At 43.5% G+C, this 142,485-nt stretch overlaps 3 protein-coding genes and 1 long non-coding RNA gene across 13 annotated transcripts; 3 read left to right on the forward strand and 1 right to left on the reverse strand.

The window, feature by feature from the left end:
- The first annotated feature begins 4,930 nt into the window (after positions 1–4,930).
- Positions 4,931–39,807, forward strand: PAPSS2 (3'-phosphoadenosine 5'-phosphosulfate synthase 2). 2 transcript variants are annotated; one of them, XM_083844504.1, is made up of 12 exons: positions 4,931–4,957; positions 23,265–23,370; positions 27,703–27,938; positions 28,630–28,768; positions 29,034–29,152; positions 29,271–29,384; positions 30,310–30,421; positions 33,357–33,562; positions 34,524–34,659; positions 36,278–36,546; positions 37,497–37,726; positions 37,997–39,807. In XM_083844504.1, exons 1-12 carry the CDS (start codon positions 4,946–4,948, stop codon positions 38,136–38,138), a joined length of 1,821 nt encoding a protein of 606 aa, XP_083700630.1. In that variant the 5' UTR covers positions 4,931–4,945; the 3' UTR covers positions 38,139–39,807. The 2 variants fall into 2 exon arrangements, with proteins under 2 accessions (XP_083700630.1, XP_083700629.1); XM_083844503.1 differs by lacking the exon at positions 4,931–4,957 and adding an exon at positions 8,495–8,629.
- Positions 39,808–41,909: 2,102 nt separating this feature from the next.
- On the reverse strand, positions 41,910–60,051 carry ATAD1 (ATPase family AAA domain containing 1). Of its 5 annotated transcripts, none has more exons than XM_083844530.1 (10): positions 59,892–60,051; positions 57,732–57,907; positions 55,984–56,082; positions 55,627–55,747; positions 53,733–53,933; positions 52,481–52,587; positions 49,450–49,539; positions 46,932–46,982; positions 43,927–44,063; positions 41,910–43,384 (listed from the first exon to the last, which is right to left on the reverse strand). In XM_083844530.1, the coding sequence occupies exons 2-10, from the start codon at positions 57,891–57,893 to the stop codon at positions 43,264–43,266; spliced, it is 1,089 nt and encodes a 362-aa protein (XP_083700656.1). In that variant the 5' UTR covers positions 57,894–57,907; positions 59,892–60,051; the 3' UTR covers positions 41,910–43,263. The 5 variants fall into 5 exon arrangements, with proteins under 5 accessions (XP_083700656.1, XP_083700654.1, XP_083700653.1 ...); XM_083844528.1 differs by lacking the exon at positions 59,892–60,051 and adding an exon at positions 59,467–59,620; XM_083844527.1 differs by lacking the exon at positions 59,892–60,051 and adding an exon at positions 59,419–59,610.
- LOC310902658 lies at positions 60,034–66,791 on the forward strand. Of its 5 annotated transcripts, XR_014586878.1 has the most exons (5): positions 60,047–60,160; positions 60,250–60,373; positions 60,782–60,928; positions 61,942–62,075; positions 64,999–66,791. It is a non-coding gene; the product is annotated as an uncharacterized lncRNA (long non-coding RNA). The 5 variants fall into 5 exon arrangements; XR_014586876.1 differs by lacking the exon at positions 60,250–60,373 and having other exon boundaries at positions 60,034–60,160; XR_014586877.1 differs by having other exon boundaries at positions 60,250–60,928.
- Positions 66,792–68,910: 2,119 nt separating this feature from the next.
- On the forward strand, positions 68,911–118,127 carry PTEN (phosphatase and tensin homolog). The gene is made up of 9 exons (XM_083844525.1): positions 68,911–69,096; positions 84,538–84,622; positions 87,986–88,030; positions 91,980–92,023; positions 95,210–95,448; positions 100,610–100,751; positions 103,066–103,232; positions 113,402–113,626; positions 114,620–118,127. Exons 1-9 carry the CDS (start codon positions 69,018–69,020, stop codon positions 114,803–114,805), a joined length of 1,212 nt encoding a protein of 403 aa, XP_083700651.1. The 5' UTR covers positions 68,911–69,017; the 3' UTR covers positions 114,806–118,127.
- Positions 118,128–142,485: the final 24,358 nt, after the last annotated feature.

A 142,485-nucleotide genomic window follows, 5' to 3' on the forward strand; every position in this document is an offset into this window, starting at 1 on the left:
GTGTGGACTTAGGTGTTTTCTTAGTGACTTGAAATGGAAAGAAATAGCTAAGAAATAAAGAGACATTCTTTTCTAGTATTTCCTTGTATGCAATATGCATTTTCAAAGACACTGCTTATATAGAAAATAAATAAATAATGAAATATTTGGATAAAGCTCCCAAAACATTTCACAGCTAGTAAATAATGACAACCTAATAATCTTTAACAAAGCTTATTTCCTCTTATTAACAATGGCTTTTCTAGGAGAGTGGTAAAAAAGGCTTCTCTAAATAACTCTAAAAATTACGAACTTGAGATCAAGTTCACCAAACCTGAAGTCTCACAAAAGAATAAATTAAAAGTTTTCCTTAAGATATTTTTCTGTAGGCATGGTCATTTATCTTAGTTGCTGGTAATGTATGTCTGTCTTGGCTAGAGAACCTGCCTGGTAACCCATGTGGCAAACTGCACTAGAAAATGTAATGGAGAAAAGGCACGACTAAAAGTTAAAATCCAGTGGTGCATTGCAAATCCTAAACCATCTGTCCCCACACAAGCGTGAAGATAGATGAACGAAAATGGGTGAACAATGAAGCCAGCGAAGACCGTGGGGTTGTTCACTGTGTATTTATCTTGGGCTGATTGAAAAAGTGTTTGGAGCTGTAGAGCTTGTCTTCGTAAGTGGAGTTTGGAGAAGGAGAGGAGTGACGGGTCGGAGCTGCTATCTTGCAATGCTGCTTCCTCTGCAAGAGGATGAGGATGAACTTAGACCTCAAAATGTTGTGATAGGAGTTGACTTTGCTACTTGCCCGTGCTTGCCCATCTGTAACACTATCTGGCCCTACAAAGGTTGCATTTCCTTGGCTTGTCCTTAATCTCTGTCTGACTCTCCTTCTATCGTAACTGCATTATTGACAGTTTTATCCATGAAGATATCAGGCTGGCTATCTTACGCCTTTTTCTGTGCTAACCTGCTTTTGGAAGAAGACATCTGTGGATTTAAATCTCCTCACCTGGGCGCCCAGATTACAGCAGTCTGTATGGAAAATGAGTCTGTGAAAATGAGCCTTTGGTGTCATTTCAGGAATTGAGATCTTTATTCCAGTATTGTAAAGGCAACAACATAGGGATACGGGCAAAGTCTGTGATAGGACAAGAAATCAAACAGGGCAAAGGCGATGGATCTATAGCAGAGAATTACACACAATAAATAAATATCTTTACTGCAATATGACATATCACAAAAATGATAAAGACCCTTACCTTTTGCTTCGATAAATCAATTTGCTTTGTAAAGTCAATTGTTACTAAGTCATTATTCAAGGTGAGTGCAAGGAAAACAGTGCACTTCTATAAGCAGAACAAACTGCAATGTCAAAGATTTGCCTTAGCTGAATTCTTCCATGATTGGATCTACAAACCGCCCCAACCAACTGTGGAAAATTGGTTGGACAGAAATTGCTGGCTATTCCTGAGGTCATTTTGCTGACAAATACCCCTTCTTTTTTAGAGTGTCAGGCTCCCAGGCTGTGATGAACACTGACTCCCCTGCTGTGCAAGTCACCTTTGCTTGGACATCTCCGTGCTATCTCATGAGGTGATACTGCACACGTGGCCTGACATCCACCCTGGGATATGGAGCTGTTCAGATCGTGGTTTGGGCCCGCACACCCACCCTGCCGGATGATGCTTTGGGTTTTCAATGTGCTTTGAGTTGCCAGCTCCTTGGAGTGAAATCTTCCATCTGAACTGCTTTCTTGATTGCTTCACACGTTGCTGTTGTAGCTGTGCCATACAAAGGCAAAGAGAGCATGCAGTCAGCCTGAAAAATGCAGCTGAGAGCTGCTCTGGCCTCTGCAGGGCTGGTAGAGAAATCTCTAAAGCGTTGTTGGATTTTGAAGACAGGCAAAGGAAAAAAAGAGAAGTAGGAATAAAGACGCCAGTGAGAAAAATCAAGGAGCCCGGTCAGGACTTAGTTTAGAGATCTGGGCATGGAGTGGTGCTGGAAGGATGTGACTAATGTTTGTACCTGCTCAAAAAAGGAGGGTGGAAGAAGCTGACGTGTAATTGCAGAATGTTCACCCTTTCCCTAATGATTATGGGATTTGTTGCACGTTGGCTTGCTGTGTGGGGACATCATCCCAATGGCTGGACCAACTGCGAACCTTCAGAGCTGTCAGTTGTAGACCGGAGAGCATGTAAGAAAATGAGACCGTGATGATGAGCATTAGCAGTTGTGTCACCAAGGAGCAGCAACTAAAAAAATGTCCTGGAAATCACAGATCCGGGTTGTTTAGCATGAGTTCTGAAGCGCCATGAGAGGTGTGTGGATGGAGATGGGGCAGCGTGCATGCCAGTCAATGGGAGCCGCAGAGCACCAAGGTGGCTGTGAAATTCTCATTAGAGGAGGAGAGAGGTGTAAAGATGGTCCCATGTTAAAAGCTCTCTTCACCCTTGTTCTGTGATGTGGTGGTGTGGTACAGAAGGATACAAAGATGTCTGACAGCTTAAGCTAAAGTTTAATACATCTCCTGCCTGGGTAATAGGAGGCCATCGATTGCTATGATAAACTTTTTTTCCCCTCCAACTCTCTCCTTTCTTCCAAAATGAGAGCCATGATTTTTTGCTTTCCTTTTTTGCCTTTTTTTTTTTTGACTGTTTTATGGTGTTCTAAAGATGCAAAGTCCTGTGCTGGTGCAAAACTTGTTTCTGGTATGGGCTCCTTACTCCCATTGTGAAATCTTTGGCAAACTGCTTCTGAACATAGGATTTCTGGCTATCGGTAGCCGTCCCCAACAGTAGTGGCTGTTGCTAAGGCTGGAAGTTTCTGTGGCTGGTTTGTTATAACTTCTGGATCTTTTCTCTTGAGCAGCTCTCCCAAAGCTGGGGATGATCCTGTTTTTGAATTATAGAACGATTTCCTGCTCTCATTAAAAGGTCTAATTGCTTATGCCAGCAGCCAGTTCCCTGCCAGCCTGCATGGATGGTCAAGCTACCAACACACTGTGCTGTGCTTTGCGTTGATAGTTTCTGATCTGATGTCTCATGAGCGACATTTTAGGGCTGCAAATCCAGACTTGAGTTATACACAGGATTAAAAAAAAAATTGCTTATGAAAAATCATGCGTGAAAGGTGAGGTAGGTAAGCAGGAACTGCTTGTTGGGGCAGTTCTGTATCAGAGCTGGTATCTTTGTGGGTATGACAGATCACGGGGCTGATGCCAAAGGTATTACGAGCATTAATTTGTGGAAAGTTGAATTTTGAAAATTTTGATGAGCATAATTTGTTAGAATCCCAGTGGCTGAGTGACGCTCCACCAGCTGGGGTGACAGCCTCCCTTGGGGCTCTGTTGTCTGTATTTGTTCTTGGATCAAAAGCTGGTGAACCCGGGTCTGCCGTTCATAGGTGTTTCTGCACTGATTTCCCCTGTGGGCTCCCTCCTGAGAGTTGTCCTTATAATGTTTGTCTTCAGTGCAACCTCTCCCTCACTGTTTGCAGACGAGCAGTGAACCCCAAACCACGTTGCCGAGGCTGTTCTTACATCGCTCTGCCTCGGGCTGGTTGTCATCTGACCAAACCTGGAGAAGCCATGAAATGGGGCATACAACTTTGTCTTCATCACCTGTGAAACTGAGCAAGCTGCTCAAGTTGAAGCAAGCCACTGAAGTTGAAGTCTTCGTCTGCAGGTTCCCTAGTGTTGTGAAAGCTAATGAAACAGGAAACATAGTGTGGTAGTGGAGTAGTTTGAGGATTGCTTGTAGGGCTCATATAGCCTGGTACGCAGGAGAGCTCGACTTCCACGGCACACAAGTTTGAGCCTGGCCATCCTTCCTGCTTCCTCCACCCTTGGCTTCTGCTTTCCCAAACATACAGCACAGAGCAGGTGGGAGCCGCTGAGGGAATGGCATCACTAGTAACGCTGTGACTGATCTTTGCACTCCTCCTGAGGCTGCGGTGTTAATTCGGGCAAAGCTTCTGCTGCTAGATATCAGCAAGGTGAGGGAGGTTGTGCAAGGATGTCAGGCTATGTAGTCATCCGAAATCAGGGGTGGTGACCCCCCTTTATATCTTCCATGTGGGAGTGTACTTACAAGGAACACCCTTCTTCCACAACGCTTGACTGAAGGCTGCAGTACTTTTAAGGTTGGTACCATCCTACGAGCAAGGATGTGACCTGTTTTAATTTCCACCTCTGTGACCCTGCAGGTGGGCAAGGGCTGGGTGACAAAATACTTTGTTGCTGTTAAATCTCTTATGCTAGGGATGATGAGGTGGGTGTCGAGGAAACCAGCGGTCGTGCTGGGCACACAGGCATTCAAGTGAGTATTGACACTTTTGGGTAATTTCTTGGGTTATGCTAGGATGGTATTTTTGATTAGGAGTGGGAAGCTATCTGTAGCAAACACTTCGCAGGCAGTTGCTCACAGGGCTTGTTTGGTGGAGTTATATATAGATTTTCCTCTCTGTGGGTCCTGTTAGTGGAACAGTAGGTTGCACAATGGGCTCTTCAGAGAGCTGTTTGTCTAGAGATTTATTGCTTCTCTGAGATCAGAGTGTCAGGGTATTATAAACTTTCCAAGGGAGTGCTGAATAATCCCCATTCTGTGTGCACTAGGGCAGATACCCAGTGAATAACTTGCTTCTGTCCCTCCCAGTAAGGAGGGAAACAAAAGTCTCGGATCCTGTAAGCAGAACGAGAACACCCACAAATAAAAATATTCTCTTTAATGCTGTAGCATATATAATAGGGCTCGAAAGTTGCCCAATCATTCACAAAGCAGTTTTTTACTGAGCAGGGAGGCTGCTTCAAGAGCCCTTTTTTTCTATCTGGAGAGATTTTTAACCCCATCTGCCTTGCTGTGATGCTGCTTCTTTCACCAGCTGTGGTAGGCTGGGGCTCCTACAGCTCGTTAAATAGCCTGAGAGGTTCTTTAATGAAATTAATTGAGTGTCACTAATTCAAATGTCTCTTGAGGTAAGCAACTAGATTTTTTTTTACTGCTTAATTTCTGATTCTGATGATATATAATCTATTATTTCTTTGAAAAGCACACACAAGTTAAATCTTGAGGCAATAGCCATATACTTTTAATTATTTGAAGTTTAATATTAAAGGAGTTCACACCATTTTCTGCATCATGCTGGAAAAATGGAGGAAGAAAAAAAAAACAATCTTTTTAATGCAAAACATTTCTTACTTGCTAAATTCTCAGGCAAGTTATAAGCAGTCAGTTTAATTCCTAGAAAGGAGATATCTTTGATAAAGTATGAAATGAAGAGTGATGCAACAAATGCAGATAACATTGACTTGTTTCCTATCTCACTGATAGATATCTGGGGGAGACATGGAGGTGTTAAACGCACTTAGTGTTATTTTTTCTGTTACGTAGAAGCATGGCTTTTCTGTCTTTTCCACTTATCTTTCTATTGTTCATGTTTAATGAGATAGAACTTATTTTTCCTTCAAAATATGCCTGTACTAAATCTAGCTGTACTTCAGGCTGGGCCTGGAGGGTAGTAATCAGGGGCACAAAGCCCAGCAGGTGGCCAATGGCTAGTAGTGTACCCCAGGGGTCAGTACTGGTTTCAGTCCTCTGGAGACATCTTCATTAATGGTCTGGATCATGGGGTATTCTCAGGGGAATCTCACCAATGTCTATAAACACCTGAAGGGAGGGCACAGAGAGGATGGAGCCAGGCACTTTTCAGTTGTGCCCAGTCAAGAGACAATGAGCACAAATTGGAACACAGGAAGTTTTATCTGAACGTCAGAAAGCAGGCCTGAACAGACCAGAATGTTTTTATAGTGGTCTGTCAGTACAGAAGTCTCTCTTTCTGTCTTTTCTTTTACAGGCCTCTTCTTATTGTTCCTCTTTCTTCATCAGATGTATTTCCCTACTCGTGGTGGTCTGTCAGGCACTTCTAACTGTTTTTCTTTACTGACACTGCACAAAAGAAAGTTAACATGGGGTGTGTGTGTGTGTAAAGATGTGAATTTAAAATTTATCCTGTTTAGAAGGAGAATATTGTATGTTTTTATCCAATTAAACAAAAAAAATCACTGAAAAATAATAGGAAATTAAGATGTGTAATTAACTCATCAGAGATGATAACATGTTCTGCTGTGTTCTTGTAGAGCAGAGCCACAAATGCAGTGACAACTGTGGTTAATCTGTAATCACCTGTGTTTTCCCCAAGATTTTACATGGCTTGCCTGCCAGGTCAACATTGATTTGATCACTTTTGAAGCTCTCATGTTAACAAATTTACTTGAATCCACATGTAAATAAAAGATGAGATGCTGGCTGTGGGTTCTCTGGTTTGGGCATGGCATAAAGTTGCTTCTGAGCACCAGCTAAACAGACCAAGCAGCTTTAGTCAATGTTTGGATGCCACTGTGCTTGAGAGAAAGCTTACCAACACCTTCCATTCACTGTGCACCCCCAGGCTTTGTCATTTAGCACATCCTTCTCCAGATGTCCTACACAGGACGGGGCAGAGCCTGTTTCCTGCCTGGGCAATGGTTGCGGGAGGGTTCCTTTAACAGTGCCCTTGTACCAGGACATGCTTTTCCAATGGATAACACGTTCGTGCTTGTTTGTTCTTCCAACCATGCTTTATTGTTTTTATGGCAGGAGCTTAATCTGCAGCTGGACAATCAAAAAAAAAAAAAAAGCAGTCTGGTAAAAGGCATGAAATGAGAGAACCTAAATTGTGAGCTGGGTATTATTTAGTCAAGTTGGTCCAACATGTAATGTGGGTTTAACTTGAGTTACACTGTGGATTAGTTCATTTGATCACACTGTATTAGCTGCTTGGCTTCAGGAGTTGGTTGAACAGGTGCTACTTGCCTCCTTCCATCGTTCCAGTCCCATTCCTTCACCTGCAGGTCATCCTTGCTCCTCTGTCCCCACACTGGGCCCCATTCCTTCTCCATTTGAGGAATTCCTTTTATTCCATTGTCTTTCCTTTTATTCTTCCCTTGGGGTTTCCCATTTTCTGTTTTATGTGTCCTTCTCCCACTTATTTCAGGAGCTTTGCAAAAGCCCACTATCCTTTTCCCTCTAGGGGCTTCTTTTATGGCACCAGCATCTTAAACTCTTCTGAAAAGAAGGGCAGAGATGAACCAGGAGTATTTTTATGGTGAAGGATGTGAATGGCTGCTGGTGGTTGCGTGAGGAACAGGTACCAGGAGATGCCCACAACTCCCGTGCCCAAAGTAGTGTTTACATGTTGGACCTAGAGAGAGTGCTTGTTCTTCTGGACAGGATTAGAAGTTCGTTATCTCCTCCTGGGGGAGAAACAGGACTGTTTGCATAGCTGTCCTCACAGCCCTGGTGGATTGGTAGGGATTGGGGAATGGGAGTGGTCGGAGGACAAGTGCAATGCTGGATGGGGCTGTGCATTCTCAGGCTACGTGAAAGAAGCCCAGCCATGATGGGCAAAATTACACACTCTCTGGGAGTGTTTCTTCCCTCATGGGTCATCCCAAGGATGCTGCGTGATTTACTCCACTGGGATGTTGTCTGTCCTCCAGTTCAGCAAAGTCCTGAGATCTCGGCTTTTATAACAGTGGAAAGTTCCACAGGTCTGTTGTGTATTTCCTGAAAAGCTGTCAGGAGTGGTTTCTGATTGATTTTATGTGCTGGTGGACTCCTGCGCGTTTCTTTCCAACCTTCTCGGCATTTGCAGCGCAACCTGGCCCAACGGTCAGGGGCCTGAACACAGAGATGCTCGTTTTTTGGAAGTGCTGTTACTCCTCAGAGGCGACATTTTGGCTGCGGACTCGTGTCGCGTGGCGCCCTGTTCCTTCGCTTTGGGCCTGCCTCTCCCTGAATGCACACATTGTCACTGGGTGTGAGCCGGAGCCATCATCACCCTCATAGGGGTGGTGGTGAGCGAAGATGAATTTTACCCAAGAGGCGCAGCCAAGCCAAACACCTGTTTCGGCAGCAGCGACCTCAGTGAAATGGGCCTTTTTTCCCCCGTGTCCTGACTGTGCCTCTGTGACAAGCCAGAGAGAAGCCCGACTGTGTGCGGGACCCTCGTCTGAAGGCAGGGTTGGGTAGCCAAGCCAAAACTAATAGGGCAAGTCCCAAACGGTCGACCTGAGTTTATAAATAACCAGGCCTTGGGGAATTGTAGCCTTGTGCCTCAGCTCTGCGTGAAGGGCCGGCTGCGAGCCCTTGGACGCTGCGTGAGGAGCTGCTGCAAGCTCCCACCTCTGTCGTGAGCGACTGGAGGTGCCGCAGCGCCGTGACTCGCCCACCCACGGGACAGAGCACCAAGGTGTCGCTTGTTCTGAACACAGCTGTTTTCCCAGCAGCGCGTCCTTTATCTCGCCACGCCGGTGCCCGTCGCAGGGCTGTGGGGCCGCTCCCCAGCCCACCACGGCCGCGCCGGGAGGCGGGCGGGCGGGCCGGGCGGCCGTGAGGTAACGCCGCGGTGCCCTGCCGAGGCCGCTCCTCCTCCGCTCCCCGCCACGTCGGTGGCTGCGGCGGGAGGAGGAGGAGACGGAGGAGGGCTCAGGGTGAGAGGGGCCGGCCCGGGGCCGTGCTACGTGTCGCGGGAGCCCTTATAGCGCGCTGCCGCCGGGCCGGCCCTGCCTGCCCGCTTGCCCGCCACCATGTCGAGCAGCCAGCAGACGGTAGGGCCGCGCTCCGCCGGGGCGGAGGACGGGCCGGGGAGGTGGCGGCGGCGGCGGGGCCGCGGCGAGGCGAGGAGGAGGAGGAGGAGGAGGAGGAGGAGGAGGAGGAGGAGGAGGCAGGGCCGCCGCCGTCCCGCTCCGGTGCTTCGGGTCCCGCCTGCCTCCCGAAGCCGCTGAGGCAGCCGCCGGCTTTCGGCACTGCCAGTTCTCCGGGGACGGGGCGGGGGGGGGGGGGGGAGGGGGGTTGGAGAAGAAGAAGAAGAAAAAAAGTTTAAGAATTCTGATAGGCAGGGCAGTTCTCAGTCAGAAACGGGAACCGCAGCGCTCTGTCGCGGGCAGCGTCGCTCTCCCTCTGCCGTTTCGGGACGCGAGGTGCCAGTCCCGCTGGCTGCCCTGGCCGCTGGCAGGGGTGCGGGCATCCCGGCCGCAAGCCTTGGGCTTTTTTGGTAGCTGCTCTCCTTCTGTTTCGCTGCAAGGTTTTCAGGTGGTTTGATGCATTCAGAGCGTGTCCGGGTGGGAGCGCAACCCAAGCGGCGCTTCACGAAGCGCGCCTCTGTGGCATCCCGAAAACCTGTGCTGTAGGGGTTGTTTCGGGGAGGTGCAACGTGCGGGCTGTGCACTGGAGGATTTTCTTCGTTCTTGTGACGGGAGAGAGGTATTGCTGAACTTCCAGAATAATCCCTCTGCTCTGCCTCCACCCTGGGTGGAAAAATGACCTTTATAAGCAAGATTGTGGCTGATCTTTGTACCCTGGCTGTCAAAACAGATGCTAGCTGTTGACAGCTGTAAGCGTATTTTCATGTGCTTGTCTGCCAAGCTCTGCAACAGAGTAAGATCTCGCTAATTGTAAGAGTTTTCAGTCGTTACAATGAAACCACGCTATTATCCCGTTAGTGATCGCGGTCTGTGGCCAGGGAAGCATGGTGCTGTGCAAAGCAGGGCTGCAGGTCTTGCTTGCTATGCGGACTTGTCAGCCCCTTGCTTTCAGCCATCTCAAGTCACTTGGAGGCACAGGACAAGGCACTGCCTTTGATAAGGCTCCTGTTGTTGCATGAGAGCGAGGGAACGAGCTGTGCTAGCATGCGGTTATTTGCACGTGTGCACGAGGCGTCTTGGATTTGGTCTTGGTGAAATTTACACGGTACGGGGCAGGAAGGTTGAGGCATCTGTGGTTTATCAGAGATTTTGCCTAAAAAAAGAGCAGGCATCTGTGGTTTATCAGAGATTTTGCCTAAAAAAAGAGCAGGCAAGAGCATTATGCGCACCTGCAGCTAGTCGCCTAACTATTGTAGCTCAGAGGAGTTTGAGTGTGGTGGTGAATTTTTCATGACATCTTTTGTAAGCAGGACAGCCAAGACAGGTCCGATTGGAAAAGGAAGATGAGAAGCAAACACTAATTCACTCTTCTGAGATCCCTTTCAGTACAGCAGCTGGTCCTTCTTCTGTACCTTCCTTAATCCCCTTTTTTTCCTTCCTCCGGCAACCTGAATCCTTTTTCCTGATAAAATCCTAGTTTCTACCACTTCTTTATGGTGTGGGTGATGCAGTAATCTTCCTTCTGCAGGCAACGTTTTGTGAGGCTTTTCAGATGCGCTTCTGGAGGAGAATGGATGTTACCAGCATTATTCACTGCCTGAGAATATGTCAAAAATGGATTTTGTAGGCAACGCTGATTAGCTGCCCGCTTTCAAAAGGTGCAGTAGTGCTAGCTGTTACAAGGTGAGCTAACTGTTATTTGGCCGTGCTTCTGATTTTGCATGCTGAGTATTCATAAACCCAGGATTTAAAACCCAGCTTCACCCTGTGTGCTGCCTGGAGTTTGAGGATAGTTTGAGGATATTTTCACCTAACACCCATTTATTAATGCAAGCTTACGGTAAGGCGCAAAGAAGGAAACTTAAAATTTTTGACCTCTGTGTGTGTGGCCCTTAAAAATCAGCAAGTCCCCCTAATTCAGATTAAGACCTGGGAGTTTATATGTGGGAATCTTTTTTTCTGATTAGCGTGGTCCCCCAAATGCTCCCTTGGTTTCTGCCTGTGACATTACAAGAGGCGTGAAGTCCTCTCTGTGCCTGGCATTCTCCTTCAGTTCAAAGACGTTATTGACAGCAGGAAGTATTTATTTCTGACCACTTTCAGAACTGACTTTTTGGGAGAAGAATGGTCTTTAATGATGACCTTAATGCTCCTTACATAAGCCTCCTGTGTGCCCGTATGGTGAAATCTTACTCTCAGGAGTAAGTACACCTTAAAGTAATTGCAGTGAGTAACATGGAGCTGTGGGACTGCCCTTGTTTATTATGAGGGCTGTTGCACAGTGAAGCATTCATGGCTGAGTAGTTCTTTCAGTCCCATCGAAAGAGCAGCTTGTTCTCTGTACACCTGTGGTGCTGCTGGTATTTCTTCCATTTGCTGCCTCTCTGCACCGAGCAGTGTTTTTACAACAAGCAGAAGGATACAGACGGTGCAGTGTGCTCTGGAGAGGCAGCCCAAGCCCGTCGACTTGGCAGTGTACCTAAGGGACTGTCCCCTTGCCAGGGTGACTGGCTGCACGGCTTGCATCTAAGCCCTTGCTCCTGTAACAAAATGTGGGTGCGCAGAAGATACCACTCAGAATACCTTGCAAAACTGAGGTGTTTGGTTAGCTTGAGAGAGACCCAGCTGAACTCATTCCTGCTTGCCCGGGAGGTGGGAGAGCTGGGAGGAAGACGGACATCCTTCTTGCTGGCTGTTTGTGCTGAGTTTTTCCTTGGATGTTCTCACAGAAGCTTAGGGGAGAATGGACCCTGGTAGTGAAACTGCCTTCCTAGGGTAAGTGTTGCAGCTTTGTCATCTGTTGGCTCCAAGACGATGTCTCCAGGAAGCGGAGTGATGCGGCATGTGGCATCCCTCGGTTTCGCAGAGGATGCTCTTTCAGTAGCTTTGGGTAGGTCCCAAAGCTGTTACTTCCTGAGGTTCAGTTTTCCTCATGCAGGGCTTGCATGTGTGTGATCACAAGTTACAGATCCTTATTTAAAGGTAAATTAACATGTAAAAAGATCTTTTTTTTTATTTAGAAAAAAAAAGGGAAAAACACAACATTAGATGACACCACTGAGGAAATACGAAGAGGGTTAGTTTCTTTTCCTAAAAACTATTCTCATGTTGAAAAAACTGCGGCCACAGGGCAGAGTTCAGATGAAGTGTGATATCGGAAGCCATGCTGAAATGTTTGTACAGCCTTATTGTTTTCGTTGAGAACGAATGTAAAACAAAAAGTAGAAGGAGTTTATAAAAAAAAATCCTAGATTCATCTGCTTGCATGCTTATTTTTTTTACTATTGCCTTGAATATAAAGAAAAAGACTGAAACATCTTGAAACATCTTTAAGGATGTTGATGTTCAAAACAGTTCTGGATTGCTCATCACAGTGACACTTGAACAGGCAGTAGGCAGCAAAACGCTGATTTTAGTGAATCGACATGGCTTGGTCTTGGTTGTGTTTGTCAAGACTGTGTTTCTAGTGTTTTACCAGATGATTTGGTTTACAGGTGTGATGTGTTTTCTGAAACGCAGTCCCTTACTCATTGCACTGTGATAGCAAACAGTGATTGTTTTCTAATTGCTCATCACGTGCTTAGGTTTTCTGATACTCCTTGTATTATTTTCTGTCACTTTTTGCTTTATCTCTTTCTCTCTTTTCTTTGAAGATCCAGGAGAGGTCATCAGATTAACTGTCTCAATATGCTCTTTATCAACTTCTGTTGTTTCCAATAGCTCTTACCATTTTTCTGCCTCTTTCTTTTGAAGTCCTTTGCTATTAAAAAGTTACCTTTCTAGTCTGTTTCCCTTGCCTTGCTGTTTCATTAACTTGTGCTGTTTTGCAGGGCTGCCAGCATACCAGCTGCTTGTTTATGAACCGCACTCTGTCTTCTGAAAGCAGGGTTGTTCATTTTGGGGAATTTCATGGAGGAAAGGACAGAAAAAGTTGCAGTCTCCTAAGTATGAACGGCTCTTTCTTTCCGTGGTTTGGGGAGGTTGAGTCACCCAGGGGATGGGGAACAAAATAGTCTGTGTGGTCCAGCTCCAGGAGCTGTGTGCCGGGATCTTTGGTTTTGGGAAGGCTTGTCTTGTGTCCCTGATGGTGCCATGGCCACAGGAGCAGCGGGCTGTGTTTTTCAGGAGCTCATGGGGACAAGTGGCCGGGCTTTTCTGCCAGGGCGTTATATGTTCACCCATTACATCCCTGGGACCAGATCTGATCCCTGCTGGCATGCTCTGAAGTCAGTCTTTTGCCTTCCCAGTGGGGCCTCAGGCTCTTCGGGACTTCTGTCCATCCCACAGGGGCTGGGGGTGTTTGGATGAGTGCAGCTGGTGGGGTTAGCAGAGCTGCAGGTGTGACCGGGGACAGTGGCTGAGCCCCAGGATCAGCACCTAAATCCATCTCCTGGCTGGAAAAGAGATGGTCAAAGCACTGTGAATCAGCAGTGTTTCCTCTCCTGCTGCGGGACTCCTGGATCTGGCCTCGTCTGTTCTTCGGGTGGCACCGGTTAAGTCTCGGAGAGGTTGCCTGCTAAAACCTTTAACTCGCACATAGGTTTCCATCTGTATGCTCCTTGGGCAGCTCCTACAAGGGATTTTAGGCAATACAGCGAACGATTCTGAAGACCCCAAGCTATCCAGACATGTGCACTGCAGATGCAAGTTAGATTTAGGCCACAATGATTTTGTTTTTCCTGAGGGTTTTCAGGAGAAGTACTGGCATACTTGCATTTATTACTGGGCTGATGTTGATCTTGGAGGGTGTCTTTAAAATAGCCTTTAAAAATTGAAAGACCTTTTCTATCTGAAATCAGGTATCTTAGATACACTTGCAGCTGTACATGCCCACGAAAGATAAGGGGTGTTTAGGGGCCATGTTAATACTTCTTTAATGATATGCTCTGCCTTGAACTTGTACTTTGATCACAGTGCTCATGTGCTTTGGTATTTTAAAAGTCATTTAAGAGAAATGGCATGTAATTCAGGTCATTATGTTACTTTACTGCTACCGTGAGTGTGGTGACTAATGATTATCTCAGATTTAGCTCTGAATCACAGCTGTGGGAAGTGAGAAATAGTTCCTTAATGGCCTCGCAGCTTAGTCATTTCTAAATGAAAATTTACTCGGAGTGTATCATTAACAAATGGAGGGATGCAAGAAAAAAAAAAAGGGTTGGTGAAAGCATTCAGTGTGGATGTGTCACAAAATTAGGATGCTGGAAAATTAGGATTTGCCTGTAGGGCTGGTAGCACTGCCTCCCATCTCCTCATGGAGCGGTCCTTTTTTATTTGCTTACAGCTTGGCTGAGTTACAGCTGTTTGTGTTAAGAGTTTTATCTGCTGAGAGGGTGCCAAAATGTGTTGGCCTGTTTGGAGAACAGAGCTTGAGAAAGAAGACAGCTTGAGTAATTTATTTTTTTTTTAATGTGGCTTTTCTTTAGATGCAGTGCTTTGGAGTTTGAGATTTTTTTGCCACACGCTTGCTAGATTGTTCATCTTTGGAAAACGACCATTTGTACTTACATTTCTAAGACTTTCTGACCTCGAGGTTTTCACAGAGTCTCTGGCAGAACAAAATGTTTTCCTCGACAGCAAAACGATTTTCATCTTTGCATTGTGGCACAAAAAAAAGCGTTTTGGGTGGGAGGCCATTTTTCAGGTCTGCCCAGCCCTTTTGATGGGAAGATCATCTTGTGAGCCCAAGGGGGTCGGAAGAGACGCAAACCTCATTTGGGGGGGGTGAGTGCGGTGGTGGGGATGGGGTTGCACACCAGGAACCTGGGGCGTGATGTTGGACACGTCACGTCAGCCGTGGCCAGGGCAGCTGACTGCATCTGCCTCCGCCTGAAGCTGGTCTGAGACCTTTGGGATGGGTGGAAGACACATCGAGCTCTTGGAGGTGCAGCCTGGAGTCCAGGGGTGCTGTTCCTCAAATGTGTGCCATTTTTATATTGTGAGAGCTTGAGGCTCCATCTACTGTGTTTGTCTCTTCTGTCGCTGTAAAACTGGGGATCAGAGAGATGCTGGGAGTTTCCGAGAAGTTTTCTGAGGTGCCAGGTGATGGTGGTCCCCAAGGAGGATGTGTGACTGTCCTTCAGCCAGCTGAGTGGTGTGCAGTGACCAAGACCTGCGCTACACTTGGTTTAGGGACAAGTGAGAGAAATGCTCTCTCTCTCTCGGAGTACAACATTTTTGGTGCTTATTTAAGCAAAGGTCTAGGTAACACACATGCGCCACATAATTAAGAGGCTGTGCAGCAGCTTGTATGGGTTGCACAAGCAGCTGGGACAGGAAGCCTTCATCCCAGCATCTCCTAACTCAAGAGACCTTGACGTGGAGCCTGGCCCATGCAGCTTGCTGCATGGGTGGCACGGTGACTGGCGTCGCGGTAAAACAAGCTGCCACTGGGCCGGCAGCAGTACGGCGGTGTTGTGGCGGCACTGACTGAGGGAAGGTCCGTTCAGGCCAGCCTGCAGCGTCCGACAGAGCCAAGAGTGGGACCTGGGGAAGGGTCTGCAGCTGGGATATCCTGGTGTGTTGTCCCAGCTCCTATTAATTTATGACTTGAGATGCCAGAGGCCATCTTTCCACCTGCCAGTCCTTGATGGGCCTGGTAGTCCTTTATTCCTGCCATGACTTTTTTTCCAGCCAAGTGGGCTCTTGGCCTGCCCATCATGCTGTGGCGAGAAGTTCCCCTGTTTAACCCCGTGCTGCGGGACTGGCCCCGTGTCCCTCAGTCCTTCCTATCAGTGTGCGAATGTTCGTTTTTGAGATGGAAAATGCTGTGGCAAAGTCAAGGGCGTGCAGGTTGGAAGATGGTTCAGCTTTGCGGGTGGAAGGAGGTGCTGCTCTCCCGACAGAAGATGGAGTTGGTGTCTCAGCTGCGTGCCACAGCTAGAAGTTGGCCTCCAAGTTCAAAAACCTGTTGCATTCTCATTTAATAGGGACACGGAGCTGCTGAATGCAGCTCCCTGTACTTTGTGCTGGAGTAGTGCCACCACGTCAGTTCAGCTCTTAAACGTACGTACTGATGGTCTGGATTTGTCAAACTAATTTCTTGAGCTCTCAAGAGAAGTGAGCTTGCTGAAGGGACATGTTGCTCTGCCGCGTTGGCTCACAGTGTTCGCTCGGTGAGCCAGTGGTAAGTGTCAGCTCTGAACAGCAGAGCTCGTATTTTTGATTGTGTGTCTTGTAGCAGAATGAAGCTTAGCTCAGCTGCTGATCTCCTGAGGCTGTATTGCAGGTTATGCTTTGCGTGATATTTGGTGCAGGAATCCTAGCTGCCCATCTCGCTTGCTTTTAGGGATAGGGGTGGCTGCCTTGCCGTGGGAGGAGGTAGGATGTGTGCAGTGGCTTTGCTGTAAATAACCACAACCTGTTAAATAAATTCCTGAATCTCGTATTTGGGGGGGGGGGGGGGAAATATATATAATAATTCTCTGGAAATTTGTATATACCAAATTTAATGTGTAATCTAAATACGTACCATTGTCTTACTTTCCTTGAGGGACTGCTATCCCGTCTCCCATTTCCATGATCTGCCACTTTCCTCTGAAAGCTGACGCGGAAGCTTGTCCATGCGTGCTCTCGGTCGCTTTTCCTGGCCAGGCACCGCTGCCCCGTGCTGCCGGGGCATCATTTCCCCGCCGACGCCATCGGGGCACGTGGAGCAGCCCAGCTGGCCGCCCGCCACCTCTCCGTGCGCCGCGGGGAGCTGCCTTTGTGGGCGCAGGGCACCGCGCCACCTCCGCTCTTTCACAGCTCGTCACCTACCTGCTGGCTGCATAATTCCCTTCCTCACAGTTTTCTTGGCCATTAGATGGACACCCTTGATGGATCTTTGTGGGCATCCAGTCCAAAACCTACAGTGAGAATGTGATTCGTGTTCCCTTGATCTGCTGGAGAACCACGTTTTGCATTGTCCGTGATCCCACAGGGCTGTCCCTGTCTTGGCATCACACAAAGCAGCCTTGTAACACACCTGGGCATGAAGGCAAAGCACTTCTCATTCTGCAGTGTAAAACCCAGTATTTGCAAAGTGGGTGTGAGCCAAACTGTTGAAATGAGTTCATTTAGGGGAGGTAATTTAGCAGAACTGCTCTGAATACTAAAAAAAAAAATGGGGGGGGGAGGTGGAAAGGAACCATAGGAGGATTTCTTCTTGTTATTTTTGTCAGCAGCAGACAAGATGCTTCTGTTGTCAAATATTTGCTTCCTGTCCAGATGTCCCTTGTAATTTTTGGAAAGGAGACAGGAATTTTTTATAACATCTGTCCTGGCCTTCCAAATTTGTCCTGGAAATACATGACCACAGGATGATTCAGTAATTTTTCTGGGTTGAGGAAATTAGAGTAGTGACATCATCTGTCGAGAAATAATAAAAAAAAAAAAAAGGAAAATAAAACCCTGATCTGGATGATTTGTGTGACTTCAGAGAGAAGACTTTTAATGCCCAACCTGCTGCTTTCAAGTCAGACAGTCTCGAAATCAGTATCTGATTTGCAAGGTGACAAGAACGTGAGCTTGTATGTTGAGCCTTATTTTTTTTTTTCCCCCAGGGCTGTATAAAACTTGATTGTGGCAACCCCAAACACTCACATTTATACCAAATGAAAACTATTTTAGCAGCACTCAAAATCAGGGTCTTGCTAAGAGCTCAAAAATTCCTGCGGGTTAAGGAGAAAGCACTTTGGCTAACGCCACCTTGACAAACGTGTGTGTTAGCAATACTTGGCGTTCCAAACTGTCTGTCTGCAAGCTGAAAGCCTGCTTGTTTCAGGTAGCTAGGATGTCTGCTGGTCTCCTTAAGGCCTTCTGTATTATGCTCCTGGCAGGGAAAATGGGCTGATGTAGCGGTGCCAAAAGGAACAAGCGGCAGTAGCTGGCTGTGCCGAGGACCGCGTGTGGTCTGCTGTGGTTTATGAGAGAGCTGAATGCAGAAGGGAGCCCAGCTCAGCAGCCTGCCTGGTGTGAGCAAATGCTGGCAGCCCCAGCGGGATATTTAGCACCCCATCACTGCATTATTCAACTAAAGCTAAAAAAAAAAATAATGCTGCTGTTTTTAACATTTTTATTTTATCAGTGCCTGAAGCGAGTGCGCCATCCTACGTGTCCCCGAGCTCTTCAGGTAGTGCTGTGTTGGGTGGCCCAAATGTGCAGGGAAGAGGGGGACGGTGGGGGGACAGGAAGGCAGGTGGCATGGAGATGCGTTGGGTGCTTGGGAAGCTCCATCCCTCCTTCCCCATCTGCACCTGCTGGCCCTGCTCCACTCTGTGGTGATGGGATCCTGTGGCCCGAAACAGGCGGAAATTTCCAGAGTCACTCCAGCTGTCTGGGGTTTTTCCCTGGGAAAGGAGAGAGCTGATTTTGAAACCCTTACCACCTTAGCCCTTTTCAGTGAACTACGGGGATGTTTGGGAAAAGCCTGTAGGTAGGGTGTTACAAGAGCTACATCATGACTGCTGAGGCTCCAAGGTTTCTCCGTTGTGCTTGATTATGACTGTATGAGCTAGCCCTCCATGAGCAAAACCCCCTGTTCTCACTGTTACAGAAGGTTTTTTCCCCCGTGGTGGTGATGGATGCTTTCTCTTCTCAATGATGCCCTTCTGCAAGAGCAGCTGCAGGAATTGCCCTCGTAAAAGAATTTTTTTTTTTTTTAAAGGAAAAGTTCCATAACTTAATTTTTATCAGCTAATGAGAAAAAAAGATTTTTTTTTTTAATGCAGTGGCAGGATTTGGGAAGTAATTTTAAACAACAGGATCAGTCTCTGTGGGTTTAAACAAGCATTTGACTTCAAACATGAAAGCTTGCTTGATCATTTTATCATTTCAAAAGTCAGTTTTGTCATTTTTCAATATGATTGGCTCAAAATGTTTTTGGAAGCCTATCCTTGTTGTTGCTGTTGGGTTTTTTTTCCCTTTTGGAGAGTTTTCCAGGCTGAAGTACCAAAATAGGGCATGTATTAAACACTTAACTGGAGGAGTGAATCATCATCCTAATGACGTGAGTCCTGTAAGTAGAGATGATGCTGGGGGAGCCCCTGGAGGGCCTGAGGTGCTGCCAGATGTCCCCCGCCTCCATGCGAGGCCGGTCCCGCTGCTGGGAGCGGGATGCGGGACTGCGTGCCGCCGTGATGCTGTGCTCCAGTGCTGTTCCTCTGTCGGCGCCATCCTTGGGCTGATGTGCGGTGTGTCGGAGGGAGCTGCTCCCCGGAGTCCCCCCAGCAGCTGTGGGGATGCTGGCTAAAGAAATGGGCAGCTGGGGCTAGAGGTGCGTCCTAAGGTCCAGAGTTTGTACCTATTTGAATTCCTAATGAAAGACGGATGGCAAATGGTCTGCGTAATTCCCATTTATTGTTCATCCAGTACATTTTCTATTAATCGTGCAGTTTTTCTGCTTCTAACAGATGTCAGACAAGGTTGGGAGAGGCCCCCAGATATGGTGCATTCAGCACAGCACTGTTGGGTAAGAGAAGATGCTGCCTGATAACAACTCATGTGGGCAGTCACACGCAGCCTTTGGTTTATCTGGGCATGTGCCACTGCTCCCTTTCACAGCCAACACTTAAGGAGAGCTGAGGTGACTTTTTTAGATGCCACAAGTTGAGTAGTGGCACCTCTCAGAACAGGGGAAACTGATGGCTCCTGACTTCCATCAGGTCTGTGCTGTGGTGGGCTCTCTGGTCTCGACCCACGTCTCTTTATTTCAAAGGAGAACCAAGGAAAAGCCTCTCACTTCCCGCCTACAACCTGCTTTCACCAGCCAGGGGAGCATCATGTCCTGCTAGGGCCAAGAAACCTCATTTCTTTTGGAAGCCAGGTCAGGAGAGACATGATCTGAAAGATACTTGTGATCAGATACCTGTGATCAGAGAGATCTGATCTGAAGGATACCTATGATCTTACACTGGCCCAGGCTGCCCAGAGAAGCTGTGGATGCCCCATCCCTGGAAGTGCTCGAGCCCTGGCCGGATGGGGTTTGGGACAGCCTAGGCTGGTAGGAGGTGTCCCTGGAAGTGGAAGGTTGGAATGGGATGGTCTTTAAGGTCACTCCCAACCCAAACCATACTGTGATGCTGTGATTCTGCAGTCTTGGTGCCTCCCAGTTTGTCAACCTCATGGAAAGGTTCAGTAGGACAGAAGGTGAAAAGCAGAGCCCACTGCAGCCTTGGCAGAAGGTCTGGAATCACATATTAAATTTTCCCCTGTCCTGGATGAGGTGAGCCAGGGCGGGTGGTCTGGGCACTGAGCTTGTGTAGACGTGGCTAAACTCAGAATTCCTGCAAGAAATGCTTGCCAGTGTCTCTAAATTGTTCCGGCCCCCATGGGGCCCAGTGTTCAGGCGTGCCGTGGGGCTGATCAGAAGCCCTGATCTCTTTTAGATGTATTTTGAGGTCTTTGTACACAGGCTTGGTCTGTTTGGTTTACGACGATGAGATTAAAACCACGAGAAGAAAATCAGCAGACCAACCCTGTGTCTTACGAAACCTTATCTCTGCCTGCCAACAGCCTTACCGTGTACGCTCTTTCTAGATGAAATCTCTGAGGCTTGCTCTCAGGCCGTCGATGCTTATTTCTGGTGCTGCTGTGGCTTCTCTCTGCTTTCTTTCAGATCTGACTTCCCGAGCTGGTGGATGATGAGGTGGGGGTTTTGCCGAGCAGCCCCTTCCCAGCCACCAGTGAAGCCTCCCGTTGCCCTCTGCCTCTTATTTTCTGTGCAGCTGGTAACCAGGGTCGGAGTCGGTGTGAGTCCCACTGTTCAGACACATGACACTGAGGAAATCTGCCTCTGTAGCAGTGAGACTTCTAAGGGTGTAGGAGCAAAACTGGAGGGATTTGGAACCAGCAGGTATGAGAGGTCTGGAGGTGCTGCTGGGTTGCAAAAATGCACTCGGTGATGCTTTCCCAAGCTCCAAAAGATGCTGGTGTGAACAAAAAAACCTGCTCCAAGATGCATGCACTGTGCAAATTTACAGCAGCATGTACTTTTAACATAATAATCTCATTATGTCAGCCACGTAGGAATGTGTTAGCACCTGCATCTTCCTGAGGCACAGACGTTATCATATTCCTGGTCATGCAGAGTAGATCCAGCAGATCAATGCTCTGCAAAGCCACTCTGTGAGGAAATAAGCGTGCTGCTGGAGTTCCTGCTGACGCAGGGGGCAGAAGGGTGTAGAAAGGAGCTTCGGAACTTGCAGGTTTCATTTCTCCACACAGAAATACCTGCCTCTTCTGTTGTGGTTTGCAAAGAAATTGCAAAATACCTGCTCCATGTGCTGGAGCGCTGGAGGGCTGTGTGATTGCCACGCAGGCTTCGTGTTGCATCTGGGATGGCTTCGCTGCAGCGCTAAGTCGTGGTGCGCTGTTGAGAGGAGTGAGTTTGGGCACCCATGCCCAGCGCCAGAGCGGTGCCAGGCCTCAGCCAAAGGTAAAGCAGCAGGAATGCACTGTGGTGTCTTGGGCCCAGGGGTTGTTCTGGTGGCTGTTACCTTCCACGTGTGCTCGTTTAATCCTGCTTCAGAAGTCCGAACCCCTGGGAACAAGAAAAAAATGAAACCACGGTGGTGCCATCTCATATATGCAAGCTCCAAATGCTCAAAAAGACTTTTGACATCCCCCCTGCAAATCAAACAAACAAAAAACACACCAAAAACAAACAAAAAAACAAAACACCAACACCCTGAAACCAAATGTTGAACTGTTTATCTTTGCCTTTTGTTTTAGGAGTCATGAGGATGTGTTCAGCTCAGTCGTGCTTTCCCAGTCGGACCCAGAGAGGTTTTGTTTGGGGTTTCTGGCGCAGCAGTTTTTGGGGAAGGGGTGGCACATTGTGATGCTCACGGAAGGGCTGCAAGACTTGAAGGGTGCTGCTGGTGTGCACTGGGGTCTGTCTCAGAGAGCATCTCATCTGCCTGGGTCCATAGCAGGCTGTTCCTTTGCACTGTACTCACATGGCAAAGGGTGATGCTGGTGAGATTGCCTTGCTGGCGGAGGAGGGAGGCTTGTTGCAGCGGGACGTGATTTGGCATGGGTATGTCACAGTGCAGGAGCACACGGGTGTTGGGGCTTGTCAAGGGAGACGCCAGCAGTGTCCTTTGTCCAGTGAGCTCGGATGAGCTGCTTGCAAAGAAGGAAAAAGGAGTAGGACTTCAACCTGCAGAGGAGCAACTCTGGAAACACCCAAATAATTTATTTCTATCCACTGAAATGGCCATGGGAGGGGGAAGCAGCATCAGGGACCTACTCTGCTGAGAGCAGCAATGAAAAGGGGACCTGAGAGTCCTGGAGTGAGTAGATGTGTCACCCAGGGGCGCTGAGATGAGAGCACTGACAGCTTCTTCAGTCTGGGCACAAGGAGGGGGGGGGTGCAAGAGCATCGGCCGTGTTGTGCCCGTCCTGGAGGAACTGCTGCTCTGTCCTGGAGCTCTTCCAGTGCAGGTCCCACAGTCAGCCTCGGAGTCAAGATCTGTCACTGCTGTTACGATTACTTGGGCCACGTTTGCCTGTATGTTAAGCTGTTTTGGAGCTGGGTATCTGTTCAGCATGCCCACAGGCAATTGCAACTGGAAAATTTCACCTCTTGTTTGCAGGCGTAAAAAGAGGCTAATTTTGGAGTTTTTAGCTAAACTGGAATTGGAATTGAGCATGACATTCTGAGTATATTTGATACATCTCTGTGGTGGGAGTTTGACCTCTGCTAGGATGCTGGCCTCTCTGAAAGGGATAATACTGAAGAGAGAAGAGGCAAGGAGGGTGCTCTTTCTCTTTTGTTACGGAGTAATTGTCACCCAGATTTCTGTGCAGGCACAGCCCTCTGGTGCATACAAAATACCAAGACTCCAGTGAAGGCTCATGCCTTTACTTCATCATATTAATTAATGGCCCAGAAAGCACAGGGAAAAAAAGGCTATTTTGCAGACACTTATAGAAGTTTTTCTCTCCCATTCCTCCTTTCCTTTTTGCTTGTTGAAAAAAAATCTCAGGCATATGAAATATGATGGCTTCCCTGCTGTGACTTCAGATGTAGAAATATTTACATAGGATGATGTGCATTATGAGAGAGCCTGGGTCCCCTGCTGCACCGACAGTACAGAAGGGATGAACCTGCAGTTCAGATGCAGATTGCAGCTGAGGAGAAAATGTTTCCATGCCAGCTCCTGCTGGGACTTTCCCTTTTGCTGGCGCGGCTGGAAACGTAACTCTTACAATTAATGCGGCCGCCTGAGGCTCTGCAGGCGGTGCGCTTGGTTTCGTGGGACCTGACCGCGCCGTGGCAGCGGTGAGGAGGAGCGAAGCCCTGCTGGAGGGGACAGGCTCGCCCGGTTCAGCCCTGCCAGGTCACTCATTCTGGCCACAGCCCACACCTGCACTTGGACAGACATAACTTACGCCAGTGGCTTAAAAGGTTTCCTCATTGTTTTCCCTTGTTTTCTTCCCGTTTTCCTATTTTGGTTGTAGTGTTTTCCTGTACAATGAAATTGCCAGTGTTCGCCGCAATGGCTTGTGTAGATTTTTGAATGAATTTGCATCTCTCTTGGTTCCTGGCTGAAATTTTCTCACATACGGAGTGCAGCAAGGTAACGAAAGCTCTGTTTTGCTCTGTTTCCATTAGGGATCAACCAATGTGGTTTACCAAGCCCACCATGTCAGCAGGAGTAAGAGAGGACAAGTTGTCGGTAGCAGGGGTGGATTTCGAGGCTGCACGGTTTGGCTAACAGGTATTTTCATCTGGGCGCGAATGTCTTGCTTCATGTGGGACAGCTGCTTGCATGAATGAGGGGGATAAGGAGGACAGCTTGGAGGTGGGGTTTTGGGATCTGCGGGAAACACCAGCGTTCCTTGTGAGTTGGGAGTTGCAAAACAATTTTGAGTAGGAAACACTGCCACGTGGTGTTTGTAAAGCAAGATGTTCTCCCTGGCAGCTGCTGTCCCTAACTAACATTGTTATAAATTTCACAACTGTTATTGGGGCCTCCATTTCCTGGCTCCCTTGATTGAACACATAAAAAGCCCTGCGGGTCACGCTTGTTGTCCTAAAGCGTGTGGCTGAGGAAGCTTTGGCTCAAACCCAGGCAGCCCCTGGCAGTGAAACACACCCAGGATCGTCCGGAACAGCACACACAGATTTTCATTCTGGGTCAATGGGAAATTTATGGGGGCACTTAGGTTTACTGTGTTTCAAATGACCTCATGAGCAGCAAAACAAGGTGGTCTCCTTGTCTGGAACACAAATACGCCCAGGCAGTGAGTTGTGCTGAAAGTAATTTCTTGTGCTGCCATCGCGGTTTTTGTATGTTATTTCTCATTCTGTGCACCTTCTGGTGTGTTGCCTTTCTCTTCTGCTTTGAAAAACCAACTCAGTATTTGAGGACTAGGGACCGCTAAAAATGACAACAGCATTTATTGTGCTCTGCTGATAATTTTTTTGCTACTTTCCACTTTTTTCTTTGCTTGTTAAATACTTATATTTTCTTTGGCTGCCAGACGATGATGCAAGACATGAGTGGAAGGGTTTGTAAAGCCATTCTGATTTACCTTCATTATCAATTTGTGTTAGATGTTTGATTAAAACACATCCCTATTTTGTTTTCCTCTTTAATCTCAAGAAGGCCAGTATCTTATCTGTTTTAACATCATTTCTGAAGCCAAAAATAACTATCCAAGGCAATTTCCTTCTTTCAAGTGTCACTCCAAGCTCCTGCATACAAAAACTTTGAACTTCTTTGGCTGATGACTACTCTTTTGTGATCCTGGGGAATATGGGCCTGACGAAGAGCAAAGTCAGGACCCTGAACTTCCAAAGAGCGAACTTCAAGCTATTTAAAGACCTGGGGTAGGAGATCCCCTGGAACACTGTCCTCAGGGACAAAGGAGCTGAATAGAGCTGGAGACTCCTTGAGCACAAGAACTCTCCATCCCCCTGGGTAAGAAAGCAGGCAGGGAGGGCAGACAGGCGGGATGGCTGAGCAAGGACCTGCTGGTCAAATTGAAGCTGAAGAAGGAAACACACAGGCAGTGGAAGCAGGGACACGTGGCCTGAGAAGAGTACAGGGATGCTGCCCAGATGTGCAGGGATGGGATCAGGAAAGCCGAGGCACAGATAGAACTGAGCTTGGCAAGGGATGCACAGAATAACAGGAAGGGATTCTGTAGGTACATTCTTCAAAAGAGAAAGGCCAAGGAGAGTGAGGATTGGTAATGACAGACACGGAGAAGGCTGAGGTGCTCAGCAATTTCTTCACCTCAGTCTTCACTGTCAGTCAGGTTTCCCAAGTCTCTCATTTCCCTGAACCTGTAGATGGGAGCTGGGGGAGCAAAGTCCCCCTCCACTGTAAGTGAAGAGCAGGTTCGAGACCACCTGATGAAACTAAACAAGTACAAGTCTATGGGGCCTGATGCCATGCATCCCAAGATCATGAAGGAATTGCCTGATGGAGTTGCCAAGCCTCTCTCCATCATGCTTGAAAATCCTGGTAGTCAGGTGAAGTCCCTGGTAACTGAAAAAAGGGAAACATCACTCCCATTTTTAAACAGGGTAGAAAGGAGGACCCAGGGAACTACAGACTGGTGATCCTCACCTCTGTGCCTGGGAAGATCATGGAAAAGATCCGCCTGGAAGCAATGTCAAAGCACATGTAAGACAAAGAGGTGATCTGAGACAGCCAGCATGGCTTCACCAAGGGCAAATTGTGCCTGACCAATCTGGTGGCCTTCTGTGATGGAGTGACTGCATCAGTTGACAAGGGAAGACCGACTGATGTCATCTACCTGAACTTCTGTAAGGCTTTTGACATAGTCCCACATGACATCCTGATCTCCAAATTGGAGAGAGACGGATTTGATGGGTGGACCATTCAGTGGTTAAGGAGTTGGCTTGAAGGTCACACCCAGAGAGTGGTGGTCAACGGCTCCATGTCCAGGTGGAGGCCAGTGACAAGTGGTGTCCCCCAGGGGTCTGTCCTGGGACCAGTGCTGTTTAACATCTGTATCAATGACATAGCCAATGGAATCAAGCGCACCCTCAGCAGGTTTGCAGATGACACCCAGCTGAGTGGTGCGGTCGATACAACAGAAGGAAGGGATGCCATCCAAAGGGACCTCAACAAGCTTGAGAAGTGGGCCCATGTGAACTGAATGAGGTTCAACAAGTCCAAGTGCAAGGTGCTGCACCTGGGTCGGGGCAATCCCAGACAGGAGGACAGACTGGGAGAAGAACTCACTGAGAGCAGCCCTCTAGAGAAAGAGTTGGGAGTTTTAGAGGACAAAAAGCTTGACGTGAGCCAGCAGTGCATGCTTGCAGCCAGAAGGCCAACTGCATCCTGGGCTGCATCACCAGAGGAGTGGCCAGCAGGGGAGGGAGGTGACTGTCCCCCTCTGCTCTTCCCTCATGATGTCCCACCTGGAGAGCTGCGTCCAGGTCTGGGGCCCCCAGCACAAGAAGGATGTGGGTCAAGAGGAGGGCCACGAAGATGATCAGAGGGCTGGAGCACCTCTCCTATGAGGAAAGGCTGAGAGAGCTGGGGCTGTTCAGCCAGAAGAAGAGAAGGCTTCGGGGTGACCTCACTGCAGCTTTTCAATACTTAAAGGAGGTTTATAAAAAAGGTGGAGAGCAACTTTTTGCTCGGGCAGATAATGACAGGACAAGGGGGAATGGTTTTAAACTAAAAGAGGGGAGATTTAGATTAGAGGCTGGGAGGAAATTCTTCCCTCAGAGGGTGGTGAGGCAGTGGCACAGGTTGCCCGGAGAGGTTGTGGATGCCCCATCCCTGGAGGTGTTTTAGGCCAGGTTAGATGAGGCCCTGAGCAACCTGATCTAGTGGGTGGCGTCTCTGCCTATGGCAGGGGGTTGGAACCAGGTGGTCTTTGAGGTCCCTTTCAACCCGAGCCATTCTATGATTCTGTGACATATGCAGTGGCCTCCTAACTTCCCAACAACTGACTTTTAAGAGACCGTATGGAAGGATGTTACATGGACTATGTAGATGAAACAGAAGGACACCTGAGTGCCCTGCATTGCTGAGGAAGGCCCTCAGGCTGTTGTACTGCACAAACGAAAGGCACAGGCAGCAGCACGTCCAGCCACATTTCCTCTCCAGCACAAGCATGGCTGTTCTGCATCATACTGAAAGTCCACCTCGCCTGGATCTCATTTCCATCACTGGCCAATAGTAGGTGTCATGGGGTATATAAATAAACAGGCAGGCAGGTGATGCTTTCTCCTCAGGATATTTTCCAAGGCGAAGTGTTTCCTGAGGCAGGCATTGTGTTTGGAGGTGTTCCCTTTCCTAAGTTGAGATCCTCTTCCATCTCGAGGAGCTTTCAACACATGCATCCCCACCCAAGAGAAAGGAGCAGTTTTGGTGCCTCAGGTCCTCTTGCAGCTCTGCTAAACAGGCAGTAGCAAGTGCTCATTGTGTGAGTGGATGGAGCTGGGGTGGGAAGCAGCCACCTCACTTAGGATTGGTGACTTTCTGGCTGCTGACTCCAGGAGGTGCAGAGCCATCCTGTTCCGCTGTCACAGATCTGTGGCTGCTGTTCCTGCATAAGCGGAGGTGTCTGTGGATGCTCAGGGGCTGTTGCTGCTGTTGGAGCCCATCCCACTGCACGCACTTGTGGCAAGAATCTCTCCTTGATCCACTCCAGGAGAGCGGTTGGCTGTCCAGAAGGGGAAGAAGAGGAGGAAGATGCTGAAAGATGTAGAGGCAACAGCATCCTTTAACGCTTTCTCTACTTCCTGACACCTGCTTGTTCTACCGTGGCCCAGCAGGATGTACTTCTGCAACACAGCTGGGCTGAACCTGTCCAGATGGGAGGGTCTAACAGCATTTCTCATAGCATTAATGCCACCCCTGGAGTAAGGAGGTTTGGCCAGGGTCCTGTGGTGGTAACAATACACTGAAAAGATTACTCCAACCTCCCTACCTCATTTTTGCTAAAGCAGCTCCGGACAGGAGGAGTTTTGTTGCCAGCATCTCAGGAGGAATTAGGTTATGGTGTCATTTTCATTCTTTTGAACTCAAACCTGAACCTCACTTTTCTGTCTCCAACAGGCCTTTCTGGAGCTGGTAAGACAACCATCGGCTTTGCTCTGGAAGAGTACTTGGTCTCTCATGGCATCCCCTGCTATTCCCTGGATGGTGATAATGTTCGGCATGGCTTGAATAAAAACCTGGGTTTCTCAGCCGGAGACCGTGAGGAGAACATCCGCCGCATTGCAGAGGTGGCCAGGTTGTTTGCTGATGCTGGGCTCGTCTGCATAACGAGTTTCATTTCTCCTTTTTCAAAGGTAAACTCTCTGCATCATATGCTGCGCTCTTCTGGATGGCCTTGATCTAATGAATGTTCCTAGGAAAGAGACGTTTATGTATATGCCATCAGATGTTCCTTTAGCTTCTCCACTCTTTTGTGCAATGCCACTGGTATACAGAGCTATAAAGATCGGTACAAGTTTCTGGAGTGCTGTTGGACATAACGTTTTTGCTTTCAGAATTGGTTAAAAGTTAAGTGATGTTTGAAATCTTATTATACAGGCTCCTACTGTTAACTTGTTAGGAGGCAGAAAAGAGGCATAAAAAAATAGCCTGTCATAGTGGTATCAATGCTTTATTTGAAGAAGCGTTGATTGTGTTTTTATGCTTCCTGAGAATGCCAAATATCTGCCATTATCAAGCTAATATAAATAGTTGAATAGATGCCTTTTTTTTTTTTTTAACACAGGACTGATTCACATCCTAAGGTTCTGCTATCCTACTTAATGAAGAGGTCTTCTAACGTACCTTTAAAGAAAAGGGGGGAAAAGAGATATAAACCTTTAATTAGAATTAGTTTAAATTTAATTTAATAAATCCATACCAAAGATGAATTTACCTGTGTCAGATTCCAGGGAATGTCATTTAGTAGGAAGGTATTTGTAGCAATATGTTATGAATATGTTATGCATATGAAAACATATGGTTTTCCCATCTTTCTTGAAACAGGATCGTCAAAATGCACGGAAAATTCATGAGGCAGCTGGGCTTCCTTTCTTCGAAATCTTTGTAGATGCTCCTCTAAATATTTGTGAAAGCAGAGATGTAAAGGGACTGTACAAAAAGGCAAGAGCTGGAGAGATCAAAGGTATGCAAGAATGAGCTCTTAATTTGACTTTTGCTTAACGAAGTGTCAGGTAGCTTATCTTTGCAGCTCTGCACATAGAAAATCTCTGGAAGTGGGTTAGTAAAGGCTCTTTGTAGTACACTATTTCCCTAATCTTACTATCACAACCATCACTTCCAGTACTCAGTACAGCTTGAATGCTTGCTAGTTGTTTCTGTAGTGGTGTTGACTCTAGGGCATGGAGTATTACATTAAATAAATTTGGTTTGGGTTTAATTGTCCATAGGATTCACAGGGATTGACTCAGAGTATGAGAAGCCTGAATCTCCTGAACTAGTGTTGAAAACAAACGTTGCATCAGTGTCTGAATGCATTCAGCAGGTTGTGGAGCTCCTGCAGACGCAAGTAGGTCATTTGTTTTTACCACTACCACCAGCAGCTCAAAAATCTGACTTCACATACTGACTTCTTGGTGTGCATTTAAAAAGCAGTGTTATGAGTGCTGTCTCTTTCTCTCTTTCAGAACATTGTGCCCCGCGCGTCGATTAAAGATGTTCTTGAGCTATTTGTACCCGAAAATAAACTTGATAGTGTCCGAGCTGAAGCAGACATGCTACCATCCGTAGAGATCACGAAGGTAACATCTCATTTGAATGCTGCACTATGACTCAGTCATTGGTTTGCTTTTTGAAGGGCAGAAGCATAGATAGGGATGTGGCTAAATGGTGCTCTGTTCAAAGAATCGCAGACTGGTTTGGGTTGGAAGAGACCTTAAAGCCCATCCAGTTCCAACACCCTGCCATGCACAGGGACACCTCCCAGCAGACCAGGTTGCTCAAAGCCCCATCCAGCCTGGTCTTGAACACCTCCAGGGATGGGGCAGCCACAGCTTCTCTGGGCAGCCTGTGCTGGTGCCTCACCACCTTCATAGTGAAGAATTTCTTCCTTATATCTAATTTAAACCTACCCTCTTTTAGCTTAAAGCCATTCCCTCTTGTCCTATCACCACATCCCGTGACAAAGAGTCCCTCCCCAGCTTTCGTGTAGCCCCCTTTAGGTACTAGAAGGCCGCTATAGGGTCACCCCAGAGCCTTCTCTTCTCCAGGCTGAACAACACCAGCTCCCTCAGCCTGTCTTCATAGGAGATGAGTTCCAGTCCTCTAATCATTTTTGTGTTGATTTTGTGGTTCCTCTGATTGCTGTGTCCTTTCATGGCTGTGGTTTATGACGAAATGAAGTGTAGTTCTCATCCTCAGACATTTTATCCTGTTGTGTCTCTCTGCTCTGTCCTGTAGCATGCCAGGGCCATCAGCTTCGTTGATTGTATTAGGACAGCCCCACACGTGGTTGTGCTATGGAAGGGTACAGATCTAGCTTTAAAAAACAAAACAAAACCAAACCAAACAAAACAAAAAAAAATCACACCGACCCCCAGCACCACTTTTTTCCCCTTTATGAATGTCCTCTATTTAACGCTAAATGGTGAGACTGCTTTTGCAGCAGAAGGAAAGGAAGAGCAGTGAGAGCTGGTGACAGGAGTGCCCTGTGGGTTTGTTTTGCAGCTGGATCTGCAGTGGGTGCAAGTGCTGAGTGAAGGCTGGGCCACGCCACTGAAGGGCTTCATGCGCGAGGCAGAGTACCTGCAAGTGATCCATTTCGGCACCCTGCTGAACGGTACGAATCCTGCGCTTTGAGAGACCTGACACTCGCGCTGCGGTGTTGTAGCAGGCACTCGTGGAACAGCTTGATGCTCAGCTGTGTTTCAAGCCTCCTTTCCTCTGAAGTGCTAAATGCAAGCCCTCGTAAAGGAGTGCGGGAGCTGGGAAGCCGTGCTCTGAAATGCACCAAAGAATACAAAAGGTGACAGAGTTCACAGTGCTGTGGCCAGGGCCCTGTGTCACGCACTAGACATCCCACATCATGCTGTTCAAAGGTTTTGGCTACCATTATATGTATATACATAAAACCTCTTAACCCTGCATGGTTCTGCCAGGGAAGGCTGCCAGGCTGAATTTCAGATGAGAGGAGAGGTTAGCTAATCCTTGGAAACAGGGCCAGGGGCTGATTTCTCTTTCATTTTTCCTATTTTCCCCATTACCGTAGCTTGAAATAAATCAGATTTAGGTACTGATTAGCAACTTAATAAGAGTTTTTTCATCCCTGGAAGAGGCAAATAATACTCAGGCAGTGACAACTACAGTTTGGGGTAGTAGATACGTGCATCCCATGTCTCAGATAGAGATGCCATTGCCGTTGCCATGCACGCAGTGAATGGGTGAACGCGTTGGGTTCTGTAGATCCAATACGGCTCTCTGGCCTCAGAGTTTGGGATCTTGGTGAAGGACTCACTGTGGAGAGTCTTGTCCTCCTTCTAGAGGACCCTGGTCCTGCCTTGGTCATTCAGGGCAGTAATTTGCTGCTGGCACTGGGATTCAGGCACTGTACCTCAAGTGCAAAGCCAGCGCTTAGTTCAGGACTGCCCATGTTGGGCTGGAGCAGGGTCTGCATGTGGACATCTGTAGTGTTCTTCAGCTTTCAGGCATGCAGTAGCCTAAACACTGTGCAAACAGCATTCAAAAGTACATTTCCTTATTGTCAGACCTGGAGCTGTGGTCTTCAAGCTGCCCCTTGCATACCTGACGAGGTCCCAGAGGTGCCCCAAAACGACCGTGTTGCCGCAGAGCTCTGCTGCTCAGAGGCTGTGGGTGGTGGGATTGGGTGTGCCTTGCCCAAGAGCTTCCATGCCAGTCTTTCTAAAGTCTGTGGCCCAGTTCTTCTTCCCCCGGGGGTGTGGGTGATGTTTTAGGCAGCCCAGCAGGAGCAAGCTGTGCGTGGGACATCTGTGATCTGGTTCAGTGGCCCAGCATCAGCATGAATCTGTCCTCCACTCTTGTGGTTGATAAACAGGCATTTTTCACGCGCTGAGGAGTACGTCCCACATTGGCATACTGATAGTTAGAACAAGAGCAGCGTTAAAAATAGATGGAGAGAAAGCACCGATGCTGCACATCCCTTCGGGTGCATGCAGTGTGTGCGGCTGGATGAGCGCTGCTGGGCTGGCCGGCAAAGGCCGTGTTTGTGAGGGAGCGCCCTGCCCTGCCCTGCCCGCCAACACACAGTGTTTGCTGGAGGTTTCAACTGAGCTGCTTTGATTCTGGAAACCATAACTGGTGCCTGTGAGTGTTAATTATCTTAATTGTGTTTGTATTCTCCCAGGAAAGAATCACTCTGTAGCTGGTATGTATTTAACTGTCCTCAGGTTATATGAAAATCACTACAATTAGATTTTTTGCTCTGATTTTTTTGCTATTTAAATTATTAACACTAAACACACCCACATCCCATTTATGATTCCGCTGTTTACAAAATGGCATGTATACCCCATGTCCTATTGACCAGTCTGCACAAAAATCCTAGTAATTTTCACTGGAGTGATTTTTATTAGTGTCTTGCATTTGAAAATGCCATGCTGACTTTTCCACATTGACTTTATTGACTAATCGCTGGTTAATATTTTTTAAATATATGAAGTTGATATTGATTGATTCACATGTGACTAGTTACAGGTATCTGATTATTCATGAAGTTGCTTGAAAATTGCTGCCTGGAAGATGATACAGAGTCATGAATTAAATGGAAAACTTTATTAAAGATTAAACAAAATCTACATCATAGTCAAAATCCTCGAATTAAGACTCTCAAGGGTCCAAAATGATTTCAGTCAGATCAGAATAAAGTGAATCAGTGATTTATTTGCTCTTGTTTATGAATGGCAACCCATGGGAGAGACTGCTTTTTATGTATTAATACTGGCATATCTGAGTGGGAAGACCTTAGTGGGGAAGTGAGAAATGGGGGGGGGGGGGAGGATAAAATCAACATGACTTCAAGGCATTTAGAGACAACACAGAGATTAGAAACCACACATGCAAACATAGATTCACTGTCTATACAAAGAATAGGTCAAAAATGGACTGCAAAGATAAAACTGAGAGGGGTAACAGTACAGAGATAACAAGGAAAAAAAAAGACAAAACATGATGATGTTTTCCCTGTTGGAAGAGTTGATTCAAGAGATGTGCAAATAGGGCAGTGCAGTGAATTTTCACGGTTGTGAGAGATGCCACCAGGCAAAACCACGCTGGAGTGGTCTTAATGGAGATTTTGTCCTGGAAGAGGAGACGGGTTATAGCCAGACTGTATTTACCATGTATGTTTACATTTTTCAAAGAGAATTTAAAACAAGCCAACTGAAAAAAAAAATCTTCCTGGGAGAGAAAGAGTCCAGAAAATAAAGAAGTATTCCAGGTGTCTTTGAGACATCGCTGGCACTAAGATAAGGAGCTGTTTTAGTCCACTAACATTGGTATTTATTAGCAGCACAAAACAAAAATTGGATAGTGAATAAATTCACATGACTGATGGTGAACTAATCACAGAAAACCTGGCCTCCTGTTTTCAGCCTCTGAAAACCTCTGTTTACTCAGTGCCCCCTCCAGCCTCTCCCACCACCCTCCTGTAGCCCATCTGAAGTAGTGTGGGAACACTTTGAGCAGTGCTGGTGCTCCAGGTCTTTGGAGGATGCTAACATCCACCCTTCTCTTGCCAGACGGCATTATCAACCTGACCATCCCCATCGTGCTGCCGGTTTCCACGGAGGACAAGCAGCGGCTGGAGGGCTGCGGAGCACTGGCGCTCAGCTACAAGGGGCGCAAGGTGGCGATCCTGAAGAACCCCGAGTACTTCGAGCACAGGAAGGAGGAGCGCTGCGCCCGCATCTGGGGCACCACCTGCGCCAAGCACCCACACGTCAAAGTAGGTTTGTCCCTGTCCCTCCTATTGTCGGAAACCTGGCCGAGATTAGTAATGTGCCATGGGGGGCTGGAGAACCAAACTCCTCTGAGGTTTCCGTGGTGTTGGGTGTCCTGTCAGCTCTCCAAGCCCAGCTCCTCATTGAGAACCATCACTTCTCAAGCGTGCAGGAGGGCTGAATTTTTAGGCTTACAAGCAACTGTTAACACTGCACTTGCTGCTTAGCAAGAGCATCGGTCAGATAAGAAATGGTAGAAAGGAAAAACAAGTGTACTGCTCCTCTCATTCATTTATTTTCATGAGTGTACCAACATCCAAACGTTTTTAGCATGCCCAACAACTTAGATCCCAAGGTTTTCCTGCTCTCGGGGGCATGATGATGTCAGTGATTCTGCCAAACACTGATGCTGCAAATCCCTGGCTCGTGCTCCTTTTTAGCTACGCTTTACTCCTCAATGTGGCATTCATGCAGGCAGCCAACAAAGGGGTTGTATTTTTACGCCTTATCTTTTCCCTTCTCTTTGCTGGCCGTACAAGGAATATCATCCCTTAGTAAGGGAGAGCTGCAAGCTATGCCAAGCAGCTTGAACTAAAAGGCCAAAGCCATACTAATTCTTTTCCCTTACCTTAAAATACCTCCCTCAATTATTTAGCAGCAGTTGCTCTCTTGACAGAGCAATCTTAGTTATGAAAGTTTAATGATACCATTGACGGCAAAGAAAACAGCTGTGACAGTACAGTAATGCCAATTTAGGGATTTCTTAGCCTTGCTTTATGTCACTGCACTGCTCATGACATTCAGATCACATTGCCACTTTGGTAATGTTTTCAACCTTGCAAGTTGAAAAGAAAGAAAGATCGCTCCACAAGCAGAATCATACCTAGTGCTTTCAAAGGAGGCTGGGAAATGAGAGAAGAATTTTTTTTTTTTTCTGTCCTGATGTAACCTGTGTGTAATTCACAGATGGTGATGGAGAGTGGAGACTGGCTGGTTGGTGGAGAGCTCCTTGTGCTGGAGAAAATCAAATGGAATGACGGACTGGACCAGTACCGTCTGACACCACTCGATCTCAAGCAGAAGTTCAGAGAAATGAATGCTGGTGAGTTGAGTGCTTCGGGCTAGCACCAATGACTCTGCTCTTCTTACCAAGAAATCTTACCATTAGTGCCATTATTTCGCGTGAGTTTAATTGGTTAATGGGTAAATGCTAATGGGTTAATTGGTTAATGGGTAATTGGCTAATTCATGCTGTATCATTAGATCCCTGTGATATGCTACAGACTTGTCAGGTGGACCAGGGAGCTTGCCATACTTCTGAAGCTTTCCAGCTGGCTCACTAATTCATGAGCCTCTCAAGTGTGTGCCCTCCTCCCATCTTTCCTGACACTATGAGATGTTTGTGGCCTGTGATTGCTCACTCCCGGCCTTTCAGCACCTGCCAGATTGCTTTCATATGCTTCTGAGACTGGGATGGAGCAGTGGGGAGGGCAGGAAGTGCAAAGCAGGCACAGCACAAAAACAGCGTGGGGTCTCCTAGGGTAGGAACAGTGCTTGCGTCAGGCAGCCTCCCCAGTGGGCTTTTGCAGACGCAGGACTGGAGAGTGCTGAGCGTGCTGCTCATGACTCCTCTGTCCTCCCTGGCTGGCCAGGTCCTCTCCTTCCACACCCAGAGCATGTAAAGTCCTGTGCTGAGTGCTTGGCCTTCAGGCACAAAGGCGAGTTCTGGTTACTTGCAGGTGGTGCTCTGCCCCAGGGGCTGTCTCGGCAGTCTGTGGGGCATCCGATGGCCACCCGGTGCTGTATTGTCTCAGTATTTCCAGAGAAGGGTTTCTAAGCAGGATTTGCCTTCAGTCTGTTTGGCAAGTCCTTAGGGAGCAGGCTGAGAGGTTGTTTACACCCGTAAGTAGTTTACACCCATAAGTCAATTGTGTTCTCATGAACTCCTGTTTCTGAGCACCAGAGGTATCTGTGGAAACAGCCCTAGTATGGGCTAAGGGGCACTTCTGCAAAACAAGGTTTCAAAGGGAGCAGCCCGATCTGAAGAGCTCAGTCTGTAAATCAGCCTGTGTAATTAGACCCCATAAATCTCCTGTTACACCTGGCATCTCTGCCTGGCTCAGTTCTCACCTCTGCCACCAGAGACAGGGCTTTTATAGTGTTCCTGCAAGATCAACACATTAGGGCTAATTAAGTTCTGCACAGTGAGCGTGAAGTTAACCCTTTCAACCCTCACCTGCCATGCTGTGTGGTGCTACAGCATCCCAGCAGCAGAGGGGACCAGCAGCAGCAGTGGCCATCAGCAGTGGAGATGCCAGTCCTTGCACACTCATTTCCTTTCAGTGATCAAAGAGGGAGATAGTGCTGGCCTTCATGAAGGTGCCATAGAGCTTGGGGAGGTGACAAATAGCTTTAGAAGCCAGGGAACTCAGCAGAGGTTTACATTTGTGCCCAGTGGCATCTCAAAACATGACAGGAGAGCTGATCAGACTGAAATTGGCCCCAAAGGAAGGATGTGCAATGAAAATAAACTTGGCAGGGTCACTGTACCTGTGTTAAATACTTATCTAAGGTATTTAAGGTCTCTTTCCTGTGAAGATAGGACAGCAGACCCTTGTATATCTTATGGCTGTGCCAAAATGTACAGAGTGGATAAATGAAGCAGTGCAGAGTCTGAAGCTCAGCGCAGGCCTGTGACCCTCTGAATCTTTCCATTTCAGATGCTGTCTTTGCGTTTCAGCTGCGCAACCCCGTGCATAATGGGCATGCCCTGCTCATGCAGGATACGCGGAGCCAGCTCTTGCAGAGGGGCTACAAAAACCCTGTGCTTCTGCTGCACCCCCTGGGTGGATGGACCAAAGACGACGATGTCCCGCTGGAATGGCGAATGAAGCAGCATGCAGCGGTGCTCGAGGAGCATGTTCTGGACCCAAAATCAACCATCGTTGCCATCTTTCCCTCTCCCATGCTCTATGCTGGCCCCACAGAGGTATAGTCACTGCATGCTCATGGTGTAAGTTTAGCCTGTGGGCAAGCTTGCTGCTGGCTTCCCAGTGCAGCTCCAGAAAGCCGCAGGGCAGAGGTCAGTCACGGCTGCTTTGCTGTCAGTTCCCTCCCTGCTTCACTCTCTGCTTGCTGCAGCTGCCATCTCGCAGCAGCGTTTGGCTCAGCAGGCTGCTGCGCTTCTGCAAGTTGTGCTGAGAGCTGGGAGCGGAGCTGTGCCGGGCAGCAATGCTCATTTGTTTTTTCCCAGTTGTTTCTCTTCTGTCCCCATATCCGTGGAAGGAAAGCAGTAGACACCAAACCTCCCTGCAAGCAGCCCAAACACCCGTTGCCTGGTGGTTTCACTAACAACCAAAACCCGAACCAAAGCATTGCCTCCATTCAGCATCAGCTGCTCCTGCGCTAAGGTGGAGTCAGGACCCTTCAGCAGGGGCTCTGTGGGTGTTGCAGGTGGCCGTGCGTTCGGTGCCTTGGAGGGTCTGTGCTCGCTTTTGTCCCACCACAAAGCAAGCAGCAAAGAAATGCAGGGAGTCGAGCTGAGCAGAGGCAGTGGTGCAAGCAGAAACCGTGTAGGCAGGCCTTTCCGTGGAACCAGTGGGATGTATGGACAGCCTCTGCCCATGTGGGGCTCAGGGGCTGATGTATGCTGGCTTTGCACATTCAAACAGCAAAGCACTTCCTTCATTCACTGGAACAAGAGCAGTTGTCACCCCTGTTTTTTCTGCTGAAACACGTCTCCTTAGGAGAGCTGTGATGTACCAGGTCCAAGCAGGGGAAGACGAGTCTGACGGCCAGTGATTAACTGCAGCGAGGCTACTGATACGTGTCCATCCTTCCTTCTCTGCCGCATATGGGATCCAGCTCACCAGGATCTTTTCTGCAGTTCAGGGCAGTCGCTGCTCACTGCTCAGAGCTCCTCGTGTCTCTCCTTCACAGGTGCAGTGGCACTGCCGGGCTCGCATGATTGCTGGGGCCAACTTCTACATTGTAGGGCGCGATCCTGCAGGCATGCCTCACCCTGAGACCAAGAAGGACCTCTACGAGCCGACACAAGGAGGGAAGGTCCTCAGCATGGCACCGGGCCTGACCTCAGTGGAAATCATCCCCTTCCGAGTGGCTGCTTACAACAAAGTGAAGAAGGCTATGGATTTTTATGACCCCAAAAGGTAATGCGGGCACCAGTGTCTCATTTTCTTTAGCCTACACAGCTGCCGGGGAAGCATTTTACCTATGATTCCAGCTCCTCTGGAAAGAGCTCCCTTAGAGGACACCATTGCTGCCAGTCTTAAACTCAGTGTGGGAAGTTGCTGGTGCCTGCAGTTGGCGAGGAAATGGTGCCGGGAGCTTTCCGACTTCTGCTATGCCAAGGGTGCAGATTTGCACTGGGACAACTCAGCTGTTGTGCCGATCTCACCTCTGTCTCTGTTTTGCTGTAGGCACGACGATTTTGACTTCATCTCAGGAACACGCATGAGAAAGCTTGCTCGCGAAGGTGAAAACCCACCAGATGGCTTCATGGCCCCCAAAGCTTGGAAAGTCCTAACCGAGTACTACCAGTCACTGGAAAAAAAGAATTAACGCTACTTCTAAAAATACTTGTATTAAGAGTGAGCAATGATTGATTGATTCCCTATGATACAGATCAGCTACTTGATATTTTCAATATTCTGACTCGTAGGACTTTCCTGCCTGGGTCAGAGAGTTTTTTACTAATCAGAAATACTTTGAGCTGGGGCCTTCTCCCCTTGAAGCTGCCAGGAGCACCCTGATGGAGCTGGAAGGGGCGGGCAGCCGGCCCTTTGCTCCCAGCACAGCGCAGCTCCGGGAAGCCCAGTGCGATGTCAGCTGGGTCTCTCGGTGCTGCTGGCACTGCGCTCTGGTCCCTGCTGCAGAGCCAGGACCTTGGCACCGGGATAAAAATGTGCCCCTGCACGAAGCAGGAATGATGAAGTGTTTTTCCTTTACCCCTTGCCCAGTGCAGGAGCAGCTGCTGGGACGAGGAGTGGTTGCTGCTGGCACTTGGTGCTTGGATCCAGTTGCTACTCTCAAGATTGAGCCTTAGACAATTTTTTCTAACAGAAGGACTTTTTAAATGCCTTTTTTTAACTGGGTCTTTTTAAATAGCCTAGACAACAAGTCGCTTGCTTGCTGTTCTTCCTTTCTTCCTCCTGCTTGACCCATCCAGTCAGAAAAAAAAAGTAAATGGACTGATCTTTCCTGCTGCTCTGAGCTCACTGTCCCGTGAGTCTGCAGCATGCCCAGCCCCAGCGTGGCTGCAGAGGGTGCTGCCTGGGCTCAGGGCCTGGTGGGCTGGCAGCCAGGGGAAGCTGTCCTAGGGGGACATTGTGGAGCCCAGGAGATCGCTGAGAAAGCTCTGGAGCACAGGGGAATGGTGCGGAGGGGCGAGCCAGGGGCCGCTGCACTTGTTAGTTATCACAGCCACCAGATTTCATGACTTTTGTACTTGTCCTTTTTCAGTAGCTGTCCCAGGACCAGTCAGCATCTGTTTCAAATGAAATGGAAATAATGTTCTCCTCTCCTTGTGCTTGTTTTAATTAGAAATGGATCTACGCTCAGTAAAAACAATCCTGCTTCTGCTTGTAACTTAGTATAGCAAGTGGCACCTCAAGCTGAAACGTGCTTTGCTGTGGCCATGGTGCAGTGTCCAAGACTACATATGCAACTGGGAATGTTTTTGTAGGAGGTGTTTTATTTTTTCACTTGTCATGTGTTTTTTTTTTTCTTTATTTTTTTAAAGTATTCAAAGGGAAGAACATAAAGCCATATTATACCTCAGAAAAATGCTGCACCAACCATATTAGTAGCCAAAAGCATGTTAGCACCAGTGCCTTTCCTACTCAGGCCCTCTGGCAGGGACCTGGAAGACAAAAGCAATACTCCAATTTATAATTGCAATATTTGCCATTTTAAAGTAGTGAAATAGTGCTGTTGCCTCATTCTAAAACATTCTAAAATAATCAATCAGTTAAAAAAAAATACGCAGTAAATCCAAACGGTTACAGCAAAACAAAAATGTTGTATTATTCTTTTAAAATAGCTTAGTATACTGATTACCTCTGATTAAAATAGAGTATGCAGACTAGTTTTTTTTATAGTGTATTTATTAAAGACATGAGACTGGAATTTGTACCTCAACTGATGCATCTCATGATTTAATATATTCTGAACTTCATACTCTACTATGAAACACTCACTTTTAGTACAAATAAATATTTATACATGTAACTAATGCTTGCCTTGTGATTTTTTTGGGGGGAGGGGAAACCACAACCATGTGGTTCACCCGTGGCTGGTTACAGGTCCGTAGCTGTGGGGGCTCCATACATGCCACCCTTGCATGGTCAGAGCCTCACTGAGCCATCACCAGCAGCCAGGAGGCTGACCACATCATAGCTTATTTTCTTTCAGAAACCTTATATTTTTTTTTTTTTTAATTTTTTATTCCTATCTGGCTTACAGTGTGTTGAACACAGCAACTTTAACACACACAAGGCATGCACTATCTGCTGCTATACCCTCACCTGGAGCCATCCTGGAGCAGCACTGTACTGCAGCCCCACAGCACCAGCTGGCTGCTGCATCCCACAGCTCCCAGAGGTTTCCCATGTCCAAACCAGGTGTATTTACAGCCTTGAAACACAGACATACTTGTAAAGGTTACAGAACCAGAGCAACAACACCCAAGTGCAAACAATGCATTTATTTACCAAATATTTAAGACTGCTCCAAAGGTTTCTCTTTATGCTCTAAATAGTCTCGGACTGCCAAGATCAGCCTCTTTAGTCAGAGGATGCTGCCTGTGCTGCACTTGCTGCCTACCAGTGACTGAGCAGGTCTCAATAAATTATTTGTCTGCTGGGACGGGCTGTGCCGCTTCCAGCCACAGGATCCAGCCGTTGCTCCCCAGGAAGGGCCCTTTTCACACCAAACCATGTTCCAGCTCAGTGTGGTGCTCGGTCAGCGCCCCCCAGCCTGTGCTGCAGTGCAGGGTGTGAGCTCAGCAGAGGCAGTTCGAGATGCGAAGCTGAAGGAGGTGCTGGCCAAGCTCTTGCAGGTTAAGTCCTGCAGCTTCCTCAGCCTTTTCCAGCAAGCTGCTGGGAAGGTCTTGGCTTTGACAAAGCTGTTGCAAGGATGGAAGAGTCCTTCGAAAAGTGAAAAATTACACTCCAGCTGCAACTGTCCTCACGGACCATTGCGAATTGCCCTGTGTGTCTCTTGCACCCTGCCTCATAAGCAGGCAGCAACGTATTATAGGCACGAGGTAAAGGCAAGCTGCAGCTGGCATGCAAACAGGCAGATTCCTGTAGAAACACAGAAAGGAAAGCAGAGCTGAGCTGGGTACCCTGCCACTTGCAGTCCTGTTTTTTTTCTTCTTCCCTTGCACACTAAATTGGCATTTAACCTTGCATTTTACAATTAATCTGACCAAAAAGAAATACTAAGATGTACTGTACCAAGCAACAAGCACCCTGAAAAAGGACGGAGAGGCAGCTTACGAGCTGCGTTATCTCACCCGCCTGCAACAACCTGTAAATCACGATGGGCACAGGAAAACCAGCCACTGCTGAACGGCACTATGGGCAGAGCACCGCATCTGGTGAGTGCCTAGTTCAAACCTGCTGAGAAAGCAAATTCCATTAAGTTGCACTACTTGGGTGTTTGGTTTAAAGCTAGTCCTTGAACTAGCTTTAGTGTTCCCCAGCTAGCACTGAAGAGGTAGCCTTAAGGCGCATCATTTAATACAGAGGCAAGGGGAGCAACAGCAGCAATTTCCTCTCATTCACAGCCAGTGCAACAGGGAAATGTGTCCTGGAAGGAACTGACTCCAAGTACTGCTGCACCTTCACCCTTCCCCACTGCAAGTGGGCTTTGCTGATTGTAGCTCCTAGCCTCTTGGAGCTTCCACGTTCTTGCTACTTTTTTAGCAGTTTCTCTGCAGAATAAACCACCTCCCCCCTTCCCTGGTGACGAAGTGCAGGTTAGCACCTGCAGTGGTGCTTACAGCACTCATTCCAGCCCTGAAACCAGAACGACGTGGAGGATCAGCATTCCATACCCCACTTTTTGATATCCGTATCCCACTATGTTCTGCTGTGCCTCATTTCCCATGTCTTGTTTTACACCACTATGCATTTCCCATATTTCCCCTGACACATCAAAAAACAAAGTAAATTATTAAAAAAAAAAAAAAGACAAGGAGATTAAATCAGGTCAAACCAAACCTACTGCATCTGGAGCATTACACAACCAGTACGTGAAGCAAAGGCACTCCAGTTGGGTAGGGCTGCTGCAGCTATAAGCTTAATGGAAACTGCCATCAGCACCTGATACCGTATGCCAGCTGGCTCCAAGTCTTTATTTTACTTTGCAGATTGTTTTGTTTTACATCACTATCTTGCTTTCAATGCTTACCTTTCCTCTGTAGCTAGCAGAGCTGTGACACAGCGTACCTTCCCCTTGGGTTGAACAATTATGATTACATATTTGCGTTAAATTTGGGCACAACATTATACGGAGAAAATTAAATTATTCAAAACCTACTGACAATAACTTTACCAAAACACTTTGCCACTTATATTTTAACGCTTTGCCTTTATCACTACATAATGTTACATGAATTTACTAAACTGTTACCAGCAAGTACAGCAGAACATTTCTAAATCACATTTATAAACCTGAAATCCATTCTTCATTGCCTTCAGTTTTGCACATCAGAGCACATATGTGACAGAGCAAAACATCAGAAAACATCTCCCCTCACCCTAGTCAAAGTACGTGTACAAATCTTCATGGTACAATGCCACCGTGCAGCAGTGGGTCTTCCAGAGAAAATTAAATAGCAGCAAACCCTCATTACAACGCGTAACAAATCAGAAAGCACAATTTCATAAAGTTTATAATATGTGGGCCTTAATGAGAGATAAGTTAAGAAGATTCTACTCTACTCACATCAGAGGGAAAAATAAAAAATAAAAACAGCATTAAAATGCCTCAAAAAGCAGGATTCATACAAAATTAAAAGTATTCAAACATTTGTACAGTAGTTTACTATCTTCAGTAAATGGCACCAGATTTCAAGTGGTAATGTGAGAAAAAAAATAGTAACATTTCAAATTTTGCCTAGAAGCAAAATTTCTACCTTCACTATTTGCTGCTAAAAGGAAGAAGTAAATGTGAATTGAGTATCGATGAATCTTTAATCTATACATCTTCTGATTTGGTTCGACTCAGGAAGTAGAAAAGATTTTCCATACTCGTTATCTACAGGTTATGTCTACATATAAAAAAATGTGTGGATATATACATTTAATACATACACGCACGCTCATACGTATATACACCAACTAGTAACAAATCATCTTCCCTCCACACAGGTGACCCAGTGAACCCATGCACCACATCAGAACCTGCTTTAAGGCTACACAGTGTATCGATTATGGGACAAGACACAGGCAGCTGCTCTTGGTCTGAGCTATAATTGTTCCACTTCATGATCTATTATTACATTTTTAGTTGTGCATGACAACATTGCAATAACTTAGAATTTGTTGTATAAAAACAATTCCAGAAAGAGAACTCCCTTTTTCAGGGAACAACCCCACTCCCACCCCCTTACATTGTTTTTGTTGATTATAGAATATAAACTAAATCACATCAGAAACTGCAAACGCACTCTTTAGTCTTAATCTAAACTAACATGCATCAAAACATTCTGAAGTGTGGCATCCTTTGATTTTCTCATCTTCTCGATCGCCCTGTGGAGATCCTGCTGCTGCACGGGCCGAATTTCGTCTTCATCATGGCTTCAGAAGAACGAAAGAAAAAAAGCAAGACAATGATTTAGGTGATGTGTGACACCTATTCCTACAATGACAACTTTAGTCCTTGAAAATAGCTATTTGACACAGATCCAACATCACACTGGAAACATGCTTCTATCTGTGCACAGTCTACCTGCAAGTATGGGAGATAATCAAAGGAAGATCACAGCAAGTGAAGTTGCATGCATGCAAGAGTGTTATCATCATTTAAGGCTGGTAATATAATGCAATAATGTTAACTCTTGCTGGCTCATGCAACCTCAAGCTTAACACCTTGGAACAAATAGTCTTATTTTAACAGTCAAAATGAATAAAGGTAACTTAGTTGTTGATCTTTTGGTTGTATAGGGGCAGTTTGTCAAGAGAGTACCTCGTGCTTTCTGTGAATCATAGCAAGGTTTAAAAAAACCCTCAAAATTTGCAATTCAAATTAGAAAACAAAATCTAATATTTGAACAGCGTGTAGCACCAGAAGCCTTCACAACTGCTGTTCAGCTATCGTAATAGAGAAGAAAGGCACATACTTCTCTTCTTCACATGCAGAATTAACGTATTCCCTGACACAGAGGAGTGCTGCATCCCGGCACATTTCTTTCAGATCACTTCCTGAGAAGCCATCAGTCTCCTTAGCAACTTCCAGGAGATCTACATGCCTGTCCACCTGTCCAAAACCAAAAGGTAACAGCGTGAAAACTCCAAAGTTATATACTTTGTTCTACAAGCACAAGATATAATCACCTCTAAGTATTTTTGCTTGCCCTAAGGGTTTTTTTCCCCTCATCTTGCTGTTTGCGAACTAAAAAGAAAATTATTTGATTATGTCCTGAATCCTCCAAGTAGCTCATATCATTAAATGAAACAAACATTTCATTAAATAAAACCCTAACATATAAAAGTGAACAGGTAATTGAAAGCCAACCATCACATTGGTATATTCTATTACTGACGAAGTTCCCATGCAGCTTTGGAAGCCTGTTAGATGACAAAACAGGATGACAGGGATAATGACCCAGTTTCCCAAATGCTCTCACAAGTTTCCTACAACAGCACTGCGTGTGTGTGTGTAAGGCTCTATCAGACCTTAAGGACAACTTCTTACCTATAGCCAATGAACCCTACCCAATCGTAGGGTCGGATTGTGCCTTTCAGTCTTTTGTTTGTTTTTTGACATTATTCGGAAGAGAACATTTATTTTCATAAACACTATTTTAACCAGTAACACAGCAAGTCTGGAAAAAGTTGCCATCACATCTACCTTTTGTTGTTGCCAACGCTCAGCACAGAATAAGAAGCTCAAAAGCAGTTGTTTGCTGAGTTACTGAACAACTGCTCCTGTTTTATACAACCGTGAAAGATGGAACCTGGAGGCAAAATAACACATCTAATTCCATGCACTGCATTGGACCGAACTTGTTTCAGTCAGGACCCTTTATTTATTTATCCAGTTTACGGAAGCTCCTTCCAGCATATTTTCCAGTGCCCTCACATTTTCTTTTCAAGAAGTTAAAGCCAACACAGCCTAACCAAAAGGCTGAAATTAAGGGGCAACTTCTTCTAAGAGGGAAACTCTTCCATGGAATTGGCTAACTAGTGATAAAGACAAAGCCCCAAGCATAACCACTGTTATTTCCAGCCACCAGTCCAACCTGTGGGCTCTGCGGGATAATGCAAGAATGTGCTGACACCCACCAAGTGCTCTTCCAATCCCCACCATCCCTCCTGCTTTTCTTGAAGGACAAAGATTACAGTGATTCTGTCCTACTTGCTCAACCCTTGAGCTCATACTTAAGTCCCTGCTCCCTGACCTACAACTCAGGTTTGGGTCTGGAGCCAGCCATCTGCCTCCCCAGATGTGGAAATGAAGGCAGAAGCCAGAAGCAGCAGCTGGTTTACACCAAGGTGCCTCCTACAATCACTACAGCTTGGCTGTCTCAGTGCTTTGCTCTAAAGCATCCTCCTGCACACAAATACTGAGAAGCCAGCAATGGTCGGCTATGGAGCTGCCCAGTCTGGGGCTGAAGGCCATCAAGAAAGGGATGCAGCAGTGTACCTGGTTAAGAACAACCAGAAAATGTGCACATTGTGTGGCAGGCATTAACAAGGATTTCCCTTCAACTTAGGGAGAAGAAACAAGACTTCAAGACAGGCAGAAAAAACAGTGGGCATGACTACACCCACCATGCCCGTTGTTTTTTTCAAGCCCTCTTTTCAAGGGCTTCCAGAAAGTTTGTTACCCTGCCTGGAAATAAACTGGGCTTGAGAGATCTAATTCCTCTTCCTATGGGATAACCACTAAAGTCTGATTCCACGCAGCCCCAGCAACTGTTACTTGTGTAGCTGTGATTCACTGCCAGATGACCGATATGCCTTACGTTCTTTCAGGCCCATGTTCAGAAGATGATTTAGGTTTCTCTTCACGGCCATAAGGCCAAGGTGTTTCATTGCCAAAGCAAAGGAACAACACACTCCACTCGCATGCAAGGGTTGGCTGCAGTTATTTCAGGAACCTGCATAAAGGTCTATTACTTTGCACACCTTTCCTAACAACTCTTGAAAAGAAATAATGATTTGGAACCACAATTTGCAAAAGAAGTTTTAATTTGTTTGAAGCTTTCTGCAAATAGGTCATCTTTTCCTCTACAACTTCTTTGGCATTCAGCATATGTTCTGTTTTCATATGCATATAGTATTTTGCAAGAAGCAAATATTCCAATGCAATATAAACAATCCAAAACGACCACTTGAAAAAAAACCACAAAACTCCTCAGTATCAGCCATTCACAATGATGAGGTGTGATTTTTAAACCTCTGAAAAAAAAAAGTTGTTTTTACTAATGAGTGGTATTTATTAGGATAGACCTCAATCAACAGACACCTTGCAAAATTAACTTAATGAGAATTAGTGCTGCAGACTACATTCTGTAAGACTTCAGTGGCAGGAACCTCCAATAGTACAGATCCTATATCCTGCCAGCAGACACTTCCGATGCACTCACAGCTACTGTTCTTCTCATTCTGCAACCCACATGGTGATATGAACACCATATATTATTTGTAAAAACATCCATAGTAGTTTTCCTCTAAAGAAAGTATGAACCACAGATCAAAGTGGAAAAAGCAGCACTGTAAAAAAAAAAAAAAAAAGTAATTCCTCCTTTCTTAATTAGAGCAAACAGACTACAGCTCAAGAAATTCAGTATCTTCCTGAGTGAATACTTCATGATATTTCTTTTATTGATCAAAGCAATTTCCAAACATGATTCACCTTCAGGGAGATGAATATATTATCTTGTTATATGACAAGAAAATGGAGACAGAGAAATTACATAATTTTCCTCAGAGATGGTGATTCACCAAGAAATCTGAGACTACTGCTCTGAATGAATCTCATACTTAAACCAGTAGATGACTCTATTGCTTTAATTTTACGCCACGCCTAAAACCACAGAAGATTCTTAAGTTATAATCAGAAATACTCTGGTAGGTCATCTCTACCTTACTACAAAACCATTAAAAGAAGTCTACTTACATTTTCATTTTTCAAAATTAGCTTCAAGATTGCTTCTCTTTGTTTCAGAGCCTTAAACAAAAGAGACAAAACTTACTAGAGAACAAAAATAAACGTAAGTATATCTATACCAAATTTGATCTATAATTGATCTATACCAAATTTGTTCTGATTGGGCTTTCAGTTAAATTTCCGTGACGAAAACCATTCCTTCAAATGGGAGACATGATACAACTAAGGAAACCTACGTGACAGCAATTAGGCACGCCACTCAGCAAAACCCGATCTAGGGTACTCTCACTCCAGGAGCAACACAATAATAAATTTAATTCTACAGATCATGCTTGGGAAGTTTAAGCAATATAAATCACATACCGTAATGAAATTGAAAGAAATGGCTAAGCATAGGCTTACTAACAAGAGAAAACAAAAGGCAGCGAAGAAACTTTCTTGCATCTCACTTTTGTTGTTAAAAAACAAAACAAAAACAAACAAACAAAAAAAACCAATAAACTAATCCCATAGACAGTCTGCATCTGACCAGATGACATTCCGTCTCAAAAATATTTCTTCCATTTCCCTCTGCCTTGCAGATAATTCTTTACGGGTAAATTTGGGGTATTTTCATCCCAAACCCGGTTAAACTACAATGTATCATCTACAAGGTGTTAGGTACTCCATAATAATACTACCTGTGCACACTGTCAATCCACAGCATGTAGATTATCTTGGCCCTTGATAAAAGAGTTGTAACCGATCTTGGCCATATCACAAAGTACCACAGACAAGAACAAGAGGTGTGCAGTAAGTGCATGAGCTGGTTGTAGCAGGGTAAGGAAAGTTGCATGCCTGTGCCCTAAACGATGCTACCGATTTTAATTCTAGACCTCGGAGAGGAAGCCAGCCTCCATGGTAATATTCTGAGGCACAGTTACCTGCAGAAAATTCATCCTTCTAATAATGGCTCTTGATAAAAAGATGTGGCAAAGTACTAAAATACACATCCATGCCTCTTACTAATTCAAGGAAAAGCTGAAGATGAGTAAGGTGTCTGAAACCCTATGAACAGGCATCACAATAAAGGTAGTGTGCTACAAATGCTTTGTTTCAAGACGTATCCACCCACAAGGAGTGAAAGCCAGCGCAAACAAGACAGGTCTGGGAACATGACTACTCTCTTGCACAATCAATGAGAGTTTTAATCCTTCAGTACAGTCTCTAGGTTTCTGCAAAAAAAAAAAAAAGAATAATTAAGGGTATTTCCGTAGCCAGAAGGGTATACTGACAACCACAATCCAGCTTTTTCCAATATTGATACAAAAATGTCTTGTGGTATCATTACATGTTCAAAGGCTACTCAAATACCTCAAAAATGATGGCAAGAGCAAAAAATAGTAAGGGTAAGATTGTGACAGCTGGCATAATTGATACAGGCCTGCCTTACTGCCCATTTGTCATAAATTGTAAGGGGAATAAAAACAGTTTTCCAGATTGCTTGCTATATCCAGCTGTGGAAAGGCTTAAGCAGAATGTAGCCTTTGGTATGCAGATTTCCTGCTTGCTTCTCTTCTTGAAAACTAAGTATCTCGTACCCAGAAATTATAAACAGTAGTCAAAATGTACCTGTTTCTTGGTGCCCTCCGACCTGGCTGTCACTCTACCTTGTAGGCAGAGGTATGCAGACACGTTTGTTTACAAGTTAAAACTAAGTTCTCCCCAGAAGGCAAGTAGCTTGTGTGTGCTGGTGGGGAAGGGGAACTGCAAAGCACTGAAATAGCCACGCAGTCCATGAAGGGAGCTGCCCTTCATCTCAGTGCCACAAATGTTGAAATTCTCTCTTTGTTTAATATGCTATTTTCTAAGATGCTTCTGCAGAATTGCACCTTAAGTAGACAATGCACCTTTTGGTTTGTACCCTTCCTGTATCTGCTCAATACTCCCTCATGGAATTCAGTTAACTGGGTTTCCTTGCACTACAGAGAAGACAGCTAATGAAGACATCTAGTGCATTCAGAAAGACAAAACTTCAATAGCAAAGCTGCGCTGGAAAACAACATAGTACTGCCAGCACCCAGAGACAGTATCAAGTACTAACTGCTCTGTGCTAACAAAGGACACACCCTAGTCCTATGCCAAGGACTTCCTTTAGCTACACAAAAACGTACAAGAATAGTTTATTTCATACTTTTTTATCCCTCAGCAAAGGAAGATGGACTGATGTCTGTTTCAGAGTGCGGCATCTAAGCCACTTGACTTTTGTAGATGGAAAAATGGGTAGGAAGTGTTCAGGACACTTAAAGCTATTTCAGATAAAAGAATCAAGGAATCAAGTTTCTGGGGGAAACCCCACCTTAAAAAGCAAAGTTCTGTGTACCTCTATGAGACTAAAAGCTGATCAAAAAAATACCCCATCTTTATTTATTTGGGAAAAAAAAATCCCAGACGGGATTTAGTGGTGATAAAGCCATTTTGAGGCTGATAAAATACCTGCCTGTTGCTCAGCCAGACTCACTGCTTAAGCAAAGCTGGCATGACTTACAGGTTGGTTGATGTGAAACCGGGTTGGCATTCTTCTCATGATTGCAGAGTCAAGATCCTGAGGACGGTTGGTGGCTCCCATCACTATTACCTGTGTACATCAAAAGAAAACGACTAGTTAGCCTGAAACCTGATTTTAAAAACATCACCATGTTACAGTTTCAAAACCAAACATGTGACTCTTCCACACTTTATCAAGAACATCAACATTTAAAGAAGTTACATAAGGCTTCTTGGTACTGATTTCAGCAACTGGATTTAAACATGCAGCTCAAGAGAGCATTGGTACCACACAGTACCATGTCGGTGGAGATTTTTACATGAGTCTGAAGCCTTCTGATCCCAATCTAAAAGTTCAAACACTAAGCAGTAACCCAGAACTTTTGCTTACAGCTGCTGGTGATGTTTATTTAGTTCCTGGTGGTCTGGAAGGAACTTGAAAAGAGACATTTTTATAAGATATGAGAAAACATTTCGTTCTTGTGCTATGTTGAAAAAAGAAGGGCAATCAGTTCTCTAGAATGATCAAGCTGGTAACTTTTGCAAGCACTAAAATATTGTTAGTTTCTTTTTTTTTTCTTTTTTTTCCCTTTTTTTTTACATTAAAAAAAGCATTAAAAGTCAAGAAGAACCTACACGCACTGGTATACTAAAAGAGCAGTGCACCAGACCTGTATAAGCCAAGTTCAATACAAGGAAAGTATTTACCTCATTTGAGTGGATTCCAGTTGTTAGTTTAAGAACAAATTTACTTCCCATTCACATCAACCTTGTTTTCTCATTTGTTATTTTAAGTTATGTACACTGTAAATACCCAGTCACAAAAGTGAAAAATGCCAGGGAAATAAATCTCTTATCAAAACAGCTTCCTGACACCCTTCTGCTCCTTTGTCTGGGGTCACTCTTCCGCAGCCAACAGCTCCTGGCACCTCCAGCAGCTCCTGGCCAGACCAGCTTGCATTTTCTGCATCAGAGTCACCCTGCCACCTAGAGGCTTATTTATACGGTGGCAAATCGCTACACTGAAAAAGCCAAAAGGCTCATTTTTAGGTGGGGCTCCAGGGGTCTTAATCACAGCTCTGTCTAGTAAGGGTAATGCATGCAAGTTCTGTGGTCATGTACGCGTGCCGAGCACTTGCTAATGTTTGGCTGAGCCCAAGCTGTCTCTTGCAAAGAGGCGCTGCTGTACCCACACTGTGCTTCCCGAGGGCCTGTGCTAGTGCCCAGTATTGCACCCGAAGCGTTTTTCCCTCCATACAGAGCTGAGGAGCCTTCCCAGAACTGGCTGTGCCTGCAGGGTCTGCAAAGACGGGCTCCCCCAGGTGTGAACACAGCTGTACGGAGCTCCCCCGCGTGCAGCCTCGAGCAGTGCAGCCCTGTTTTCCAGGCACTGTGCCTGAAGTTCCTGCCGGACTCAAGACTACATCCTCAGCAGGTTTAGCCCATAGCTTAACGCGCTCTTCAGGTGCAATCAACACAGGAACAAGTAACACTTGTTACAGCACTTTACAATCTTCTCCTAACAGGTGGAATTTTTGTTACAGTAACAAAAGCCAAATCTAATCCTTATTCAAAGGAAATCTGTTTGGTGAGAATCAGACAGGCAACCCGAATCTCCCAAGTAAACATTTGTAATGAACAAAAGAGTCCAGTGAGCTGGCTGTCAGAAATGAGACAGTACAACTGTCAAAACCACTGCTTAAAGAACACTTCCTGAATAGCAATGACATCCAAGGGAGGAGCCTGAAATATAGTATTGAAACAAAACACTCCCGCTGAAAAACTCCCCAGAAACCTCACTCAGCCACAGCGTCTTCAGCCAATTGTTCGCACGGCATTTTACTGTGGCAACTCCCTACCATGCAGAGGCATACACCTAAGGGACAACAATAACTTGTTCAAGCTCAGCATGCTGAACTCAAGTGGTCACTATACTGGAAAAGAGATAACATTCAAACATTGGAAGGAATGTATGCTTGCAAGATCATCTTAGCTTCCACGAAAATATTCATACCATTAGCCTCCTACTAGCAGTAAGCAAACACTCTGCTTTAAAGCCTCTATGCACATCTATTCAGTGCCTTCTAACCATTTTTAAAAAAATCCCCTGAAAAACAGTCTTTACTACATGCTTGAGGGAGCAGGAAGAGCAAATTTTATAAAGAAAAAACTGATGGGGTTCAGAGGATCAGAACTCATTCACACATTAAAAATTCAGAACAGATTTAAAAACCTGAAAATTAAATATTTGGAGAACAACCATCCTTTTTAAAGGCCTGAAAAAGATTGCTTCAGGTAACACTTCAGAAACATACAGAGCAGGCTTTCTTCTATGCAGCATGCAAGTCATGTTTCCTGGGTGGGTGTTTTTTTTTTTGCCACCCCCCCCCCTTTTTTTTTTTTTTAAGGCCATCAGCAGCAGCTTTTTTTTTTTTCCTCTAAAAGACAATAGCTTTGTTAAGATTATGGGGAGGGAAGCATATAGGAATATAGGATGGAAGCATGGCTCCATTAACAGAATTTATTTTGATCATTAAAAAAAGTAGGCAAATTGATATTAACTCTAAGATAAAGAATTTGAGTCTATTGCTTTTCCACAGCTAGCCTGATGCTTTTCTGGAAACATAATAACCAACCTGCAACTGAGGTAAATATTCAGATATTTCAATGCCTCTTCTGAAATCGAAGATGCCCTTAACCTGAAGAAAATATTGTTCACAAGGTGTTTTTCAAAGCAGTTTAAAATTCCCAATTTTCACAGCTCAAACTTTACAGCTATATTTTTGAGACTTAAGACACTTCAGAAAATAACAGCTCTTAATTAAAAACAAAACACCTATAGAAACAGTCCTCTCAAGAAGAAACACAATCTATTAAACCATCTCATCCCCATAATTCATGGGTAATCACTGACAGGTAAAGAAACTTTCAGCAATTACTACGTATGATCTGCTACTCTTCCCAAATGATTCAATGTGCAATAGATGAGATAACAGAAGCACATTACTTTTCTTGCCATCCTCTTCACTTACCTGGCAGTTATAATCAGTGTCCAGTCCATCCCACAGACTCATGAACTGAGCTTTCATCATAGCTGTAGCTTCATGGTCAGAACTCGAACGACTTCGTAAGAAGGAATCTGTATTAAAGGAATCAGTAAAGCAGCTGACTTTCAATCCTGCTACTGAAACTATGCTGTTTGGTTTCTCATGTGCAGACTGATTTTATTCTCTATCTTACAAGTACTTTTAAAATAAACGCTGTCAAGAAAGGGAAAATATTTATTACAATGAAGAATAGGATAGTGGAATCTTACCACATTTTTAAGCACATCTTTTAAGTTACATCGCAGAAGTATGTAACTATCACATGGGACTGTCCCAAATCTTGTGATCCAAATTTTCATTTTCCTGAATGGAAACTTAACTTTCACCTCAATTTCTTATGCAGAGATGGAAGCATTCAGAGTCTGGCAAGTTAGAAATCACCAAAGCACACAAAAACAGCAAATTGCAGGACTGATGTGAAGTAGGCTATGTACTTCGCTATGCAGAGCTCTAGCTTTGCTAGGGGTTGCCTTAAGAATTTCCAGCAGCTATGGAAAAGCACATTTTTCATAGCTACAGGAAGGAAAAAAAGCATCTTATGAAAGTAGCCCCTTTGTAAACCTAAAATGGAAAAAGGGTGAAAGCTTTGTCATGCTCCCTTTCTGCAAGCTGTAAAACACACTCTGTGAAGTGCCAGTGATATGAATAAATGAACAATTTTAACTAGACTGCTTACAGCAACTTAAATACCAATGTGACAAGCTCTAATGCATTGAACAACCGGCAACTTCGCTGCCTTCCTAGCTGAAGTTCCCCTCCTAGTTCCATAGCCTGCCTGATTAGACTGTTATTCCTGAGCTCTCCTAATCCCACATTTTATTTCCCATTATGTGCCCTCATGGAAAAAAGTTATTCAGTGTTGAAATGTATCTGGTGATAGCTTTCCCTTTATAAAGAAAGGCTTTCCTCATGAATCTTAGCCTAACCAAAAATAAGCAGCAACTTGTTCCACTTTTAATTTCCTCCATTAGCAAAAAAAAAAAAACAAAAAAACACGAAATACATTGTTTTTCCTACTATGTCACCATTACTTTTCAATAGTACTTTTATTACTAAACCTTGTTCCATTATCATTCTTTTAAGGAACAGGTGACAATAGCTCAATATAACCATCAACTCAAACCTACAGTCTAATGCCATTCTGCTACAGTGACTTAAAAAGCACATAGATTTTTACCTATTTCGTCAATAAAAATGATGGACGGTTGGAGCTTTATAGCAAGGGAGAAGACAGCAGCAGCCAGTTTTTGAGACTCTCCATACCATTTGTCAGTCAGCGTTGAAGGCTGGAGATTAATAAATCGACAGCCCGCTTCCTTTGCTGTAGCCTTGGCGATCAATGTTTTGCCACAACCAGGAGGGCCATAGAGAAGTACTCCTGAAAAAGTCACAGTGTTAATGTTCTCTGGTTGCAGTACAGAAAACATGCTTTGGCACAACAGACATGAGAGGGTCCGGGCTTGTATTTTGTCCAAGTTTTAAAAGATAGATCATCAAGTTATACAGTGCTCCATCAAATCAAACACAGTCATTTTAGTTATTTCAGAGAGCCTTATTTGAAGATTAAAGCTAAGACTATCTAAAAATGGATGAATATGGTGAAATTTAGGATAAATTTGTCTGAGAGATGACTGTTTTATTACAGTGACTGTAAATGTAACGTAAGATTAAAAACCTATTTTTGTAAGCATTTGATAAGCCTTATTTACGGTTCAATTTTGCTGAGAAAGCTTAGCACAAAGGGGTTAAACAAAAAGAGAGCCCACAAACATTTTAAACAAATCACACACAATTAAAGCATGACATCTCATGTTATTTTTAAAACTTGTCATATTGAAAGAATTCGCAGTAATATTTTTCTAACATAGTTGTAAAGAAAACAATTAAAAAAAATTGGTCAATTCTGAAAAAAAGAATTACCTTTTTTTTTCTGCTTATGCAATTGATGACCATAAAAATAACTAATCTGAAAAAATTATTTTTAACATACGATGCAAGTGACTACGAAAACAGGAGAGCTTGCCCTGTATGGAAAGTATGCTTTAAAAAGATAAATAAATAAAAAATAACTTTCCCTTCCACTTATTAGATCATGACATTAAAACAATTTTCCAAACAGTTTCAGTTTGTGACTTAAACAGAAAGGAGCATGGAAAAGCTAAACCAGTTACAAAACTGTTTCATTTTTCATCTTTTTGTTCATAAAACTAGGAAGAGATGGTCACAGATATGCAATTAACACAGACAGTGTTAATTAACCGTTTTCAGAAAATTCCAGGGATCAAAACATTAAAAATAATCTTTCTTACTGTGTCCAACATTTTAGATTTAAATTCTTTATGTTTTCTGTAACATACAACGAATATGGCCAGAAGCATTCTAGTGCAGATAGTCCAATTTCTGTTTTACTGTTGGAAATTTAATTTGTCACCCAACAGTTTCCTTACTGCCTCAATACTGTCCAACTCAACTCCAGCAAAAAAAAAATCAATGGATCTCCAAAATGAAAACGTTATCTCTGTCTCTGAATGACTGGAATTTCCATAACTAGAAAAGACCAAAAACCAAAGAAAAGACCCACCATAGAAAAAAACATAGAAAAACCATAGAAAAGACCAAAGACCAAAATTTTTAAGACTAGAGAGCTGTGTAAAACATTAGCTTAAAACAAGTTTTCGTGTCTATAACTTACATTTCCATGATACCATAAAAATACTAATAAGTGTACAAAGTTGTACAGTAGAGTTATAGCTCACCTCGGTCAAAAGACAAGATGAGGTATAAAAATAATCCACAATTTAGGCAATTAAAAATGCAGATTTCATAGATTAATCCATCAAAATGCAACTAAAATCAATTATCACTTCATAGTTAAAATAAAACATTCCCTAAAATTTGAATTCATGGCAGTAGAAGAGGAAAAACCCTTAGGTTCAGACCTAATTGTTACAATTTGGGTAACTGTCAACCTACTTCCTCTTTCTTTTCTAGGTAATTCTAACCTCTCTCTTTTTATTATTATTATTATTTTTTAAATACCAGCATATAAATTCATAACATTTCCTTCCTACCTTTTGGTGGCTGTAAGAGCCTGGAATTCTCAAACAAGTATTTCTTCTTGATGGGCAAGATGACAGTGTCTTTCAAATCTGTAATAACATCATCTAAGCCTGCAATATCATTCCAGGTTACCTGATATGGAAAAACAGTATTAGAAATGATCGAGGGGGATAAGAGATTAAAAGGAAGTTGAAAGGAAGCTGTATTCTTCATGATGCCACCTTAGTTTCAAACTATAGAAATATTTTCTGTGTATTTCCATGGATACGTATATATGCCAAATATCATCCAAACAACAACAAAAAAACACTAGTATCTTCCACGTCCGAAGTGCTTTTATAGGAATAAAATGGAAAACAATTTCTTACATGCATGCTTAGTGGGTCTACGAGATGTGCAGCAATACTCATTTCATATTCAGTAAGCTTGACATTTTTCACTCCAATTTGCTTCATTAGCTTTTCAGCCTAAGGGAAATAAAACGCCAAGAAAATCAGAGGAAGAAATAGATAATTCAAAAAATATTTTTAAAGAACTGCTACTTGGAGTCTGAAGGTTAGAAATAAGAACTATAAGCTTCTCAGTAAGTCACATTTGACAAGAAACTAGATCTTTCTGAAGAGAAAAGCTCTGCTATTTCCAAATGACTTGCTGTCACCTGAGTGAAACTAAGTCACGTCTCAGTTCCCATCAAGTAAGCGTCACACCAACCCTCCCACTGCCCCAGACCCACAAGTCATTTATTATAACCTGAAAAGCTACCAAAACAAACATTAAAACATCTCATCAGAACAGGGCTAGCACACAGGTAACCTCAGTACACTTCCGTAATATGTATGAGTTTCCAAAGCTGATAGAGACATGTTACACTTAAAAAACCAAAAAGCCAAGGAGTCCTTAATTCTTTACAAACTTTGTATAGGATTCAGATGAACTGCCTGAAACTTGTTATTAAAGAGAACTCTATAGTTCCTTCACATACTTATATTAGCTTCATATCCCTACAAATAACACACGTACACACTTTAATGGAAAATTATCATTTGTGTCATTGTAAAAAGCAAACACCCAACCTTCCCTCCCCAACACCACTGTATCATTCACAAAGAATGATGTATTTTCAAGGAAAAAAAAAAAGATACTGCACAGAGGCCAGTCATTTTTTCTATGTATTCAATGTTTTTTTTTCCCAATTTAAAAGGAAAAGTCATTTGTTGTGTCAACACACTTTCGCAATTCAGTATCTCTTTACACTCTAACTTGTGGTTAGGTCTGACATGCTTTTGGGATATTGCAACCTCTTATATAACAGCTGGCAGTAGCACAGATTGTGAAAGCTGATTTTTAAAGTGAGGCCATTTTTTTTTACTGAAGATTTCATTAAAAAAAACAACAACAGTTAAGTTGCTCAAAACTGCAGTTTGAATTTGTGAAATTTGAAGCACAAAAAAGTTGAAGCCACATTTGCTTCAATACTTTCCAAACGAAACCTTCGACGTTTGGTTCAGAAATGCACCTAAATCTTTTCTGAGAGCATTAACTCCCACGAGCATCTCATTTAAGTACAACATAAGGAATGAGGCTTGTCACTTTTCTTCTCCCGTTTGCAGGGCATTCTGACTGCTGCCGGGCGGAGAGAAAAGGTGCAAACCATTCTTAAAAAGGCATTTGTACAGCAGTGTCCCTCATTGTCATGAGTAACTACATTTTGTGGCTCTGCCACTAAGTTGCCAAAAAGCACAGAGAATTAAGTTATTTCTGGTCAAGGTTTTAAAAAGCAACTGAGAGCATTATTTAATGCAACTGCTGCTCAGCAAAGCTGTCAGAAGCAGAAGAGGTATTGAGACCACACACTTGCACATAATTAGAGAGGCAACATCAAACTGCAGTTCAACAGTTTTTCTACTACTAAAAGCTAAACATTTTAACTTGTTGTAAGATGTAAATACTAAAAACACTAATAGCTTGGATCCTGAGATTTACTAAAATACACTTCTGGTTTTGTTGATTACGTCATTGGTTATTCCAAGTCCAGTTTTCAGTTAGCATATTTCTCTGACTGAGCAGCAATAAATGAAACAGTATTTCACAAAAGTACTTACGAATAAAATCCTACCTGTTTCTGAGCTTCTACTTTTTGCTTTCTGGTTGGATCAATGGCATCAACCATCCATTTAATGGTAAAGTATGTTACAGCACCAAATATCGTTAAACGAAAAATTAATCCAACCACTTCATTCCGGCTCAGGGGGCGTGAGAAGGTTTCAGCATGGACCATTTTGCTTTTTAACACTAAATGAAAAAAAAGCAGTGGAGAGAGAGAAAGAAAAAAAAAAAGTAAAGCTGAGAAGATGCCTACCTTAGTTTTTATAAAATGGTGTTTAAATAAATTTCCAGGCAGACAAAGAGCATGAAGTTTACCATGTAGTTATCATGAAGTACCTCAACAACAGCACAGTGCTAATACATAAAACTGGGTAAGGTTAAAACATACAGCGCTAAGTATGACGATGACACGGTTTCACTTCCACTTCCAGGAAGCAGAGGGCAAAGGACAACAGCAATCTGATGCCTAATTTTTTGACTGATTACATACAAAGTGGTCTCCATTTCAGTCTTCCGTTAAGAAATCAGCATTCCTTTCAGCTCCATAATACCTTGCTAAGAAAGAGCACTTTATTTCAGCGCCAAGCTTACATTCCCATTAAGACTGAAATTATATGACTGTTATTGGCCTAAGAATGCTAAGTCATGGAGACAAAGATAAATACATTACTTCAACTAACAGTTGTGTTGTTTTATTTTTTTCCCTAAGAGGAAGCTTTAAGGAAAGGCACTGAATTGTCACATTTGATGAAGATTGACAATTTCTATTCAGATATGATGAGGTTAAGAGCTGGAGCCTGCACCTAGCAGAATGTATTTGTAGTCTTCTGTGTTAATAATAACCCTGGAAAACTGAAAAAGCTGGATGTGGCACAGAGTTATCAAGGGAAAAGGCTGGCTGCTGCACCATCCAGAAAGTACAACACTTTCACATTACAGTAGTGTGCTGCAGAGAGGAAAAATTCCTCCTAAACAATACAAAAACGCCTTACAAATTGGGGTTCTCTTTCCTTAATCTACTTTCCACTCAAATTGCGGGTTTACATATGAGAATCCCCGCAGTCCTACTCACTCACTGCCTGATTTTCCTGCTGCAAGGGCAATTCCTTTTGGCAGCTTCTTCATCCATTCCCTGGCTGACCTCCAAACAGAGCTGTCAGCCAGGGGAAAGTTGGACTACCCAAATATCCTTGAATTCCCCTTTTCTTGGCTAGTAGTCACATTATGTTGACCCTGTATTCAAATAAAGGCAACAACAGTGCCCTACCACGGACTTTCTTTGCAAAAATTCAGCATGCTGGAATCAGGAGAAGCATCCTGACACGTTCACCAAAGTGAATCAAAAGCTCACTGCTATATTCCAGCGTCGACCACCAAAACAGTTTCGGTTTTGTTTTTTTTAAACACCCTTCACTCCCTGTTTAGAAATTTAAAAATTAAGGTCGTTTCTGCATGTATCTACTTGGAAATCAAATAAAATTTGCCCGTTTAGTGTCTAAGCAAGTAATGGAAGCTAGTAGATTCAACACATTCTCTTAGGCTTGATTTATCAAAAGAAAAAGGCTATATATTCACTGAGCAAGAAAACTGGGCTCCAACCCTCCCCCCCCCCCCCCCAAAAAAAAAAGAAACAACCTCCCAAACCAACGAATAAAGCCAACAAGCAAACCAACCAACACCGCGTTTCTCACGCAAACCTTGCTGAACAGCCATTTTAAGGAAAAGGTTACGCTCAAGACCCTCGCCTGAACTTTCCGGGCGCCGTGCTGTGCGCGCCCACCGCCTTGGGCCGTGCCCTCTCCCTCCTCAGCGGCGGCTGCAGCACGGGTGAGGCGAGGGCGGCGGGCGGGCGGCACGCTCCGGCCCCGCGCGGCTACCGCCACATCTCCACCCTCAGCGGGGGAGAACGCCTCCTTCCCTCCCCGCGCCCGCACCGCGAAGGTTCTCGGCCGGAACGCGGCCCCGGCTCTTCCCCGCCGTGCCCCCGCTGCCGCCCGGCCCCGGCCGCCCGCCGGGAGCAGCGGGCCCGGGCCCGGCCCCGCCGAGGACGCGCCGAGGGCAGCGGGAGGGCCGTGCCGGGCCGTGCCGGCAGCCGTGACCTTCCCGCCGCCGGGCGGGTGTCGCCGAGGCGGCCGCTGCCGCTCGCTCGCTCGCTCCCTCCCTCACCCACCTGCCCGCCCCCCGGGCCGGGGTCTGCGACGCGCGGCTCCCGGCGCGGCGGCGGCCGTACGGGCGGAGGAGGAGGAGGAGGCGGAGGAGGCGGCGGCGAGGCCCCGTGCTTCCCCGCTCCGGCCGGCTCCCGCCGCCCCGCACGAAGGTTCCGCCCGCCGGGCAGCGCCGGTAGCGGCCGGCGGCGCCGCGGCCCCCTCGGGGCGGCGGCGGTCGGGGCGCGGGGCGGCGGCGGCCCCGGCTGGCAGCGGCCCTTGGCTCCTCGCTCAGGTACCACACGGTCGTGCTTCTGAGGCGAAGCCGCGGCACGGGTGTTCGGACAGTTCACGAAAATTCTGCTTTCTTCACGCGCCTTCCAGGCCCCTGTCCTTCTCAAGTTTCGAGTTTTCGCCGCAGTTTAACATCCCACGCCACAGAACGCGACAGGTGGCAAATAACCAAGGCAGTACGGCGCGGGAGGCCGCGGCCAGCGTGCAATGATGAGTAATGGCACAATTGTTCAGTATATACAGATACATAAAAACACATAAAATGACAAAAAAACCCATGTACGTTTAATAAATGGTTCAGTTTCTGGACTGTCCTCACTCCTAGAGCTACCTAGAGCTATCAGTGTAGATGGGCCACCTGAATTTTGAGATACACACGCTTACAGAAAAAAAAAATCTTAAAAATGTGTAGGAAATAGTAATCTTGGAATCATTCAAGAAATAAAAAATTCCACACTACCTCAGTTCTGAACTGACCGGTAGAGAAGTAAATAAGCAGCCTAACCAGGAAGTACAAAATACCTACCTAAAATAAAACTGATTAGGAAGAGCTATCGATCGGTCGGTTAAATGGTACATATGTGCTGCAGCTTCCCAGCACTAGGGCAGTGTTTTCGTGCAGGGTTGAGGCAACTGAGGGAGCTGGAATCAAGCTGGGGCGGATATGCAAGAAAGCCTGCGTCAGGATGGGAGTCCAGCTGAGTGTCTGCGGAGGAACCGAGTACTTCCAGAGGCTGAAATGTCCTCCATCCATTAAGAAGCTATGGTGGTAATTCTTCCTATATATTCTCAGTAATATCTTTCATGTCGATTCCATGTTAATTACTTTACACATCCTTTTTTGTTGTTTTCCCATTACGTGGCCTGATTTTTTGGTCTAACATTTCTTTAAACGTTGTTCTACATCCTGTTGTATTTGGCTATTCTCACTTTCTCTGGCTTATAACCTACGTTTTTTTTCCTCCAGTACTTGTTTTTTTTTTCCTGCTGCTTTCAGATTTGCTTTCTGAAGGATCAGTTTAAGCTCCTCCCATAATAGCAGAATAACCCCAAGCCCTCGGAGCAGCATCTGTTTTTAAAAGGAAGCCATTTATTTATCACTGAACTCGTAAAACTTTCATAGCAAGGATGTGTCTTTGTCTTGGAGAAATGTTGTTTGGATGGGACCTCAGGAGGTCCCTTGTCCAGGGTAAAATTAGGGAATGTATAATACAACCATAACTATACTTTCACTTAGAAGGTGTATGCGAACAGAACAACCCAAAGCTTGCAAGTTAACATCAGTTGGCTGATTTCAGATGCTACTGGGATACATCAGAATGAAAATCATCTACATTTAATAATTAATCAGCAGTTTATTTAGAAGTACTGAGGTAAAAGACTTTCAAAAAATTCCAATTTGCATTGCAAATGAAAATAGTAACTTCAAACAATATATCAGGAAAATGTTGAGAAGAAGGTTAAAATAAGGAGATCTTTCGAGTGAATGTGATTACTCAGATGTTTTGGCAACTTGTTTTTTGTTGTCTTCTACCCTTCTGCTCTTGCATCAATGCCCCTGAATTTTTAAAGCCTTTCAGTCCCAGCTTTTTTTTTTTTTTTTGTGATACAGCCTTATGACTTTATTTTATTCTTACCTATAATTCATATATTGTTCAGGGACTTGATAACAAAATTCAGCTAGCTCACTTGGAATCCTATTTTGTTTTTCAAGAGCTTTTTATACAACATTAATTTTCTTAGGAGGCATTTTTAACTGTCATCCCTTGTACACAAATGCAGGAACTACTTCACCTACAGACGAGTCAACTGAAACTTTTTGTGCCTACTGGGTACAACAGCCTGTGGAACAGATCTGCTGCTTCTGGTCTTTAATTTCTTCTTCACTGCACCTGCTCCATTCAGTGTCACCTCAGGTAAAGTATGTCACAGCTGATCTATCTGTACTGACACCCAGGCATTCTCTGCAGTGACCCAAGTGGGATGTGATCTGCCCCGCAGAAACCATCTGACATCACATCAGTGGTGTTTTCATCATTAAATCAATACACAAAAAAAGTACTCAAGTTCTCAAAATGATTGTGATTTTACCAGAGTAGTCACATGAGAAATTTCAGTTTGTTTCTACTTACTGGATCAATATAACCTACATTAACAAAAAAAAAAAAAAAAAGTTTTGAAACAACTTTAGCTTCTTCAGCAGTACTGGAGGTTTCCCTTTTATTGTGTGCTATAGCTCTCCCAGATAAGAAATGTATTTAATCAGAAAATAAATGTATCAATGTCTAAATTGATTTACAGAAGGCTTTCCTTTTTCTGCTGCTTCTCCAACATTTAATGGTAAATAAGATGATTATCTTATAGACAATGTATTTTTTTTAAGTCTATGTAGAACATGTGAACAGTTTCCCCTTGATGATTTAATAGCGAACTAGATATAATCAGTGATGCTGACAGCTTTATTATTAATTTGAGGCTTATACTAGTTCTTATAATTGCCCCTCTTGAATAGAAAAAGGGTAATCAATCATTTCACTGTCTGAATTTCATGCACTAGGCAAATACTATTGTGTTTGAATCACCAATATTGTAGGAAAATATTTAGGACCCTTCTGTTTATTCTCCCACTCTTAAAAAATGACATCTGTTTTGTTGCAATTAAGGATAAATGCAAACACACACAAGTAATAAAACCTACATTTTCTCACTGCTATTTGACAGCTCTATCACGAACCTTTGAAAGAAATCCTCTGCTGAAGTATACGTAAAAAATTTTTAATGAGTAATGCAATTTTTCAGAAGTCAAGCAGGGTCAGGTTGAAGGCGAGGTTGATGTCTCAATGATATTCTGTGGAATCCATCTGTTGCATTGGGCTCTGTTTTTTTCACAATAACGAGAGACTATTATTTCTTGAACAAATATTTCTTAAAAATGGTGGGAAATGCCAAATTCATCCTGCTCTACTAAACAGTTTCAAAACCATTATGTTTTGAGACTTCATCTCAACATTAGGACTTACTCTCAAACCTGATCCTACTAATGCCTCCATACCTTTAGTGTAACCGGAGCTCTGCCTGTTTGCTCTGACCTTGGCGAGGCGTTTCCATGCACCGTGCTGATCTGGAGCTGCTTAGTGCGGAGCCATGAGACACTATCAGCCTACCGCTGACTGTGTGCCTTTCCACTGTTAATAAGAGCTGGGCCTTAGTTTTCAATTGATATCTCCCTGTAAAAGTATGTCTGAAAGAAAAATGAACTGGAAATCATGGGTTTATACGGGGGAAAAAAAAAAGTGTTTGTGGCAGCTGCTGTTGCCCAAGCATTTGGTGTCCCTTGGCTACTTCAGATCACACAGCATGCTTCCTACTCAAGGACTTGTCTAGAAATTGGCAACCTAAGTTGAAACTCTTTCAGCACACTTTTTCAATTTGGCTTTTGCAGCTGTGGGAAAAATATAAATAACTTTTTTATTATTATTAATATAAAAAAAAAAAGGAGATTGCAGATTTCCCCCAAAATTGTAAAATTTCAAGTCCAAAGAATGGATGACTTGGCTGGACTCTAAGAGACTGTAGCTTTTGAATACAGAACTAGAAGGTCTCCACAGCGACCTATCATAGTTTGAAGACACATTACAAGAGTTAAGATGAAGGCCACACAGCGTGCTGGTTTGATTTTGACCATTGAGTGCTTTGCTATGAAACATGTGGTTGAATCACCATCCCTGGAGGTCTTTAAAAAGCGTTTAAATGCAGAGCTTAGTGATATGGTTTAGTGGAGGACTTGCTAGTGTTAGGTCAGAGGTTGGACTAGGTGATCTTGGAGGTCTCTTCCAACCTCGATGATTCTGTGATTCTATGTTATTTTTGGTGAACTTCATTGTCCAGTCACTACAGGCTAATGGCAACTTCTCCAGTGATCTGAACAGGAGCAAGATGGGAAAGAACAGGTATGCTAAAAGCCAAAGGATCTGTGGTGTCTGAAGGCAGGAATGGGGTTACTGTTCACTGTGAATAACAAAACAGAAAGGGAAGGAGTAGGTATGAAAGGAGATCACCAGAAAGCAAGACAAAGTATTTGGAAAGACCAAGACGAGCGATGGAAAAGAAAATGATGGTGGAAAGGGGAAGCCTGGGAACAGTTTTAATAACTGGGCAAAAGCATGTAGTGGTTTTTCCCCAGAAGACTCTTCTGGGTTTTGCCAACTTGCAGATCAAAGACTTCCAAGTTAGAGGTTGTATTGTATTTTGTAGCCAATTCTTTCATGATTTTGGCCACTTTCTCCTTAAACCCACGTAAACTTTTTGCATCTATGGCATTTTGTAGCAAAATCATACAATTTAACTTTGTGGAACTGTTAGAGCAGGTCCAGAGGAGGGTCGATGAAAACGTTCAGAGGGCTGGAGCACCTCTCCTATGAAGAGAGGCTGAGTGAGCTGGGGTTGTTCAGCCTGGAGAAGAGAAGGCTCCAGGGAGGCCTCATTGCAGCCCTCCTGTACCTACAAGAAAGGTAGAGCCTACAAGAAAGCTGGGGAGGGACTCTGTCAGGCAGCGTTGCGACAGGACAAGGGATATCGGCTTTAAACTAGAAGAGTAGGTTTAGATTTGCTCAGAGGGTGGTGAGGCACTGGAACGGGCTGCTCAGAAAAGCTGTGGATGCCCCATCCCTGGCAGTGCTCAAAATCAGGTTGGACGGGGCTGGGGGCAGCCAAGGCTGGTGGGAGATGTCAGAACTGGACGGTCTTTAAGGTCCCTTCCAACCCAAACCATTCTGTCGTTCTATGATTCTATGCTGTGACACTAATGACTTCTCTTTGTTGTTTTGAACCTGTCTCCAGCTAGTTTCTTCTGGAGTCCCTACATATTATACTGAAGAAATGGCAAAGAAAACAGACCCTGTCAAACCTTTTCAGTAACTGAAGATTTTAGTTAAAGATAACCTCCACATAACTTTTTAAGATGGGACCTCAACTCTACACAGAGTTTAAGATGGAGGCGTAACATGAGTACTAGCGGTGGCATAGCTATATTCTCTTTCCCTGTCCTATTAATTCCTGGCATAGTCGTACAAGTTGGACCATGAGATTTCAGCGGTGTTTTTTGTTGCAAAGATCATCACTGCATGGTTTGATGAAAATCTGTCCCATGTATGTAGCTGGACGTCAGAAAGAGAGGGGGCAGTCTTTATACTTAGAGGATTTTCAGAAATGTTTTAAAAGGTGTTTTTGATTTGCTAGCCACAACAGTATTTGTCTACAGATAACCTCCAAGTCCAGGACCTAAAAGTAGGTCTCATGGGTTCATTCAATACATTTGAAGTTTGGGAAGGGAACAGTATGATCTTACTCCACACACTAGCTGACCCCAAAATAACTATGAGCTGCCAACGCGATCAAGAAAACAAGGCCCTAAGAAGTCTTGGGAGCAAGGTTCCTAGCAGAGTTTGGAAGGGATTAATACCATTGTCCTTGGCTCTGGCAAGATACCATCGAGAACACCGCGCACCATTCTGGTCGTGTATATTGAAAAGAAATATTACTGAAACTGGAGCAGAAAGTCACTATGGAGACTAGTGAGATGAAGGCTAAGAGAGACGACATTTATGTCTGTAAATGCACAAAGGGTAAAAAGGGTAAATACTGTGGCGTAGGAGCTATTTAAGGCCAACACTGGCACAAGAACAAACGGATATAAACCAGCTACAAATATATTTAGCATGAAAATCAGAAGAAGGTTCTGGGAACAGCTTCCCAGTGGGAATAATGGTGGCAAAAGATCTTAAGATGAAACTTGATACATTTATGAAAGAATTATATAATACAGCATTTGCAAAGGCTGAAGGCTGCAGCAACCCAGGAAATCCCTCCACCTTATGTTCCAGTTTATTTTGAGCCCTTAAAGGCAAAGCATAGCATTTCACTCTTCCATTCCTCTTCTTGCTCCAACCATCTGCAAGTGGACTTCAGGACCTCTCTTAAAACACATTTTAAATTCAGTGTCGTGTTCAATCTTATCTCATGCTTTTGAATTCCTTCTTGCTGTTCCTTAGAAAAGTTTTGTAAAGTATTGCCTTACATATATTACAAAAATTGACGTTATCTTTTTATACCTACTTTTATTTAATCTTCCCTACTTGCCAGAGTACTGCTTATCAACAAAATTCCCCTACTCTCCAACCAATATGCAAGCGAGCATTAATCAAGTTGCCCTGCTCAAACAAAAATGAGAGCCATTCCCCGGGTAACGCAACTACTAAGCAAACCAGGTAGAGACATCCTGCTGGCGTTCCTGTGAGGACCATCCTCCCTGTGGTCTGATGGGTCTAGGAAAAATACAAAGTTTCTTAGTAAAGGTTTCTTTCCCCACCAGCCTCAGAAACGTTTGAGGTGAGTGTATCAATTAGTACTGGGATCTGTTCTTTAGGGAGTTTCCTGCCCATCTGGTTTACATCATCTGCTTTTCACAGAGAGAAGGGAAAGGGATGCTCAGGTTTTCCTCCTACCATCAGGCTGCTCCTTTCCATCACGTCTCTCTTACAATTCTATAGGAAAGGGGTTTCACTCCCCTTTCATTTCTGTTCCTTGCAGATTTTTGAAGGTATTCATCATTCCTAAATAAAATAACTGCCTTCACCTACCTTTTAAATAGGAACACACTTCCTTCAGAGGTGTGTTATCTTTGACGTCCAAGGGATATCCTTCGTGTTACTTACTGTCCAACATGAGAACGCTGCAAAGACAGCGTTTTTAAGGAAAGCAAAGTTACCTGCCTAGAAACTGTTTCTTCAAATGGATGGTCTGTCTGGCAGGCTCTCTGCTGATCTCTTAATAGCTGGGGCAGATGCTGATTTCCAGCGTATTCCGTTCCTGAGGCTTTACAGAAGCTATACATTCCAAGTTGTCTTAAAAGTATTTTGTTTTGAATTACTTTACTAGGCTAGTATTTCACCTGTCTGCACACACACAGAAAGAACAAACCACCAAAAATACAAAAGCAAAAAAAAAAAAAAAAAGCCACACCAAACGATGAAAAAGTCAGAAACTGGTAACTGAGACTCAAGCCAGTTTTCATACACAGTTCAGGCTGTGACTAGCTGCCTAATGGCCCCTTTTCTGCAAGTCATTACCACAGGCGACTCCTAAAGACTTATAGCAGCTTTCAGACTGGAGAGTGAAGAACCGCGTATAATTCCATCTGTCTGTAAAAGTTTTAAAGGAATGTTCCCACTCCAGCGAAGGCTGGTTTGGAGGTTTTGGAGACAACCATCAGGATAACCGACTGCGATCAGCAGAGGGAGGCGGGTGTATTCACAGCATTAAGGCAGCGGGTAAGCCGAATGCATTAACTGAAGCATTCACCCAGTCTTGCAGTACTAAATAGAGGTCTCGTAAGGAAACTACCGGAGGACCAGCCTAAAGCACTTCTTTGCGTAGCGGGGAGCGAGCTTCTGGAGCTTGCTGCTGCTGCTGCAGGTGCCGGCGGCAGACAGGACCAGCAGGGCCAAAAAGGCGACAGCCTCGGAGGCAAGACGCCCACGAGCGGGCACTAACAACGAGAGACGTCCCCCCGGCAGCCCCGGTTCCAGCGGCTGCAGACCCCGGCGCAGGAAGCACGCCGGGGCCAGCGGCCCCCCGCTCCCCCGGGGCCGGGGAGGCTGCAGGGGGCAGCAGGCGCTCGCGCACCACGCCGGGCGGAGGCGGCAGCTCGGAGCGAGCCCGGACGGCCGCGGGGGAGCTTCTCGCCGCCCGCGGGGCTCCCTCAGGGGCCCGTGCGAGGCGCGGGGGCCGCCCCGGGCCGAGCGGCGGCGGGGAGCTCCGCCCGGCACCGCCCGCCCCCACCTCGACTCCCGGCCCGGCCCGGCCCGGCCCGGCCACTTCCGGCCGCGGGAGGGGGAGGGGCCGCGGCGAGCGCAGCGGGCCGCCCACGTGACGGGTCGCAGCACCGCCGCTCTGCGCGGCGGCTCACACCTCGCGCCGCCCGTATCCCTCCGCCCGCCGCGGGCTCGGCCCCCGCGGGGCGGCGGCGGCGGCGGCGGCGGGAGAGTGAGGGAGGGGAGGGGGGCGGAGGAGCGGCGCGGCGCGGCTGGGGCCGGGCGCGGGCGGCGGGGCGGCGATGCGGCGGCGGGGCGGCGGGACTACTTTTCCGGGGCGGCGGCGGCGGCGGCGGCGGCGGAGGGGGCGGGGCGGCAGCGCGGCGGCGCGTCCCCTCTCGGAAGCTGCAGCCATGATGGGAGCCTAGCGCTGGCGCGGCGCTGCTGGGCGCGGGGGATGAGCCAGGCCGCGCTGCCGGCCCGCACGCCCTGAGGAGCCGCCGCCGCCCCGCCGAGCGCCCGCCCGCCCGCCCGGCCCCACCGCGCGGCTCCGGGCCCCCCGCCGCCGCCGCTGCCGCCGCCGCCGCCCCGGGCGGGGAGCGGAGCGGGGCGGAGCGGGGCCGGGCCGGGGGGGCGCCCCGCGCCGCTGTCACCATTGCTGGGGCCCGGAGCGCCGGAGAGCTGCTCTCTCCGCCTCCGCCGCGCTCGCCTCAAAGACGGCGGCGGCGGCGGCGGCTCCCTCAGGGACTCGGCCCGGCCCCGAAGCCTCCCTGCTCGGCCGCCGCCGCCGCTCCCGCCCCGGCAGGAGGAGGAGGAGGAGGAGGAGGAGGAGGGGGGGGGGGCAGCCGCCGCCGCTGCCGGGAGCCGCCGCCGCCGCCGCGGGGGGAGGCGGGCCCAGCCGGGGCTGAGCCGCGGCAGCAGCAGGCCCCGCGCCCGGGGCTGCCCGGCGGCCGCCGGCCCTCCGCCGCCGCCCGGCCCCGCGCCCCGCCGCCGCCGCCGCCGCCCGGCCTCTGCGCGCTGTCCCGGAGCGGCCCCCGGCTGCCAGACATGACCGCCATCATCAAAGAGATCGTCAGCAGGAACAAAAGGCGCTACCAGGAGGATGGCTTCGACCTGGACCTGACCTGTATCCTCCCGGCGCCGCCGGAGCCCGACGGCGAGCGGTGCGCGGCGAGCTATTGCATCAGACCCGCGCCGCGGTTACCTAACGCGCTTCCCGGGGCCGCTGCGCCCTCCCCGCCGCGCCTCGGCCGCCTTTTGTCGGGGCCGGGCGGACCCCCCGGAGCTGCGGCCCGCCGGGGGGCCCGGCGCCGTTCCCCGCCGAGCGGAGCCGCAGGGGCGGGCGGCGGGGGCCCTCGGCCCCGCTCGGGTCGCTGCCGGCCGTGTGGCAGGAGGGGCAAAGCCTGGGTCCTGCGCCCTCGGCCAGGCAGAGCGAGCCCTTGGTCTGAGTCAGATGGAGCGAAGGTCTCAATCGCAAGGAATGGGCTTAAATTAAAGTTAAAAAAAAAAAAAAACCTTACTTTCCTACCGTGACATGTAAACCGTGCTTTGGCATAATCTCAGCTGCAGTAAGCACCAGGATGTATTACAAACGAGAACGCACTGAGTCTTGTTGAAGAGGATTGCGAGGAGTGTGATTCCGGAATATGTTCTTAGTGTGCAATTATGACTAATGAGTCAAACTGTGGAGAAGCCTTGCTAGTGTGTTGCTTTGGTGGCCTTTGGAACAGATGTGCAGTAGCAGCAGCAGGCAGATGTTGAGCTCCAAACGCCATGCAGAGTTAATGGCGTGCAGGGGCTGTGCTGTGGCTGTAGCAGTCTTCGTGGTGTAGAAGGTTCATTATTGTACTTGAGAGGTTTTGATGTAAGAATAGGAACTGTGCCTGAAAGTTAGAGCCATCCTGGGAAAAATGATAGCAGTATGCAGACCTGGGCTTAGAGTTTGATTTTTGGGTGGCCGTGTGCGGAGCTGGGAGTTAGGCCCGGCAGTCCTCGTGGATCCCTTCCAGCCCTTCCGTGATTCTGACAAGCGCTCTAGAAAGAGAGCTTGCTGCTCGACAGCAAGGCCAGGGTGAAAATTACTGTTTTTCAGAACTCATAGCAGATGCTACAAATACAACCCGGTTCCTGGACAGGATCAGCACCAATTACTGCAGTCACTAGCACAGAGCTCGAGCTGTTACATTGATGCTTGGCCTAACGTGTTGGTGGCTTCAAAAGGGCCTGAAAGGTTCTTGACTTCAGCAGGCTACTGCCGAGCTTTTAGTTAGGAAGTGCCCTCTCTGCTACGTAATTCTTGCATTCTGTTTGTGGTGTTGATAAAACGTAGTTTTAGACTTGCCTTTGCAATGTTTGCGCTTGGTCATTTTGTTGGCCTACGATTAGGGCAGCTGTAACACTGACACAGGCCAGAGCAGCACACGGTGCTGACTTAAAGACAGAAAGTCTGAGTGAGATTTCTGATTCTCTGAGTAATGCGGTCGCTGGGAACTTGTGGACTATGGAAAGAGTTAAGTGGTGGCAAAATGGTTAGCTTTTGGCTTCATCGTTGTAGAATTCGGTGTTGCAGGTATCTTTGTCCAAATATACCATTAGTTGGCATAGTTTTTTGATGCAAACAGACCCTTTTAACTAGTAATCTGTTCTTGGCAAGAAAATTGTTGAATTTTGAACCTGGATTTCCTTACTCAGGGTTGCTAAGGATATGCCAAATGAAGTTTTTTGCTTTTTTTTTTTTAATTGTCTCACTACATTCTTAGATTTTTGGATTAGAGATAGGCCACTGAAGACTGGATTTGGGCTAGTTTTTCCAAAAGCAGCAGCTGGCTGCAATTCTGTAATGAAATTAGTGGAAAAAGCATTTTTTTTAACCGTTGCAAAGACATCTTTGGAAGGAGCTTACACTCTTTTTTTCGTAGCTGCACATTTGAACGGATAACTAATGAACGAAGACTGCTATGCGTACAGTATAATGACTTTACTTGAAGGCTGACATTGGTGCAGAAGTGAAAGTTTAATTTTTTCATCACTGTGCAGGCTTTCTTGGACATGCTTTTTTTGCGGGGTTTTGATGGAATTGTTGCTCATCGTATCTGGCACTTGGAAAATAACCTGCTTGTTTCTTACGTGCATAAACAGAGGACTAGACTGGGAGTCAGTTGTCTGAGAGCGAGATGTCCAGTGAAGGAAATGAGCACCCCTGAAACTTAAATGAGGTATTTGGGAAGGCGAGTGGTGCGTGATAGGAGGACTGGGATTTAAGATCTCAAAGGAACTTCTCATCCTGTGGCGGAGCGCAAAATTTTGGGACTGAAGCAAGCGAGCATCTGCACTTCTGCTGCTGGTTAACTCTGCCTCCCTGCGTTCCCACTTGTGTGGGAGCATCCTGTGGGTACTGGCTCTTTTCAGGGCAGCTGTTTCTGTCAAGCTAAAAGACTAAGAGAGGTGTGAGGCCCTGTGATTTGGGCATTTAGCTGGGATGAGGCAAACTGCACGGCGGATTCCTCTTGCAAACAGGAACTGGGCATTGCTGCCTAGGCTGGGCAGGTGCAGAATGGAGCCCTCCAGCGAACCTGCTAGGGCAGGGGCTTGCATCCAGGTGGGGTGTGATCAGCAGACTGTGTGCGGAGGTCTGTCTCGCCTCGTGTGCCTGTCCTTGAGGCGGGGTTCATCTCTCAGCGTCCCAGGAGGATGAAGGATTTGTGTCTGTGTATTTCAGTCACGGCTAATTCTCCAAGGCACCATGGGGAGCACCTGAGCCCCACAACACGGCCTGAGTTAGGTGCTGGAGTGCCAACGTGTACCCTTCATGGACCTGGGCTGGAATGTCTGGCTTTTTTTCCTACAGGCTGCATTACATCCTTTTAAAATGAGTGCAGATGTATGTACATTGTATGTTGTACATGGGACTCGCAGTTAAGAATGATTCCTGTGTTGGTAAAGTAGGGTTTTAAGAAAGGGAAATAATGACTTCTCCAAATCAGTAGATTTGCATATACTAGATGAAAATAGTCCTATATGCTAATTGTGAAATGTGTCTTTAAAAACATATTGACATCACTTTTCATCTGATCAAATATTCTTGTCCCTGAACAGTCTTTTTCTGCACATTTTGTGAAAAAATATTTTTGAAATTGGAAGAGGAAAAGGTTCTAACACTGGAGCCACTAAGTCGTCTTCTTAATACTTCATTTCAGATATTGTATTCCTGATTTATTCGTGTTTCTGTCTCCCTTCTGTAATACTGGATACCTTTTTGTTGCAAATGGGTGAGAAGGAAAGTTTGGATTAACAGATTTCTTCTAAGATGGATGCAATTTTTTTATGAAGAAAGGACTGTTATATTGTCCGAGGCACTGTAATCTTCAGGATTTCTGAAATTGTGCGGCTCAGTTGTCGACCGTTTTCCTGCAAAGAGTTGCGTGCAAGTCCTACACGTTACATTGCTTGCATGTGTCTTAGGTCTGTGCATAACTGAGTTTAGCAAGTGGCTTAACCGTGTGAGACCGAAGTGAAAAATCAGTGCAACTGCTTCGTGTGCGCATTATAGCATTGTTTGGGCTTCCCTCATATTTCCAGGCCTTCTGTTATGTGTGAGCATGGCAGACTAGGCTTAGCATGGGATGGAGCACGCCTGCCCTGTGCTTAATTGCAGCATGTGTTTCTCATGACCTACATATTGTATAAACTGCTGTAATATTCAGTAAAGATCAGCTGTTGGATGCAATTTATTTCCAAGTCTTGTCTGTGTTTGTCTCACATACTAGAAGGCAGAGAATGCTAAAATTGTGAGTGGAAGCTGCTTAGAATATAATGCAACCTCATGCTATTTGTGGTCCTGAAGCATTTTGCATTTTTAATAAAAAATTATGTGACTTCAGTAAAAATGGCTCAGATTCCAAGAAAAAAATGATTTAATGGCATAAGGTACATCCTGAGTTTAAAAATAGAGCTGGAAATTCCATTTGTTTAAAATACTTGCTTTCATTTTAAAACTGAAGTTTGTTAGGTATTTGTAATGAGTTTGTCTTGCCTGCAAGCACAGTAAGGGCTGGTAAGGGATTAGGAGAGACTGGAAGAAATGAAGTGGTAAAGGGTTTTGCTGGTGGAAGAGTATTTCTTTGTTGATGAGTAAACTACGTTACTTAGTTGTGTTAAGCACCTGACAGATTCATTTTGCGTGTGGAGCCTGGATGATTTTGAGCGTTGGACAAGATGAGTACTGATTTTGCTTTGAATTTATCTTGAAAGTTTGTTTGAATAGCCACTTTCTCAGAGTTAGGTTCAGTTACCTGCTTGCTGTAGGATGTGTTTGATGCTGGGAAAATCAGTCTTTATGTGCTTCCAGGGATCAAGATCTTTGAGTTGTCCAGAGAGAGCAAGAAGGTGTCGATTGGTGCAAATTCATGCATTTTCTCTTCTGAGGTTGAAGATGTGCCTGTTGGTCTATCTGTTATTTTTCCTCACAACCAAGAAAACCTTTGACATCTTGTACTACGTGCATATTTGCAGATAGCGTAGTTTGACAGCTGAAGCCTACGCACAGAAAAACCCGTCCCATAGAGCGCTCGGTTGTGCAACCCTTGCTGCATCAGTTTAAAGAAGCCCCAGTCCCTTTCTGCCCAGCTTTTCTGGTGCAGTTAAAGGTGCTTGACAAGTTAAAAGCTCGTCTCTTTGCGCTTACTTAAATGGAGTGCAGGCTTCCTAATGAACTACTTGATCTTGCATCATCAAAATTTTTTAATCAATGCGCAGCGTTGCTGGGGACTGTTTGCACAAGCTAAACATGAAGTTAAAAAATAACCGCTTGTGCACACTTTTAAGTCAACAAAAGCTGCAAACTAATTCTCTGCTTCATGTAGTTCTGCTGTTTAAGTGATGGCTAAATGTGCTTTTCAAGTTAAGGAAAGAAATTAGTACAGATAATGCGAGCACCTTGTAAAATTTTCTCAAATTGACCTCTAAAGGAAAAAAAAAAACAGAACACAACTGAGGCTAATCTTCATTGAAATCTGTTTGTAAGCTTAGTTAACTGTGTGTAATTTTCAGAACAGCCGAGGCTTTCCCTTAAAACACTGTTAAAAGGGTAACGCTAAACAAAGTGCAAGCTTTCCTTGAGCTGCTCCTGGTTGTGAGCATTGTGATTTTAAGGAGAAATCCAAGTTGATTTTTGTCGTTTCTGTCCCTGTCCCACCGCTGAGTTGTTGTCAGCTGTGAAATTGCCTTTGGCGATGCTGCTTGGTGCTTCGGTGAGGACAGCTTGGCCAGTGTTGGGTGCTGCTGAAGATCCCCCCCCCCCGTTTGGCTCTGGGGGCAACTGGCTGGCCCCGTGTCAGCGCTGCGCTAAACTGCGCTCTCGAAGAAGGCCGATGAATTTTGAAAGTGAATCTTTCTAGGAGATTGTGCTAGTCAGGAAGGCCCTTCTGTCCTCCAGATAATTATGTGCAACTTCCTCTGACTTCATGAGATGCTTACGGTGTGTTTAGGGAAAGGATACAGCCTTGAGTGTGGCTAATACTGCCGTGGTCTGATACGCGCTGGATGATCAGGTGGCTCTGGACGGCTGCTAGGCTGGTGATCGCTTGCTACATCTCACGTAAGACACCTTACTTTGACTACCAAAAGGTTTTGAAGTACAGCAAATGCTGTAGAGGAAGCTAGTATTTACTAAATGGTGTGTTACAACGCTGCATGGAGAAGTACTGATTTTTCTATTTTTTTTCCCAAAAGAGGTGATTGTATCTTTTGTTTTCCTCCTTACAGGATGATTTGGACACCTAAGTCCTCTTTGTTGTTATGGAAGCAGTTGGTATCACTCATTCAGTAATAATCTTACCACAATTATGTGTTTTATTAACACATTTTTAAAAACCCCTGTGCTAAAAAAGAGTAAGGCCGCACTGAAACTAAACTTCGGAATGCAATAAGTATGAAATCATTTTTTTTGTTAAGTTTCTGTCTACCAAGTTGCTTTTGCCGATAGTGAATTTCTGAATGGTTTCTTAAATTATATATTTAAATGAACTAATATTTTAGCCATATCGATGTCGCATAAGCTGACAAATTATACGTATGGTACTGTAGCCTAGAGTGTTCCATTACAACATGTTTAAACAAGAAAATGGTTCTTGTATAATGATTTAAGGGACAATAGTTTTGTTCTAAGAAACTGAAGGAAAAAAAAGGGAGGGTATAGACAATTGAGCTGTCAAATCCCTTAATTACATTACAGTCCTAAGTTGCTGTCATTAGTCATAACTAACCTAATTTTAAAGCCCACCTCCTTTCTAGCTGGAGTACCCAGCTAGTAATCTGGAGCTCAAAGGTATATGTGCTTTGTATTTGCTGTGGATATTGGTCTTGATTTGTTGCTGAATGGCTTTTCAAGGGGGTAAACTGGCCGTGGTGTTGGGCTGTGAACGGTGATTGCTGGATGTGTCTGGTGTCTCGTCACAAATCCTAGGGTAGTCGTGGGTCCCTGCGATTTGGTACTTCTCCGGTGGTTTGGGGCCTTGCAGCTGCACGAGTAATTCCCGTGAGTTACTGGCACGGGTGCTTCTTGACTGTAAGGAGGGAATTTATCTTAAAATGTGGGAATACATGTACATAGCCCCATGGAGCACGAGCTCTCCTGAAATGTGGACGTTTTGTGGGTAGTTGACTGTGCATTGTGCTCAGAGGTTGCTCTTAGTTGTATCTTCATCCAGACTGATACTTCAGATGCAAACAAATCCTTGTTCCAGTTCCTAATTCAGGCTAGCATCCTCTTTGCTCCTGTAGTCATCTGCCTCATTTACCATCTTGTGTACAGAGCCATGAAAAAAGAGCTTTGTAGAATGGAAGTATAATAATCATGCAATTAGGCCCCGTATCATACTGCATAAATCTAGGTTATCTTAATAACGATTTTTAGGAAACAGAGCTAAAGTAGTGGGCTCTGTGATTCAAATGGTAATTGGCTGTGCAGCTAAAAAATTAAACTCAGCCGCTGTATGTTTGGGATGATGACTATTGCAAAAGCTGGCTTTGTTCCCTTTAAAGATGAAGTCCCGGCTTCACAGCCCCAACGTGCAGCAGTGCATAAAAACTGCGTAATATCCAATTCTTTGCAGTGAAGTGCTTAAGAAATGTCGTATAAACTTCATTCTGCCTTTGTAGGGATGTAGTATAATAGGTTTTAATTGCATGATTAATTTTTTTAGGGGCCTGTGCTTAATTCTCTGCTTTGCATGGATATATATTGGGCTAGAATTGAAGCAGTTGGGTGTTTTCTCTTCTTTGGTTCCTTGTGTGAAAGGATGTTACTTCTCTAAGACATTTTTTGTGCTAACATTAAGAGGAGGAAAACACTGGATCTCGTTAGAACTAAATATTATCTACTTAGGGCTGGTTGATTGAGAAATGGTTTATTAGGCTGGCCTTATGCCTGGTTTTGCTGCTTGTCTTTATATTCTCTTGTAACCGCCCCCTGAAATTAAGTCTTCTAATGCTGAAAAATTCATATAAATCTAGCTTAAGTTTCATAAAGCTTTTTAGTGCAACGTTTGTCCGCCAGCCTGACAGCAATTTTATATTCCCTTGTGTCTGAAAGTTTTGGATGTCCTTTCAGACTTGCAAGAAGTTGAGTCTGAGCCATTTTTCACTTCCTGTCAGTAAATATCAACGTAGTGACTCTCCGTGCTGAGTTCTTTTACTGAATAAAATTCTTGTACTCTTCTGTGGGTGTTTGAGGTTAAGATCTGCTTAAGTACACAGCGGTGCTTCTTTAGAGGAGCTCCTGCGAAGTGTGGTAGCGTTCTGAGAGCGCCCCTGGGGAGGTCCCACGCTCTGTTGTCAAAGAGTTCGTCCTGATTTGGGTTCATAGGCAAAAACGGGTACGTTTGTCACGTTGGAAATCTCCAACTGAGACGCGGAAGTGGAGCTTCTTCCCTGCGTTGCCTCCAGACAGAAGGCCGAGGCAGGACAGCTGCCCGGCCTGCCACGTGCGGCTGTCCCCGCGGCGCGGTAGCAGGCTGGGGTGCTGGAGCGCGTACGGAAAGCAGGGGCTCGCTTTACTTACATGGCTTCCAAAGCGTGAGCAGAAGCAGGAGACCTTCCTAACTGCGCCCTTACACAATTTCCACCTCCGGAATTGGGGACGGAACGTCTTCTGCCAGGGCTGTAGACCCGGAGCTGGCGTTGAGTAAGGAGTCGAGGCCCTATCCTTGGTTTCTCAGCTGAAGGCTTCTTTCTTGCAAATTTGATGTGAACAGTACGGTGTGCTGTTGCATCGTTTCTTACAATGCTGCTTGCTGTTGGCTTTTCTGTAATGGGCAGGCTAGCTGCTTCGGTCTGGTAATATCACCGGCTATTTTAGAGGGTTTTGCAGCCCTTCACGGCAGACTTATCTCCTTTACTCTCTGCATGTCTGTCTTTATCTGTGGTTCCATACCAGGTTGAAATAGAAGTTTAATGCGTCTGTGCTCGGTCTTTGTTAGAACAAGTTCTTCTGCAGTGTAAACATCATACTTTTACATGCTTCTCTGTTACTGGTTTTTGTATTTACGCTGTGAGGTTTATGAGGTTGAGACTGGGATGGGGGTGGCAGGGGGAAGCGCCTGGTTATTATGTAGATTCTGTGTTTTTTCAGTCTTCTTGACCCTGTTAATTGTTCAGCAAAGCCACCATGTGGCTGAGAGCTCCAGGACACATCTCATACACCTTACAAAGCTAAAAGGAGAGACACTTACTGTGGCAGTAATTTCCAAAAAGCAGTGTCATGAGTGTAGGTGGGTCCGAAAGCCTGCTGTGGGATGGAGGTTAGCTTGTGGCTGGTTCCTGAGGCAACCTGGCAATCTCATCTTCAAGTATCTTCTGATGTACTCCTTCCCACTATGGGAATTTGGATATGAAGGAGCCACTTTTTTTTTCTTCCGTGTGTAGGTTGCTGCATTTAAATTACAAGCAGGGGGATTAAAAAGAAACAAAGGGTTGTAGTTGAAATCTTGAGCATTAATGGGTTAAATGCACTTCTTCTAAATCATAAAATGTTTCTCTCAGCCACATCTGAGTTGGTCTCTTTTCTCCTTCTTTAAGGCACAGATGGTACAGTTGGCAAGTACAGCTGGCTGGCTACAAGGAATCCTCCTTTGCTCTGAAGAACTTTCTTCCTGTTCATTTCCGCTATACTTCCTGATTACCCAGACTTGTAGAAAAACAGTAAACTTATTTTGTGTTTCATGCTGGCTAATGGAAATGCAGCCTACTTAGGGGGAAAAAAAAAAAGTATGCATATGTACAAGCTAAATGGCATATATGCTGGGAAACTTTTAGATTTGGTTGGGCATATTTTCCTATGTCTGTCTGTCTTTTTTGTTTTTTAGTAGGGATGCTGTCAATAAAATAGCACTAATAAGGGTTTGGCCATTTGTCAGGACACTTAAATCTGTTTGAGGATGGAGTGTGGACACTTCTTGCAACACTCCCTCTGTAGCTGCAGGCTGTCAAGCTGTTGAACAGCTAGAACTGTGTTTTTTTTTTTTTTTTTGTTTCTATGTGGACTTGTTTAAGCTGGAGTTAAAAGGGTTGAGGTCAGCGTGCTAACCTCGCAGAGCTGGTAGGGACAGATGTTCTGCTGGACCACGTTGTGTCGTTACTGAAGTCTGAGTTCCTGAAAACTGCAAATACATGAGGCAACAAAGCAACTTTGGGAGACTTGGAAGTACCCTTGTGCCTCCACTTACCAGTTTTGCTGTCGATGGGATGTAGCTGCTGACAGCTTGGCTGCCGCCTGTGAGAGTGGGGGCCAGCTTCCTTCATGCTAGGGCTACCAGCACACGGGGCTGGTGCTGAGGGAGGAAGCTGAAGGTTGCTGTAGTGGAGCAAAACTGGGGTGCAAATGTAGAGTGGGTCATTGAGGAGCAGGTCAGCGTCAGTACGTGCTCTGCTTGCCTGAACTGGAAGTGAAAATTTTCATTCCTGACAGGTTGCGGAGCTTTTTTCAGGCCATAGATTCAGCAATTTAAATCTGTTCTTTGGTAAATTAAGTTTGTACTTGGAAAGTGGAAACTGTGAAGGTCACCAAAAATGGCCAGCTGTCCTTACATATGGAGGTTCAGGTTTTGCAGTAAGAAGTTTTTAGTTCCAAAGCAAGATTTGAACAGTGCCCGTCATTCACAGCTTCAGGAACATTCGGCTTGTTTTAAATTTCCTTTTTAACAAAAGATAAAGTCTAGTGACTGGTGGATCCTCCTGCAGCCTTTGATTGCAAAGGACTAATAGTTTTAAAGTTGTTTTTTTATTTGGGCTTTGGTTTAAAACCTGTCAGCATTGGTTTAGAAAGTAAAGCTATATGTAAATTCTGCACTGCATGCTCTAGCATGCTTATAAAATAGGAAGATTAAGTCATTTGCTTTCTGTTTTTGTCCTAGAGCTGCCTTCATGAGCAGAGCAAGGACAAGGGTTTAAATGCTTACTTTGTTTGAAAAAGGAATTCATAAAACTGCTTAGAAATGCTCATGAATAAAGTTCTAGATACTGAGAATGTTAGTCGTTAAAGGAAAGGCTATGGCTGTGTATTTTTGCAACTTTTTTTTTGTGGCTGTGTAAGAACTGGTAAATATTTCAGTATGCTTTTTTTGGCCTGCTTCCATTATTAGGAAAAAAACTGAATTTGTGAGAAAATTAAGTTATCTTAAAAGAGCAACACAAGTCATTTGCTTATATATATATATAAAAATTAATTTTTCAGTGTATACTGCATATTCTTTAATTTGATCATCGCATAATGTGAATATATAGACAACTATTTTTGAAAATGATTATAACTGCTGATTTGCATAATGATACAGGATTTTTCTCATAGCAACTGGAAAGACTGTCATCTTTAGCATGTGGGAACAATTTCAGGATTTAAGGACCAGTATTTTGTTAAATCTGCTAACAGCATTAGAGCAAGCCCAGTAGCCCTGTTGTAGCCCTGTTGCTTTTGAAGCAGTATATAGATAAATTTGGTTTGTCTTAAGTGTTGAGAAAGCATCGCTTTTTCTTTGTGGCGTTTGATATCTTAGCAAACTATTAGGTGCTTCCGTTTTTACATTTCCTTGGGTAAAGCTGAAGTTTTGCAGTTAGTAAGAAGTATGAACTTAGTAGGGGACAGCATTTTATTGTTTTGCTGATGTGTGTTGTGCTTCAGTGCATGCGGTCTGTCTCATGTATTTTTTAATTATGATCACTAGCTAAAATCCCAACCTACAGGATTGCGAGGTTGCAAAAGGAATGAGTGCTTTAAAAGTATTGAAACTATTTTGGGGAATGGATTTCTTAGGAAAGAGCTACTTTGGCAAAATATGGCAGGCAGGGATTTTTTTTGTGTGTGTGTAGTAAGCCTGTTTCAAATTTGTGATAGTTCTTGTCAGGTTAACTTTGTTTTTGCAGGCCAGCTGGAAGCATTGTAGAGCTGCGTCAAAAACTGGCTGAGGTTTTATCCATCTCCATTCGTCTCTTTTAAAATGAGGATGGAGTTGATAATGAACTTGTTGCATGTGTTCAATCATCAGTTCTTCCAGGTTTCTAAAATTATCAGTATCATTACTGATTTCATGATGACTCAGAATTCTTGCTTTGAATGTAAGCCCAGCTTCCAAGCTCCCTTGTAAGAAATCTCATTTGGTAGCGAGTGTTTTAATTTCGGCTTCGGAGATCAGTGTTAAATTCACTTGGGGGTGCAAAGCAGTGCCCCTGAACCTTTCAGCGTGGTAACGATAGAAGAACTTGCTGAAGATGACGCTCTGCGGTGCTCCCAAAATGCGTTTGGCTGACGGACAGTAAATCGCAGGCTGTGTCTGGGGAGGAGCACAGCATCAGGAGAAAGTGAGCTGGTACGGATGCAGTAGGGATCATCCCCTTCTCAGTGCAGATTTTGCAGGAGAGGCAAGGGTGGAACAACTTAGTTTATATGGCAGCTTTTTCAATTAAGTGATGAAACTGCTATTTCTGCTCATAGACTTAGATCATCTGCGTAGACGGTAACAGCGCTTCCGCTCTGTTCTTACATCACCGAGCAAAAGTCATTCTTCGGCTGTGTGAGCCAACAGAAGGTTTTCGGAGCAGTGCCCTTCCCTTCTTCAGCATGCTTGTAAGAGAGGCGCATGTTCGGAAGACGTGAAAGGATCTTCCCCGGCGGCAGGAAAGCCTTTGTTAGGTACCGCTTGCTTCTGCTCAGCGCAGACGAGCCCTGCAGGCTGTCAGGCGCGCCGTGGAAGCACGGCGTTTGCTTGCTGCGGCCGCTGTCCTTAACGCCAGATCTGCTGCAGACAGCAGAGTGAGTCAGCAGTGGCGTGCGGGTTGCATTCCAGTCTGATACTTGGAGATAATAAGTAAGGTACTTCAGGACGCTTATATTTAGGTGGAGGAGAAATTGGCTTGCCTGTTTAAAAACAATCATGTTTTCCTAAAAACAGAACCCCCACCAGGCTCGCTGTCGGATATTTGTTTTTCAATAACACTTCAGTTTTTGTGCTGTCAGGTTCCAAAACCTCAGAGTGCACAACGTGTTTATTGAATTGGCATCAGTAAATTGATTTAAACTCATTTTTTTTCTTCTCCTTTTGAAGTCTTTTTCCATTTGCTTTACTCTTGGCATTTTCGGGAACATCTTTTGCAGGACTATATCTGGGTTTATATATGCACCTCGTTCTGAGGCACGGTTAAGCTTAAGCATTCAATCTGTTGGTTTACTCCTATTTAAAAGAAGAAATGTGCACGCGCTGTGCGTGTACTGCATGTGTAGCACCCTGAGGAGCCACGTGAGACACCAGAGCCATGAGGGGGTTGTGCTCTGAAAGTGTGAGACCACACTGGTTATTCAGAAGCTTTTATCTCTGTCTGCTGGTGCGTTTGAGACTTTATTAGGACACCTGTGGGCCTGTGAACTGGAGATACTGATGAGAAAATGTTGCGTTCCTTTTGCCTGGCATCAGGCTGCCTTCTTCCTGTCATGCACCAGCTGGGAGTCCTGGAAAGCATCTCCTTTCTTAGCCTTTCAGAGGTGAAAACACGGCAGCAGAAAAGCTACTGAATGAAAACCACAGGCTGAAATGCATGAGGAAACCATGTACTAAAACTCGCAGTTGTAAACAGGAATTTGAGCAACTTGCGTGGTGATTCTGGGAATCATGGGCACCTGTGGCACGGGTGGTCCTATAGTTGAAACAGTTTTGTTTGGATGCAGAACTTCAGGTTTTGATGGGGTGCATCAAAATGTATTTTAACCCTGTTGCAAACATAAATGCTTGTCCTCTATGGAGAAGTGCTGCAGAAAACAGATTAATGTACTGCATTTTTTTTTAAGGGTAATTTATGTAGCCCTGTTGCTCAGAGCAGGATGCACATGGAGTGCTTTTGAGCAAAAAGGGCAGAGCTGGCAGTAGGTAGATGTGTGCTCTTGAAATCAGGAATGAGGAGGGAGTGATTGGGTGTGCTAGCTGAAAGTCAGGTAATTTGCTGTTAAGGGATAGGCATGGAGCAGGTGTACATGATTTATAACCAGTTTCTTATGCTTATGCCAAGTAGTAACTGATAAAACAGCAAATAGATTGCTAATTATATAGCGCCTTTTGCTACTTTAACAAAGAGGTGTGGACTGCTTGCAGAGTAAAATACGTTCAGAGTGAAGTTCAAAGTTTAAGATTTATGTGATTTGATAGTATCTGAAGTTGTCACAAGCTCTGAATGCTAAGCAACTTAATCGCTGTTTTTTTTTTCCTCAAGATAAGCTTTTTTAAGGTTTGGGGAAATACAGAATAAATTGGAAACCACATGTAACCCCCTTTCAGTGTCTGTATTTGAAACTACTACAGATATTTATTTGGATTCTTCAGCAGCTTTCATTTTTTTCTAATTATTGCCTGCATAAATAATCTTGAATAGTCCAAGTAGACAGATGTCTTAATACTTGGATTACCACACAGTAAATGCTAGATTCTTTTTTGAGAGTAGAAAACATTGTTTCTATGTATTCTTCAAAACACTTGCAAAAAAAACATGTACAAAATTAAGTCTTCTAGTTAACAAGCTGTGCAGATCTTAGTCTATGCTGCTTTATAAGGCTTGTGGGAGCTCTGCAAGGACAGAGTAAAGCAGTTCGTATCCTATTTCAAGCTTTTCTTTGGGTACAGGTAGCTGGAATATTAGTATCTTGGAAGCTACAGTGTCTTCCATTCGGCTGCTTATTCTTCGGAGGCTTGTTAATATTGCTGGTATTTTAACCATAAAAATCATTCTTTCAGTTGTGGAATAATTCAGGTTGAAACGAACCTTTGGAAATCACCTGTTCCAGCCCCCTTCTTTAAAGCAGGGTCAACCTAAAACATATCGTTCTTTGTTCTTATTCCTTCTAAAATTAGTCTGAGGAGGAGTATGTTAATGTGGTAGGGCACGGTCTGTTTTTGAGCTGTTGGTTTCATTTCTCTTTTGCTTGTCAGTGAAGGCTCTTCACTGCATTATCTCTTCTGATGTTTAAAACTCAAGAGTATTTTCATTTCTTGAGTTGTGTTTAAAAAAACCCACAACAATACATACATCATTACATCACCAGGAGAATAAATACTAATTGTTTTCTGGTAAATTATATAGGGTTCTTTACCATGTTTGCTATGGATGTAAATTTTTTTTTTTTAATTTGGCCTTATTTAATTGTAGGTTTTTTTTCTTGCGAAAAGGTACTTTTCCTGAGCTCTTTATCTCGGGTTGTATTGCTTTTGGAATGTGGGTTACAGGTAGTTCAGCATAAGAAACTACATTTTTTTGGCCAGAAGTGTATTTTTTTTATTATTATTATTTAATAAACAATATCTGTAATCCTTCTGGGATTCGGTACATTCCCATCTCTTGCAGTATCTCGCGTTAAGGCATTCAGAGCCACCTTAGCAGCTGCTGTAAGTGGCCTGTTACGTAGAAATCATGGAAAGTGACAAAATGTACTGTTGCCAGGGTTTACATGTATGAAATGCACTTTTTTGTTTGTTTTGAATGCTATACCTATTTTGGGATCACTGGTGATGTTAACATGGCATTTAATTTGGAACTTCTTGCAATTTAGTCACACGACTATTAAAATAGTTTCCCAGTGGATTAAATATACTACTCAAACTGTAGAGAGAGAACGGCATGTAGCATATATACAATTTTAGTGAGATGATGTATGACAGAAGAGGATTACTTGATTCTGCTTTTCTAATGGATTACTTTTCTATTCAGTGTTAACAGCGGCTATCCGATGGTAAAGACTTATAATCAGTTATGTATGTGAATTGTAAGGAGACTTGTTGTATTGGATGTGGACAAAATACTGTATATTGGAAATTTTCTATACTGATTTTTTTTTTCCTGGCCATTTTTCAATTTTGTGTTTTTGGAAGAGACCCATTATTGCTGTCAATATAATGTTGAATTATTCGCATATGGAAGTTGGTCTAAGCTATTGCTCTGACTTTGTTACAGGAGCATATAAATATTTAGAGATGTTCATTTAATATTATTGCAGAAATTGTACATATTTTACAAATGTTTCCCTAACTCACATATTCAGATATTTATCCAAACATAATTGCTATGGGTTTTCCTGCAGAGAGGCTTGAAGGAGTGTACCGGAACAATATTGATGATGTAGTAAGGTAAGGCTCTATTTTTCTTCTTTATAAGTTACTCTTGTAAATCTTAAGTATCCTTTTCTGCACTCATATATATTCTGCTCAGGAAAGGATGTGTGAACTGACTCATAGAAATGTTATAAATGCTGAGAGTAGTTTTTTCAAGAATTTTAGTCCAGGCTGCTGTTCTGGGTTGATCTCAAATCTGCTTTTTCATGTGAAAAGTTGAACACAGCAAATTGTGTTGATGTAAAAGGAGGTTATTTTATTTTAGAAAGATGTGAATCCATGCCTCTGTTTGCAGTAATGAGAGTTTGCTCAAATAACTGATGGCATTTCGGAGAATGTTTGCCCATAGCCTTTCTCCAAGTGATAAATGAGGTGCTTGATAAGTAAATTTTGATTTACAGCAGTAAATTATAGGTGGCTCTGGATAAAGGCTTTTTAAACGTGGCTGAATGGAAGAGGAGACAAACTAGCTAAAATTCATGATTGCTGGTGATGCTTATAGTACATTTTGTAAAAAGGTTTTTGTTTTTAACATATTACCTGTTCTTAGCTGCTGGATACATCTGGGGGGGATCACAGAAGCACAGAAAGGTTTGGGTTGAAAGGGACCTTCAAGCACATCTAGTTCCAGCCCCCTGCCATGGGCAGAGAAGCCTCCCACTAGACCAGGCTGCCTAAAGCCCCAGGATGTGCTTAGTGATTTAGGAGCATCATTGTAATTTGCGTGCTTAAAATCCCACCTGGAGAATGCAGCATTAGAAATTCCTTTAAAAGCTAAATACCTGTGCAAAAGAGCCAAATATTAGTCAATTCAGCATCCTGAATTCTGATTTTTTTTTTTAAAGCCACTCTTGCTGCTTTTGAGAACATTGGCGTTTGAGCCAATAACTTAAGTAGCTTTCCAAGAGGCTTGAATTTTGGGAACGGGGGATGATGCAAGGGACATGGTTGGGCAGTGGAGTTGGAAGTAGCTGAACCTGGGGAAGAAGGTGCTGTGCTCAGGTTTGAGGTGCCACAAAGTTTTTCAGGATAGTTGCCAGGCAGAATTAGTGACGCTTGAATTTCACTGGTGGTTGTTTGCGTCCAGCTTTGTGCTGAAATAAGTGCCTTGGTTCTCACACTTGGAGGAACCGTAGCCCTCAGCTGAGAATAAGTCATCTGGAGACAGCAGCTTTGCCGAGCAGCTGCAGTTAGATGCAGATGAGTTTGAGAGGGTTTCATTTTTGCATATTTAACTGTTACGGCAAAGCTCACCATCCACGAGTAGCACTGAAAACGTCAGTCTGGCTTTGACCATGCTTGCAGCAGTGACCTTATTCTGTCAGGCAGCAGTAACGAGTGGGTCATGTCGGTGAGGTTCTGTGTCGCAGTTTGTAAATGCTCCTGCAGAGCATACGTCTCCATGAGAATTGTCGAGATGCGTGAAGCCGTGGCGTCTAATACACGGTTTGCATTAGTGCAGACGCATTACATGCAAACCAGGCTTTCCCTGTCCTTTGGGATGGTTGAGGGCAGTCCCACAAACTCACACTGTCTAGCCAACTTCTTTCACTAGCTGTCAGAGCCACCTTTTCGTTGAGCTGATCTGGGTACTGCACCTGCTGCGTGACACAAGGGTTCCCCGGTGGGCTCCACCTTTGGAAGGTTTCGGGTAGAGCCAAAGGCTGGGTTAGGAACTAATGACATAGGCATAATCCAAATTATAACAATAGGTAGTAGTCTTTGAAGGTCCTCTTGTGTTCACAGCGTTGATTTCAGTGGTTCCTACATAAAGGAAAATTGTATTGGTTAAGTGTATAAATAAAATGTGTAAGTCAGACTTTTGAAAGGAAGTTACTATCAACTATTAATCCATAAACACTCTGATGAAAAGAACTAGTGACAGCCTAAAAGTGTGATGAAACATATTAAGATACGGAGGGATAAATGAGGTAGGTGTAGGGAGTTGGATGCTAAAGTAGCGTTATGCCTGGAGTATTCTTTTTTTCAGTAAGTTTTTATGTCGAAATTCAATGTGTTTGAGCTCCGGAGCAATTGGTATTGAGCCACGAGGGATATGCCAGTGGGCTTTTTCTGGACAGCTGGTGTCCTGACAAATTTAATGATAATGCTGTATGAGAAGTAGGGCTCAGGCTGCTGGCTGGCTCCTTACACTTTGAAGTACTGTGGCTGGAATTTAATAGTTAGACACTTGCATGGAAGCTTAGGCGTAGTCCTGTGGATGTTACTGGCGGAAGCGGAGTCCGCTCTTGTCGTTGTCCAGCATGTTTCAAACCGGTGGGGCCCTCTGGAATGAGCTGTCGGGTCCAGGTCTTCCTGAATCTCCCCAAGTCTGCCAACAGGGGCACCAGCAGCAGTTACTAAATACTTGTGCCGATGAAATTGGAGTCCCATACTCAGTGCTGCCCAAAGAGCATGCACATCTGTTCTCGTTTTAACGCATCAGTTTAACCACAAAGTTCTTCTAGGTTCTTCTGGAATATTATGACTGATAACCAGAGCTTGTTTTTGCTTGAGCTTTCCAGGATTTTAGCAGCTAGTGTTTCTTTCAATTTGAACAGCATGTTCTGTCATGGCTAATTAAATTCCTTCTGGCTGATGTGCAGATACACACTGTTGATGATGTTAAGTGTAAACATTTGTATGTTATTTCTTCTTGAACACTGCCAGGTGACACATCATATATAATCATGGCAATTTTGATGAATCACGTTTGCAGTTTAGCTCTCTGAGGCTTGTAGGGGAAGTTTTCATTACAAAGTTAGCGTGAAAATGAAATGAGCGCAAGTGTGAAAAAAAACTAGAATGGGCTTTCTCCTTTCTGAACCCGGACTGTCACTGGGCATGGTCTTCAGATTTCAGTGGTGAATGATGGCCATCTTAAAAAACAGGTTTTAAAAATAAATGATTCTGGCTGTTTGAACGGGATTACAGAAGTCACTTTGACTGCTTTTTTTCATTGGAAACACCATTGTAGCAAAATAGTTTGCATAGATGATCATATTGGAAGTAACTGTGTACAGATTCTTCACAGTCGGTACTTTCTGTTTTAAAAATGAACGACACTTCCCCAGTTTAATATATTGATGTGTGAATATCTTCTAAGTCAGCGCAAATTGGTGCATACGATAAATGCTTCAGTTGCGTGTCAGCTCTGGGTCCCTCAGTTGCACAAGTAGTCTCACTCATACTGATGGATTATTTGTACAAGGGAGGTTTGCAACATGCTGCCTGCCCTGCTTGGAGGTACCACAGGGCCAGCTGGAATGTGGAATGCGGAGCTGCACGTGATGGATGTTGTTTTAATGATGCTGTAAATTAAGACCATCATTATTGAAATGTATATTAATACATGCCTTTTTTTTCCCCCTATTTAAGGTTTTTGGATTCAAAGCATAAAAACCATTACAAGATATACAATCTGTAAGTATGCTCATATAGATACATTTTCCAAAATAATGGGTTCTAAAAATAGCTTATGAGTGAAAGTGGCTTGCTGCTGTACTGAAGCAGAATTAGAGATGTTTTGCACATTTCTTAAAACAATTAAGCTTGATTGAGAGCACTGTTACTTCATTTAGCAAAGCTGAGTGAGGTTAAATGAAATGCTGGTGTGTATTCATATTACTCGAACGCTTTTAAATGACTTGGCACCCAGCCCATCTAGAGCTTGTACCGTGTGATTAAAAAGTGAAAAGTAATTCACAGCAGGCTTTCTGTTAATATATTAATGTCTGCAGTGAAGAAGTTGCCAAATGAATACTTTCCTGTATAGTTTGTATTTTTTGGAGGTATCGAACTGTATTGGTACCAAGGTTCACTGTCCCTGTTCATTATTTTGACTAAATTACCACAGCAATCAGTAGCGTGATGGTTTCTCAGCTTTAGAAGTGTAACGTTTTCATCAGAAAAGTCAGTTATGCTAAAAGCTGTTCTTGTTACAAAAAAGAAATGCTTTCTTTTTTGTCCCTTGATAATCTTTATATGCTAATTTAGCCTAATTTCATTTGAATGAATGATTTTGTCATGTCAACAGATGCTGAAGGACAGGTCCTGGTTTTCCTACCCCCCCATTTTTTCCCAAAAATCTGAGTTGAGGAATTATTAGTGGAAAAAATGCAGATATTTAGAAGCATATTTATTTAAAATAAAATAATAAAGCACAGTCGTAATGGCTTACAATAGTAGTATCCAGGCAATGCATTACACTTTAAAAGGATGTCTTCTTTATCCTGAAAAAATGGATCACTTGGAAGTGGAGACTCAAGTTACTGCTGCATAGCTTTTAAACTTCCTCTCTGGCTAGAGAGGCCAGGTTATCTATGTCTTTACGGGTGCAAAATCTGTACACATATTAAGTAAATAAATGCCATTGGGTGAATTGCTGGAGTGTTTGGTCATGCAGTAGGAAGAAATCACAGCCTTCGGGTATTTCAGAGAACAGCATCTCCTTGGATTAATCTGATCCTTTGTAAGTAATTGGCCCGTTGTATCTCTTTAGAAGAAGGAAGTAGGAGTTCAGGGGAGCTATATGACTATATCCAGAAGGATTTCAAGCACTGGCACAGGATTTGAGTTCCCTTAAGGTAGCAGTTACATAAAATTGATAGTGATGTGTATATTGAGCAGTTTTCTTAAGGATTTAGAAAGATTTTTCTGAACTGATGCTTAAATGATGTGAGTTTTGCCTTACGCTCACATCTTGGCTTTCAGCTTCCCAGTGAATGTTTGAGCAGTAGATTTCATTTTGTTTATTTGTTTTTTCTTGATTGTGCCTTTAACCCTTTGCTATTTTTACTGTGTTCTTCCTTGTTTTAACATGTTCATTCACTTTCATCTTCAATCTTCACATGCCACCAAATTATTCTTTCCCCTATTGTCATCTCCACTTCTCTACCTTCTTAAGTATCTTCGATAAAGGTAGATACTTGAAAGCACTGTAATGAGCAACGTGGATTTTCTCTGCTTACTTTGTATGTCTCTGTGCGTGTGGGGTTGGCCATTGACATGTCTTTTCTGTGTCCTGTGGTCCCGTCAGCAACAGGATCGTGGCTGTGACCAGGAAGGTGCCCATCTGGCAGTACTTTGCATTGGAGTTGCTTTAAATGTGCTGTCAGAGTTCTGCTCATAGGATTACAAAACCCTGATGATTGACTCCTTCCAAAATCCCCCCAGAATCTTCAGGTTTCATCGGGAGATCTGACTGCACTACAGGTCTAACTGTGTCTAAAAACCAAATGCTCTTAAAATGCTAAGCAATGGGAACATCCCAAAGGGTATGCCAGTGGGATCTCTAATGTCGATATGCACGAGTTCCATGCAGGGGAGCAGGAGTATGTTTTGTACAGCCGTGTCTGGAGTTCAGCATCTGCCCTGTGTTGTGTACAGCTCCCATATGAGGGCATAGAGAGTGACATGGCTATGTTCTGTGCTCAGTTTCTATCCTTGGTATCAACAAAACTATTTTCTATCCCTTATGGTATTCTACTTGCTACTCTCTCAAACTTAACAATTTGAAAGCTTTTTTTGCCCATGTGTGGATTTTTTTTTGTCTTGAAGAGTTTTGTCCCATAGTACCACTTTGAACAGGGTGTTTCTTTAGAAGGAAGAAGGAAACTTTCTTGAAGAGTGCAGTTGGATAAGATGCTTTGTATTAACTACTTTGCTTCCTAGCAGGCTCAACTTCCAAAGTTCAGATGCTGACTAACTCGTAACAGTCCTTTGCCCAGCATGGCTGATGGCTGCTCCAGGTGTGGTGACTACATCTTGGGTGTACTTCCAGCGTCTAACCTTTCTTCTTGAAAGCTCAAGTGCAGATAATGTTCTTTTGAGACCCACCTGGTAGCTCAACCTGCTCCATGATGCTTGGCCCAGAGAAGGTGTCAGCAGTGTGTTCAGAGCTATGGAAACTGCCGGACTTTTCCCTAGCAAAGGCTAGAGCCAGGAAAGCTCTAGAATTCAGAAAAAATGGAAAGCATTGAGTGCACTAGCAACCCCAGCAGATCTGCTTCTGTCCCTGGTGTATGAGTCTTGTGGACAAAGCTCAATGCAGGGTCTGCGAGGCTTTGGTTAGGTGGAACAGTCATAAAGGTCAGAGCCTAAAAGTCTGTGTGTCTGAAGGTGTCAAGTAAGCCCTATACAGCTCCAAAGGTGGCAGTCATAGCATACCTGTGAAAGAAAGATAAGTTCATACCCATCCTGAAACTGGTAGGGTTATTTGAACACTATGAAGAGTCCAGGTTTTAACCAGAACAGAAGACCTAGATGTGTTTTGTCTACTGAAATGATCTCCAGCATCATGTTTAACCTAGAGTCCTGTTATTTTGAGGAAGAGTTGTTCTCATTTTCCTTTCTGAACTGTATTTTTACTTGTGCAACATAGGAGCACAGCACTTTTCCTACAGAGAGCAACTCCAAGGAAGATTACAGAAGGGCATCCTATTCTTATCTTCTTTCCCCTTAGCCCCAACGCCTGATATAGCTCATTTCCTTATGGCATGCCGTTTTGGCTGGATTCTGTATATCTGATCAGTTCTGCTTATCCCTAGGCAAGTCATTCTGTATGACTAACATTGTGTGGTTTGCTTTGCTGATAGCTAGCTAGAGTGGATCTTCTGTGGAGTAGTAAAACAGACATTGGTGCAACTCCAGAGTCTTCAGAAATGTGCTTGTTTCCAGGGTCTGTGAGGGGGAAACTGGCTTACTGGCCTTTTTTTCAGTTGACCTAATTTCAAGAACAAATGCCAAGTTGGAGAGCAGTGTCACCATCTGTTTGATAATAGCGGTCTGTATTGTAATATTCAGTGGTGCTTTCAGTTACCTGTGGTGTTTGTGTCACAGTTCTGTAATTGAAAGAAGAGTGCTTTGCTTGGGTTGCACTAGGTAAGGGTCTTAAAAATGTCCTTGTGACTCCCATGACCCCTGGCATCTGTGTTGTTGCGGATGTATCTTGATACATACTTTGAGAGCAGTCAATTGGTTCATGAAGGTCACAGCCATCTTGTCCATATGTGCTTATGTGGGAGCAATAAAGCTGCTCGAGTGGCTGGAATAGTTAATGCTACAGTGGTAAAAATAATAGCGTGTTGCATTACTTGCGTGAGTGTCTCCATTGAGAGTCACACTGACGGACCACAATTACCATAGGGTAAGTAATTGCATTTCAGTAAAATAACTGATGTTTTATTGAGCAATTTAATAAATCTGCAATAAAATATTTTTTTCTGTATGTAGTCTCCAGCTGTAGGTTTAAATCTTAATGATGATGTGTATATATAATTTTCCATTATGTTGATCTGTATGTTCCAAGGTGTGACATGTTAGGAGTGCTTCAGAAACTTGTCTTGAACTCCTGTCTTATTTTTCTTCTTAGATGTGCTGAAAGACATTACGACACCGCCAAATTTAACTGCAGAGGTATGTTTTCACTGTCTAATATGTGTATTCTCTTTAAATTTCGCAGTTTATGGATGAAGATAGAATGATGAATAATAATTTAGGAGAGTTGGGAGTGAGGAATGATGTCAAATAGCATTTGAATTATTGAAGAAACTTAGTATATTCCTTATGCTTTCAAAAAAAATAATAAATGTGTTCCTGACAATTAACTAGACCAAGACCTAATACAGCAATGAGAAGTCTACTATTTCAACAATTGTTGCAGAATGGCTTGTATAGAGGTTTCTGTTCAATTCAATTGGCAAACCTACTGTAAAATAGAGCTGTGAAGGTTAGGGAAGTCTATTTTTTTTATGCAAAAGCATCACTGAGAATAAAAATGGAGAACACTATTAAGCTAATGTCACTGTACATGTACAGCTTTTCGGAGTTCTGGACCATACCTTCAGTTGCTCTAAAAAAAATAAAGTAAAATCCCATTCGATGATTCTTTGAGATGATGTGGTTCTTAGATACTTTGCAGAACTACCAGAACCTGTGGGGAAACTTTTAGGGGCTCCTTTTGATGAGGCTCTTGGGGAGTGGAAACTGATGTTCCTGTTTTGTCAGTATGAATGCCCCAGGTAATAAATACTAGGTCCTTAACAAGGACTTGACTTTTTTATTATTTATTTTATAACATCCTTCTAGTTTTAAAGAGGGTGTTTAGAACGTGACCAAAATGCAATTGGCTGCTTTAATGTCTGAATGTAGAGGAACTCAGGTTTTCATTTGTAAGTCATCTTTTCTCCTCATTTGTACTAACTATGTTGAATGGCAGTGTTCTGAAACCTTACTAAGCATGTAGAAGCCAGAAAAAAAGTATCTTAAGATCTGCTTGGGCAATTTTTTGGGTAAGAGAAAAGGCATGAATGAAAAGGACATACTTCTAATATAATGTCCAGAACATGTGCTTGCATTAATTTATGCTTTCTGTTGTGGAATTGCTTGGATCCCTTCGCTGTCAATCCCATCCAAAAATGTTGTTTGTGACAGCACCATTTACAGCTCCTCTGCATAAGCTGTTCTAGGGAACTACATATTTTATTTTTTTTTGTTGTTGCCAAATTAGTTACCTTAGATGATCACATTGGTGACTTGGGACTAACTTTTATTAGAAGCAGCAGAATGGTTGTCTTTTAAAATCTTTGGAAGTGAATTAATTTCAAAGGGAAGGTCTCCTTTCTATGCTGAAAATGTGAAACACCGTAGTAATTCAGTTTTCAGCTTGAATGTTCTAGCATCAAATGCAAAACCAAACGTTGAAAGCTCTTCAATGCCAGATGCTGGCTTTCTGTCCAGGGCTTGTGTAGTTTCTAAAGTACTTCCATGCTGGAAATTGTCTTCTACTTTGCCATGTTTTTTTTTTTTTTTTTTTTCCCTTATGTGCTATGGAGTTTTTCTTGAAATGTCTGGGAGCTTGGAGAAAGGAGTCAGAGCTGTTCTCCATGCAGTGCTCTCCAGTGTTAGTAACCTTATCCATGGAGTACCTGCACTCTCCTCAAAAAAGCTCGAGACTCTACAGCTTGATATTTCCTAAGGTTGCTTTCTGACTTTTCGTCTGAACCATCGCAGTGCACCCATTTCACCAGTTCCTCATTCAGTCTTTGCAGAAAATCCTGCAGGGTTTGCCTGTGATCCCAAATCTTGGAGAGCATCTTCAACAAGCTGTTACTAATTGGTATTTTTCAAACAGTTCTTTTGGGACTCCTTTGTCTCTTCTCTTCACAGGAACGTTACTGGATATGGTTAACATAGGAGATGCTGCAAGTCTTTGATTCTGAGTAGTTTCCTATTTTAGGGGCTTCTAAATAAATTCTTCCTTTCACTTATATCTGCTGCGAAAAGTAACATCTGTGTAACTTTGCATGCAATGGTTGCTTTGGGTGTCTTCAAAGTGCAAGAATTTATTTCTTGTACATTCATGTTCATTAAGCTTTGCTGCTTCTTTAACAGAGATTATTCACTTTATCAGGCTTCCCTTTTTGGTCTCCTAGGAGATTAAGCGGACAGTCTGTACTGCAAGAGAATAAACTGTCCTTGCAGATCCCTCCGAAAGGCTTCAGACTTGTGCTACAGTGATTTAGCAGTTCCATAACTTCATACCTCACTTCTGCTCTTTAAGTCCTTGGGGGTTCATCAAAAGGAGCCTTGTGTGTATGACAAGAGAGTAATACTTCTGAAACAAATACAAACATATGCCAAAAATGAAATGTATTCATATTTAGACCAGAAAAGGAAATGGTGTTTCTAGCTGAGAAATTTTTAAAGGAACCGGACTTGTAAGGTCCCAAGTCTGTTGATCAAGAATCAGGGTGTGCTTCGAGAAGTGCAGTTCTGACCAAACTAGTACATCTCTATGTAATTCTGCCAACCAGTGTGGCATTATCTGTTGTCTGATCTGATGAGTCAGGAATAGGTTTGTTTTTGGGTACCACTATCTGCCTGTTGCTTATTTTTTGCTCAGAGTGGGTTTTTTTATTTCCTACATGCTTGCTTGAAATTATTTCCATCTCTAGATGGAAAAAGTTTGTATGTTTATACATATAGACACACATCCACATAAAAAAAGGACAACTATGTTTGATGGTTTCCATCTTAAAACCCATAGGTATTGCAGGTGCCTTGCATGAGATTTCTTTTTTGATTACAATTATTTAATATATAAATTAGTTTTGTTTCTAAACCGCTTTGAGCAAATTCTGAGTGTGTGTTCCCAATGTAGAACCAGCCACTCAGAATTCTTGCTGCAAAATTCCTGTCTCTGATCAGTGAGTGAGGTTTGGCCCTGCTTTCTCTCAGCAGGTAGTCTAATTATTGACTAATGGATTTTCACAAGGTTGTTCTTTGTGCCAGTGCACTCTTAAATTCCAGAAGAACCATGTAAAATACAGAGTCTGTGCCACTTGTTTCAGAAGCACTGTGAAATAGTCTCTGTAAGATACGTGCTTATGTATTAATAGAGAAATGTCTGTGATGTGTTTAGTGTGTAGTATGCTGCTGAATAACAGTAAAAACAAAGCTGTATGTATATACATATTACATATAAGACAGTTTTTATTTAGAATGTTAATTTTTTTGTGTGTTTGTCCAAAGGTGACACGTCTAGTTGAGCTTGTTGTAGTTTCCTTTTGAGATTTAATAAGTTTTTCTTTCTTGTTACAGTTGCACAGTACCCTTTTGAAGACCATAACCCACCACAACTTGAGCTCATTAAACCTTTTTGTGAAGATCTTGACCAATGGCTAAGTGAAGATGACAATCATGTTGCAGCAATCCACTGTAAAGCTGGAAAGGGACGAACTGGTGTAATGATATGCGCATATTTGTTGCATCGAGGCAAGTTTTTAAAGGCTCAAGAAGCTCTAGATTTCTATGGGGAAGTAAGGACCAGAGATAAGAAGGTAAGTTACTTTATACTTTTCCTGGTTGGGGTCACTTTGAATAGTCAAACCCTTTAAGAAATGTTTTGTAATATCTGATTTGATGCTTATTGTTTAAATGCTTTAACGTTATTGGATCTGTACAGTCCTTCCCAATACAAAAGCTTTCTTAAGCAGCAGAAGCAATTAGCCACAACACTGAAAGTCTGTTTTTTCCATTTCCTGTTCATGATGATCTGGACAGTTTATTTTAAATAGCCTTTTAAATAGTGTTCTGCTGTGTGTTGCATCAAATAGGTGGTTGATGAGTGAACCTTCTCGTTCAGCATTTTCAGCTGAAATAAGAGGATTATTCTAGGTTGTTTTGCCTGAATGGATGAGCCGTTCAGTTCCTCAGGTTCTCCCAACTTCTGTGGTGTTGTTCTGAGATGCATAGTCATTAAAGTGCTTTTTACAGATGAATATCCCTACTGGAAGAGTATATCCAGTCCAATGATGGATGCTCCCTTTTCATTAAAAAGTATTGTTAAGGATAGATATTGTCTGCCTCAGAGCCTGCTTTGTCAGGGGTGGCCATTTAATTTCTTGTACTTCTGAGGAGTGGGTGGTTGTCATTTCAGAGAAATGATTTTCGTGGCTACAAGAGCTTTCTGTTAAGACCTTGTCAGTGGTGCAGACTGACTTAGCAGTAACTGTATGTTGGACCTTTTTGGCTTGGTTATGCCTCATTAATGGGAATTAAGTTTTTTTTTTTCCTGAAACCTTTACTCCAAATATAATAAAATGTATGATGCAAGGTCATTTCAATAAGCTTCCCTGCTTATCTTCCATCATTTCCTTGTACATGTTGGTAGAGTGGCCCTGGAGAATCACCTCAGCAGGCCAATTTCAGCCTATTGAAGTACCGAGCTCTCTGTGTTCCTGTAATATTTGCATAAAGTATTAATTTCACAGTGTGTAGACCTCTAATAAGTAGAGTTTCGTGTTTGAAGGCTCTTGAGAGCTGAAGTATCGCATAAGGAATTTTAGGACTTGGCTGTTGATTCATTAGAAGGAGCAAATGAATTCCTAGTTTGCTGTTTTTACGAGATGGAGCTGCTATTCCATGTTCTGCTTTAGAAGATAGTTGTGGTATGATACTAGAAAGGAGACAGCGTAAAGGTTTCCCACCACAGCTTCATGGGTTTTGGTAAGAGGGCACGATAGTGAATAGGAACAAGCTGTGTGATGAATAAACAATGTAGATTGCTCTTACTGATAAGGATTATCTAAAGAGCCAGATAAAATAACATGAAAATTGCGAACCTCAACGAATACATGGTGAAGTATGCTGTACCTCAGTTTCCTTTTTGTATGAAGAGGGTAGTATTTCTGCGTGTTACTGTTTGGAGGATAAGGTCAGTTAAGTGTTCATTAGTACCTCAGCGGTCCTTCTGGCATGTTTGAGGTAGCAGAGGGTTTAGTAAACAGGAATAGTGAGAGCCTTGTTTAGCTTCACTGTAAATACTGTCTATAACCAGCAACTTTGTTTTGGTTTCGATGTCTCTTCTGGAAGAGTTGATTTTTCCCAGCTCCGCTTGAGCCTGGTTATCTTTATTTGGACAGTGGGCAGTATGTGATTCGCGTGATTGTAACAGTAGCGTGTATAAACAGGTATTCTAGTGTACGTTCTGCGAGCTTTGTCTTCGCTTTCGGCCAGTGTTTCAGTATCACATGCCAAGTGCTGCTCTAGGATTTGACACTTCACCACACCTTTATATAATTGACTTCCTGAACTCAAAGTAATTGAGACATCAAAAGAGCTGCTTGCACCCAGGGACAAGAAACTTTTTGTTGTTGTTGTTGCTGGGCCAAGACATGCATGATAAAGGAAAACTGGCTTTAATTAGGTACCATATTTTCTTTAAAGCAAGCACAAGGTGTGCACCTTTTGTATAGCTACTCAGAATAGTACAACTAAAATCACCGTAGCCATTAATGTGCATGGCAAAGTGAGTCTCAAGAGGGTTCAGTCCATGCTGGCAGGAAGTGTGAGTCTAATTGCAAGAGGAAGTATGACTAATTGGTCAAGAGAACAACCCCTGAGTACTTCTGTAGCAAGCATTTCCCAAGTGCCTGATGGGACAAGCAGCTTCGCGGAAGCATTTGCAACATCCAGCGAGAGTTGTTGTAGATTAAGCTGACAATTCCTAGAGAGTCTGCTGATGTACTGTTTATCCTGGGAAAGGTAGTGGGGAATAAGACATTACAGAGCTTGAGTCTAAAAGGTTCTCTCTCACCTAAAAGTGATTTTTTTCACATAAGCTGCCTCATTCAACTTCTGTAACTCATCATGGGAGGGATCCCTTTTTAGAAGGAGAGAATGGGAAAGATTACAAGGCACTGGATAAAAAAGTGTCTGTTGGTCACCACCACTGTAGTAGAACAGCACTGTTTTCTTTCTCTTTAAACCAAGGGAGATACTGTTCTCTGGAATTTGGTAAATAATTGTGGTTGTCCAGCCTGTTTTCAGAACTGAGGAAGAAGTCAGTCCCAAAATAAGTCTTCTAAAAAAATGCTGCTGCTTCCACAGTTTGAAATGGTTAGCTTATCACCTCTTTTTTCCTTAAGATGGATACTGAAATACTACTGAGATGATGAAAACTGACAACTCCAGGTTCCTACAGCTGGAGCTTTCTATTTATTCCCACATCTTCTGTGAAGGGTTTTATGGTGAGGATAGTCTCAGAAGGAAGCATGGACTACTCAATGAATAGTTATCAGCTGGGAACAGCTAATCAAATACTTCAGCTGGAGATGATCCATTCAAGAGCATTCTTTGGTCTTCATATTGTTGTATTTGAGGAAAAACTCTTAATAGTGGTGATAGCAGCAGTTAAATGTAACTGAACAGGAAATAGAAACCAATTACTTTCAGCGAGGAAGTCTCAGAATGATTTTTTCAGCAGGGTAGATATCCAATGCCTGATGTGTCGGAGCTGATCAGTTACGATGGCTCAGGTGACAAGCTCTGCTAAACCCGATGCCGTAAGCTTAGTCTGAGGCTGCAGATTTAGCATTGCTTTTCCAGTAGGACACTTTATTAAAGTGACTATGGGAATATTATTTCCAAAACTGTTTCTTCTTCATAATGCTGCCCATGCTACAGTGAGAGGAGAACCACGACCAGCAGCTTACAATTCTGGTGACAACTACACAGCTCAGCGCTATCTTCGAAACTGTCTCAGGGACTAGAGGAGCTTATTGGATGCCCATGAGAAAGGAGAAAAAAAAAAAAAAAAGGTTGATGGGGGTTGGTATGAAATATAAGCAGCTCAAGGAGAAAGTGCTTAAACTGCTTCCCTGTTCTTTATTCTTCCTTGAATAAAAGTAAGTGGGGATTGATTGTACCTCTCAGAATATTACCTTGTTACGAAAGAATTCTTTTTGAAAACAAACCTTTGAAAAATGAATAACTTTCTGTTCCCTTTCACCATGGCTGATTCTGAGGATCTCAGGGTAAAGGCTACGTCTCTGGGGAGTAGAGATCTCAGATTTGCCTTCTTGGCTGAGAACTGTTTTTGCTTTGAGATCACCTGTCACTTTAGCCATGTAAGAGGCTCTGTTCCCATCATTCTGGACCCATTCCTAGTTGCCTTGGTAAGGTGTGCTAGCCTTTCTTAGTAGGGCACATCCTTTATGGCATGGAAAAGCTATGAGCAGAGAAGGGAGGCATTTTTTTCACCTGTAAGGCTTTCTTCCGGTTGGCAGTGTTGACAAATTACTAATGGTTTGCTCTGACACTGGGATTTCCTCAAGCATGAAGCTCAGATTCCAATAAAGCAAACTTGAAAGCTCCCTTAAGGAGTGGGTCCGATAACTACCAAGATGACATCTGAACCAAAAGTAGAAGGCTGCTTAAGAAGGCAATTGTACAAGTCCTGTAGGGAAAAGCCTTTTTGTGTGATTTTTAAGCAGCCGAAGTGGTATAACTCTCAACATTTTTAAAATAAAGGCAGGAAGATAGCCAAGTACTCTGGCTATCCTTAGCCTTATGGCTGTTGTGAGGTGAAGGAGATGTTAGAACTAAGTGTTTATAGATGCACTGTGTTGTGGATTTCACGACTAAAATGCTCACAGATTCATATATGAAACCTTGTGTTATTTCCAGTTTATTGCAATTTCACATTGTTTTAATAAGAAAGTGTACTTAATGATGCAGTTGCAAGTATATAGTATGGCCTGTTACAAAACATATAATGCATTTTCTAGGGAATTCAATTTGTTTTCATCTTCATCACTTCCTCTTGAAAACAGTAGCTGTAAGAGTTTTAAAACTATTTATTGAAGTTTAAGATTTTAGAATTAGTAATAAAAGTGTTTATTGGTTATATGGTCTCAAAGCAAGGGTTTGCTTCAGAGTTGTAATTCATTTGAGAAGTTCTTCATTTAACAATTTGAACCATCAGGCCCATATTAATGAAACTTTCCACTTTTGATTTTCAAAATGCATTTCTGAAGTGTCTTTAATAGAAGGTAGTGTCAGTCATGAGTACAGTGATATTAGCAAACAAAAGAAGAGTCTTCTGAAACTGCTGTAGAAAAGTAATTCATGTACTGGTGCTTAAAAATTACACGGGCCTCCTCAAAGTGATGCTGGAAGTCTGTCACACCCAGTCTTTGAGGGCTTTATGTTCAAGATATGGAAAAGGTTGCATTCTTTACCTTGCTGTTTGAGATGGATGCCAGGAGATACCTACAAAAGTAGCTGGAGAACCAGACAAGTGAAGGAGATGTGGACAACTGACTGGGAAAAAAGGGGATGTGCCCAAGGGCTGTTAAGTTTTTGCTGTTTTTTAAGGTGACCAGGCTCTGACTAACTTTCTAGTTACAAGAAAGAAATCCCTGTGGGTTGTTAGGAGCTACTAAAAAGCTGTAATGATGGGTTTCTGTGATGGAGCATTCCCCTGCTTCCGAGTTACTACCAGCATGGGTATTTTGCTCTGTGCTAGTCTCCAGCCTAACTGCCACAAAGGTTTGCTCAGCATAGACCATGGTGGTTTATTCCATGTACTTTTGCTTACCTTATCATTCTTGGTTTATTCATCTTTAGTTAGATCCCGAGATATTAGGCAGGAGCCCTGTTAGTCACTGCTAGCAAATGGTCTGGATGCTTTTTGACATTTGTTTTCCCTTTGTTTAGGGAGTAACAATTCCCAGTCAGAGACGCTACGTGTACTATTATAGCTACCTGTTAAAGAATCACCTGGATTACAGACCAGTGGCACTGCTGTTTCACAAGATGATGTTTGAAACAATTCCCATGTTCAGCGGTGGAACTTGCAGTAAGTACCCAGTGCTACATGATTCTCCATTAGCTCGTGTAAGGAAACAAGGCAGCATTTGAACTTGACTTTAAGTCACTTGTGTGAGCCAAGCAGCCATGCCATAAGTTACCATTCTGATATGTGAATGGCAGCATATCTTAAAGGATGGCAAGACCATATTTAAATACCAAACTTTCCAAAATCTGCTGTGTTAGTGTGGTCTATTCATTTTCATCCTCCAAGGTGCAGTAAGTTGAGGTCCGTGACAGACTTGTATGACCATTTTATTATAATTTTAAATTGGGAAATATGTAACTGTTTAAAGCTAAATAGTGATACCATATATATATATATATATACACACGTTTAGATATTTGTTCTTTTTTTAAAAAGCCATTTTTTAAAATATAGTAACTCTTGGGAAACATGAATTGCTGAAAAACATTGTTTAATGGCAAGTTGGCTTCAAGTGCAGTGACGTTACTCTTCCCATGATGGTTTTCAAAAAATAATCAGCTCCACTGGGTACATATCTAATTAACTATGAAAGAAATTTTTCTTTATATAGAGACTTATAAAATATTGTACATACCTGTAAATGAATAATCTGGGTTGCTGGTGTGCAGTATGTTAGCAAGGAACAGCAGATTCCTTGAAACTTCCTAGTGTAAGTACATATTTACTTCTGTCTTTCTGTGGGCTGTGTTTCAGAGCAGGAACTGCCTGACATTGCGTGTTCATTTTTTGTAACCGTGGAAATGTTTTTTTCTAATGGTTTTGCTATGGGGATTACTGTAGTGTGCAATTAATTCCAGTGCCTCTTGCGGCTCTGATTAAAATTGCACTATTAATGTTGTTGTAAGACAGTACCTGAACACAATGCTCATAAGAAATAATCTAGCAGCTTGTCAGGCTAGCTGTATTTACAAGAAGAGGAGGAGGAGGAGGAGGAAAGGAAGAGCCAGTGCCAGAAAGCCTCTGTTTCTGGGATGGTGGTGTGGAGGTTACAGATTTCTGCATTTTCTCCTTATTCAGTGTTTTGGATAACTATTACTTGCAAAATCAAGTTACATGAAGTATGAATCGTTCACATGAGCATTAACTTGTTTGGCCATACCAGGTTGTTAGCATGCTATTTTCACTGTAGGATGCTGAGATAAATATTTACTAAGCATATAAGAGGACAGTACTTACCAACTTCAACATCTTCGTGTACTGCAACAACTTGTTTCTGTGGAGATTTCAATGATTTTTCAGAATGTGAAAGCAATGATGTATTGCTCTTTAATGGTGTATCTACCGTGATAGTACTAATTTTACCAATATATAGTATCTTTCAATCTTAATTCTTTGTCATCTTCCTTCTGTTTTGAAGTCACAGACTGAGCAGAGTCATGTCTCTTGGGCAAAAAAAAAAAAAAAGGGTTTCACAGTGCTGAGGATTTGAGAGAGATAAGTAAGTGTTACGGATAGGCTGCTCAGCAAGATAGTGTGGGTATGCTTGGTAGAGATTCCCACAGCTCCGCAGTGGTGGTTTCCGTGTTGCTGTGAAGTCTGAGGCAGATACGGTTCAGTGTGTGTTGTCTAGAGAGCAGGCTACATCTGCTATTAACAGAAACCAGGAGTAAATGCAGAAGGATTTTGTTGAATAAATTTCATTTAATATTTATGGCTTTCATACTAGTTTCTATTGGCAACTTCCAAATTACATTTGCTTAGGCTGCACCAAAAAGCCCTCACAATTTCAGCTGTTACCTTAGCTGAGAAAGCTATGCTATGGCTGGCTCTGCTTTGTGGTGGTGATTTACAGGACAGACTTATGGTCTGCATCTGTATAGTCTGTTGTTGGTGCTGATTGGTTTGTGTATTAAAGTTAAATTTTGTCCTTGTTTTTGTTTGTGTAACAGTTCTGTTTGTGTAAGAATAGAAATCAGTTTGATCTGACATGACTGCCCACTCTACAATGTGAAGATGAGACAAAAGAGAACAAAACTCCTCAGTTATATCCATGTAGTATAGAGATGAGAAGGAATGTGCAAGGAAAAATCAAGTAGTAGTTACTATATGTAGTCATTATATATTAAAAAGAAACAGCAACTTTTCACAAATCCTATGGTTGCCTGAGAATATTGCTACAAAGTATGGAAATCTGTTGTTTCCAGTAGTATCCAGTAAGGTTTTTTATTGCTGTGACTCTTAGCAAATACTTAACTTTCAAAATGCTGTAGGTTGTTGTTATGGTTCTGTTATTGTGTTTTTTTTGTTGTTTTTTTATTTTGTTTTTACACTTAAAGGCATTTCTTGCGAAGTGACACTCTGTTTTGCCATGCAGATCCTCAGTTTGTGGTGTACCAGCTAAAGGTAAAGATATTCACCTCCGCTTCAGGACCTTCAAGACGTGAAGACAAGTATATGTACTTTGAATTCCCTCAACCTTTGCCGGTATGCGGTGATATCAAAGTGGAGTTTTTCCACAAACAGAACAAGATGTTGAAAAAGGTTGGTTTTCTTGTTTTTCTGGAAGATGTTGTTGAACCAATGCTGATGCAGGACTAGGATTTTGTCTATTTTTCAGTGATGTGTAATCGCTGTATTTATTTCTTTTGTGTCTAGTTTTCCCAAGTAGGGAATCTACCACAAAATGAAAGCTGGATATTTTAAGTCAGTGAAATTAAGTACAAAGGTTGGATAAAAGTTATGCTGGATATGTATTGCAGTAGTTTGGGTAGTAGTGAGTAATCTAATTGAGGAAGAAACGTTCTCATTCTAAAAATAAACTTGCATACTGAGCAAGTTAACTCCAGCTGTTTTCTTCACTAAATTTTCTTAAGGTTTTAGCAGGCACAGAAGATCTTGTCTGTGTGCTGTTGGCTGATTTCTATCCATCTGTCAAATTTGGTTGAAGTTTCGAGATAATTGAGTTCCTACGCACTTTGTGAAAATATCTCTGCAATCTATTCAGCCATCTCTTGAGTTCATATTGCAGTGTTTTGTTCAGCTGCAATGCCTTGACATCAGACGTTTAGAGAATTCACTCAGAACTGAGAATTTTATCAGTATCTCAGTTGTGGGGAAAAAATTAATCTGGAACTTACTATGGCACCAAAATCGATGACTTCTTAAAGATAAATGTCTCATTCTGGTGCTTGTGGAACTAGTTTGTGTCTACTAAAGGGAAGGGTAGGGATGAAATCTTGTTGATTTAAAGGTTAACTTTGTATTTACTACAAAAAAATCTGATTTTTATGAATAGTTTACTGTTTAAGTTATAAAACTTAAGAGCATTCTTTGAGCAAATCTTGTGTACAGGCAAAACAAAAAATGAGAGAATACTAGAGTGGATTGGGAGACCGACATAAGTGATGATAGCCTCCTAACTGTGTGTACAGGGTCTACCTATTAGCATGCATGTGTATTACACATCTATTTAGTTCATGGGTTTGTTCAGTTACAAGGTACAGTTAACTAGTGTAATAGTAAATTTTCAGTAGCTAGAAATGTCCTCTTCTGCTGTCTGCAAAAGTTTGAACAGTTTATTAATAGGAATATTTTCTTCTGCTGCTTGTTTAAGCAGATGTCTTAATTGTTCAGTGCAGCTGTGCAAGATAGAACTGTAAAACAAAGTATTTGGCAAATTGGAATGTCTCGTTTTAGACATTAAAATTATTGATGCTTAAAGCTTCAGTGCACAAGAAAAAGTTTTGAAAGGAGCACCCAGATTAGTTCGGTGGGCTAGATATGAGGAATACAAGGAGGAGATGAAACAAAACCGAAACATCTGAGTCATGGTCCTGTCTTATCTGGTCTCTGTTCTATCTGAACTGGGAATTGTGGTTTCTTTACTGTCTTTAGTAATACATGGATTGCAAACAGACTTCATCGGAAGCATTGTGCTGCGTTTCCCAGTCCCCAAGTAAGCTTTCATAACACCAATACATAGTTCTGCTGGATCTTGGGTCTGTAGCACCCAGATCTCATTCCTGCATTTGTTTTACCTCTGTAGAGAGCACTGAGATCCAGTGACAGCATAAGCTAGATGTCTTCATTATCACATATGACTTCTGTAGTATAAATTCAGTCTTCAAGAATATAGAAGAATATAGCAGAAAAGTTTATAGAATTGTCTGCAGAAATGTAGCAAGCACATTACTGTGCTGTAGCTTCATTTCAGAATGTTGTGTCAGCTGTGGTTTCACTATTCTAGGTCTGTGGATTACAGATAGTGTGAAGGTGCTCCTTTTCTCGGTGTTTTTGGACAGCCGGAGCTAAGAAATGCTGAGATTGTGAAAGCTGTTCTTTCTACATCTGCAAGCTTTCCTGAGATAGGAATGGTCTTTTCTCCATACAGACGTCTTCTGTAAAGAAATCACCGTGATAATCTGCTTCAAAAATGTGTTGAACATAATGTTTAAATGCCCTCAAACTTGTGTAAGAATTCAGGCCAAAAGAAAGTAGGTGTATAGTGTTAAATAGTTCTGATAAGAGCACCTCTGCTAGCTCTAGTGTAAATGAGCAGAAAAATTCAGGGCGTCTGTCTGGTGTAAGCATCCTAGTCTGTTTTATGAAATCACTGCCGAGTTCTTCGTTTTGAGAATTAGTGAAATATTCCATCTCTGATGTTTGCTTTGGCAGCGGGGATAGTCCTTCCACATGGTCCCTGTGACACTGTGTTATGTAAAGTGACTAAGACGAGAGTAGGCCAAAGGTGAATATTTGTGGCAGAAAACCTATCCTGGCACAAATTTGAACACTTGTCTCTGTTTCACATCTGTGAAGTCCCCTCTGTATCAGAGGTAGTGAAGCCTTTTTCTTTTCTAGATAAGTTGACTGTGTATTGTTTTTACTCAAAACCCAAAAAGAGAAGGCCTTCTGGTGTGGAGATTTATTACAGACTTACCACTCTCTGGAGTGATCACCTAAGCTATGAGGAGTAGTTTGATAGGAGTGACAGTATTGTATCTTTCAAAGATTCTGGCTTACTCAGACATGTTTATGGAAGCTGTAATTACAAGTCTGTTGCCCATCACTGGTTCTTTTTCTTGCAAGGTTTTTTCTTAGCAGATTTATAGGTAGTTGCTAAACAAGTTTTCTTGCACACATTTAAAGTCATCACATATCTACCAGTCAGCATTTTAGCTTTCCATAGCAAACCTAATCAAGAAACCAATGACATAAATTTAACTACATAATTCTTGATCCATTCTGGACCTTGGGCTGGAGAATGGCTGTATCTCATCTCTGGAGATAGAGTATTTTATGCCCTCCTGCTTGGTCTGTCTTGGTGTTTGATACAACTCCTGTCAGCTTAAGCATTCTGGTCAACTCGTGTACTTCCAAATTTCATAGTCCTCTAAAGAACACTAGCATTATCTGCAGATTGCTCTAGTATGGAGAGTGCTCCTCAACTTTGATAAAGCTCTTCTTGGAGAAAATTACTCAGCATGAAACAAAACAAGCTTGAGTGGCCATGCGACTTTGATGGTGCAATGCTAAGTGCTTAATGTAAAATTTAAATCAGTCATATTTCCTGTCTTTTTTTAACGGCAAAACTTAAGCAAATTCATTGTCTGCTGAGATGACCTTAGCTAAAGGATTATTGGTGTTGCTGAGAAGATCTTGGTAAGAGGGTGACTGCTTTGAACGAGTTGCCCTGTTTCAGCTCTTTCACAATCTCTACTACCTGTCATCAGCTAGTAAGTTCAAAACTTTTGGTCTTTTCTTGTTTAATAAAGTTGTTTTCTGTATTTTTGGACCATTTTTTTTTTAGAGTGATGTAGTTACTTCCTTTCATTCTGTATGCTTGCTAATATGAGAAAAAAAATGGTATAAGACTTGAGTACAATTATTATGTATGAATTTTTGATAGGTAGAAGTTAGTAATTGTTTTTTTTTGAGTGTGTTTTGTTCCCTTGACCTATAGCTTGGCTCTTTTTCCATCTCAAGCTGCTGATGTAGCCTGTCAAGGTTTGCTTCCACGTACCTGTCTGAAACCTTTTGTTTCCAGTTATTGATGTTGACATGATAATTTTAAAGGATTTCAAAGTATCTGTATACCATTTGGTTCAAAGAGAATGTTTAAAAATAACACAGAGGATCTTAGTCTTCCTGCCTGTGGAGCCTTGGGGTAAAGGAGACCTTTTTAGGAGCCCTTCCCTTATTGATGGAAGGGAAATAGTGACATGGTTTCTTTTTTTTGTTTGTTTTTGTAAGTTATTACTGGTTTATAACCTGAATCTAATGTAAGCGGTGGTGAGAACATTGTTTTAGATGCTGGCCATGCCATTTGTCTGTTGAGTGGAGATGCGAAGTCTGGTCCGTGTGGGGGCGTTGTGGCTGAGTAAGGCTGCACTATCTGCTCCCTGCGGGACAACCAGAGCAACTAAGAAGAGGCAGCAGGTGATAGTAGTAGGCAACTCTCTTCTGAGGGGTACGAAAGTGCCCATCTGCCAGCTTGACCCACTCTTCAAAGAAGTCTGCTGCTTACAGGGGGCTTGTATCAGGGATGTCACCAAGAGACTGCCAAGCCTCCTACAGCCTGAGAACTATTTGCTGCCGCTGTTTCATGCGGGCACCGGTGATGCAGTAAGGAGCACTCTGAGGGGTACCAAGAGGGATTACAGAGCCCTGGGAGCAGCAGTTAGGGAATCAGGAGTGCAGATAGTTTTTTCATCAGTCCTCCCAGTCAAAGGGGAGGGGATTGAAAGGGCCAGTCGAATGTGGCAAATCAACAGATGGTTACAGGACTGGTGCCACATACGGGTTCGTCTGCCTAGGCCGTGGGACTTGCGTTGAGAAACCTGGTCTGCTGGGGTCCACCTGTCAGAGAAGGGGAAGAGCGTTTTCAGTCATAGGATTGCCAAGTTGGTGAAGAGGGCTTTAAACTGGAGTTGCTGGGCGGGGGGAACTTCAATCCATCCTGTTCCTCCCAGTTTGATGCTGGAGTCAGCGATAGATGCCCAGAGCCTGGAGAAGGATCATGGGTCAGCAGGAGAACCCCTGAAGAGCAGCACAAAGGAATTCCAGCCAGTAAGTCAGCTTTATCAGGAGCCAAACTTAAATGTCTCTATGCTAACGCGCATAGCATGGGGAATAAACAAGAGGAGTTAGAGATGTATTTATGCCTGCAGGGCTGTGACTTCACTGGCATTATGGTGATGTGGTGGGATGGCCCCTATACTTGGAATGTTAGCATGGAAGGATACAGACTCTTTAGGAAAGACAGGCAGGGGAGGTGAGGAGGGGACATCATCCTGTCAGTGAGTGGTTGCAGTGCCTTGGGCTCTGTCTGGGGATGGATGAGGAGCTGACAGAGAGCTGATGGGTCAGGATTACAGGGAGGGCAAGGACAGGGAACATCATAGTGGGGGTCTGCTACAGGCCACCTGAAAAAAACCGTGGGAGGAAGAGGAGCCCAAAAAAGCTGCTTTAATATTTGAGAGCCACCTCCAGCAAGCTCAGGAGTGATGCATCCCAACAGAGGAAGTCAGGCAAATATGCCAGGAGGCCTGCATGGATGAACAAGAAGCTCCCGTCCAAACTCAAAGAGAAAAGGAGGCCTGCAGAAGGTGGAAGCAAGGACAGATAGCCTGGGAAGGATACAGAGACATTGTATGAGCAGCCAGGGATCAGGTTAGGAAAGCCAAAGCCCTATTAGAATTAAATTCGGCCAGGGACATCAGGCACAACAAGAAAGGCTTCTATAGGTACATCAGTGATAAAAGGAAGATTGGAAAATTGTGAGCCCTCTCTGGAACAAAACAGGAGATCTAGTTACCTGGGATAGAGAAGGCTAAGGTACTCAGTGACTTTTTTTGCCTCTGTCTTCACCGGCAAGAGCTCCAGCCAGATGGCCCAGGCCCCAGAAGGCAAAGGCAGGCACTGGGAGAATGATGATGAATTGCCTGTTGCAGGAGAAGGTTAGGTTTGAGACCATCTAAGGAACCTGAAGGTGCACAGGTCCATGGGACCTGATGTGATGCATCCATGGTTCCTGAGGGAACTGGTGGATGTAGTTGTTACACCACTGTCCATCATATTTGAGAAGTCATGGTGGTCTGATGAAGTTCTCACTGACTGGAAGAGGGGAAACGCAACCCCCATTTTTAAAAAGGGAACAAAGGAAGACCTGTGGAACTACAGACCAGTCAGTCTCACCTCTGTGCCTGGCAAGATCATGGAGCAGATCCTCCTGGAATCTCTGCTAAGGCACATGGAAAATAAGGAGGTGATTGATGACAGCCAGTATGACTTCACTACAGGCAAATCGTGCCTGGCAAATCCGATAGCCTTCTACAGTGGGGTTACAGAATTGGTGAATAGGGGAAGAGCAACTGACACCATCTACCTGGATTTGTGCAGAACATTGACACTATCCCAGTGATATCCTTGTCCCTACATTGGAGAGCCATGGATCTGATCGACGGACCACGCGGTGGGTGAGGAATTGGCTGGATGGTCGCACTCAAAGATTTGCAGTCGACAGCTCGATTAGATGGAATTAGATGATCTTTATGGTCCCTTCCAGCGCAAACCATTCTGTGATTCTGTGGTTAAAAAAAACTTTGGGCAATTGCTCTTAGGAAACATTGAAGAATGAACTCTCTGAAAATGTCGGAAGACAACAGATGGTCTGAAAATGGTACAAGTTTCATTGGTTCCATCATAGTGCTGGCCTGGAACAGCTTGAAACATGTTCTCTATCTTCTGATTGCTGGATAGCATCTCCAAAATCCTTATCTGTTGCTGCGAAGTGATTAAGTGCCTGTTGGTGTCTCTGCAAAATGAAACTCCCATGAGGATATGGGAACCCTGGATGATGGCTTAAATGATCTGGGGTTTGGATCTCAGTCTGCAGTTACAGGCAAATATCAACTCTAGAGTGAGGCATATTTTTCTTTCAGCTTGAGAACTGAGAAACTACACAAGGAAGTTAGGGGTTATATGTATTACATGTCAGAGTATTGTATGTCAGAATATTGTGATTAAATCAGCTTTTGACCCAGGTGTCTGATACTGCATTGTAGATTTTATGATGCATACTTAGTTATGGGAAGAAATATATCTGTGATTTTTAAGGCAAATTCCTGTGATGTAACTAGAAGTGAAGCAAAATACATTTAAAAAAAAAAAAACAAAACCCACACAACAACACACAAAAACAACAACAAAACAACTAGCTAATACTCTTTTTCAGAAGCCTCCTTTTTAAATAGTATTCCTGTGAGCACTTGTTCTGATACTTGCATTTGGTATATAAAGCCCAAGTTCTGTTCATGCTTTATTTTTTTAAAATCCCTCTCTTTGGTCCATACTATGTCAATTTTCTTCATGGTCTTTTATGAAATATCTTGGAGCTTGCCACTTTAGCTGAAGCTGACTGAATCCTCACTTTGAGTAATGGGTTTTGCTTTCCAGTGAAACGGTGGCAGTTATCAGCCTTAAGAGCTAATTCCCAAATGCTTGATCAAGTCTTCCCTCAGTTTGAATGGCTATGCAATGTTCTACCCATGAACTTATTTTATTAAGCTAATTTAGTTAGTGTGGCAGGGAAGGAAGGAGAATAACTTGATGGTTTAAAAAGCTGGAGGGAGAGAAAAAGATAAATAACCAGCTCAGTGAAGTTATAGTTTCGTTTCTGCCCCTGAAGACCTCTGCAAATTTACCCAAAGGAGACAAAGTAAAAGATACCTGTTGAGAAGTTTGTCTTGTCTTCTCCAGGCTGTATCAGTAGGGCTGAGTCCCTGTAGTTGCTTGTTCAGGTTGGCTTTTATATACCAAATAATTTTTTCTGGTTCTGCTCCACCTGATCAAGCTTAAAATTGAGACATGACAAGACCATGCCTTCTGCCTCTGCCAGCATTTGTTTGCATCCAGTGACCTTGTTTGCTTTGGCACTGTTTTCCTCCAAAGCTGCTTCAGCGCTGTAGGTATAAGCCATTTTCTATTTTTTTCCATTCATCGGCTGCAGTGTCATCAGCTTCATCCTCTCCTCTGCTGACCTCGCTGGAAGGGTGGTGCAGCATTGAGGACCAGCACTGAAGTACATTGCTGCTTTTGCAGTGTGGTTCTGAAGGATGATGCCAGTACTACCATCACCCACCTACAAGAGGTGGGATCTCCTTTAACTCTGGTCAGGGCGTGGAAATGCACTTTCTTTGTATCTTCTCTGGAGTTACAACCTCTTCATCAGAAATGAGGCTGCAGGTGGTATGTCCATTGCTTACAGAGCTGCTGGAAACATCAGCCACAGGCTTGTCTTCTCCTACTTTGTATCACAGAACCTGGACTTCCAATCCTTCCTGTTTTGCAGCTGGAGGGCTGATGTCCTTGATCTTTCTGTTTTGACCTGAACTGGTCTTTTGGTTTGAGCAGGAGTGGTCATCTCCTTGGATGGCTATGTATCTTCTGGGGGATTCATCTTCAGAACCCAGGAGGAATATGGACCAATCCATATCCTGAAGACTTCATGAGGATTTTGCCTACTGCCACTTTCTTCATCAGGCATTGTGAGGAGTACAAACCCTGTTTCCCAGGACATTCGTCTTCTACTTCCAGATCCCAGGGTGGATGTTTTTAAGACTGTATATGAGGTGGCATTAGTGAAGAAGAGGGTGCTAAGTGTCTGAACAGGTTGGGCCTGTCAAGAACCTGCTGATTGCTGTGTCGAATGGATGGGCTCCAACAAGACTTCATAATAGATGATGACATGACTGGAAGGGACTTGGTGTTAGTGGCAAACATCTATCAGCCTCCCAAGACAACTGTAATCATAGCATGTTAGTCTGGTAGATTAGGTAATGGTGTGTCAAAGTGGATAATTGCTTAACTACAAGTGTTTCTGGCTGACATACTCAACTTTTACCTTTCCCCCTTCACTTCCTTAAAGGTTTGGGGTATCTCATAGGTGCCTTATAGAAGCACTTACTAGCTGGAAACTTTTTTTGTATGTCTTACCCTAAAGTACTGAAAATGGGACTACTGGACTTCGGTGGGGAAGGCAGATAGTTGTTTCATCAGACACCTTTGAATTCCCAGTGTTTGTGCGCTTACACGTTTTTATTAGTTTGTGAGGAAGAAGAGTATAGGAAAAGCAGCAGCTCTTCCCAGTGCCCCAGGAAGATGTGATGATTTGCTGGTGCCCAGTTGCTTTCATCTGGGAAGCATGCTCATATGATGTGCACTAGAATCCCTTCTGTGTCACCTCTGATGCCCCTCCACTTTCCAGCAAAGGTGTTTAGCAGGGAAGACTGGACAGGACCTCAGTTTTCCTGTAAGAAATCAGAATTAGATCTCTCCAGTAAACTAAACATGTGAAGTAGCTTAGAAAGAATTGCTTCTTGTTCTATTCCTGTATACCATCAAAAATACTTTAGATTCTGGTATGTGCTATCTCTTTTTTTTTTCCCGTCCCCTACTCATGTCCCACCACCTTTAACAGAAGTGCAGAAATTTTGGCTATTGTGGGAAGGCTGGCTATTTGCATTTTGGATCTTTTGCCTTAAAATTCAAAGCAGAGTAAAATAGAAGGTTCCATTTGTGAAGAGGAACTAAACGTAGCTCAGGGCTTCACATAGAGAAGTGCTTACTGTGCTAGTCAGAACCAGCCTATTAATGGTATCTGATTGTGGAAACATCTACATTTGACTGACAAAAGTAGTACAAGAGCATTCAGAGCTATCCTACAGCTGAGAGTGTAAAGGTGAAGTTCCTGGATGTATTTTCAGGGGTTGTCTAGCCCAGAGCAGAACATTTCTGCAGGTTCTGTAGCATATACGGAGACAGGCACAACAGCCCTGCTGGTCATAACGATGGATATAACGTACTGGCTGGTATCAGCTAGTTAGTTCTCCAGTGCCTTTTTAAAATCACTGGTACATTTGTATTTTGCCTCTTTGTACATAGATACCTGTTGCAGTGTTACAGTGGATAATCTAACATGTGCCTTTCCAGATAACTGTTGATGGTCCTCTATCAAGTTCTGCTTAAGGACAATACACTTACACTGTCAATACCTAATCTTCTAATTAAAGATTTCCTTTTGTGTAGAAGAACAGCCCCTTTCAGAGTCTTACTGCTCTTAGCACTGGGCAGCAAGCATCTGACTGTTACAAACCATCTCCATAAAGCCATAATGAATACACTGTAGGAGCTCTGTATTGTAGGGTGTCTTTGCTCAATCTCAACTATTCTATATAAAAATAAAGAAAAATATAGTTATGAAGGAAGCTGGTGGTGGAATAGGTTGTTCTCTATTGATGTTACTCACCTATGCTGGTTTGCACAGGTTGACTATTAAGCTTGGCTATATCTTGGCCAAAGTATGAGCAAGAAAATGTCTTTGTGCCTTGTGATTGGAGATTTAACACTTGTTTAATTATCATCTGCTTTTTTTTTTGTAGGTATGATTGTTTTTAAAACTGCCTTTTATAAGGAGTCACTTCTAAAAGCTGAATTGGTTAACATTTAGTTTAATGCAGAGTTTTGCATATTGTCTAGGAGAACTGGTGAAAATGTCTTTGCATGCAATGTAACCAATGATGTACTGTTGTCCAAACAAGTTTCGTTTGATATTACTGATTTGTTTTTGACCAGTTGATGATATTAGTCAAATTAATATGCTGCTGGAGAATATTAAAGCAAGCTTGTTTTTTGTGTTTTTCCTTCCCTAGGACAAAATGTTTCACTTTTGGGTAAATACATTCTTCATAGGACTGGATGAAAATTCAGACAAAGTAGAAAATGGAAGTCTAGTTGCAGATCAGGAACTTGATGGTATTTTCAGTACAGAGCGCTCAGATAATGATAAGGAATATTTAATCCTTACATTAACAAAAAATGATCTAGACAAAGCAAATAAAGACAAAGCCAACAGATATTTCTCTCCAAACTTCAAGGTCAGTATATATTTAATGTAAACAAAGCTGAAAAGCTGCATGAAGTTGTCTCATTTGTTTGTCTTGCCTTATGGAGGAACCGTTTTAAACTGCTGTCTGTAGAAATGTAATGTGTGGGTTTGCCACTATTTTGCAAAAGTTCTAGGTTTTAAAATTTATCTAATTTTCAAGGAAGTCAATAGAAGGTATAAGTTTTTTGTGCATAGCTGGTGAGAGACTGGGAGAAAATGCTGCCTTTTTTTTTTTTTAGGTATTTATTTAACCTGTTAGAGATGAGTAGTAAGAAACCCAGAGACCCAGGCAGCAGTCTTTCCTGTACCTGCTGCATTGTCATTAGCTACATGTAGTTCCTGAGTTGATTTACAGAGGTGCCCGCTTCATGAGAATACTTTATAACCCAACCTGAGTTTAGCTTTGAGGAGTGTGAACCATTGCCAACACTGTTGCAAAATGAGAAGAGCATTTTAAAGAAATCTGATGTTGTCTGGCTTGCTTATAAAATATAAGTAGTACTTATTTGAAGGTAATGATCATAGTTACCTGAATGCTGCGTGGATCAGACTTTAACTAAAAAAAGTCACTGGTTATAGTGTTGAAAAAGTATTTTATTCATTCCTGTGCACTCTTATTAAAATCTTTGTGCTATCAAAGGTCCAGAAGGTAGGACAAAAAGCTTAGTGTGGCATGGCCCACTGCAGTGGTATGTCCAGCTGCTATAACTCAAGAGCACAAATAGTTGGTGCAGAACTCTTCCAGCTGGGCTTGAAAAAAAACTGCTGTATTGCCAGTTGTTCTTTATTTTGTTAGGAGTGGTACTGGGAGGCTGGCTACCATTCTAAGAGATTGTTCTTTCTTTGTTTCCAGATTAGGGAGAGGAGCACTTGTGTGATTCAGTGTAGTGACAGGAGCCATGCTGTTCCAAATTTCACTTGTTACCTGTGCTCTGTTAAAGTTCAGGTTCCCTTTTTAAATTGTTGTTTTTTCCTTTCCCAGGTGAAGCTATTTTTCACAAAAACAGTAGAAGAGCCATCAAATCCAGAGGCTAGCAGTTCAACTTCTGTAACACCAGATGTTAGTGACAATGAACCTGATCATTATAGATACTCTGACACCACTGACTCTGATCCAGAGAATGAACCTTTTGATGAAGATCAGCATACGCAGATTACAAAAGTCTGAATATTTTTTTTATCGGAGATAAAAAAAAAAAAAACAAACCATGAAGAGTGACAAACTTGAATAAACTGAAAAAAGGACCTTTTTAAATGGCAATAGGACATAGTGTCAGATTACCAATTATAGGAACAATTCTTTCCTGACCAATCTTGTTTTGCCCTATAAATCTACAGGGTTTGACACTTGTCCAGTTGAATAAAAAAGGTTACGTAGCTCTGATATGTATATACCTTTTTGTGTCAAAAGGACATTAAAACTTCAATTAGGAACTATAAAGATGGCACTTTCCCATTTTATTCCAGTTTTATAAAAGTGGAGACAGACTTAATGTGTATACGTAGGAATTTTTCCTTTTGTGTTCTGTCACCAAACGAAGTTTTGAAAAAACACGATTATACAGGTTCACATCCTGCCCCTTTTTTTGCACTTATGTGGCAACAGAAAAGTCTGCAGTTGGCTGAGAGATGTTTCTAGAAGGTTTTACTACATTCTAATGCATGTATTTTGGATGGGGGATGGAAAGTAATGCTCAGAAAGGAATATAGTCTGCTGGAGCTTGGCCTGTGTACCATATCCGGCTATTTACATGCACCTTTCTTTAGCATGCTACCGTAATTCATCCTGGACAATTGAAGAGTCGCCGCTGTCACTGCTTGTTGTTTGTGCATTTTATTTTTTTAAGTGTAATGGTGCTAGAAAAGGCAGCTAGAAGGAGTGATTCTGTATAGGGGTACAGGAATGAACCTTTACAACATCCTAAAGACCCACAAATGAAGGGAGAAAAATTATTGGGGTCACAGAAAGGAAACACAGCAACAATGACTTAACCATACAAATGTGGAGGCTATCAACTAAAATATGGGCTTGAAACAAATTGTTAGAAAATTTGACAATGATTTATTAATTGTTCTTTTTCTGAATTGTAATGGCTGCTCCATCTCCTGTGTAATCAAGGCCAGTGCTAAAAGTCAGATGCTATTAGTACATACATCAGTCAACACCTTACATTTATGTTATTAGTTTTTCAATCATATTCCTGCTGTGAATACTTCATGTGCTGCCTTGCAAGCTATTTTCTCATTAATATAAAATATTTTGTAGTGGTGCACAGGAAATTTCAATTGGAGATTCTTCAGGTTAGTGTTTGTTTTTAAGATTTATGATGCATTTATTCAATCAAACCTCAGTCAGCTGTTCCACCCCTTTGACCTTACACATTCTATTACAATGAGTTTTGCAGTTTTGCACACTTTTCTAAAAATGTCATTAACTGTTGGGGAATTTTACTTGAATACTCAGTACTTACGATGTTTTTAAAAAAAAGACATTACAGAGGAGACTAGTGTTGCCGTGAATTCTCAACACTGCACATACATGAATACACATATTTTGAAAAGCAGAACTTGCCCCAAATATATTGTTTGTCATTAAAAAAACACAAGTCAACTACATTGATTGCCATTAAAAAGCACAAATCAAAACAAATTAGATTTCTAAGCTGGCAGTGTTGTATTATTTGTTCATAGGGATGTAGCCAGGAGTAGGGCTTGAGATTTACTTTCAGTATAAAATTGACATGCCCAGACTGCAGATGACTTAACAGAGTACAACTACTGTTGTAATATAAATGTGAAGAAGCTGACAAAAATCGTTCACTCTAAAGTATGTCATGAATTGCTGTCCCCAAATTTATACCTTTTCAATTAAATTACTGGTGCTGATGTCAAAGTTCATTAGCTGTGTTCTCGCCTAGATGACAACCGTGTATGGAATCCATAAGGGCCCTGTACAGCAGCATTAATGGTAAGAATTTGAATGTGACAAGGCAGGACTCACTCTTGGGTAAAGGAAGGTATAAAGTGCTTTTTTGGTATCTGTTGGTCAACTTTGCTCATCAGATTCATGATTCTAACAAAACTGATCGGTATCTTCTGACTTAGAGGTCTAATTAGACTATGGTATCTTACTGGATCAAAATTGCTGGTTCCAGTGCTTATTATTCTCATTGTTTTTGACGAGCAGGAGGTGGTTACCTTGGGACATGACATTTAATTATTACCCTTTCAATCATGTTTCACTTTGTTTTTAACAGTTGAAAAAAGTTGCGTTGGCTAATAAACAAACCTGTTCATGCTTTAAAAGTACTCGGATATTGACACTTGTGTGTCCCACTCTTGAGCTCATGATAACAAAATTGGATTGGTGTGATTCCAGTATGTAACACTGAGAGCTGGATTGGAAATAATGACACGATGGGCTTTTGCACTGTTATTTTTCCTTTGGAATGTGAAGGTTGGAATGAGGGTTTTGATTTTGAATGTTTCGATGTTTTGAGAAGCCTTGCTTACATTTTATGGTGTAGTCATTGGAAATGGAAAAATGGCATTATATATATATATTATATATATAAATATATATTATACATACTCTCCTATACTTTATTTCAGTTACCACCCCCATAGAAGTTGACAAGAATTACTATGACTGAAAGGTTTTTGAGTCCTTATTAAAACTTTATTTATGACAGTATTCATAATTAGCTTGAAACGCATTCTGTAGGTAATCTCTCCTTGAGTTTCTGGACTGTATGCTTAAACTTTTGGATGTGCAACAGCTTACATGTCTGAAACTACTTGAAGGCATCACTTCTGTAAGAGCTTACTGTTAGGCCCTGTAGCATCCCTGGTCATTGGTAGCCCCACTCAAAATATTTGCCACAGCTATTAAAGGGCGGTTGTATGAATAGCATCCGGATTCATTCCTGTGGCACACATGGTAAACTGGAGTTTACATGCAGCATCAGATGTTTCAGCTTTCAAAGAAAAAGAAAAATAGGATGCTAGTGTGCAAGTTCCATGTTTAGTCATAGCAAATGTGTGCAATATGTTAACGATGCCTGTGGTTGCCACGAAGTGCCTCGTTTACCTTTTAAATACTGTTAGAAAGTGTCATGCATGCAGATGGATGGGGTGGAACTGTGCACTAAAAGGGGCTCCAACTGCAGTGTTTGGCAGAGCTGCCTTTCTCTGCCGGTTCAAATTTTCAGTCTGTTTTCATATAGCATATATATATATAGATACTAAAAGAAAAAAATCAGTCTGTTAAGCAGCCTTACTCTGATTCAGCCTCTTCAAATACTATTGTGCTGTGCAACAGTGGCTCTGTGTGTAATGCTATGCACTGAGAATACACAAAAACAAAGTATGACATGTACAGGATAATGCCTCATACAAATCAGATGTCCGTTTGTTATTGTGTTTAACAACCCTTTATCTCTTAGTGTTAAAACTCCACTTAAAACTGATTAAAGTCTCATTCTTGTCACTGTGTGGGTGTTTTATTGAAGTATTTTGAGTGTGAAATGTTCAGATAATATTTTGCTTGTAAGCGATGCGATTCTCAGCATGATTGTTAGAGCAAAGGTTGCTTCTAAGAGGAGCTCCTTGTGTGTAAAGGGGTTTTAAGTCAACTGTGGCTTAAAACCCTTTTATATTCAGGACCTTCAAAGAATTGTAGACACTGGAAGTGCGGATCGCATGCACTGACCTCTCAAAACCGTTTCTTTACCATGATGTAGTCACGGTGAGGTGCAGGACTGCTTTCCTGGGGAACTAAATCATTTTTAGTCTCCAAGAGAATGGTATAAAATGTACATTACCTTATTCTTAACGTTAATCGGTGCATTCCCAGCAAAATGAAATGAGTCAAGTCAGAAGTGTTTTCCTGGGCAATCTCAGAACTGCAGTAGCTTTAAGTTGGCAATGAGATGCATTTTCCCCAGTGGAATAGCCCTGCTCTATGCACATGAAGTACGAGTTTGTGTTTTTGTATTTCTTGCTGCTCATCTGTTTTCAAACTAGGCTTTCAGCCCTAAATTTAAGAAATGCATGTTCCTTTTCCATTGGTGTTAAGGTTACCCTGTCAGCCTCTGGGAAGAGCAGAGCGATAGCTCGGTGGCCAGCCTCTGCGTCTCCAGTGGTCATGGAGAGGTGGTGAGGAACCAGAGTCTGCTTAGCACCTTGTGAGCACTCAGGAGGTGCTTGGGATTGTTTAGCAGGACTCTATTGAGAGAAATAGGACTCAGAGTTAACTTAGGTATCTTTTGTTATTCCTACTTCCTTCCTGCTGGTTTCAGTGTCCACCCTGTGTTAAGCCTGGCTGAGCATCTCCCAAAAAGTATCCATTAGATGTTTGGTGCTATGATGATCTCTGCTCTTTGGCGTTGAGAGAAGTGGAAAGTATTTTTGGTGCTTTATGCGGGGTGGAGGTATTGCCAGCTGTACCTGGCCCTTTCCCATGAATGACACAAGGATTTCACACCGTTTTAGTAAAACAGCAAGCATTGTTACCCAGTCTGTTAATACACATTTGTTTCTTGGGTAAGCTTATTTGTCACCCAGAAAATGGAAATAGAATAGGAGGATGTGGAAAGGAAGGATGGGAAGCTTTCAGGAAAGTAGTCTGGACAATGTTCAATATGTCGAGTAGCTTCTTTAAATATGTAGATGTATTTGCAAAGGAATTCTAGTATGAAGACTGGTGAAAAGTACTGTTGAGATGTGGATAGAACATTCAATTTATACTCGTCCTGTTGATGCTAGAAGGTGCATGTGCTGATACTTAACCAATGGCTAAAAGCTGGTGGTTTGATGAGCCTTTGTTACCTCTGGTCACAGCAGCAAATGGCAATGCAGTTTATGCAGATCTCCTTTTAGACAGTAGTGAAGTGTTTATTAAAAATTAATTGGATTTTTTTTAAAAACAAAAAAACACCCGTAGCCAGAGTTATAAATCAGCCTATTTTTAAGAATGAGTTACATTGGTAGCAGGCTCTTTTAAAGCACTTTTTTCACTTTTTTTTTAGTTGGTTGGCATTTTGGTTATGAAATGAGCGATGATATATGCTAGTGATGATGTTTCTATGTTCAACTAAGCGGGTTCCGTAAGGTGAGGTGCTGCTGAGAACCCCCTCTTTCCACCTCTGCCTTGGTAACTCTGGTTCTCTTTTCCAGCATAGATGATTCTATGATTCTGTGATTTGTGCAGTTGAAAGTATCTTGTGCTAGGCAGACAAGAGCATCCTTTATTAAAAACCCAGAAAAACCATACCTTTTTTTTTTTTTTTCCTTCTTGGCATCTCCTGTGCCCTGTGCTTTTAGACTTTTCCTGGCTGCTCTCCTTTTTACAATGTTTCATTTTCTTCTATGTCTTTCTTGTTTTCTGCCTTTTTTTTTTTTGTGTGTGTGCCTCCAAATTTTAGCTACTGGTAACTTTGCAATATAGGGCAGGTAATTCTTTTTAGTCTGTTTCTTATTTCTTTTTTGTTGCTATTATTTTTTGTATTAGAAACTTTAGTCTGAAGGCATGCTTTTAGGTTGCCTTTTTTAAAAAAAAATAGCTTGAAAATGTCAGGATTGTGAAAGTTCAGCAAACTCATTTTGGCTCAGTGAGCTACTGATGCACTATATGAACCTGCTTGTGTTTATGTAGCCTAATGTGAATAATGGGCACACATACTTGAGTTCATTTAAGCAACCTGCACACACACAAAAAAATCACTAATTAACTGCTAGGCTATGTTTTCCAGCTGCAAATGTTTCCACATGGCTTGTATTTATGGCAGATAAAAAAAGGGTTTTTACCACTTAATTTTTTGAGGACACTTCTTGCGTTTAATAACTTGTCTTGCATCCCACAGTTTAATTCTGGTTGAAAGAGGTGACACTGTGCCTTCACAGGAAATATTTTTCCATCTTCAGAGCCTGTTCGTGTAATAATTTAAGTTGATAGAAGCTGATGTTTTAGAGGCTGAAGTTTGTACTTTAAAATACCACTTGTATAATTCAGTCCGCTTAAATAGGCTCTGCTTTTTTTGGCCTTCAATGAACTGGTAATAGTATCAGGATTAAGTGGGGCTTGGAAGATGAAGGGGCTGAAAGCACATGAGGAATAGTGGATCAGGAAATCTGGACACATATCCAGGGTGTCCCTTCCTCCATTACCTTTGTGCATTAGAAGGAAAATGGCAGAAGAAAATGGGAAGGTTTCTGTAATGGAAATATGTGCATGAATGAACATTTTCAATGGAAATCCAGTTTCAGGGATAAGGAAGTGGTCTTTGATGTAGGGCAGGATTTGGTAATGGGAGAGAGAAACCCTGTGGGTGGAGGCATAGACCTTGTGAAAGAAGGGTGGTGGGGCCATTTAGAAAGATTTGCTGAGTTTTTGTGACAATGGTATAAAACAACTGATGAGAAATGTGAGGCATCTGGAGGGTTGAGTTTAAAAGGGAGATGAATTTGAGAGGTTGGCTTGGGCATCGTCTGCTTAAAGGTGCTTGGAACTGTGGAAACAGGATGGCTTACAGCTTTAGACTGTTGGAAGGATTGCAACCAGCTTTGAGAAACCTTGTCATTTGCATGGGAGGAGGGTGAAGAGCCGGTGTAAAGATCACAAAGCAGTGCAAATAGACTAGTAGCATCCATTCACAAGCAAAAGGGAGAATTACTTGTGTTCTCTGAATATTAGTATTTAGGAGAGGCATGCCTTTTTCGTAAGGTTTCCATAAATCCTGATACACAGGTCAAGTAGAGTAGCTCTGGTCCATGATTTTTCACTGTCTGAAGGTTTGCTATTGTTCAGATCAGACTTATGGCTGGGCAATTGGGGAGAACGGAGCTGCAACAGCTGGAGAGGGCTGAGGGCCTAATGACACCCTGGATGAACCGCAGTTCCACTGGAAGAGGAAAGGGCTGAAAACAGATGGGAAATGCTGAACAGAGAAATACTGAGTAATACGAAGAAGTAGTAGAGGAGGGAGGTTCTGCCAGGCTGGGATTATGCAAACTCCAGGGAGTTGTCCATTCTGCTGGCTCTCAGCTTTGCTCTTGTGTATAGAAAGGAATGAAAAGTTTTGTCCAAGAACAAGGTCATGGCTTGTACCCTGCTTTATGAACCTGGAAATTTGCTTCTTACAATGTGTCTCCAGGATGATGCCCTCCTCTCCCATTAAGCATGTAGTGCGTACCTGTACACCTGGCGCCATGCAGGTTGCTTTCTGCAAGTTTGGTGCAACTGCTTTATTGCTTCATTATTCAGTCCTTAGCAATCAGCACAGCTCCTGGCCAGTGCTGGTCCTGGACCCCAAGGTGGCTCTGCCAGCTCCCCACCCTCACTCCCCCGTGAGCATGATGCACACTGCAATGGTTTTGTCGCGGGATTTTGCCATCCTTGCTGCTTCTCCTTCACTTTCGCTCCTTGTGCTGGAGGCAGCGTGTTGAGACTGTAGGAAACCAGGTGCTCCCAACTGTCCCTCTGACTCCCACTTTCCTTTAATTTAGTGAGTGGACTACTGAGTCCATCTGAGGTCTCTGTTCCCTCTGATGGCTATTTGGTGGTTGTCAGCGTCTTGACTCCTGACTCCTCCTTCCTTGAAGCAGGCAAATGTGGGGCACCGACGGATGAAGTCCACGAGTCCTTTTCTTGTTGGGTCTGGGCAGCAGCACTCCAGGAGATGTCCTTAATTCCCTCGAGGGTTGAAGCATGGAAGGAAGGTGCCGCAAGGAACAAGCTTTGCTCTCAACTCTGCAGCTCCATCTGGCAAACTTCTGATCCAGGAGGATGAGATCTGGAGATCTTTTTGTAGAGCAATAATATAGGACTTGTCAAACTTATCAAGTGAGTAGGGTTTTATCCTATAGAAATCTTTACTTTGGCAGCGTATCTGTGGAAGATAATTCGATGCTGGTGGTAGAAGTATGGACTACTTCATGCCAGTTTGTTGTTACTATTGCCCTGCAGTGCCAAGGCGCTGTGTCAGCCAAGCAGGGAGAAGCAGATCCTCACTGCTTTGCTGGGAAGGACTGAAGCTGGGGGTGCTGGCCACTGTCAATGAGATCTGATTCTCTGCAGTTAATTTGCCTGGCTCCTCTGTATTTCCTGTGGACAATGGCAAGATTGCAGCACAGCGAGCAGTCAGGACCTGCACTAGTTTGTGTCTTTGCTGAAAGCCCCAGCCTATGGTCATGAGCCTGGCTGAGGCTGCTCACTCAGGTTGTGTGCATTGCATGGCACAACTGGACTGTCAGAGACAAGGTTGAGGTTCTAGTTAAGCTGTTGGCCTCCAGAGGGTTTTCTGCCTTGTGAAACACTGAGGATGGTCACAGCTAGAAGAGGGATGTGCAGTGCTCTCAAGGAGAATGCAGCAATCCTGCAGATGCTATTTTCAAAGCACATGGAAACATTCCTTATGTTCTGCTGTGTTCTGTAGTTCAACCTCCTGCTTGGAGTGGGATTAATGTCCTTTTACTCGATCAGGGCATTAGACTTTGTCTTGCTGAGTTGTGATAATCTCTGAGGATGGAGATTTTTTCCTCTCTGTCATCTTCCTCTCTTCTCCCCTGTCCTCATAGCAAATATTGTGTTCCGAATGTTGAATAGATCTTGTATTGAGGAGAGTTCTCTGGCCAGATGGATATAGACCCCTGGGAGGGGCTGCTATTTGTCGCACAGGATTGACCCCTTTCTAGGATCGTGGGACACTTGTATCTAGCAAACACCTACTGCTGGATGTCCACCAGCTGTGCTGTTGATCCTAGTCCCTCCTGTGTCCCTTCCATGGTGTGCTGACTGTAGTGCAGGTGACTGGGCATGGGCTGGAGAAATGGGTAGCAGTTGCTGTCAGATTAAGTCAATGTTTTAGCTTTCCTGCTAAACCAGATGTCTTTCACAATCGCCTGCAATGGAAATGGGTTCAGCAACTGAGGAATCACTTCTGGGTTGTTACATCTGTTGTAGGTTTAGCTTTGATCGAGAAAGCAAAGCTCTTGAGCAAAGGAAGAAAAAACTCCCGGGTTTAGCATGTCCAGGCAAAAGCCACAATGGTCAGGGTCTTATGTTACATGTTTATCCTTTCCTCTGTGAATAAACTCTGGAGTAAGAAATTTGGATTATTTAGGTTCAGAGCAGTGCAAGAGCATGACTCCAGGCTCCTCCGAGGAGGTGAGACTCTTTTCTTAAGGCTTTGATGCATTTTGCAACAGGAGATGGATGGGTGGATGCAGTCTTGTGCAGACGTGTTCCCCACAGTGCTTATTTTGCTCAGTACTCGCCAATGGGTCTTGCCAAGGAAGTTGGAAGAAGCAGCACAGGGAGATGGATGTGCCCTAGAGCTGCTCCTGTTTGCCAGAGAGGGGCTGTGTAAAGCAGTGTGCCTGGGTAAGGAAATTAGTTTGGGATCTAATAAGCATAAGAGAGCGTTCTGAGTGCTGTTTGGTACCCCGTACCAGTAATTGCACTTTCATCTAGATGCTAGGGCAGAAAATCTGTGTAACAGCACAATCAGGAGAGGAGGAGGTTGTCTGAGAGCTAAAATCATGTGAATGGGAGAAGCTTGACAATTGTCTGGCATTAAATTTAGTGTTTAATCATCAAGTTTTTCAATTAAGATGAGTTGCATCTCTTTGGCTGGAGAGAAAGTTTTGTTCTTTTCACCATGAGGGATGGCAATGTAGTCAGCCCAGTCTTTGAGGTAAGTAATAGTTAAAAAAAAAAAAAAAAAAGAGGCCTGCTCTGTTTTATACATGGAAAGAGGAAGCAAGATAGGAAAGCTAGGAAAAGGTTTGTAATTACTAATTTATGATTTCTTTGGGGAGGTAGTTGAAAGTGCTGGAGTGGCTGTAAGAGATTTTGCAACAGGAGGAAGGAATAACCTGCTGAAAGGTGTCAATGTGACAAAGAGAAGAACAAAGAGGAGTGATTACAGAAAATACAGCATAAGTCATTACTAAGAGAAAAGAGCTGACCAGTAGTCCTTGAGACAGTGGTAGGAAATACAGCAGCCACTCCAGCTGGGTAAAGAAGCAGGCAGAGCAGGCCAAAATCAAATTATCTGTCAGTAGTAAGATGCCCAAAGTATTGTTTGACATACCAGTGGCAGCAACCTCATACTCTTGCCTTGATACTCATCGACTTTTTGAAGAGTGCATTTTTCTAATTGGGTTCATGACCTTTTTGTAGATGAAATGCAGTGTCCAGTTCACCTGATGCATGTCTACAGCTGAACTTTTAATAAATCAGCCCGCTTCCTGCAGCAGTTGTGTATGAGCTGGTTTGGTCTTGCATAGTTTCGGACCCACAAATTGGTGATCACCATCTCGGCTACTTCTTTGGTGCTTTCATTTTGATGCTCTGTTCTCTGCAGCTTTGGGTGATTTCTCTCCATGAAGTTTGCAAAGAGTGACTTACGGCAGAAGTGGGCCTGCTGCTACTTGTCACTGCCTTTTGACAAAGGCATTGGTGTTTAACTTGTCTGCACATCTGTTTGTTGAGCTAGAGTGATTTATTTAAAATTGTGCGTATTCATGTACAGTGAAGCTTGTGAAGTGCTGTCCAATTCCTCTCTCACCTTTTACCACATGGAGTATTTTCGTAATGAAGAACTGAGACACCTTAGGGAGCAGATGCAAGTTGGTGATGGGAACAGTTGCATAATAGCATATTTGGTTAATATTTTCTGATTTCTCTCTTCTGAAAAATTGGAGTCCTTCAGAGAAAGCGAGCTTAGTGTAGCTGCAGAGAGAGTGGGAAGGTGAGTGGTGAGTCAAGGTGAGATGTGTTGACAAGGAGAAGCAAAGGAGATAAAGGATACTAAATATCCTAAAAACTGAGTGTCTGAAAGCAAACTTAAAATACAAGAATCGAAAAGTTCAGTGCTGACTGCTTTACATGTTTTTTTGGTTTTTTTTTTTTTTTTTTTTTAATCTCAGCTTCTTGTTGTAAAGGCTTAAAATGTAAGAATGACCGTTTTGGATGTACATCTGTGTAACCATACAACCGTTTGGGTTTCTGACTTACTGAAACTGGTGTCCTGCCTCTGTGGCTGGAGGTGGCTGTTCAGAGATGATTAAGAACAGGGTGATCATATACGCAATCAGCCTGTAACCAGAAACAGTTGGTGGCCTGGGACTTTCTGAGCCTGCAGTGGCTTGTCTATTTAGTAAATACATTCATCTTCAAAGCACAGGTCCAGTTTCCCCTCAAATCGACCTATAAACTCTTTGCATCCGCTACATCTTTGGGCAAGGGTGCAAAAGGTCCTAAGAAGAGAAGTATGTCCTTAATTAGATTTACTGTGATTTTTAGTTGATTACTCCCAGTCCTAGTGTTGGAAGAGAGAGTGAAAGGCCAATCCCTCCTCATCCCTTCTGTACCACTTGTGATGTTGTAGCTCTTGATAAAGACATCTCCAGGCTGAAGACTTCCAGCCTGATCTTTGCTTGGAAAAACAATACTTCCAGGGCAAACAGATGAAGAAAAAAATTTCTGATGTTTTACGTCATGCCAGAAGCATCCCTTTAGTAGCTATTTGCATGGTCACTGCATTTCACCTTGGATTTAACGTGCAGCTGTGACTACTGGTTCTGTACAGACTTTGCATTTCCCAAGAGATCGTTTAATTTTCAGTCTTCCTCTCTGTGACCACAGGGAAGTAGTTAGCAGCACAATAATGACAGCTTGGTGAAGTGCAGATGGTTTTCCCCAGGGGCTTAATGTGTCAGAAATCCTGCATGTGCAACTGCCACAGGTCTGTGGACCATCGCCGGTGCCCAAGCTGCCTATCAATGCAGGGGAAGCAGTGTTACTGGTAAAAATAAATAAATGTTACTTTTCTTAGGACTATGTGTTGAATTTAAAATAATAAGGGTGTAATCATCAGTTTCTATCTCAAGCATATGTTTGCTTTTTTTTTTTTTACTGAAGCCCATTGAATAGCTTAATGGGAGACTGTTGCTCTTGAATAATCATTTTGAATAATTGCGTGGTTTAGCAGTGTTTATGCCTAGTAATGCTTTTTTATCTCATGCTTGGGTTGGTGCTCACCCATCTCTTCTCCACATCCGTGAGATAACCCAGGCCTCCATTCCCTGCTTGGGGCCATCAGGCACTGCAGCCCTTCCACCAGCATGCTGCTCCGGCACGGTGCAGAGACCCAGGCTCTGAAACCTGCCCAGGGATAGGTGAATCCCCCACAGAGATCTTGCCCCCAGCCAGGCTTCAGTAACCAAGGCATGGGTTTCATGGCCTCTCTGCTCTTGCAGGCATCCTGTCTCGCCACGGATGCAGCCCGGCTTTTGTTCCACTTGCTGTCAAAAGATGATTTCTATCTTATCTGTGGTCTTTCACCACGAGCTGATGTGGTCCCTTCTTTGATTTCTGGTGTGAGGCACGGTAGCCCTGCTGTGATCGGTGCAGGTTGTACAGCTGCTGAAGAAGAGCTGCCATCTGAGAAAATCTTTTTCTTTAGCCCTTTTCCCTTTGTCCTTGCAGAAATAAATAGAAGTAGAGCTGCTCAGCGCAGTGTACGTGCTAGCTGCTGCTCTTGCTTTCTTTATATTGGTACTTACCTCTTTAGGGCTGGAAAAAACGAGCTGTAATCCTCTAGTCTGACCTCCTCAGGCTTCCTCATTTGGAGCAATTTCTGCCTGTAAACTCAGGTTGAGCTAAAGCATCTTTTAAAGGATTTTCAATCCCAAATATGCTGATAAGGGGACCTTTCCAGCCTGGAGGTGGCAGATATCTGGCTTTGATCTAATGGCCTTTTATCATGGGAGCCTCTACCAAAGCAAGAGGCTGTATCCAGCACCCATGGACCTCAGCTGGTGTAAACTGTGTACTTCTCCATTATGAACAGTAAATCCATAGTATCTACCAACAGACAGCTCTCCCCTCCATGAACACACCCATTTACCACGGGCTTTCCCTTGTTGATTTGGCAGCAGAGGCCAAATAATGGAGCCCCTTCAAACTGCTGGTACTACAAGGTGCCCTGTCTCCCCTTGTACATTGCATGCTCCCAGAGGGTGGTTTCCCCTCAAAGCTCTAATCTTCCTCCTTGTAGCTTTTCCTTGTATCCATCTGTTTTCTAGCTGGATTCCTGGTAATGTGTCCAAATCTGAAGACTGTGGTTCATTTTTCTTTTTTTTTGTTTCACGAGTATGTGCTAACTTTTCTCCATACAATAAAGCTGGTGTTTTTAATGCCAAGCATACTGTTTTGATCTGGGGCTCTATTTTGCATTTATGTAGCGACTGTTCATTCGTACCAAAGCTTGGAAGTGAATTGGAAGGAAAGGTGTTTCGGATGTGATAGATAATAGACCAGCTATGCCCTTGAAATGTGAAATCCACATAATTATTTTATCGAGTTAGACACTAAATAAGGAGTCCAAACTGATTTTTTTTTCCTTCATCCAACAGCCAAGTATTTTTTCCAGCATATCCCTGACAGTCACCAAAGGTGCAGAGGTCTGGCAAAGTACAAAGCCACCAGGTCGGCATGGAACTTGTGCCTTCGTCTCCTCTGCCATATACTGTTGGGGGCCCCACAGCTTGCATGGCAAATCACCCATTCAAATGGATGTTTTCCCATGGAAAAGTTTTGCCAAATTGGTGATGTTTTCCAACAACAACAACAAAAATATCGTGGGCTCCAAAGACTTCTCACCTGTCAATTTAGTAGCAATGAGGTTCCAGGCTGTGCTATAAAATTTGGCTGGAAGTCTGTCTAATAGAATAGGAAAATATTCTTTTTCCCCCCATAAGTGTGATTGAATTAAGAGGGCATGTTTACCTCCAAAACGTGCTGTGTGGAAGTCTAGTAATACCAAACTCTGTTCACATGTGCAGGGACCAGGACGTGCAAGGTAGAGCAAGCTCTTCATTGCCAATGAGCTGGAAACTGATGTGGTAGGAGATTAACCTGGAGTTAAGTTGAACATAGCAGCAACAAGGGAGCTGATCCAGGCGTGTCTGCTTGACCAACTTTGAGGTATTGCATTGAGTTAAAGAATGCTGTCTTGCTATTACTGCTTTCTCTCTGGGGATGTGACAGTGACCAAAACTGGGCATCAGGGACCTCTCAAATACACCCTGCCTGGCTTGGATTAGAGAGTTATGTTCCATGCAAGTCTCAAGAAAGCTTTTGCTTTCTTAAAGACATGTTATTTGTGTTATTTGTTCATGATGCTCTGTCAAAGGACTTGAGTTTTTAGCTTCAGATGCAAATCATTTAGTCGTCAGTGTGTGATTTGCTGCTGGCTCAGGTTTGGTGACCTGTATTTCATTAATGAAATTGTCAGTAAAATTTCTAAGTGTCCAAGTCTCCTTCAAGGCAATCAGGGATTTAAGCACGGATGAAGGTTGAAGAAGCTCGGGATTTGCCCTGCCCTTCACTCTTGAAAAAGAGCCTGGGGGCTCCTAAAATACTCCAGATGTCTTTGAAAATAGAACTCTGTTTGCATAGATGTAACCAAAACCCATGTTTCTAAACAGATTCAACTAAACCAAGACCATCTCCCAGTGAAATTCAAATTCAATAGTTTGTGACTAGTAAGGTATTAGGCTCACTGAAAAATTTTAAATAATCAGAACTTTCCCATTGTACAAACCTTTCTTCAGTAGTACATGGTTTCACTATTGTATGTAACTTTATTCACTATTATATATGTTAAAGAAACTATAATCACTATTATATATAACTTTCTCACATACAGTCACATAAAACGTGCACTGGAACAGGTTCCCCAGGGCAGTGGTCATGGCACTGAGCCTGCTAGAGTTCAAGAAGTGTTTGGACAATGCTCTCAGGTCTAGGGTTTGGGTTTTGGGTGATGGTGTGGTGGAGCCAGGAGTGGGGCTCAGTGATCCCTGTGGGTCTCTGCTAACTCAGGATATTCTATGAAATACTGCATGCTTTCTAGTAGGAAATCTAAAATGTAAGTTTGCTAAAAATATCAGTGTTGATTATTGTGTATAGTGATAGTAGGATAAGGCTTATGCATTAGATTTATTTGAGGGATATTTTCTCTTAAAAAAAAAAAAAAGTCCCTCCAAAGAGTAACAATATTTTCTCACAGAGAAAGATATGGAAAGTGACGTGTTGCTTCTGATTTTATTCTGCATAGTGGTTGAAGGGATGCTGAGCACTTTCCCGCATCAGAGAAGATCAGAGCAGATTTGGGATCTTGCAGACTGTGCTGGTGTCTGTTAGAAATTTTCTGACCAACGCTATTTGTCTGAATTCCCAGGAATGCTGCTTGTTCTTCAGAATGGAAAAATGTTCTATTTTTGGCTGTGACAACTTTTCTGGGAAAAAAAAAGTATTAAACAAAGCATGGCAAGGGTTCATGTGTGTAGGTCTTCATAGTGTGTGATGGGGATGGAGTGAAACTTAGCAAATAAGCTTCAGACAGATACATGAGGAAGCTGTTAATGCTCTACTTGCAATTTAAGGCTAAGAAAATGCCTCATAAAGTGGATGATCTGGAGACCCTGGTGTGTTGGAGTGGAGGCAGACTTGGATATATGGGAAAATATCTCTGAGCAGAAAAGATCAAAATAAATGAATAAATAAACATAGAAGCCCACGTCTCAAGAATGAGAGAGAGATACATGGCGGATCAAAAAACCAGCATCATTCAGGAAGCTTCAGGAAGCCCTGGATGAGCAAAGGACTTACAACATGGCAAATATCCCCCCAAAAGCCATTTTGAACCAGCAGCTTGAGGCTCCAGTTCCTGGTGGAGACCTTGGCTGGCAGTGGGGTTTCTTGCGCCTTCCCATCCAGCCTGTGGCATTTCAATGGGAGAGGTGACCTTCTCTGGGGATGTGGAAGGATGTTGTGAGCTTCCATAAAGAGCAACAATTAGTTTTTATTACAGGTTGGCTGTGGTTACCTGTGTGCATGCTGTATGTGTGAGGTTCTTTGGGTGAAGAAATGTTTCCTGATGTCCAAACTGAATCTCTGGCCTGTGATCTGGGGCTGTGGCCCCTCATTGCATCACCCGTCACTTTCAAGAAGAGCTTGACAACCCCCCACCCATCCCTGCCCATGTCATGATGGGGGCTGATCTCAGACCACCCCTCAGCCTTCCCATGGCCAGACCCAACAAGCCCAGCTCCCTTCCAGCTCCTCATGGGTTGGCTGCTCCAGGCCTCAACCCACTGGGCAGCCTCCACAGGGTCTTGCCTGAGGTCTTCACGTTCCTCTGGAACTAGAGACCATATGTAAGGAGCACCCAGATGTGGCACCTCCAGTGGTGAGTCAAAATAGACACATTTTAGCCCTGGATAGAGGGCTATGTCCTGCCTTTAGTGTGAACTAGTTCAGATTGGTCAAAAATATAGGTGTGGGTGAGTACATTGCAGATGCAAAACTGCATGTGCTTTTACACTGCTTTCCAGGAAACCTGTAGTTAGATACCAAAGATAATGTTACTAGGAAGGATCAAATTGGCTAATTTGCTTCTGGGTGATGGTTTGCAGGAGCATTGGATTGACTCCACGTTTTGCTCATTCCTTCTCCTGTCATAGACGACTCCATGCACTTGAAATGTTTCATGGATGTAGCTTTTTTGCCTCCTTTTGAAATAAAAACTTCTACTGGGGAATCTTAAATCTGTTTGGAGTCTGAGATGAATGAGACTGAAACTGCTTTCCTTTAGCAACCGCTCTACAAAAATTCTGGTTTGAGATCTCTCTGAAACACTTTGAAGTAGTACTAAAGCAGGAAGTTAATTAGAGCTGCTTTGATATCTTACAGCATGTTTTAACAGCTGCTTCAGAGGCAGCTTGAACAGTAAGAGCTAACGTGGTTTAGTGCATGTTCATGAAAGTCTGTGTTACCTCTACCAAAATGTCTCTGTGTATCACTGCTGTGGCTGGTTATTTTCTTTCCTCAGAGTTCAAACTCACTTGCATGGGGACCTGGGAAAATAAATTAACCAAACCTCACTGGATTGTTGTCTTTTTTTTTTTTTTTTTTTTAATGTCTTAATGTTATGGTGCTGCAGCCCTGGTCTAAAATTTCCCCGTTTCTCATTTCTGTTTTCAGTTGTCATTCTCTCAAGTTCTCCAACAGGCTAACATTTTCCATGGCTTGTTTGCAATTAAATGACTTCCATGGATATTTTTAAATGAAATCATGGCAGTGAAGAAGCATGAGTAGCATGTTCTTCTTGGTACAGAACATCTATTTAGTCCAAAAGCAAAGATTTGACCCCGTTGTTCAAAGGAAAAACACAAAGAAAATCTTCATGTTTGCTGACAAACATGTCACATGTTTTACTGTGATGATTAATGGTTGGATGTGGGTAGTGTGCTTTGTCATGGAAAACAATTTGAAGACTCTTCTACCTACTGAAGCTTTTCCTTACTGTCGTTGTAACTTTTATTCTTCTTTCTTGTCTTTTGACTTATTTTTAAACTATTTACAACTTGATTTTTGTGCTTGTTAGTTTTTTGATTGAAGGACTGATGCTGTAGAGTCTGCATTCTACACATCACGTCGTACTCTTAGTCCTGTTCCTAGTTCTTGAAGCCCATCTCTGTGTCACCCAGGAAGGAAGAAATTGAGAAAACACATACTGTTTGATGTGCATGTTCAAATCGTTGTATCACGTCTCCATTATGCTTCTTCCCCACCAAAAGTTTTAAGGTGCAGGAGTAACACAGTGCTAGGGCTGGAGAAGCAGTCTTACGTGTAAGTCCTGGGTAAGCCCTTCTGAGCTGCAATGCAGCTTGTTGTTATGACTGCCTTGTTCTGGGCAGTGTGACAGGCTTTGTCGTAAACATAATGGAAAGGGCTGCACCTTTTCCTAGAACAGCGATTGCTCAGAGGTAGCATTTTGTGCTGGTGTGGGAGTTCAGACTTGCAGGCTCCAGCCTCGAAGCTCGAGCAATGCCATCACCTGCATTTCCCTTGGTCATATTCTGCCTGCGTTGGGTTGATCTTAAGCAAGGTCAATGCCTGGCTATAGAAAAATATATTGCTGACTGTGGAGAGTCAAGTGATGTCTTTAGAAAAATAAAGACATGGATGTGAAAAATAAATGAAAGGTGTGTGTGTCCAAATTGTGTACTTGTGACCTGCATCACTGATTGTGCTTAAAAGGGCGGGAAAAAAAATGGTTATATTGGTCACACACAATAGGACTGAAAGAAATCACTGGTTTAACCACTCATCGAGGGGGGAGATATCCGGGCTTTTTCATTGCCCTTTGCTCCTCCTCTTTTGGCTTTGTGTGAGCTTTTAGGAAAAAAAGCCCGTCTGGGGCCAAGCTGTAAACATAGTCAGCCACGGCTGTGATTCTGTGGTACTCTGCTGAAGTGACTCAAATTGGGCCAATTAACAACAGCAGGAGGGTCTGGCTTTCCAAAATATGTGAGGAGTAGGATCAAAACATGCATTCAGCCCTGCGGAAGATGAGCAGCCTCCACCCATTTGTCCTCAAGGTGTCCCACAGCAGAGCTGGAGGCCAAGGCCCACAATGCCTGCTTGTGAGGCCCTGCCTCCTGAGCAGGAGACCAGGCCACGCTGCTCCTGCTAACCCCTGGTCCTGGGCCTGCTGGGTTTCTGCGATGCCTTTGGCAACATCTGCTTTGCCCATTAGAGCAACACTCGTCTCCTGGCCTCTGGCCCATGCCTTTGCTGCCATTGATTAGCAGCAATTTCCTTCCCAAACCTGAAAGTTTGCGAATGCCAGATTGGATTGCAGTCTGCCTGCCGTTGCGAAGCTGTGGTGTGGCTGTGCGTGCACAGATGTATAAATAGCACAGGCTCGTTGCCCTCTTAGATGTTTCAGGAACTCTTCTGCTCACTCTGAAGTTGTGATTGCCTTTCAGATGTCTCCCCTTTGAGCCCATAAGTATAAACTTATTTAATGCCCTGCCAACTCGTTGACTCCTAAATCAACGTTCTCATATTTGCCTTACGTTCCTTCGGTTTAACTCCAGCAGCTGTAGTGCTAGACATCTCTTAGCATCTACATTTGCTCCCTTGACACCACCTCATTGCCCTGCAAAGCCCCTTGTAAGATCTGGCCATCTGGTTGCTGGATGAAGACCTCAGTAATTCCTAAAGCCAAAAATACTGCACTTAATTTAGCGTAAGCTGAAGCAAGGGCATGGTGCTGCTGTTAATTACATTTTGCAGATGAAGTGCTTGCGAACAATATATCTGGTTAGAAACCAAAGAGATGATTAGGTGAGCTTTTTGGGAGGAGTGTGATATCTTTCTATGCTGTTCAATGCGGAGCTACTCTCAGAACTAATGCTTCATTTTGGAATGGAAAAACAGTGCTTTTTTTGCAAGAGTCAATGAAACCTATCACAAGCCAAGGTGCTGTGGATGAGCCCCAGCCAAGACAGTACAAGATATAGTGGAAAGGGGGCAAAATATATGAAATACCTTGTGGCAGATCACCTGATAAAAGTTACCACTGCTACTTTTGCAATCTTTGAATCTTATTACTAAGCATTAATTCTATTTATTGTGCTATTTGTAGTTTGCAGGAAGCATCACTTGTTTCTCCTGCGGTGGAAAACTTATGTCCGTTTTAGAGCTCATGAAATGCTTACTTGCCTTTCTGAGAAGAAAGGGAAGTTGTTAAAGTACAACTGTTTTCTTATATAAATAATCTCTTATACCCTTTTAAAAAACAAAACAAAACAACAAAACAAAACAAAAACCTCTCATCCAATGCACCAGATCTGTGACCCTTTAAAATTCTAGAAAATCAATTGTATTTAGATGTTTTGTAAATTAGCAGGCTGTAAACTATTTCCTATGTCATAAAGCCAGTGCCAAATCCTTTCACTGGTAAGTCTATACCTACCCTGTCTGGCCCAGCTCTGGTATTTGGGACAATTTCCAGAAAAATGAATGGACAATCCTGGATGAGCTCTTCTCTGGCTAGGTTCCTTATTTAGAGGTTATCTGATTCTCTTAAATTTTCTATACAGCCCCAAAAAGAACAGTGAAGCAAAACTGGCTGAGGCTGCAGTGCAGTGGTCCAACTCCATCGTAGCATGTCCACCTCTTGCCCTGGTTGTCAGGAGTTGTAGTGGGTAAGCAGCTGGCTGGGATGTGGCGTTATGGTCCTACCATATGTCCTACCTCTGTGACAGCCCTTGTGCTGCAAAGCTTGGCCCTGATAGCAGGGAATCCGGGCATACTCCCCACAAGGGCTGCAGGTCCATGGGACCTGGCAAAGGACTATCCCTCCGTCCTGCTTGGAGCTGTCAACTCCTATCTCTCCCTGCAGCAGAGATGCTGTCAGTCAACGTTGCTTTTCTTACCACCTGTGGCTGAGCCCTATGCAAGGCTGACAGAATAGGAGGGATGCAGCAGCTCGATCAGCGGTGTATAGTTCCCTGTCCTTAGGTGCCAATGCTACCAAGGTGCTGACATAGCACTACAAGAAGACCGTATAGGTGAGGCCATGCATTCCGTCTCTTTGAAGTCAAACCCATCAAAGAAGCGAACCATTCCTATAGGAAGCGATGTATCTGGGAGAGCCTAGGTTTGTGGGACATCAGTTCCTCTCTAAATAAATGGACACACTGGGTTGGTTTAACAGAGGATGTGGCTGCATTAAAGTATCTCCAAAGGACATGACTAAGAAGAAGCTGTACCTCTATTTAACATAGCATCGTAATATGGAAGCAAACCAAAGCACATGAGAACATAAAGGAGTAAGCTGGTGAAGTGTATAGTGAAAGAGAGGATGGTGCTTATAATTATTAAAGAATAATTTAGATTAAACATGCTGTCTGGAGGCCTCTAGTCCAACCTTTGCTCAACGGCAGGCCAGCTGTGAAGTTGCATCATACCAACAATGCTGGATTCTGCCTGTAAATGATGTTACTGAAATCAAGATCAGGAAGCTGATCTTGAAGACCTGCTTAGAAAGGCACATGGCCTTCAGATCCATCTTGTTTCAAATGGTAGCTGTCACCAAGTTGCTGAAAATGGGGCGAGGGAGGAAAAAAATGTTCTTGAATGTCTGCAGGTTAATGTCCTTCCAGGAAAAAAATGGGAATAATAGTGTTTGGCTCACACTAGAGAACAAACACAAAACCTCCCTGACTGCCTAAATTACCATCTGCAGTAGAGGGAAATGTTTACCATGGCAAGCTTGAGGGTGATGCAGCCTGTCAGAATTATAAAATATTCTTGGAATTGCTAAATGTTGTAGATGGTAATTCTACTTTTGGAAAGTCTCCTGTTGTAAATGAAATCTACTGAAAATCAGCTTGATACAGAATGAAACTGCTCATCGAAGTAGGAATTAGCTGCTTCTTGGTCCCAATTTATTGAAACTTGCTCAAGGATACTCTACCAGATGCTCAAAACCCTGTAACCTGGTAAGGAAGGCTGCACTGGCGAAAAAGCCAAACTGACATAGAATGGATTGCAAGACAACTACTCAAAACCAAACCAAGCCTCAAAACAGCCTGCAAGAGATGGAAATAATAAATGGAGAACCATGGCTGTGAATGAAGTGTTAGGAGTTGTTCAAAACTGACAAGGAATTTAAAGGAAATGAGAACAAATTTTTGGCCAGTGGCATTAAAAAGTGAGAACAAATACCACTGTCCCCCTTTGCTGCTGCCAGTCCTCCCTTGTCATCATCTGGAGACCTGAGCCTTCAGGTAGGTAGAGCTGGTTCTTGAAGGATGAGATTAAATAGTTTAAGACCATTAATGGTATTAGACCTTAGAAGGTGAATTACATCAGGATAAATTGACCAGGAAGGTGTTAAAGGTTCTTAAAATCAGAAAAATCTCCCTCTGGACCTTGTGCCAGTGAGCTGATATGAGAGAGGTGGGTGGGCAGACACTAACCCTCTCCTACATCACTGCCCAAATGAAAAACAGCTTCAGGAAAGATTTTTGCTTTTGGATAAGCAACTTCTGAGAGCTTTGGAGAAGTCTGAGGAGCTCTGAGAGCTGCTGGGAGCTACTAAAATGCACCATAGGGGTGGTAGCAGCTCCCAGAGAACCTGCAGGAAGACAAACTGTTACAAACATGCAGGTTGACCCAAGCAAGCCCTGGTGATTGTGTAATTCATACTGCTCATTGGGCAGTCACAGGAAAATGCATAGTCCAGCCTTTCCTGCTCATGCCTGGCAAGACTTAAACATTGAATCTCGTGCAGATTAAATAAATTTGATTCCCATAAAGGCATTGTATTTGGTCCTGCAGGACAGTCTGAATGGGAAACATCTAAAAATGTGCATAAAATGCATTAACAGGTTTAAAAACTGTCTGGTGAGTCTGGACATCCCTGTAAGTGGAAATAATTGTAGAGTGTGATTCCCACAGTGAGGGTCTGGCCTGGACTGATTCTTTGCTATGTGTTATTTTGCATCCAAAAAATATATATATTTTATTTCAACGTTCTCATATGAAACACAAAGTCTATGTTAATGGTTTGCAGGTGGAAGAGGCTAAGAGGCCTGCTGACACTGGAGTGTCTGTCATGCTTTATCTAGCCTCCAAATCAGATGAGACCATATCCTGAAGCAAGCCAACACCTTCCAGCTTCAAACACTTCAATATCAGGCAGTGGGTATTTGCATTGCACTTCATTGTCTGTGTTGTTTTAATGTTTTTATGAACTATGCTCGTGAGCTTTTTCAGGTGTTGACCCTGCTCCTACAGCAGAAATACCATTTTGTGGCAGCGCCAGTACTTGCTGAGCTGCATTCAGCCCCATGTTGCAGCATGGCCATGGATCCCCTTCTGCTGCTCAGGCTCCTGGTCCCAACGTGTGGTGCGTTCATACGTCCTTGCGCTGTAATATTTGTAATAACAATAGCATTGTTGTTACTTCTTTTTTAATCTTGCTCTAGTAAAGGGTTATTTTGGAAGGGCTGATAAAAATGTTCAATGGAAGTTGTCTAGTAAATAAGCAGTTGCACGCTAATAAAATTAAGGTAGAGTTCAGAAAGGCCAAGTAGCACAGAACTTGAGTAAATCCTGCAAAGCTGCCTGCTCTGTCTGCTGCCACCACCGTGGCTGGCTGCGAAGCTGAATAACAGCCTTGGGAGCAAGCCAAGATGCTATTCTTAAAGTAAAAAGAAGGAAAAACAGGCATGCCAGAATGCAACATCTGTTAATGGCCTCAGTGCCTCGGGCTGATGTTGCAGTACGGTGCAGAATGAAGTGGGGGCTGCAGCTCTCCTCTGTAGGTACCATGAAGTCCCTTTGCTGCCAAAAGCCTTCTAAGAAACCTTTTGAGCGACAAAGCATGGTGTCCGGCTGCATCCTGACACCAACGGAGAGAGTAATACCATAGTGTGCTGAGTCATTGCTTCTAGGACTGTAGCACTGATGATGGGTGATTCAAAAAAGAAAAAAAAGAGAAAAAAGGAAAAAACTTCTAAATGGCAGTTTTTTAGGGCAAAGTCCCACTGTCACATCAACTTTGAATGGACACCAAGCAGGCATTTTTGGGTAGAGCAAAGCGTTCATGACTGCATCTATTCTGAAAAAATGCAGGGCCTACTATGACATGAGCCTGGATAAGGTTTAGTGCTGGAAAGTCCTAGGTAGGAAGACACCTTTGGAGGTCCCTAGGGACAATGCTGCAGCTCCCTAGGTTGCTCGGGGCTGTCCCTGAGGATGGAGACCCACCACCATTCCTAGGGACACCCCTCTCATGAGGGATATCACACCGACCCACGCAACACTTAACACACTCAGGTAATAAACCAGTAAGCACAACCGTCGACACCTAAATTTGTGGTCTATACCTAGAAGTCTTGCTTAAATCTGTTCTCCTTTTTGAAAAATCAAATACTTGTCATACAGCAATAAATTATGCCCTTGTTGAACTGCGATTCCCTAAGAGCAATCAAACCACTAATGATGGACATGTGGTTATTTTTGGATGTTGATTTCCTATTACTCGGTTTGTTTTCATTTTTTCTTGAGTGACTTTAACCGTGGAGATCTGTGGTTTCTTTCCTGGATTTGATAACAGGGACAAAATAGAGACACTCGAAACCTCAGCGTGGTTAGCTACTTGATTCAACAGACTTCTGAAAAATTTTCTCACAGAATAAATTTTGGGGAAGTAAGAGCTTGCCTATCAGATGTAGTTGTAATAGGGGACAAGAAGGAATGAAGAGCAGCAAGCATACAGACAAGAATGCAGAAAATTCATACTGAATCCTGATCTGACTGCAGAATTATTTCCTTGCTTGCTAAAATCAAGAGTGACTCAGCCCTGTTATTTGGCTGTGCCACCAAAGGTGCAGGCTAGACTTGCTCTTCAGGAGACCAGTGGGTCTGACTGGAGATGCTTCCAAAATGAATTTGTCTTTAGAGGTGAAACTGGTGCCACTTGGTAAAGATGCTATGATGATCTTACCCCTCTGGACAGCCAGTGAGGAATGGGATCCGTATGGGTGATATCAAATGGAGAAATGGGATGGGGAACAGAAGAAAGGCAAGTGATGCTGGAGGGGGCCCAGGGTCCTGAGGGGTGGTAAGCTGGTCCAGAACCAAAGCATAAGCAGCAGGTCTGGGGTATGGATAATCTTCTATATGTAGCACTGGGGAGGTCACATCTGAATCCAGGGGTCAGTTTGAGGCCCTCAGTACCAGAGAGACGAACTGGAGCATGCCCTGCACAGGGCCCCATGATGTTAGGAGTGGGAAGGAGCCCAGTGTTTTTTTTCAAGGAAAGAGTAAATGGTGGTTTTTCTTTGTAAGGTAACAGGCACAGTATTTTGAAATGGGTATAAGGAAATCCTCCTTGCAATATGCATTTCTCTTCAACAAAATGCAGGGAACATATATACTCATATACCCAATTGAAAAAAAAAATCTTCCAGAGGTGACTGCAAGCGTTTGTATACAGCTGCAGAATCAAGATGCCGCAGACTGACTCAAAGCACACAAGTTTGAATGACTGATTTCATTTAGAAAGTTTCAAATCCACTTTCCAACTGTGCTGGTTGCGTTCATTTATTAACTTCCTTCTCCACCTAATTTACTGTGTGTCAGATGTTCACACCCAGGAAATGTGTACTTGCATAACTGAAACTTTTGCAACATGAATGTTTAGTGGTAACTTCAGCTTCTGTTTTTTTCTAAACTGTGCTTTGCAGCCTCCGTGGTACATGCAGATCTATAGTAATAGCATACAGTTAATTCCTTAGCTGAGTAAAACAGACGACTCTCTTCCTCTGATAGGTGATAAAAGCTCTGAAAAACAGCTGCATGTAGCGTGGGAATTGACTGTCTTCTGTGTGCATGGGGCAAATGAAGCATACTGAGCAAAAATGTGCAGCAACGACAAGCAGCCAGGCCACAGATAAGAGCCAGGTCTTCTCTTGTTTTGATTCTTGAATTCATTTGTTTTGTTTGAGTGATTTGCATTGTCTAAATATCATAGACAAGTGTTCATCTCAAGATCATTTATTGCATGTCCCATTAGAAAAAAAGGATTAGCAGAATATTTTAATTAATACTCATGAAATAATTTTGTCATCTACCCATAAATTTCAGATTAAGGTTTTCTTTGTTTGGTGGGTGCACAGAAAGAAGGAAAGTGCATTGCACCCTATAAAAGCATTGCTCGTTTTGAGCTTTGATGTGAAGCTCCTGCACTCAGGAGCATGGATTCAGTCCCCTGTTCCTTGGTACCAGTATTGTTCTGTGCTCTCACAGCTCCTCACATCGCAAGAACTCAAGTCCAGGCTCTGCAAATTGTCAAGTTATGCATTCACGCACTGCTAGCACAGTCAGCTGGATCACTTGGGAAATCTCAAACTAAAGACAAACATTACTTGCAATTGAACATAGATGGGGAAAGCCTAATTTTGAGCTAATAAATTAGCATTTTTAATCGCAAGCCTCATACACTGGAGGGTACGGGGGCTCTGCTTCCACCTCTTGGTGAAGAGCGAGAACAGCTGGAGAGCCACAGCACCCTGATGAGCAGATGCTTACCTGGAGACCTTGTGCTGTCTGTGGAGAAAGGGGAATGGTGGGCACAGACCATGCAGCCATGGGACAGGACATCCAAAGAGCAAAGGTAGTCTTTGTCCCTCTTCACTGCTTGGCTGGCAAATGCAACAGCTGCCCTGGTCCTTTGGCAGGGCCAAGGACTCTTCCTGATGGGGAGGTTGCCCAAGTGCATCTCAGGGTACCCAGGCTGGAATTTGCTGTCACCTGTCTGAGTGGGATTAATAAATAATAGGGGAAGGTATAATTTGCCTGTTGATGTAGGGAAAGAAGAAATGCCCTGTTGTCTAGGCCAGTATGAACATACCGTGGGGGCTACAGTGAGCTACCAGGCAGAGCAACCCCTGCTCCAGCATCATAGTTACCATGGAGTGCATCAGTTTTTCTTACAGAGGCTCAGTGATGCGTAATTTTGAGCAGCGTATATAGAGACTACCTGAATGATGCTGTCAACATCTGCTACAAGGCTGACAGTGTGGTTTCTTACTGAGCCCTCTATAATCCAGGGAGCTGAGCAGATGCTCTGTCTATCTGCTTGAGTGCACCCTCAGCAAATCTGCAGATGACACCAAGCTGAGTGGTGTGGCTGATAAGATAGAAGGAAGGGATGCCGTCCAAAGGGACCTGGACAGGCTAGAGAAGTGGGGACACATGAACCTAATGAGGTTCAAGAAGTCTAAATGCAGAGTGCTGCACCTGGGCCAGGGCAATCCCAGACAGGAGGACAGACTGGGAGAACTCACTGAGAGCAGCCCTGTAGAGAAAGAGTTGGGAGTTTTAGAGGACAAAAAGCTTGATGTGAAACAGCAGTGCAAACTTGCAGCCCAGAAGGCCAACTGCATCCTGGGCTGCATCACCAGAGGAGTGGCCAGCAGGGGAGGGAGGTGATTGTCCCCCTCTGCTCTGCCCTCATGATGCCCCACCTGGAGAGCTGCGTCCAGGTCTGGGGCCCCCAGCACAAGAAGGATGTGGGTCCAGAGGAGGGCCACGAAGATGATCAGAGGGCTGGAGCACCTCTCCTATGAAGAAAGGCTGAGAGAGCTGGGGCTGTTCAGCCAGAAGAAGAGAAGGCTTCGGGGTGACCTCACTGCAGCTTTTCAATACTTAAAGGAGGCTTATAAAAAAGGTGGAGAGCAACTTTTTGCTCGGGCAGATAATGACAGGACAAGGGGGAATGGTTTTAAACTAAAAGAGGGGAGATTTAGATTAGAGGCTGGGAGGAAATTCTTCCCTCAGAGGGTGGTGAGGCACTGGCACAGGTTGCCCGGAGAGGTTGTGGATGCCCCATCCCTGGAGGTCTTTAAGGCCAGGTTGAACAAGGCCCTGAGCAACCTGATCTAGTGGGTGGCGTCTCTGCCTATGGCAGGGGGTTGGAACCAGGTGGTCTTTGAGGTCCCTTTCAACCGGAGCTATTCTATGATTCTGTGGACCTAACTCATCTGAGGCAATTACAGATCTTGCACAATGTAAGAACAAAATTTTTTCCCGATTAAACATATGTATCTGAGTTGTTATCTAGAGCATGCGTTTCATTGCTTTTCTTTTGATTGTAATCTCAAAAGAATAGATGTATACAAAGATATGAGATGAGATGGGTTAGATTGCAATCTATCAAGGTGCTGAAGCATGCACTGATGAGAGAGTTGCATGGACTTTACTGGCTTCTGTATTAAATAGTTGTACAGACAAATATTTCCTCAAAGAGATGAATTGACATGCAAGAGTCTTCCTTTTCAATATGGAAAGCTACTGTAACAAAATCCTACAATGCAATGAGCAGGCTTGTATTTACCACACAGTCACGCATGCTGTCATCTTTAGAAAACTGTTTGAGGTTCTAGAATGATCCTTATTCACTGAACTAT

Source organism: Anser anser, assembly GCF_964211835.1.
Source record: "Anser anser genome assembly, chromosome: 7".
NCBI classification, from domain to species: Eukaryota; Metazoa; Chordata; class Aves; order Anseriformes; family Anatidae; genus Anser; species Anser anser.

Excerpts from the sequence above, each read along its gene's own strand:
- PAPSS2 (XM_083844503.1), top strand. The coding sequence starts at position 8,609 with ATGTCGAGCAGCCAGCAGACG. Across the intron at positions 8,630-23,264 it reads TGTCGAGCAGCCAGCAGACG|GGATCAACCAATGTGGTTTA; the intron begins GTAGGGCCGCGC and ends TGTTTCCATTAG. Across the intron at positions 30,422-33,356 it reads TTTCGGCACCCTGCTGAACG|ACGGCATTATCAACCTGACC; the intron begins GTACGAATCCTG and ends TTCTCTTGCCAG.
- ATAD1 (XM_083844527.1), bottom strand. Across the intron at positions 55,748-55,983 it reads TAGACCCACTAAGCATGCAT|GTAACCTGGAATGATATTGC; the intron begins GTAAGAAATTGT and ends TTTCCATATCAG. Across the intron at positions 53,934-55,626 it reads GCTCTTACAGCCACCAAAAG|GAGTACTTCTCTATGGCCCT; the intron begins GTAGGAAGGAAA and ends TGACTTTTTCAG.
- PTEN (XM_083844525.1), top strand. The coding sequence starts at position 69,018 with ATGACCGCCATCATCAAAGAGATCGTCAGCAGGAACAAAAGGCGCTAC. Across the intron at positions 92,024-95,209 it reads CGCCAAATTTAACTGCAGAG|TTGCACAGTACCCTTTTGAA; the intron begins GTATGTTTTCAC and ends TTCTTGTTACAG. Across the intron at positions 95,449-100,609 it reads TAAGGACCAGAGATAAGAAG|GGAGTAACAATTCCCAGTCA; the intron begins GTAAGTTACTTT and ends CCCTTTGTTTAG.